This window comes from Lampetra fluviatilis, chromosome 82 (assembly GCF_964198595.1).
Source record: "Lampetra fluviatilis chromosome 82, kcLamFluv1.1, whole genome shotgun sequence".
NCBI lineage: Eukaryota > Metazoa > Chordata > Hyperoartia > Petromyzontiformes > Petromyzontidae > Lampetra > Lampetra fluviatilis.
The window spans coordinates 559861-704039 of record NC_136356.1 but is presented as its reverse complement, the minus strand read 5'-3'; the positions used below and the strand labels follow the sequence as shown (position 1 = coordinate 704039).

At 52.6% G+C, this 144179-nt stretch overlaps 3 protein-coding genes, 1 long non-coding RNA gene and 1 pseudogene across 10 annotated transcripts; all 5 read right to left on the bottom strand.

Moving 5' to 3' along the window:
- Positions 1-11333: 11333 nt before the first annotated feature.
- LOC144953747 (uncharacterized) lies at positions 11334-18934 on the bottom strand. Of its 3 annotated transcripts, none has more exons than XM_078884338.1 (2): positions 16266-18934; positions 11334-13488 (listed from the first exon to the last, which is right to left on the bottom strand). In XM_078884338.1, the coding sequence occupies exon 2, from the start codon at positions 13476-13478 to the stop codon at positions 11982-11984; it is 1497 nt and encodes a 498-aa protein (XP_078740464.1). In that variant the 5' UTR covers positions 13479-13488; positions 16266-18934; the 3' UTR covers positions 11334-11981. The 3 variants fall into 3 exon arrangements, with proteins under 3 accessions (XP_078740464.1, XP_078740465.1, XP_078740466.1); XM_078884339.1 differs by having other exon boundaries at positions 18559-18934; XM_078884340.1 differs by having other exon boundaries at positions 18890-18927.
- A 19589-nt stretch (positions 18935-38523) lies between these two features.
- LOC144953756 (uncharacterized) lies at positions 38524-59459 on the bottom strand. The gene is made up of 3 exons (XR_013640896.1): positions 59421-59459; positions 41230-41310; positions 38524-38537 (listed from the first exon to the last, which is right to left on the bottom strand). It is a non-coding gene; the product is annotated as an uncharacterized LOC144953756 (long non-coding RNA).
- A 10322-nt stretch (positions 59460-69781) lies between these two features.
- Positions 69782-78968, bottom strand: LOC144953745 (uncharacterized). Of its 5 annotated transcripts, none has more exons than XM_078884335.1 (4): positions 78870-78929; positions 75148-75441; positions 73593-73665; positions 69782-72608 (listed from the first exon to the last, which is right to left on the bottom strand). In XM_078884335.1, exon 4 carries the CDS (start codon positions 72578-72580, stop codon positions 70916-70918), a length of 1665 nt encoding a protein of 554 aa, XP_078740461.1. In that variant the 5' UTR covers positions 72581-72608; positions 73593-73665; positions 75148-75441; positions 78870-78929; the 3' UTR covers positions 69782-70915. The 5 variants fall into 5 exon arrangements, with proteins under 5 accessions (XP_078740461.1, XP_078740462.1, XP_078740459.1 ...); XM_078884336.1 differs by lacking the exon at positions 78870-78929 and adding an exon at positions 75776-76495; XM_078884333.1 differs by lacking the exon at positions 75148-75441 and having other exon boundaries at positions 78870-78968.
- Positions 78969-81109: 2141 nt separating this feature from the next.
- LOC144953761 (uncharacterized) lies at positions 81110-113116 on the bottom strand (annotated as a pseudogene).
- A 985-nt stretch (positions 113117-114101) lies between these two features.
- Positions 114102-122523, bottom strand: LOC144953750 (uncharacterized). Its single transcript, XM_078884344.1, has 3 exons — positions 122478-122523; positions 118569-118641; positions 114102-115898 (listed from the first exon to the last, which is right to left on the bottom strand). Exon 3 carries the CDS (start codon positions 115868-115870, stop codon positions 114857-114859), a length of 1014 nt encoding a protein of 337 aa, XP_078740470.1. The 5' UTR covers positions 115871-115898; positions 118569-118641; positions 122478-122523; the 3' UTR covers positions 114102-114856.
- Between the last annotated feature and the right edge of the window lie 21656 nt (positions 122524-144179).

The following is a 144179-nucleotide window of genomic DNA, read 5'->3' as shown; positions in this document are numbered from 1 at the left end:
TAGTACGGTGTAGACTCGTGTGATGTAAGAGAATAAAGTTTAGATGGAAGAAAATTATATAATTTTTACGACGTAGAATTGTAATGTAGTACTTACTGTTAGTAACTCAGCTTATTGTAGAGTATAGTAAGTATACTGATAATATGTAGTTTATACTTTAGTTGTTTACGTGTTGGTTTTAGTTACTGCAGCTACATACTATTAACACTCCTTCCCTTTATTAATGCTACCCCTATCCCCTCCCTTTGATGCTGCTAATCCTGCATAATGCACGGGTATAAATAGTACTATTCACATACCTGCATTTTCCATATCACATACCTGCATTTCCCTTATCCCCCTCCCTTTGATGCTGCTAATCCTGCATAATGCACGGCCATATGCAGTACTAATCACATACCTGCATTTTCCATAAATATGCTAAATTCCTCTTGATATGCATATTCTTTTTTCAAGGCTCCCCCTTTCTTCCCCCCTTCCAACCCAGCTTATATACATGCTCCAAGCGCGTGTGCTGTTTCATTCAGACGCTGTCGCCTCGACAGACCTGGTTTTCACCTGAGGACGGCTACTTGCGTTGTGGCCGAAACGTCGTGAGAATAATTTTATTATGTTTTATTTGTATTATTTTATTACTTCCCTTCTACGTGACTTTACCGAAAGATGGGATGAATCAGCCAATTGAACGAACACTCACCTCACAGGCACACTCACGGCGTCGCACGGACACGGTGGGGGTTGGGCAGGACACTGGACAGTGAAAACTCTTCCGGAGCGATGGTTTGCCACTACACCCAGCAGACGTCACTCGGACGCTGAGGGCGGCTGGGATTTCACCACGGTTCCAAGAGAACTCTGCTAAAAAAATTAACTCTCCCTCTCCTCTTATGCTCTCAAAAATCATTAATCCCTGGGTGACATGTCATCCTGCACGTCCAATCTCTTCCCCCCTTTCCATTTTCCCCGTATCTGCGCTCTCTCTCTTAATTCCTCCTTCTATATGCCCGGGAGCTTTTCCCTCCCCACCCCACTGTTTACACTGCCCACAGGGTGTCTGCCCTGAGGCCATCTCCCATGCCGTGTATGCTTCATCGCGGCCAGCCTGTAAAACTCTATGCCCCCCTTTAGGGAGGGCCGCCATGTAATCTGACCTGGGGGGGGGGGGTCGGCCAATCTCCTGGTCCTGGGAAACCGTGGGGCATCCCTGCTAGGGAGGCCCTTGGGTAAAAACCCATCGTACCAGGTAACCCCCCCACGAGAACCTACGTGGGGTCATGTGTGTGTTTAGTGGGAGTGTACGTGCATCCGTGTGGAGGGGTGTGAGGGGATAGCAGCGCCGGCAGAGTTGCTCCGTTGCCGTGGCACCACACTTACTACCCAGGAACACTGTTTTAGTTACAGTGTTATTATATCGATCACGTGATAAATTGTGGAATCCCTGAGAGCGTGGGGGTGATTTTTAACTCATTGGTTACCACTCTGATAGAGTTCCCATCATCGTTAAAACCATCATGATAGTGTTGTCATCACCACCCACCACCATCATCACCACCAGCGAATACAAAGATACGCTGTATAGCCTTTGCAGAATTTTGGAGTAAGTGCGGTGAGCGAGCATCTATGAAAGCTGACAATGCACACGAGGGTGTGGGTAGCCAGCACCACGACCTTTGTATCCCCAGTGGCGATGTTTACACACAGCATCAGGTACACATTTGAGGCTGAGTCGACCTAGGGGAAGCCCAAGACCGATTCAGACAATCGTCATTGGTGTTGGCCGTGAGCAGGAATCGAACTCGGGTCGCCGGGTTCGAAACACAGCGCGCTAACCAACAACACCACCACCGCCATCATCACCATCAAAGACAAATATCTCCCCTTATAGCCTTAACAGACTATAGGAGCAAGTACTGTTAGCGAGTAGCACCTATGAAGGCCGGCACGGCATGATCACCATCAACATCACCACGACTGTCGTCAAAACTAACGAAAACAGAAGCGCCATCCTCGTCATCATTCAATATTCGTCATCAGAGACATCATTTTAGGGGTTAGATATAATAGGTAATAGCACTTTTCAGGAAGTCACCCACCACCACCAAGCACATCACCCACCACCTCCCAGCACATTCCAGTACCACATAGGATAGCACTCAGCACCACCCAGCAAAGCACCCAGCACAGCACCACCTAGTACAACACCCAACACAGCACCACCCAGTACAGCACCCAAAACAGCACCACCCAGTACAACACCCAACACAGCACCACCCAGTACAGCACCCAACACAGCACCACCCAGTACAACACCCAACACAGCACCACCCAGTACAGCACCCAACACAGCACCACCCAGTACAACACCCAACACAGCACCACCCAGTACAGCACCCAACACAGCACCACCCAGTACAACACCTAACACAGCACCACCCAGTACAGCACTTAACACAGCACCACCGAGTACAACACCCAACACAGCACCACCCAGTACAGCACTCAACACAGCACCACCCAGTGCAGCACCCAACACAGCACCACCCAGTACATCACCCAATACAGCACCACCCAGTACATCACCCAACACAGACCCACCCAGTCCAACACCCAACACAGCACCACCCAGTACAACACTTACCACAGCACCACCCAGTGCAGCACCCAACACAGCACCACCCAGTACATCACCCAACACAGCACCACCCAGTACATCACCCAACACAGCACCACCCAGCACAGCACTTAACACAGCACCACCCAGCACAGCACCCAACACAGCACCACCCAGTACAGCACTTAACACAGCACCACCCAGTACAACACCCAGCACAGCACCACCCAGTACATCACCCAACACAGCACCACCCAGCACAGCACTTAACACAGCACCACCCAGTATAACACCCAGCACAACACCACCCAGCACAGCACCGAGCACAGCACCACCCAGTACAGCACACAACACAGCACCACCCAGTACAGCATTCAACACAGCACCACCCAGTACAGCATTCAACACAGCACCACCGAGCACAACACTCAACACAGCACCACCCAGTACAACACCCAACACAGCACCACCCAGCACAACACCCAACACAGCACCACCCAGCACAACACCCAACACAGCACCACCCAGTACAACACCCAACACAGCACCACCCAGTACAGCACTCAACACAGCACCACCCAGTGCAGCACCCAACACAGCACCACCCAGTACATCACCCAACACAGCACCACCCAGTACAGCACTCAACACAGCACCACCCAGCATAACACCCAACACAGCACCACCCAGTACAGCACTCAACACAGCACCACCCAGTGCAGCACCCAACACAGCACCACCCAGTACATCACCCAATACAGCACCACCCAGTACATCACCCAACACAGACCCACCCAGTCCAACACCCAACACAGCACTTAACACAGCACCACCCTGCACAGCACCCAACACAGCACCACCCAGTACAGCACTTAGCACAGACCCACCCAGTACAACACCCAACACAGCACCACCTAGTACAACACTTACCACAGCACCACCCAGTGCAGCACCCAACACAGAACCACCCAGTACATCACCCAACACAGCACCACCCAGTACATCACCCAACACAGCACCACCCAGTACAGCACTTAACACAGCACCACCCAGCACAACACCCAACACAGCACCACCCAGTACAGCACTCAACACAGCACGACCCAGTGCAGCACCCAACACAGGACCACCCAGCACAACACCCAACACAGCAGCACCCAGTACAGCACTTAACACAGACCCACCCAGTACAACACCCAACACAGCACCACCCAGTACAACACTCAACAAAGCACCACCCAGTGCAGCACCCAACACAGGACCACCCAGCACAACACCCAACACAGCACCACCCAGTACAGCACCCAACACAGGACCACCCAGCACAACACCCAACACAGCACCACCCAGTACAGCACTTAACACAGCACCACCCAGTACAGCACTTAACACAGCACCACCCAGTACAACACCCAGCACAGCACCACCCAGTACATCACCCAGCACAGCACCAGCCAGTACAACACCCAACACAGCACCACCCAGCACAACACTTAACACAGCACCACCCAGTACAACACTTAACACAGCACCACCCAGTACAGCAGCCAGCACAGCACCACCCAGCACAGCACCCAACACAGCACCACCCAGCACAGCACTTAACACAGCACCACCCAGCACAACACCCAACACAGCATCACCCAGTACAGCATTCAACACAGCACCACCCAGTACATCACCCAACACAGCACCACCCAGCACAGCACTTAACACAGCACCACCCAGTATAACACCCAGCACAACACCACCCAGCACAGCACCGAGCACAGCACCACCCAGTACAGCACACAACACAGCACCACCCAGTACAGCATTCAACACAGCACCACCCAGTACAGCATTCAACACAGCACCACCGAGCACAACACTCAACACAGCACCACCCAGTACAACACCCAACACAGCACCACCCAGCACAACACCCAACACAGCACCACCCAGTACAGCACCCAACACAGGACCACCCAGCACAACACCCAACACAGCACCACCCAGTACAGCACTTAACACAGCACCACCCAGTACAGCACTTAACACAGCACCACCCAGTACAACACCCAGCACAGCACCACCCAGTACATCACCCAGCACAGCACCAGCCAGTACAACACCCAACACAGCACCACCCAGCACAACACTTAACACAGCACCACCCAGTACAACACTTAACACAGCACCACCCAGTACAGCAGCCAGCACAGCACCACCCAGCACAGCACCCAACACAGCACCACCCAGCACAGCACTTAACACAGCACCACCCAGCACAACACCCAACACAGCATCACCCAGTACAGCATTCAACACAGCACCACCCAGTACAACACTTAACACAGCACCACCCAGTACAACACCCAGCACAACACCACCCAGCACAGCACCGAGCACAGCACCACCCAGTACAGCACACAACACAGCACCACCCAGTACAGCATTCAACACAGCACCACCCAGTACAGCACTCAACACAGCACCACCCAGTACAACACCCAACACAGCACCACCCAGTACAACACCCAACACAGCACCACCCAGCACAACACCCAACACAGCACCACCCAGCACAACACCCAACACAGCACCACCCAGTACAACACCCAACACAGCACCACCCAGTACAGCACTCAACACAGCACCACCCAGTGCAGCACCCAACACAGCACCACCCAGTACATCACCCAACACAGCACCACCCAGTAGAGCACTCAACACAGCACCACCCAGCATAACACCCAACACAGCACCACCCAGTACAGCACTCAACACAGCACCACCCAGTGCAGCACCCAACACAGCACCACCCAGTACATCACCCAATACAGCACCAACCAGTACATCAGCCAACACAGACCCACCCAGTCCAACACCCAACACAGCACCACCCAGTACAACACTTACCACAGCACCACCCAGTGCAGCACCCAACACAGCACCACCCAGGTACATCACCCAACACAGCACCACCCAGTACATGACCCAACACAGCACCACCCAGCACAGCACTTAACACAGCACCACCCAGCACAGCACCCAACACAGCACCACCCAGTACAGCACTTAACACAGCACCACCCAGTACAGCACTTAACACAGCACCACCCAGTACAACACCCAGCACAGCACCACCCAGTACATCACCCAACACAGCACCACCCAGCACAGCACTTAACACAGCACCACCCTGCACAGCACCCAACACAGCACCACCCTGTACATCACCCAACACAGCACCACCCTGCACAGCACTTAACACAGCACCACCCTGCACAGCACCCAACACAGCACCACCCAGTACAGCACTTAGCACAGACCCACCCAGTACAACACCCAACACAGCACCACCTAGTATAACACTTACCACAGCACCACCCAGTGCAGCACCCAACACAGAACCACCCAGTACATCACCCAACACAGCACCACCCAGCACAGCACTTAACACAGCACCACCCAGTACAGCACTTAGCACAGACCCACCCAGTACAACACCCAACACAGCACCACCTAGTACAACACTTACCACATCACCACCCAGTGCAGCACCCAACACAGAACCACCCAGTACATCACCCAACACAGCACCACCCAGTACAGCACTTAACACAGCACCACCCAGCACAACACCCAACACAGCACCACCTAGTACAACACTTACCACAGCACCACCCAGTGCAGCACCCAACACAGAACCACCCAGTACATCACCCAACACAGCACCACCCAGTACATCACCCAACACAGCACCACCCAGCACAGCACTTAACACAGCACCACCCAGCACAGCACCCAACACAGCACCACCCAGTACAGCACTTAACACAGCACCACCCAGTACAGCACTTAACACAGCACCACCCAGTACATCACCCAACACAGACCCACCCAGTCCAACACCCAACACAGCACCACCCAGTACAACACTTACCACAGCACCACCCAGTGCAGCACCCAACACAGCACCACCCAGGTACATCACCCAACACAGCACCACCCAGTACATCACCCGAAACAGCACCACCCAGCACAGCACTTAACACAGCACCACCCTGCACAGCACTCAACACAGCACCACCCAGTGCAACACCCAACACAGCACCACCCAGTACATCACCCAATACAGCACCACCCAGTACATCACCCAACACAGACCCACCCAGTCCAACACCCAACACAGCACCACCCAGTACAACACTTACCACAGCACCACCCAGTGCAGCACCCAACACAGCACCACCCAGGTACATCACCCAACACAGCACCACCCAGTACGTCACCCAACACAACACCACCCAGCACAGCACCGAGCACAGCACCACCCAGTACAGCACACAACACAGCACCATCCAGTACAACACCCAACACAGCACCACCCAGTACAACACCCAACACAGCACCACCCAGTACCGCACTCAACACAGCACCACCCAGTGCAGCACCCAACACAGCACCACCCAGTACATCACCCAACACAGCACCACCCAGTACAGCACTCAACACAGCACCACCCAGCATAACACGCAACACAGCACCACCCAGTACAGCACTCAACACAGCACCACCCAGTGCAGCACCCAACACAGCACCACCCAGTACATCACCCAATACAGCACCACCCAGTACATCACCCAACACAGACCCACCCAGTCCAACACCCAACACACCACCCAGTACAACACTTACCACAGCACCACCCAGTGCAGCACCCAACACAGCACCACCCAGGTACATCACCCAACACAGCACCACCCAGTACATCACCCAACACAGCACCACCCAGCACAGCACTTAACACAGCACCACCCAGCACAGCACCCAACACAGCACCACCCAGTACAGCACTTAACACAGCACCACCCAGCACAACACCCAACACAGCACCACCCAGTACAACACCCAGCACAGCACCACCCAGTACAACACTTAACACAGCACCACCCAGTACAACACCCAGCACAACACCACCCAGCACAGCACCGAGCACAGCACCACCCAGTACAGCACACAACACAGCACCACCCAGTACAGCATTCAACACAGCACCACCCAGTACAGCACTTAACACAGCACCACCCAGCACAACACCAAACACAGCACCACCTAGTACAACACTTACCACAGCACCACCCAGTGCAGCACCCAACACAGAACCACCCAGTACATCACCCAACACAGCACCACCCAGTACAGCACTTAACACAGCACCACCCAGCACAACACCCAACACAGCACCACCTAGTACAACACTTACCACAGCACCACCCAGTGCAGCACCCAACACAGAACCACCCAGTACATCACCCAACATAGCACCACCCAGTACATCACCCAACACAGCACCACCCAGCACAGCACTTAACACAGCACCACCCAGCACAGCACCCAACACAGCACCACCCAGTACAGCACTTAACACAGCACCACCCAGTACAGCACTTAACACAGCACCACCCAGTACATCACCCAACACAGACCCACCCAGTCCAACACCCAACACAGCACCACCCAGTACAACACTTACCACAGCACCACCCAGTGCAGCACCCAACACAGCACCACCCAGGTACATCACCCAACACAGCACCACCCAGTACATCACCCGAAACAGCACCACCCAGCACAGCACTTAACACAGCACCACCCTGCACAGCACTCAACACAGCACCACCCAGTGCAACACCCAACACAGCACCACCCAGTACATCACCCAATACAGCACCACCCAGTACATCACCCAACACAGACCCACCCAGTCCAACACCCAACACAGCACCACCCAGTACAACACTTACCACAGCACCACCCAGTGCAGCACCCAACACAGCACCACCCAGGTACATCACCCAACACAGCACCACCCAGTACATCACCCAACACAACACCACCCAGCACAGCACCGAGCACAGCACCACCCAGTACAGCACACAACACAGCACCATCCAGTACAACACCCAACACAGCACCACCCAGTACAACACCCAACACAGCACCACCCAGTACAGCACTCAACACAGCACCACCCAGTGCAGCACCCAACACAGCACCACCCAGTACATCACCCAACACAGCACCACCCAGTACAGCACTCAACACAGCACCACCCAGCATAACACGCAACACAGCACCACCCAGTACAGCACTCAACACAGCACCACCCAGTGCAGCACCCAACACAGCACCACCCAGTACATCACCCAATACAGCACCACCCAGTACATCACCCAACACAGACCCACCCAGTCCAACACCCAACACACCACCCAGTACAACACTTACCACAGCACCACCCAGTGCAGCACCCAACACAGCACCACCCAGGTACATCACCCAACACAGCACCACCCAGTACATCACCCAACACAGCACCACCCAGCACAGCACTTAACACAGCACCACCCAGCACAGCACCCAACACAGCACCACCCAGTACAGCACTTAACACAGCACCACCCAGTACAGCACTTAACACAGCACCACCCAGTACAACACCCAGCACAGCACCACCCAGTACATCACCCAACACAGCACCACCCAGCACAGCACTTAACACAGCACCACCCTGCACAGCACCCAACACAGCACCACCCAGTACATCACCCAACACAGCACCACCCTGCACAGCACTTAACACAGCACCACCCTGCACAGCACCCAACACAGCACCACCCAGTACAGCACTTAGCACAGACCCACCCAGTACAACACCCAACACAGCACCACCTAGTACAACACTTACCACAGCACCACCCAGTGCAGCACCCAACACAGAACCACCCAGTACATCACCCAACACAGCACCACCCAGTACAGCACTTAACACAGCACCACCCAGCACAACACCCAACACAGCACCACCTAGTACAACACTTACCACAGCACCACCCAGTGCAGCACCCAACACAGAACCACCCAGTACATCACCCAACACAGCACCACCCAGTACATCACCCAACACAGCACCACCCAGCACAGCACTTAACACAGCACCACCCAGCACAGCACCCAACACAGCACCACCCAGTACAGCACTTAACACAGCACCACCCAGTACAACACCCAACACAGCACCACCCAGTACATCACCCAACACAGCACCACCCAGCACAGCACTTAACACAGCACCACCCAGCACAGCACTTAACACAGCACCACCCAGTACAGCTGTGGGGGCTGATGCTCCCCGCCTCCTCTCCCTCATCGACCTCCTCCTCTTCTTGCTGGGCTGTCACAGATCGAGTCATCGGCCTCCCCGCACCGGTTTCCTCTCTGTGAAGCATAGCTCGAGGCTGGCCCTCCACCGCCTGGAGTTATCCACACACTCCCCGCTCGAATTACGCACACGCCGACCCACTTAACGCGAGCGCTGTGTAAATACGCCCTCGAGCGCAAACATCGGGCACAGACGCGTGGCAGCTTTATCACTGAATATGCGCGTGTTTTCCATGTACGCACGTACCCACACCGCATCCACGCTCTCTCCACACTCACAGAAATCACACGGTGCTGTCGTTCTATGCTAGAGTTTATTACTGGCACGACTGTATGGAAACCCCACGTGGCCCAGAGCCAGAATCACCCAGCGAGCAGCGTCTCACCTATTTCTATTAAATCCCTAGGTAGATCCCTACGCCACCTCTCACCTCTCTCACTTACTCACTGTGTTCCTCGGTCTCCGCCTGGGGTCGGGTTGCAGCAGAACTCGCCAGTATCCCTCGGACACTCCGAGCGGCTGAGCGTCCGACCGCCTCCCTCGCTGACTTGAGAAATCTCTCATGGTGCTCCTCTGCACGCCTTTTATCCCGTCCTACATCAAAGAGTTCCCCAGCTACACTGGGGTGGGCCTTCTCAGCCAACTTGGACGCTTCCCTGCGTGCTTCACAGTCTACTTTCCATTTTCCTGCTTGCTCCCCGCCCCCTATACCGCGCCCCCACCACCACCGCACCCCCACTACTCGCTGGAAGCTCGGCTCCCTTCCCCTGTGCGGGGTGTATTCTCATGGCGATTGTTTAGTGGGCTTGCCGTGGCCGTACAATTTTAAGTTAATTCACAGAGCCGCAGTGCCATTCGGCCTGGGGAGGGTCCGCCAATTCCCCAGCGCTGGGAAACCATGAGACCTCCCCACGAGGGGGGTTCTCGGGTGAAAACCCAGGCGCCGAGGGACCCTCCCACGAAGTCCTACGTGGGGGTACGTCTGTGCGTTCGTGTGAAGGGTTGCGAGGGGGGAGCAGCGCCGGCAGAGCTGCTTCGTTGCTGTGGCATCACGCAGCACTTAACACAGCACCACCCAGCAGAGCAGCCAGCACTGCCGAGCTGTCATCCCATGAATCCCCGTGTCTCCCCGCACCTCTCCACGGCCAACTCCAAGCTGCCCCTCTCCCCCGTGCTCCCTCCCCCCATCGCCCCTCCCCTCCATCCTCAAGCCCCGCCCCTCGGCAAGCCACGTTTGGCTCGACACGACCCACTTTCCACGCTCCACGGGCCCCGTGTTTCCGCCAAACCATTAACTACACAATAAGTAATATTGCAAAATACTTTTTTTTAAAACACGCTTTAATGAAATGTACCGTACGACTAATGGCAGAACTCCGCGACTCCAGGAAGTGGTCCCGAAGCCATAACGTAAGGGACCGTGGTGATTTACAGCCAACGTGAGTTGAGCGTGGACAAAAGTGTATAACTAGACCCAATCCGAAACATAACCTAGAAAAAAGATCGTTAAAATTTTTATTTTTTATTTTAAATGATACATTATAGTATTGTCATCAGTATGACATTGGTATACCAAGTTTGCAGTCTATACGACATTGGGAAGTGGGTTATAATTGAGTTACAAGATTTGAGGATACGACAAGAGTGAGTTAAGTAAAAGCGTGTAAAATGTTTTACCACCATCTGCTTAAGTGTCCAACATACTATTGCGCCATTCAAAACGAGTAGGTCATTGCATGCTGGCGTCTGGGTCAAAATTTAGCAAATTCTAAACATTACCTACAAACTACACAACTGAGATGCCACATTCACCATCGCCCCCTACTGACAGGCTCTTTTCCACATGCAGGCTGGTGCAGGGCCACCACCTTGTGCCACACAGGGGCAGCTGCTACTTGGGGATGCTCTTCGAGTGTTTGAGACGAGATAAGATACAAAACTCCGATTTGCCAGAGGCGATTAAGAAAGCACCATATAAATGCAATTGATAACATAGTGAATGATTGGGAGCTTTTAGGCTCTCGCTCCTGGTTAGAGATCTACCCAACCCACAGGTCAACAAAGACTGACCGCTCTTACAATGCAGGTTGAACCTAGGAATTGAGTGTTCAACATCACATTCTTTCCATTAAATGCCTGTGGAGCGACATCGTCTCAAGCTTACACATCTACCAGGCCTCCATTTGACTTTGTATTGTCTCGGAGGAAGTCCACCCACACCTCCACTTCCACAAACTGCTGGGAGTTGCCTCGCTCTGCCTCGCAGTCAGAATTCTCCTCCTGCTTCACGTTGCCTCCATCGATGTGCAGGTCCAATTTTGGAGTTGAATCTTCATCTTCACATTTTACCTTCACTTCTTCGCTCTTCACCATCACTTCACATTTCACCTTCACCGCTTCATATTTCACCTTGATACTTTTAAAAGTGTCCAAGCTGGGATTTTCTTCCGGTTCTTGTTTCATGAGGGATGGGCTCATTGTGGCACTTTGACTTTCACAAGCTGATTTCAGACTCCACTCCTTGTGGATCTTCTGATGCTTGTGTGTCCTCTGGTGTCTTTGAAGATTTGGTTTACGTGCAAACGCCTTCCCGCACAGAGTGCACCTGAAGAGTTTCTCTCCCGTGTGTGTTCTCTGGTGTGCTACAAGAGCAGATGACTGTGCAAACGCCTTCCCACACACACTGCGCTTGAAGGGTTTATCTCCCATGTGTGTTCTCTGGTGTGTTACAAGAGTATATGAAAGTGTAAACGCCTTCCTACACACACTGCACTTGAAGGGTTTCTCTCCCGTGTGTGTTCTCTGGTGTATTACAAGAGCAGATGAACGTGCAAACGCCTTCCCACACACACTGCACTTGAAGGGTTTATCTCCCGTGTGTGTTCTCTGATGTTCTACACGAGCAGATGAACGTGCAAACGCCTTCCCACACACATTGCACTTGAAGGGTTTCTCTCCCGTGTGTGTTCTCTGGTGTGCTACAAGAAGAGATGAATGTGCAAACGCCTTCCCACACACACTGCACTTGAAGGGTTTCTCTCCCGTGTGTGTTCTCTGGTGTGTTACAAGAGCAGATAACTGTGCAAACGCCTTCCCACACACACTGCACTTGAAGGGTTTCTCTCCCGTATGTCTTCTCTGGTGTGCTACAAGAGCAGATGACTGTGCAAACGCCTTCCCACACACACTGCACTTGAAGGGTTTCTCTCCCGTGTGTGTTCTCTGGTGTGTTACAAGAGTAGATGAAAGTGTAAACGCCTTCCCACACACACTGCACTTGAAGGGTTTCTCTCCCGTGTGTGTTCTCTGGTGTGTTACAAGAGTAGATGAAAGTGTAAACGCCTTCCCACACACACTGCACTTGAAGGGTTTTTCTCCCGTATGTGTTCTCTGGTGTTCTACAAGAGCAGATGAATGTGCAAACGCCTTCCCACACACACTGCACTTGAAGGGTTTCTCTCCCGTGTGTGTTTTCTGGTGTTTTACAAGAGTAAATGAAAGTGCAAACGCCTTCCCACACACACTGCACTTGAAGGGTTTCTCTCCTGTGTGAGTTCTCTGGTGCCGTGTCAAATTTCCAGTACGATCCGTGCTATATGCACACTGGTCGCATTGTTGCCTTGTCGAACCGAGCGGCGCCGAGTGCCTTTGCTCCATCAGACCAATTCTGCAGAGGAAGCGACAGCTGCAGTCAGAAAAAAAGTATATCCACACCATCTACACGTCAGTATTGATGCACAGAGGAATGCATATACACACAGTAACGTAACTTACACGTCTATACTTGATAATTGGTTTTTTACCCTTCTTTCTGGAAAGAAAACTGACACCTTTTTACAAGGAGTCATGTTTGCATAGACCGCAATACCTGCAGTCATAATACAAACAAAAGAACATAACTCTGATAATGTGCACTGAACAGTGCACATTATGACTGCAGGTATTGCGGTCTATGCAAACATGACTCCTTTTAAAAAGGTGTCAGTTTTCTTTCCAGAAAGGGTAAAAAACCAATTATCATATTTTTACTGGCAAATGAGGTTCCCATAGTGTAGACGTCTATACTTATTCATATACTAGCGGTGAGTACCCGGCGTTGCCCGGGCGAAAAAGGCAGACATGTAGTTACACACGCAAATCCATTGATACACACACATAAAGTTACACGCACAAATGGACTCGCACATTCATACATAGACTGAACAACAACAACCGCCATTCGCCAGTAAGTGACGGTGACGTCACCACATCGCTTGTGCCAGGCTATGTGCACCTTGAGGCCACGTAAAGTGTCGAACGCCCGCTGGGAGGTCACGGGGCAGACCCAGATGGCACAGGTCAACTGACTGAGACGACTGGCTGATGCACCACCTGTGCCCCCTACTGCGGCAACTTGCTGTGCTTTAGCCACCCGGCACTCCGCTCATTGTTGTGAGCATCGCTCCTCCGCCCTTCGTTGTTGTTGGAGGGCGACTGCCTCCAACTGCCCAGTAGCGTCCTTCAGGAGGCTCCTCCACAGAGGCCGATCTTAACACGGCTGGTACCAGTCATCGGCAAGTTGATGGGACTTAGTCCACATTTTAAAGGATTTGTGAGCTCCTCACACAATACAACCTGGTTAAATCCAGGATGGATCGTAGGCAGGCCATTCTAAATGTTTCTAACTGCCGAAGATGTTCCATTGGGGGGGCGCAAGCGTAGAGAAGGGAGGGAATGACCGTGGCCGAGAAGACCTGGAGTTTCATGCGGAGCGAGAGACCAGGTAGCTTCCACACGGCGTAACGCAGCCGATGAAAAGATAATGGCGCTCGACTGATTTGGAGTGAGACCTCTGCTGTTAAACCGGAGCCGGTCATGAGCACACTGGCCAGGTATGAGAATGTCGGCAATCTCTCCATAACTGCCGCATCACCAATTGTGAGTTGTGGGGGTGGATTGTTCGACGGTATAAAATACCCAGACAGGTGCTTCGTTTTGGTGGGGCTGATGGTAAGGCCCCACCTCTTGGTGGCAAGCTCCAGATTCAGCAGCAGCACATCGAACTCCTCCTCCGAGTGAGCAGCAATTAGCAGATCATCGGCATACATAACGTGGTTGAGCAATAGGGAGCCATCCCTTGACCGCACCCGGGCATCGATCAGCCTCCCATTGTATCTGTAGCAGATGGGAATTCTTCCGGTACAGGCATTGAAGGCTTGACGAACTACGTGGTCCAAACATATGTAAAATAATGTGGGAGCCAGAGGACATCCCTGTTGCACCCCAAGGTGTAAAGGGAATGGCTCTGACTCACGGCCACATAGTTAGACGCGGGGCCGCTCACCATCATGAAGGTCCTTAAGGATGGTGATCAGTGGGTCAGGGACTCGGAAAGCACAAAGAGCAACCCAGAGGCTAGGCCTACTGATGGTATCATAGGCCTTGAGCAGGTCAATAAAGCACACGCATGGACTAAGATGCACACATGGACCTACAGACACGCAAAGAAATGGAGTTACACTGACTAACATGGAGGCATGCACACACAGCGACTAACACACACGCACATGGACTGAGACACACACACATGGACTCACACACACAAACACATCGACTTACAGACACACACACACACATATGGACTCACACACACATAGACATGCACTTGAGATACACACACATGGAGTTACACACACATATCGACGTACACACATACAGGGACTTACACACATACATACATACATAGAGTGACACACACATTGCCATACACACACATACACATGTGGACTATCACACATAGTGATCGACTTGAGATATACACACATGGCGTTACACACACATATATGGATGTACACACACACACCGACTCACACACAGTAATACGTGGACTTACACATTGACGTAAACACACATATGTACTTACACACACACATATGGACTAAGACACACACACATGGACTTAAAGACACACATGGCTCTACACGCACACACATATGGACTCAAAGACACACACATTGACAGGCACAGCAATCCCCGATGATGGCACAGCTATCAGTATGGCAGTACTACGTATGAGGAAATAGCGTGACGTGAGCGATGGAAACAATAGAAATGTATTGAAGAAATAATCAGAAATCACAGACTGGCAGTAGAGCGTGGCAGCGTCATAAAAGCGCAGCAAAAAAAGGGAAAATTGAGCAACCTAAAAATCCAAAAAGAGTTTTGTGCACACAAACATAATTATTGTAACATGTCAACTTGTTTCATAATGGTAAACAATGAACGTGAGTTGTTATTTGCACGCAATATCTGGCAACGTATTTGTTGAATAATAATAAGCAATGAACGTGATAAATTATCTGCACACAAACATGATTATTGTAATGTTTGTCAACTAATGTGCTTAACAATAGAAAACAATGAACTTGAGTTGTTAACGTAAGAAGCAAGGAACTTTGTACTTACCATAGGCATGTTGAGGCCTTGTGCCATGTGTAGCCCCCGTCCTGGCCTACATTGGCGAGGCGGCGGAGTTGGCACATTGCCAGGCTAGGGGCTGGGCCGCTACCCCCCCCCGCCCCCAGAATCCCCCGGGCGTGCAAGAATAATGCTATGTAAGCACAAAAATATGATCTACGGAGTCTGTACAATAAACTGGACGCATCGTGTTAGGGGGGGGGGGGGAAAGAGGACATGACACTGAAGAAATATCCGCAGCGTGATGTGTGTATGCGTTGCCTGTAAAACGCGTAAAATGAAATGTCTCCCGTGAGCTGGAGGTAACGCGCAGCACTTGGTAAAGTCAGCCCCCCCCCCACGCAATTGGCGTCACTTGGTACGGTCGATGTCGTGCAATAAGTTAATAATGAATAATAGAAACGGCACAAATGTGTTAATTAAGCTACTTTAAAGTTTACGGATGGGAAAACGGAATAGCCTATTCCCACCGCGGGGCTTAGAGCGTGCCGCCCGGCAATTTTTTTTATACGTGAAGGCCACCGTCCGAGAGCCAAATCCCCCGAAAGCGCGAGCGCGCGGAGACTTTTATATATAAGATTCGTGATATAGTGAAAAAGTGTCCCAAATTCATCACATGGGCTGTTATGGCACACAATGCGACGGCAAATGGTCATAAACATGCCTATAAGCCCTCGTATCTTCAAAATGAATGTTAACCAGAAACTACAAGCACACAATTTCGTCTGTCTGGCTTCAAAAGGAATATTTATGAAAGCTAAATCAGCTGACATAGCAAAGGGTGTTGAAAATAGTACTATTTGTGTTATGCAGAAATGCATAAATTAATGTTCAATCGCAACTTAGGTATGAAGCCAGGCACAGATGTTCTTGAATGCTGGGATGAACAGTTCCTACTTCAGCTGCATGTGTGCTGTGATAACTTCCTGACTCTATTCTTACAAAGAGTTCCAGAGGAAAACAAAAATAAACTACTGTTTTCATGTAATCTCCGTGCTCAATAGAGTTGATAGACTTAACTGCAAATACAAACTTGACACTGTCACACACTCAGAGGTGGAGCCAGGATTTTCAGGTAGGGGGAGGCAACCCCTCCAGCAATGAAAAATGATAGGAGTTGTTAGGTGATCGGCATCGCGCTCGCTGAAGGTGTTTGCCTTCAGGGAAGTCGTATACTGTATACGCAACTGTGCACAATTCTGTGAGTCGCTTGTAAATGCTTTGCCGTTACTTATTGCCAAATATGGATTCGAACTGGCAGTGGGGGTCGCAAAATGCTGATACGTGTCTACACACTTGAATTTTGACATGTGGGTAGGTTCCATACTGTACACAATGTAAAACGTATAAAAATTGGCTTTGGTATTTTGGGGGGGGGGGGGGGGGGGAGCGGAAATGACCATGAAGTGTGTGGCGTCAACCTGCATCACACCTGAGTTAAGCGCTCTGCAATGCTTACCCCCCTACCATATGGCTCTTTGCGCGCCATACTTCTAGAGCTGTTAACAGCGGACCGGGAGAATTTAGGTGGCGCTTCGCTCCTGGCCGATGAAGCCATTGGCTTTTCGGAATGCGAACAATGGGTACAACTGCTATCTTAAATATGAAGCAGAAATTACATGTTTATGTGAAACAGCAAAAACTCTCCAATGCTGAGCTCTGGCGTCATGAAATTTGCACAGTTTATGCTGTCTGGCATTTGTAAGTGAACGCCACTATTTTCAGTTTGCCATGTCATTCCTTCCCGAGTGGCCAAAATCGACCTCACGTAGAAGTAGGTTAAGGTTGAATTGAGTGAAAACATCCGATTTAGGTAAATTGATTTGTTTTGGATTTTTCTTTCATGCAAGCATCAATTTTTATCAGGGTTTTCAGTGAAATATAAGGGAATATGAAAGTAATCCAAGACAAGAATCCAAGTCCCGGACGAAGCTGGGTAGTGAAGCTCGTTACTAATAAACCCCAATGATCCTATAAAAATTAAGGATTTCGATCGGACCGTTGGGGGGTACGTGCCACCCCACCCCCACTCGCTCCACCACTGTTACACACTGGCATAGTTCACAGGTGGTGGGTGTGTCCAGACCCACGCCTGGCCACCTTCACCTGCTCAGTATTAATGCTTCCTCACTCCACCAAGTAATTCATTGAGGATCAATCAACACAGCCGAGGCTGCGTGTCTCTCTCTCTCTCCCCGTGGTCGCGTGGATTTCCTTCCCGATCCCCTGGTTTCCCCACCACATGTAGAGTGAACACCGCCACGCTGTTGACAAGCCTCACCTTGTGTTGTGGGGCAGGTCGCTTCTGAAAACAAGAGCGGTATAGCAGCTCAAGCAGACTTGGCCTGGTAAAAAAAAACTGTACGAATATTTAAAGTAAAACAAAGCAACAAAGTGGCGAGCCGTGTGAAGTAAATTTCAACTTAAGCAAGAGAATTGAAGCAAACGCGACCAGGCGAGGGCAGGAGGCAAGGCCCCGCGTTGTAAAGTTCCAACCTGTACATCGCTTCCATGCTCGCTGCTACTCAATTGACACCCCTACGAGAGAGAGAGCGAGACTTTACCTTTGGTAAACCACCACAACCACCACCACCGCGATGAGAATTTCTCACCTCGGATTTCAGTGCACTGGCGGTGCGGCAACTTCCTGTTACCGCGTGACGTCACGCGGCAGCAGGAGGTGACATGACGTCACTTGCGGGGTACGATAACTCTCCCCTCCCACAAGCGGCTCTGTAACTTAAATACATTATGTTAATTAGCTCGGCCCATACGTCGAGGGATGGGTCGTGGCCGCGTGGGTGCCGAACCCTTCGCAATAAACTCGCGACACCTTTCACGAATACATTATGTTAATGAGGCGTCAGTCACCGAGCGTAGCTTTGCCCAAATAAGGATTGGCACTGGAACAGATATCGGCAGTGACCCAGTCAGAGGTGACGTCACGCTCAGGACCGCGGTGGTCCGGAGTGGGTGACATGACGTCACTAGCGAAGCACACCGCCCCCTGGCGTTTGACGCCGATGAGGTCACGCTGAGCGGTGACGTCAGAGAGCGGGGTCAGAGTTCAAGTTTGTTTACAGAAGGGGAGTGGCAGTGTCGTGTTGAGTGCGCTGTGCTGCGCTCCGCACCGACCAGCCGAGTTCCATTCCCGCTCGTGGCCAACACCGCCAGTGACGATTTTCTACGTCGACTCAGCCTTAAACGAGTACCCGGTGTGATGTGTAAACATCGCTACTAAGGAGACAAAGGCGGCCGGGAGTGGCGCTGGCCACCCACCCCCTCGAGTGCCGTGACGACCTCCATCTGTGCTGCTCGCTATATACAGCACTTTGTAAATGTTGTGGCTTGGCTCTCCAGCACACCGGTGGCGACATTTCACAATCGCCATACGTCAGTATGGGCCAAATTTTCATATCTTTATTTTTCAACAAAAAGTGAATTCCTCCATTGTATTTAGTCTTAGTATGCTATGTATTAAGTTAAAAGTGGAAATTTTCACGTTGAAATGTTCACGCCCCAAACAGAAAATCGGCATAATAACCTTTGCCGTTTTTGGCCAAAATTGGCCAAACTTTCACAGCTTTACTTATCGACAAAATGTAATTCCATTGTATTTAGCCTTAGTATGCTATGTATTAGATTAAAAGCAGAAAATTTCACGATTAAGTGTTCAAGTCCCAAACAGAAAATCGGCATTTTTGCCAAAAAATTTACACATTTTTACAGATGTATTTTTAAACAAAAAGTGCGTTGTGTTTAGCCTGAAGAGCCTATATATTACATTAAAAGTGGGAAATTTCACCATGAAATTTTGAAGTAAAAAATAAGCAAAGCGGCATACTAACCCATGCCGTTTTTGGCCTACATTTTCAAAATTTTCATAGCTATATTTTCCAAGAAAAAGTGAATTCCTCCATTTTGTTAAGCATTAGTATGCTCTATATTACGTAAAAATGGGAAATTTCACGATGAAATTTTGAGGTCCCAAAATTTACTCGGCACACTAACCTATGCCGTTTTTAGCCTAAATGTGTCAATTTCACAGCTTTATTTTTCAACAAAAGTTAATTTTTCCATTGTATTTAGCTATAGTTAACTATATATTAGATTTAAAGTGGGACATTTCACGATGCAATTTTCAAGTCACAAAAAGAAATAGATACTGACCTATGCCATTTTTGGCCAAAATTAGCCAAATTTTCATAGCTAAATTTTGTAAGAAAAAGTGAATTCCTCCTTTTGATTAGCATTAGTATGCTGTAAATTACTATAAAGGTATATTTCATGCTGACATTTTCACGTCCCAAAAATAAAATTGGCATAACTTTTTTCGGATAAAAAAACAAATCGGCATACTAACCTATCCTGTTTTTGGATAAAATTGGGTTAGGGTTAAGTGTTGGTGTTCGGGGTAGGCTCAGGGGTTAGGGTCAGGAGTTAGGGTCAGGGGTTAGAGTAGGGGGTAAGGGGTAGAGGTTAGGGTTAAAGGTTAGGGTTGACTTAGGGGTTAGGGTTTACGGTTAAGGGTTGGGGTAAGGATTAGGGTTGGGTTAGGGTAGGGTTAGCGGTTAGGGGTTAGGGTAAGGGTTAGTTTAGATTAGGAAGAGGGGTAAGGGTTAGAGTTAGTGGTTAGGGTTGTTGTATCCTAAGCCTTCTTCCAAACTTGATATTTTTATATATTATCTTTTTACTTGATATATAATGAATGAAAACACCCCAAAGCGCAGCAAACTGCAAAACACCAGGTGTTGTTAAGTGATGAACTGGAGGAGGGCTAGGATGGCAGAATTACAACCTTGCTTCGAGGAGAGATAAGGGCAGTGTCGACTCGAAGCAGAGGCGCCTTTGTCTGGATCACGGCCACAGAAGGCCGGGGGGGTCATCACTGATTGTGTGTTAGGAATTTCGAGCTAATTGGAACACGTGCACACAGGGAGGAGAAATACGCCTTGTTCTCTGCAGCTGAAAGAGCCAAGATAAACTCAGCTCAAGGTTGTGTACACAGGAGAGGGGGCTGATTTAAACAACCTGCGCGTCTGAACGTGAGGGGGCCTTGTCCTGAAATTAATCACACTCCCAGAGCAAAAGGTTGGATGACCACAGTGAGACGAGAATAAGGGTGTTGCTCTCTCTCTCAAGGCTGCAGGCTCAGCTGAACAGCGAGGCTGCGGGGGCCACCAGAAGTTCATGTTTGCCTAGTTAAGTCAAAAAGCTCAATTATTCTGTATTGCTATTAAAGTCACGTTAAAGTCGGAATTTAACAACAGGGTAGGCTCGACCCGAAGCATAACGGGATGAATCACCACCAGGTCGAAATAAAATACATAATAAAAGAGCGATGTTAAATCCAGGGTCGGAGAGAAAGGGAGATCCCGGCCGTCTTTGTATCCCCGCAGCGCGGGATATGAGTGTGTATACGCTCGGGGAAACACCTCCACTTGAGTCAAGCACCACGATGGGAAATGACAGACCTTAGGTTAAATACAGAATCATAACTGGGAAATGGTAAGGGACAAATGTTAAAACTTTTAATCATTTCTTCATGCGTCAGCGAGGGTCGGGGGGAGTGTGCCCCTCCCTCCAGGTGGTGCAACACGGACAAAGATGCCTATGAGACGATTTGTAACGTCTGTGTTTTGGTTCATGAAGAAGGCCAAACAAGAGATAATATCGCACCCAGACAGAGAGACGACCTCGAGGCAATTTGTAACACTTGACTGTTTGCTCGTGGATTTTATGGAGGGAATATGACCACGGAATATACCGTGGGTGATGCACACAAGGACACACGGACGTACGGACACACACATGAACACACCTACACACGGACAGATCCTGACACAGTAAATCAAAAGAAACCCCGCCTTGTGGGCAGGACCCAAAGGGATTTTTCGGCATAAAAGAAAGGACCCTGAGCATTGGAAACCAGTTCGACCAGGAGAGTCAACTCATCACGAGCTCGACCAGTGGGTCGGCTCAGGAGTTCGACCAAGAGGGTCGAACTCACCAGCCGAGTTCGACCAGGAGTGTCAACTCACCAGCCGAGCTCGACCAGTGGGTCGGCTCAGGAGTTGACCGAGCGGGTCGACTCAAGGGCGAGCTGCGACCAACGGGTCGGCTCGACTCTTCAGCTTCTGGGACTCAGCCGAGTTCAGCCGGCTCTCGGGGCTCGACTCAAGCGGCTCCCCGTCTCCTCTGCAGGCGGGCAAGACCCGCTTGACAGCCCAACCTCTGCCGAGTCGGAGGTCCCTCTGCTGGCCGCCAGCGTCGCGGTTTGGCGACGAGGTGACGACCCAACACTGCACGCCAGGAGCGAGCTGTGGGCGCCACCTACCGACCGAGCATCCAAACCAAATTCCCCACGGCGACAGAGGAGCGACTAATACGTATGACGCGCACCGCCCCCTCACCACACGATCACCAGGCGTCTGTTTGACATAAAGAACCGACTCCGAACACTGACTATTGAAGACAACTCTTACCACTCAAACCCACTCGAACCCATAAGCCGTCCGTGGCTGTGAAGGCATCCCAACGACCGAGTGATGGCCATCCGTCGTTTATAAGAGTATTCGTAATTTTATCTTTAATATTTAGTGGGCTGTACTCTTAATCGCATAAATTCCCAACAGATCCATCAATACGAATTGATTCTTGGCACCTCCTTCCGCCGAGCCACGCTCACGTGGGGAGTGGTGGCCCACCAGATCCTTATCAGGTGATCTGGTCCCCAATTAGTAAATTTGATATAAGATAACGATCTTCGGAAAAGGAGCATCGTCGCAGGCCCTTACTCCGAGCCATTCTGTTGTCAGATAACCTGCCGATGTATCTGTTGAGATTGGTGCCTTTAAGAATAATAACTCTTTTTGATTGTGTTTTTTTATCGCCGTATAATCTTTCAAGTATCTTTCAGTCATAATCGCCGCACGTACTCGCATTCTATCAATAAGGAGTACGGTACTGCGTGAATAATATTGAGTAATCATTCATTAACGTTAAGGTTTTTCTTAGCATAGTATTTGCATGTTTTAACGACTCTCTCTCTCACTAACAACCATCGCGTTATGCGGGATCTATGTGCCGTGTCAAAGTGAAATCAGACAATCGTTGATGATACTGTATTGATGCCGTGTTGACGTTCCAGGATTGAGAGTTCGCATACTATATCATAGTTGAGGTTGAATTAGTAATAAATTGATTAATACAGAAGTGGTTGTGTGATTCTTTCCTGAAGTCTATGCATAAGATCTGCTTCTGCGTTGAGATCTGAACTTGGTGACCTTAATAAACACACTAACACATACTCAATAAATGTTAAAGCGATAACGGGGTGAACCGGGGACCTAAAGATAAGCGAGAATGAGACGAACCTAGACAACGATGCCGAGTTAATCTAAGTTAATCTTGCATACTTACACCACACCTGCATAACTGCATACGATTAATTGCCTTATTCCGATCGATAACCCACCCTCGTCACCGAGGCGGGGTCTGGTTATCATAACGACTTGCATCATCATAATTACACCCACTCGCATAATTACTACAATTACCTCTCGAACTGGCATAATTAAATGTGCATAATTACATAAAATTAACATATTTCCGGATAATTACACATTTGGCCAAATTTCATTTGATTACTATTATTTTCACTGAATATTCATAACCCACATATACAACATAATAATTTCACCCACGCACGCATACAACACATCAAAATTTTCATACCCAACATATACAGCAGGGTTCAGAGTTATAGGGTTTGGGTTACAGGTTTAGGGTTAGTTAGGGTTAGATGGTTAGAGGGTTATGGTTAGGAGTTAGCGTTCGGGGTTAGGGTTAGGGGTTAGGGGATAGGGGTTAGGGTTAATGTTTAGGGTTCATGGTTATAGGGTTAGGGTTACAGGTTTAGGGTTAGAGGGATAGATTGTTATGGTTAGGAGTTAGCGTTCGTGGTTAGGGGTTAATGTTAGGGGTTAGGGTTAGCTGTTAGGGTTCGGGGTTAGGATTAGGGGCCAGGCATTAGGGGTTAGGGTTAGGGGTTATGGTAAGGGGTTAGGGTTAGGGGTTAGGGTTCAGGGATAGGATTAGGGCTCGATTTTTCCGACTCAGTACTCTTCGGCACACCTGGCAAAAACATTTTAGCTGCAGCGTTTACAAAATTATTTGGTAGGCGTCATGATGATTACTGCAAAATCCGACCATGTCTGTCCAGTGCTCACCGAACTGCATTGGCTTCCTGTTGCCGAACTCATACATTATAAGGTTGCACTCATTACATACAAAGCGCTTGCCACAAATGAACCACAATACCTTGCTGGTATCATCAAAGATCATACACCATCACGTAAACTCTGGTCATCCTCGCAGCAGCTTTTGGCTAGTCATCGAATAAAAACGGTCGCTGCATTGCACGCTTTCAGATGCACTTCTGCAGCTGTCTGGAATGCTCTTCCTTCTGATATTAGGAAGTCACTGGAGCTATGCATTTGTAAAATCTAAATTGAAAATTTATTTTCTTTGGAACTGCTTTTGTGCTTAGTTTGTTGTCCTTCCTCCGCACCTCCGATCAGCATGGTTGGCTATGTACGGTGTGAAAGAAGTTCAACATACACACCAACATGGACACTGGCTATATAACCTAACCATCATGGACACTCGGTAAATAACTTAACCATCATGGACACTCGCTAAATAACCTAACCATCATGAACACTCGCTGAAACAACTTAACCAACATAGACACTCGCTAAATAACCTAACCAACATGGACACTCGCTAAATAACCTAACCATCATGGACACTCGCTATATAACCTAACCATCATGGACACTCGGTAAATAACTTAACCATCATGGACGTTCGCTAAATAACCTAACCATCATGGACACTCGGTAAATAACTTAACCTCCGATCAGCACGGTTGGCTATGTACGGTGTGAAAGAAGTTCAACATACCAACATGGACACTCGCTAAATAACCTAACCAACATGGACACTCGCTAAATAACGTAACCATCATGGACACGCGCTAAATAACCGAACAGCCAACCACGCTTCAGACACATGCCAGGACGCCACAGCACCAGCGACTCACAACTACGGGGAATGTGCAGGTGACGCCTGACAGCGGCATCTGCCGGTGTACTGTGTTGTCCTATACTGCACATGTCCAAGTAACAAACTACTGCATTGCCATCCCAAGCTGTCCCATATGTTTACACCGTTGAATATTTGGTGAACATCGGTGCTGAAATAGTGAAGCGCACTGCATTCTCAAACAGTGTGCTTCAAATCGGCAACAATCTCGATAGGGGGGGGGGGTTGCCTGGCACCACGGTTTTCATCCGAAAGGCCCCTAGCGGGGATGTCCCCCGGTTTCCCATTGCCAAGAGATTGGCCAACCCCCCCCCCCCCCCGGCCGGATTAAATGGTGCCCCCCCTAAAATCAACTTAAGTTGTAGGGGTGCATAGATCTTTACAGGCTGGCTGCAATGAAGCATACGGGAGGTGGGGCCTCAATGGCAAACACTCTATGGGCAGTGTAAACAGTGGGTTGGGGGAAAAATCCCTGGGCGCCCTAGGAGGAGCGATTTAAAAGTAAGACAGGAAATTAGCGGTGACTCAGAGACGAGGAACGCAGATACGGGGACGATGGAAAGTGGGGGAAGAGGGGGGGTGGATGACGTGATGCCCCCCCCCCGCCCCCCGTAACGGCCAGAGTGTTCAAAACTCGGCAGGTAAAGCGCTCGATTGGCCGCGCAGGATGACACCATGTCACCCAAGGATTAACAGGCTCTGAGATGATAAGAGGGGAGGGAGAGAGCGAATTTGAATCAGAGTTCTCCTGCGACCGTCGAGAATCCCAGCCGCCCCCTCATCGTCCGCGTGAAGCCTACCGGGTGTAGCTGTGAACCGTCGGCCAGGCAGTCTTCGCTGTCCAGCGTCCTCCCCAACTCCCACTGTGTGACGCTGTGAGTGTGTCTGCGAGGTGAGTGATCGTTCATTTGGTCGATTCAGCCCAGTTCGCCCGTTAGATCTAGCATGAGATAGTCGCACGTTGCGAAGGGTGGGAAATAAGAGGCGAGGTGCTACCCGTAGCGTGTTCGCTGGGGGCCATAAACTATTCGTGCCGGATATACAACCTTAGTCCAGATTTAAGTTTGACACGTGCGTGTGTGTGTGAAGAGTGGTGGAACAGCGATTGGTGCACTGCAGTGTGTGGGTGATATAAATCGGTGTGTGTATGACGTGCGTGAATATCTAACCTTTAAAAGTCATTTTTTGTCTGTCTGTCCGTCTGTCTGTCTGCGCACACACGCTTGCGAGGGATTTCGTTCTCGAACCGTGGGGTTTTTGTAGAATAAAGAATTTGCCAGGCAGCATGCCCTAAGCCCCGCGGTAGGCAAGCGCTATGCCGCTTTCCCATCCATAACATTTTAAGTAGTTAAAATAGCGTTTTTGTGTGAATTATCTTTATTTATTGTTCTCCCCCCCCCACCGCTCAAGCTGCACAGGGGTTGCCTCTGGCAACGCACGTGTGTCATCTGTGGAGGGTGGGGGGGATTTCTCATTCGCGTTCAAAATGGGGAAAAAAGATACACGCAACGCTGAGGTAAATTCATCAAAGTTTCATGTCCTCTTCCCCCCCCCCCCACCCCAATGTGTGCACTTACTACTATAGGCTCGGTAGATACTAATATTCTAGCGCTTAGATAGTATTATTGTAGCTCGGGCGGGGGGATGGTGGTGGGGGGGGTAGCGGCCCAGTCCCCAGCCTGGCAATGTGTCACCTGCTCCGGCTGGGCAATCTAGGCGAGGCCGCGGGCTCTGGACAGGACTAGGCCTCACCACAGCAATGTAAAGTACAATTTTATTTAATCTTTCGCTAAGAACTCACGTTCATTGTTACAGTGATCCCTCGTTTATCGCAGTTAATGGGGACCGGAATCCCTCGCGATAGGTGAAAATCTGCGAAGTAGGATTGGCCCCCCTAGGAATTTCCGTATATGTGTGTGTGGGTACCAGAATGTTTAAAATATGTATATTTATACTTTATATATATATTTTACTTAAATCTATTTAATTATAAAACCTTAATATTATACATTCACTCACTCACATATATTTTACTTAAATCTATTTAATTATAAAACCTTAATATTATACATTCACTCTCTCTCTCATACGATACGTATTATGGTGTTCTACACTCACCAGTTAATTTCGAACACAACACTAAGATACGCGAGACACAGTTGACAGCGTGAACGAGAGTGGCGAGATACAACAAGGGAAGAAGCTGGGAGAGGATGCAATGATGCGCAGCCAATCAGCTCACGGGATACTGTACATCCACTCGTGCTCTCATTCGTCGATCTCGCGCCGGGAACCAATCACGTGCCTTGTCTGAGTGCCCGTGGGTATGTACAAAGCCTCTGAGAGAGTTTCTCTCTTTGTCTGGCATCCTGGGAAACCGTTTCTCTCGCGCATCACGATGAAACAACGCTGCTTTCCGCAATACGGCTGCCGATATGGCGGTATTTTTTAATTTTTATTTTTCGATGTATATTTTTGAAAAATCCGCGATGCACTGAGGCCGCGAAACTTGAACCGCGAAGTGGCGAGGGATTACTGTACTATTATGAAACAAATAAGTTGCCAGATATTTCAATAATAATGTTTGTGTGCAGATAAGAACTCAGGTTCATTGTTTACTATTATGAAACAAATAAGTTGCCAGATATTACAATAATAATGTTTGTTTATTATTTTATTACTTCCCTTCTACGTGACTTTACCGAAAGAACCAAGAAGAATAATGTTTGTGTGCACAAAACTACTTTTTAATTATTGGGTTGCTAAATATTTCCTTTTTTAGTTGTGTTTTTATGACGCTGAGATGGTGTACTGCCAGTCTGTGCTGTTGCCTGCTGCCTGCTCATTAATTAACGTCAGTGCACTGGCACTCTATTATCGAATCTGCTCATTTAGCTTTTGGCCATTATGAGTGTGTAATGCGAACGTAAACGGGGTTTGCTGCTGGGCTCTGGCCCAATCACACGGCCCGGGGTATTGGGGGGCGGAGCCCAGTATGGGGGGCGTGTGGGAGGGGCCGCCGTTCACCTCGGGTCCAATTGGAAGTGAGGTGAATGCGGGTGGAGCCAGCAGGGCAGTATGGGAAGGCCGGATCTGACGTTTCGGAAGGCGAGGAGTCAGGGTCACGTGGTAAAGAGGATATAGGTGGGAGCCCGGAAGGGATCAGGGTCAGTTGCGGGAATAAAGAGGCTGAGCCACGTTGGGTGGCCGGAGGGGATCCGTGCCATCGGCCATGTGGCTGAAAGATCTTCGGCATGTCGTCGGCCAGCGGTGTGCGGAGTGGGGGAGCGGAGGAGCTGTTGTAGGAGCGCGCGTGGGCGCGCGCGAGGAGACGCTGGTCCGCTGTCAGGACCAGCGAGGTGCGAGGAGGAAACTAAATAAAAGACCAACGGAGACCAGCAGTGCCTGACGAAGTCTTTTATTACAAGTGTATGCCAGTTTATAATCTGTTGCCTGTTTCTTTACCTCACTCAGTGTACTGCCACCCTTTCATGTCGACTGTATCCTGCTTTTTCAGCTGCTGACCGTATTGCCAGCTTTTTATGTCGACTGTAGCAATGCGTGTGTCATTGAGTCGGTGTACTGGCAGTCTATAATCTAGACTGTAGCCTGCTTCTCAACTTACGTGTGCGTAATGCTGCTCTTTAATGTACATTTATTTAAGCTTATTTCTTCAATGCATTTCTATTGTTTCGATTGCTCACATCACGCTATTTACTGATACGTAGTACTGCAATGCTGAATAATATGTTATACTGCTAAATACGTTGTACTTTCTTAGCTACAGCCCATTGCATTTCGTCTATAGTTTTGTTACATTCGTGGGAACATCACCCATTTATTTTTTTGCCAATCCGCACCTTTACTTTCCACCAATGCGGGGAGCATGCAGGGAGGTTCAATGCCCCAAGTATTGTTGACCTTGTACATCATTAGACCTCCTTTGCCAGTACCAAAATATAAGAGGTTTTTCCCTTTTTTCTGGCAATAAAACTGAAACCTTTTTACAAGGAATCATGTCTGCATTAGCCACAATACTTGTGGTCAAAATGCAAACAAAAAACACACTTTAATAATATTTGCATTGCCCTTAAAAGTGTACGCCTCTTGGCGTCCTCTGATCTAGCACCAATTGAGGCGAGGCTCATAAGAAAGCTGTCTCTGGTGTGGACCAATCAGTTTCAAGGATAATGCATATGTTGCGCCATAAGGCGCTGTTAGCAGCTGACCTGCCACCACATTCACGGGTCGATAGGGGGCAGCCGAGAGAGAGAGAGTGAGGTGCGTAGGGGTCGACTAAAGGTTAAACCCCTGCCCCCCCCCCCCCGTGACCAAAGGTTAACACCCCTGACCCCCCACCCGTCCCTAAGGCCCCTTAAGATAAGACCTTCCAGAAGGTTCTGGAGGGGGGGGGGTCAGGAGGGGAGGAGTGACCCCGACCTGGGGATAAAAGGCCAGCCCTCGAGACGGGCCAGGCAGTGTTCACCAACTCAAGCCTGAAGACATCCGAAGACCTGAAGACTGGACCAGCAACCGGTAACCCTCCACCGAGGCTCTTGTTAGAGCCGAATTGTAGCGGACCCGAGGTAGCTCGGACACCCTGGGACCCTCCCCGAGCTCTAGGCAGAGCCGAGTTGTAGCGGACCAGAGGTGGGCTTCTGTACCCTGGCAGGGACAGGTCGTCCATTCTTCCCTTAGCCACCAGGCTAGGGACCAGTGTAGCAGAGCCGGAGAGTGTAGGATACGCTAGAAGGGAGGCTGTCACTCCCGTAGGCTATCGGGTGGAAGCGGCTGTACCCCTTCGTGTTAGAGTAGTGTGTAGCAGACCCGGAGGGTGTAGGATACGCTAGAAGGGAGGCTGTCCCTCCCATAGGCTATCGGGTGGAAGGGGCCATATCCCTTCATGTACCATAGTGTGTAGAGCCGAGTTCGGCAGTGTTGTTATAATAAACGCGTTGCCTCCACCCGACGTCTCCATGTGGTTAGTTAAGGACACAACATTTGGTGTCAGAAGTGGCCGAGTTAGTGACCCGAGTTAGTGTCCAAGCTAAACATGGAAATACGAAGCCATACCAACACTTACTGTACCTGGAATGGTACTTTCTACAAACAAAAGGAAGGTACAATCTTAATTTGGAGCTTTCGTGACTGCAGGAATTATTCTTTGGTTCTTTTGGTAAAGTCACGTATAAAGATAAAATAATAAATTAAACAATAGCATACTACGACGTTTCGATTGCAACACAAGCAATCATCATCATGTATAAAAGAATTAGCAACAAAAATCTAACCAGAAAACTATGGACAGACATATAAGCAGACAGATATCACAAAGATACACAGAGAGAGAACACGCATTTGCACAAAGAGAGAGATTGTCTCTGTGACGAGGCCTTAAATAGAGAGAGAGGGGGCAGAGAGAGGGAGGGGGCAGAGAAAAAATTAGCATGTCAATGAGTAGGACGACGAACTAACGTTCCCGTTAGCTCCTACTACACTCCTCTATCTCAGACCATCCTAAAGGAGGCTAACTGACCTGGCCCAGCTTCGGCTCAGGTCCGACCCTCAGCCACTCGAGTCTGGCCCTCACAGGGACCCAGACCTCGCTCTCTGAGGTCGCCCCTGGCATGCCCTGCTCGGTTCTTATAAGAACTGCGAGACAGGGTAGTCCCAGAGCTAGGCTAGTCGGTCTTCAATCTTCACTAGCTCTTCATTGTCTTCTATCTCCGACGACTGCCTCGAGCTCTCTCTCTCTCTCACCGCCTTATATACCCAACCCCCCCCCCCCCGAGGGGCGGGGCTGTGTGGGATCCCAGCCACAGCCTCCACACAGCCCCACAGGGTGGTGACCGTTTGCGGACGTTGATGTAGACACCCCCAACGTAACAGCTCGCCACACCCCGTTACATAATACCTCTACACTTGTATGCTTACTATCAGCTAACACCGGCCACAACCCTGAGCCGATGTGCTTATTTGTTCCCTTTTAGCCCCGCCACCCCCCGCCACTCCCCGCCACTCCCCGGCACCCCCCGCCACCCCCTCTCGCCACTCCCCGCCACTCCCCGGCAACCACATTTAGATTAGCCCCTCCCCCGCCCTCCCCCCCCCTTAACTTGTATTTAAGGGCTTGTCTCTTGGATTTTTCCTCACTTGATACAGTAAATTTAGCTGTGACGGTCCCATCTGATGACGGAGACTTGTGTTGCCTCCGAAACCTCGTGATTTATTATTTTATTTCTATTATTATTTCTATTGTTTTATTATTTATTTTTACCTACGTGACTTTACCAAAAAAACCTAAGAGTATGAATCCTTGCAGTCACGAAAGCTTCAAATCTAGTATCAAAGGTTTATCTTCTTGGTTCTTTCGGTAAAGTCACGTAGAAGGGAAGTAATAAAATAATAAAAATAAAACATAATAAAATAATTCTCACGACGTTTCGGCCACAACGCAAGCAGCCGTCCTCAGGTGAAAACCAGGTCTGTCGAGGCGACAGCGTCTGAATGAAACAGCACACGTGCTTGGAGCATATATATAAGCTGGGTTGGAAGGGGGGGAAAGGGCGCCTTGACTACTTATGCCCGTGCACGGGCATAAATAGTACTAATCACATACCTGCATTTCCCATATCCCCTCCCTTTGATGCTGCTAATCCTGCATAATGCACGGGCATAAGTAGTACTAATCACATACCTGCATTTCCCATAAATATGCTAAATTCCTCTTGATATGCAAATTCCTTTGTCAAGGCGCCCTTTCCCCCCCTTCCAACCCAGCTTATATATATGCTCCAAGTACGTGTGCTGTTTTATTCAGACGCTGTCGCCTCGACAGACCTGGTTTTCACCTGAGGACGGCTGCTTGCGTTGTGGCCGAAACGTCGTGAGAATTATTTTATGTTTTATTTTTATTATTTTATTATTTCCCTTCTACGTGACTTTACCGAAAGAACCAAGAAGATGAATCCCTCATAATCACTGTTTTTGGGTTTAGATCGCATTATTTATTAATGTGTCGTAACCCTCCACCACCCGACATGGCCAATCAGTAAAAAAGTGTCACGTTGACAAAAGACAAATAGTTCATTGCTTTAGCTCACCGGTGTGTTGAAGCGTGAAACTACAACAGAATGGCGAATTGCCCGATGATGCTGGATGCAATTACCAGCGAATAGTCGTACTCAAATTGTAAATGTTGTGGTTTCACGCTTCAACACACCGGTGGGCTAAAGCAGTGAACTATTTGTCTTTTGTCAACGTGACACTTTTTTACTGATTGGCCGTGTCGGGTGGTGGAGGGTTACAACACATTTATAAATAACGTGATCTAAACCCAAAAACGGTGATTATGAATAATATTGGTCGCGAAAGCCTACGTGTTAAGATGAATCCCTGCAGTCACGAAAGCTTTAAATCGATATCAAAGGTTTGTTCATGAAGCCATCCAGATATATAAACAGACATAACTTCAACCGAGAAGATGGATACAAATTGAGCAATCATTGGAAGGATGTTATTAACCAGGTAAAACCGTAACTGCTTTATGGTTGTGTCTATCATATCTGCCGGGTACTAGTCTATTTTTAAATCCTTTATTAAATCCTTTATATTAAGTTCGCTTGCTTGCTTGCGTGCTTGCTTGCTTACGACCGTGCAAATCTTTCGGTCGTTTTTTAACCCACTTCCCGTGATCCAATCGAGCTGACATTTTCCACACAGACTCGTTGTGCGAGACAATTAATGTTCGTGAAAACAAATTCCCAAAATTTTACACTTTTTAGGCAAAAAAATTATTTTACATATATTCAAATAGAACTCATTCATGGCTTTGTCTGAACGCCACAGTGTAAGAGCCCAGAGCGTAACCCCTCCACAGGTCGTGGCAGAGTAGCGCAGTTGGTAGCGCCCTCGCTTCCCATGCCAAAGGTCGCGGGATCGATCCCTGCGTCCTCCACAGGTGAATATATTTTTAAATCCTTTATATTAAGTTCGCTGCCACGCATATAAAGGATTTATAGTGAAAAACTTTGTTTTTAGGGTTATACTTATTCAGAGTTCATTTCCCCCCGCATCTCCAGCTTTCTCGGCCTCCCACTTCCAGCCCCGCCCACTTCCCCCCCCTCCCCAGCCTCACGTGCCGTCTCCTAGCGCTCACGCAGCGCCCCCCTCTCTCTCTCTCCCCTTGCCCCTCCCCCCTTCTTACCTAGAAACCTCTTGCCACGGCAGCTCTCTCCCACTTCAGCAAAAAAAAAAATTCTTGCTGTAGTTTTCACACCTGATGATGATTGCTTGTGTTGCAATCAAAATGCCGTGATTTGTTTAATTTTCATGTATTTCTAACTACGTGACTTTACCGAAAGAACCAAAGAGTATTGAGACCCCAGTTTAAGCAATGATGGCTGAAACTCAGATCTAAACCCACGCTCTCTGCCACACTCAAGTTTCATTTATTAGGTATAGCCCTGTGAGCCATTCGGCTCTTGAATCGGGTGCAACCGCAACAAACAAAAAAACAAAAACATGAACAAGATAACATCTTAAAGTGACTATGTGCAAACAGAAAATCCAAGAAAAGACAGCAAAATATTGCAGAAAAAGCACCATACACCAACACTCTGTGCAAAAATCCCAGTGGGATGCAAGTCAAACAAACAATAACCACAAGACAACTTAGATTAAGGCCATCAGTCTAACTCTGTACTACAAAAAACAAACATGGCCAAACCGAAAAACTTTTCAAAAATCACAAAAACAAAGCCATAAAAGCAATGAAACAGTGATCATAGGAACTGTGACCGAATTTTCACAATAAACGACGTAAACAACATGTATTACCACTCTGTAGCCATAGCTGGCTGCATGAGTCACTCCACAACAGCAGGAGCATCAGTCGGAGTGTCAACATGTTTCAATGCACCTTTAAGATCAGCACTACAAATCCATGACTATTAAAAGTAACTGACGAGGGAGCCTCCTCATCTGCATATAAGCCACGTGATGCAGGTATCTGGGACTTACCCTCATACTCCTCCAAGATCTCAGCCCACTTGAATTGTCTGTCCATGTTGTTGGAAAAGAGAAGTTTCTGTTTGATGTCGGAGGGCCTGGAGAGGTTGGAACAATGGTCAGATTTGTCAACCTTTTTAATCACTCATCCTCTCAATTATTACATATTTGACCACTCACTGTACCATCTACTCACTTTCGTGCCTGTTGCTTTACAGGCCCACTCACTCACTTGTTTACCCACTCACATATATGCATCTGATCACTCTTTCATCCACCTACGCGAACATATTTATTCCAACTGCCTATTGCATTAAACATAATCGCCAGACTTAACCATGATATTTGACCACTAATCCAGACATGCATGTTCATGTACAGCCCATTTTTATGCATCGACTGCTTCATAACAGCCCCCCTATGCCTTGTAGGTCCTTAGGGTCATATGACCAAACGTTAATTATTTGTTATAACCAGGGCATGACGTATGTCACTTGATGTCAGAGATGCCACCCATGTGGCTGTGACATGACAGATTGGAGACAACTATGGCAGCAGCTAGGGCCTGAACTGAAAGGCAAACTCCTCCCCAATGTTAAACACAATTCAATTAATATAATCTAGAGCACAATTGTGCCAGCAATCAGAACACAATGATTGTAGACATGTTATTCATATGCTATGACATTTAAACAGGCTTGTTATTAACTTTTAAATGCTGACTCGATTAGAGTCTAAACAATGACAGAAAAAGGAATATATCAAGGAATGCCAATTAATCTATTTAATAGTCCTAATTTGGTTGAAAAAAATCCGATTACCATCTAATCAAAAGAATGGAGCTTTTGTTTGTGGTGAAAATGTATAAATGTATTCTTCAGACGACATATTAATTTAAAGTAACTATTTCCTTCTAGATTTGAAGCTTTCGTGACAGCAAGGATTCATATTCTTAGGTTTTTTCGGTAAAGTCACGTAGGTAAAACATCAAAATTAATGAAAATAAAATAAAACAAAAATCACGACGTTGCTTATAAGGGATTACATCTTGAATCATTGCCTCACTTGATGCAGCTAATTCGGCTGTGACGGTCCCACCTGATGACGGAGACTTGTGTTGCCTCCGAAACGTCGTGATTTTTGTTTTATTTTATTTTATTTTCATTAATTTTGATGTTTTACCTACGTGACTTTACCGAAAAAACCTAAGAATATAACTATTTCCTGTAAAGTGTACCATAATATAGAAATAAAGGTGAGATCCTCTGAAATAAAGTCAAGCACACGATCATACACTACAAAGCAGAAATAAGTAATAGTTAACTGTGACTTCTTTTCATGCCTTTTCTATGCCAACATGTCTTGCATCAATGATCAGCTGAATACAATGACAATATACGGAGTATCTGCATTTTGACAAATTTTGGAGTTAGGAACCCAGACACAATTTCCAAGTCACTAGAGTTTGCTTTTGGGTTACATATGGATTTTTTATCATCTGTTATAACTTCCAACCATAATTGGAAACCAATACCATAAGCCCTCAAACTCATGTACTTAGAGGGACTCCCACATATTTGAAACCCTCAGAAACTGAACCCATGAACACCCATAAAATCCTTAAACCACCCCGCTCAGGCTCACCTGTCCGAGGCGATGATGAGTAGGCTCACTACTGCAAAGATGGATTTCAGTTTCATCAAAAGTTGGGCAAGTTTTAACAACCACGATGCTAATTAATCTCAGGCTGCTTTTACCTGAGAGTAGAAACACAGCCACACATGTAAACAAATTCGGCCAGTATCAATGACACATAGTGCATGTCAGAGGTACCAACCATGTAGCTGTGACATCAGATTGGAGATGTTGGGGCCACTGGTTCCCGAAGTCCCTCCCTGCTCCATGCCTATGGCAGGGGCTCCGCCGTTCGCCGACCCCTCGCTACTCTGCGAGCAGCTGCTGCCGTCGCTGGGCTCATCGCCCGACGGCTCCCCTCCCTGATCCGTCCCTCCGCGAGCTCGTGTGAGAGGCATAGCTCGCCGCACGCTCTCGTTCACCTGTAAATGCTGCGTTGTCTCTCCATAAATCACGTGCTCTAAACGGGGGTCAGGGGTCGGAGGGCGAACGACGCTGCTCTCACACCGCGCGAGTTCCTGCGGCGATAGACGGAGCGGGGACCTGCGGACGCACCGACCCCTTCCCCCACACTACGAGCGCACACACCTGCACACACGCGACGCCCACTCATGCGCCGCTCTACGCCGCGCTCCCACGTGGCGAGCCGCTGTGCACACAGCACCACCCGCGTTCCCACCTCTCAGCGAGATCACGCGGAGACACGGTCAGCTATTAATGATTTATTGTCTGCTACCTGCGAATGGATGGTAAATCAGTGAGTCGACGAGGCTGGCCTATGCTACTTCCCCTGGACCTATTCCCTATTTATCGGCTTACGATACCCTGTCACCTTGCTACTCACGGTTCGAAGTATTCGGCGTCCTGTGGCTTTTCCTCTATGCCGTCGGGACACGTCACGCGGACGTCCGGAGGGCAGAGCTGGGAGCCGACTTGCACGCGTGCCTCTTGAAGATAAGTGATCTCTCTCTACCTTGCGACGATCCCTTTTATCCTCTCTCCCGTACGCCCCGAATGCTCTCCGCTCAAGAGCGGCGCATATGCTAATCAATGTGCTGCGCGCGCGGCGTAAATTCTAATTAATCCCTTTCTCACGCATGCCTTTGTTATCGCAGATTATGCGGCGGCGTCCATTACAAAGGCTCGCCGTGGGAATTTGTGCCCGGGCTCCCCACGTGCGTCCGCCCTCCCGATTATTCATACTTTCCGCTTAGTGCTTTACCTTCCCTAACAATGGTGCCTGCGCACTCAAGCGCAACCATCCAAACCATCCGCGACTACGCAAGAGCCGCCGCATTCCTGCTAATTATACCGTCCCGTCCCTCCCCTGCTTGCCCCGTCGACACGTGGGGGGTGTGTGTGGGGGATGCGCCTCAACCGCGGTGGCCGAATGCCCCTCGCCGCAACCATACCATCTTAAGGTCGGTCGCAGCGCCGCGGTGCAACGTAGCGTCGGGGGAGGTCATCCAATTCCCTGATCGCCGGAAACCGTGAGAGTTAATCCCGATAAGGGTTTCTCGGATAAAAACCGGTCGATCAGGTGTCCTCCCCTTCCAGCTCTATGGGGGGGGGGGGGTGGGGGGAATGCGTGCGGGTGTGTTCATGTGAGGTGAGGTGAGGGGGACGTGGGGTCGGCTCCGTCGCTTGGTGGTGGTGAGGTCGCAGATGGGGCGCCTGCTGAACGGCTTCGTGGCGGCGGCATCACAGAATCGAACCCACTGAACTCGCTCCATTGATAGATTCCTCGATCTTTGCCTATCCCCGGCAGTCGTTCTAGTTTCTATTTATTTCATTGTGTGTGGTGTGTAGTGTAAGCAATGTGGGATATCGATGTACACAGATATGAACAAGATCAGCAGACAAGACGTCTTTCATTTATTAGTCTCTCCGCGAAACAAAGGAATGTTTTACACAAAATATAATAACTACTGCAGCATTCAGTGCAAGTCAACTGTGGACCGGTTTTGGTGTACAATTTATACGTAAATATATAAGCACACGACTTCATTTATCTGTGACGAACGCTGCACTTTCCTTTGCTTTCATGCAGGGGGCGCTGTAAACCTACGCGCCCCCTGCATGAACGACGGAGGCGCATGGACAGACGTTCGATCGCGTTGGAATCGATCTGCAGACGGCGGTCTTCTCCCAACGAGGTGAAAGTCTGCATCGAACAGAATCCGCGGCAAGGCAATCTACTTAACGACGAGAGAAAATTCACACGAAATGTCGTTTTCAATTAAGTCTTCCAGATGTAAAATGATATAAGCTTTTAAAGAAGAAATACAATGATCTAATGCAAAACATAATACAATTCAAAGTTGTTTCATTTTAAAACTTCAAAACGGAGCATCGGGTGCTTGCGTGAATGCATCGTTCATGCGCAATTTTTGTGACTTTCCTGGCCCAAGGCCGTAAATGGTTGTGAGGGGGCTGTAGGCAGTCAGGCTTGCTTCAACCCATGGTTGTGAACATCCAGACGTTAATCGGCAAGGACCATTTCTTGTCCTAGTTCGCCAACATATAAGACATCATGCAAAATTCTAATGAGTGTTGTTGTGGAGAATATATCTACTCGATGTGCTCTGCCTTGTAACCAAATACAAATCTGTACCAAAAATGTATTTCAAATAGGCTCTTAGAATTACCTCCTTGCTATGAAGCAGATCAGCAGACACGACATCTTTCATTTATCGATCTCTCCACGAAATAAATGAATGTTTTACACAAACTATAACTAGCACAGCCTTCTGGGAGTGCGTCAATGATTCAGTGCAAGCCACCTGTGGACCCTTATTGGTGCACAGCGTCTCAAGAGCAGCCGGGCTTGCTTCAACCGATAGCTTCAAACATCCAGACGTTAATCAGTAAGGAGCATTTCTAGCCCTAGTTAGACGAAATTTGTGTCAACACGTAATACCAAATTATAATTCAAGTTGTAGAGAATGTATCTACACTACGTGTAACTTTTGAGTGGTTTGCCTTGTAATTGATGAATGATCCGAGTGTGCTCCCTATTTTAAAGACAATGAGTTGCTCCAGAGGGAGATACTTCCTGAAAACACAAAAATACCCTTTGACCTGTATCACAAGAACAATGAGTCTCACCTGAGTTATCTGTACAGGTTACTTGCAAAACACACACTGTGTCCTAACATGACTCATTCAATGTTTGACCCTTATAGACAAAAGGTTACATGTACGCACACCATCAGACAAGTATTCATTCTAAATTCGTGACAGGCATGTTAACAAAATCGAAATACTGCACTGAAATATACTGCATTAGGTTACATCCTATTAACAAGAAGCTAATTAAAAAAAAAGTATGCACCGTCTGCTTAACAGTGTATGTACAACATACTAATGCACCATTCAAAACGAGTCGGCCATTGCATGCTGGCATCTGGGTAAAAATTGAGCAAATTCTAAACATTACCTACAAACTCCACAACTGAGATGCCACATCAACCATCGCCCCCTACTGACAGGCTCTTGTCCACATGCAGGCCGGTGCAGGGCCACCACCTTGTGCCACACAGGGGCAGCTGCTGCTTGGGGATGCTCTTCGAGTGTTTGAGACGAGAAACGATACAAAACTACGAATTGCCGAGGCAATTAAGCAAGCACAATATAAATGCAATTATGATAACATAGTGAATGCTTGGGAGCTTATTGGCTCTCGCTCCTGGTTAGAGATCTACCCAACACACAGGTCCACAAAGACTGGCCGCTCTAACCCTGCAGGTTGAACCTAGCAATTGAGTGTTCAACTTCACATTCTTGTCATTAAAGGCCTGTGACAAAGGTGCATCTATTGGAGCGACATCGTCACTGGCTTACACATCTACCGGGTCTCCATTTGACTTTGTATTGTCTCGGAGGAAGTCCACCCACACCTCCACTTCCACAAACTGCTGGGAGTTGCCTCGCTCTGCCTCACAGTCAGAATTCTCCTCCTGCTTCACGTTGTCTCCATCGATGTGAAGGTCCCATTTTGGAGTTGAATCTTCATCTTCACATTTTACCTTCACTTCTTGGCTCATCAGCATCACTTCTTCACATTTCACCTTCACCTCTTCATATTTCACCTTGATTTCTTTGAAAGTGTCCAAGCTGGGATTTTCTTCCGGTTCTTGTTTGATGAGGGATGGGCTCATTGAGGCACTTTGACTCTCACAAGCTGATTTCAGACTCCACTCCTGGTGGATCTTCTGATGCTTGTGTGCTCTCTGGTGTCTTTGAAGATTTGGTGAAAGTTTAAACGCCTTCTCACACACACCGCACTTGAAGGGTTTCTCTCCCGTGTGTGTTCTGTTGTGTGTTACAAGAGCAGATGACTGTGCAAACGCCTTCCCACACACACTGCACTTGAAGGGTTTCTCTCCCGTGTGTGTTCTCTTGTGTGTTACAAGAGCAGATGACTGTGCAAATGCCTTCCCACACACACTGCACTTGAAGGGTTTTTCTCCCGTGTGTGTTCTCTGGTGTGCTACAAGATGAGCTGAAAGTGCAAACGCCTTCCCACACACACTGCACTTGAAGGGTTTCTCTCCTGTGTGTGTTCTCTGGTGTGCTACAAGAGTAGATGAATCTGAAAACGCATTCCCACACACAATGCACTTGAAGGGTTTTTCTCCCGTGTGTGTTCTCTGGTGTGCTACAAGATGAGCTGAATGTGCAAACGCCCTCCCACACACACTGCATTTGAAGGGTTTCTCTCCCGTGTGTGTTCTCTTGTGTGTTACAAGAGCAGATGACTGTGCAAACGCCTTCCCACACACACTGCACTTGAAGGGTTTCTCTCCCTTGTGTGTTCTCTTGTGTGTTACAAGAGCAGATGACTGTGCAAACGCCTTCCCACACACACTGCACTTGAAGGGTTTCTCTCCTGTGTGTGTTCTCTGGTGTGCTACAAGAGTAGACGACTCTGCAAACGCCTTCCCACACACACTGCACTTGAAGGGTTTCTCTCCTGTGTGTGTTCTCTGGTGTGCTACAAGAGTAGATGACTCTGCAAACACCTTCTCACACACACTGCACTTGAAGGGTTTCTCTCCCGTGTGTTCTCTGGTGTGCTACAAGAGTAGATGAACATGGAAACGCCTTCCCACACACACTGTACTTGAAGGGTTTCTCTCCTGTGTGAGTTCTCTGGTGCCGTGTCAAATGTGCAGGACGATCCGTGCTGTATGCACACCGGTCGCATTGTTGCCTTTTTGCACCGAGCCGCGCCGAGTGCCTTTGCTCCATGAGACCACTTCTGCAGAGGCAGCGACAGCTGCAGACAGAAACAAAGAATATCCACACCATCTACACATCAGTATCGAGGCACAGAGGAATGCATATGTAGGGGTGTTAGAGAGAGAGCCCGTTATGCATGGCAGCCTATGGTAAACAAACACAGTAGGCGGGGCTACATGAGTGCACGAGCAGGTGCCCTCTGCGACGTCCGCGCCAGACACCCTGGGGGGTCGATTCGGTCGTTATGATCCCCCGGGGCCCCACCCCTCAGGGAGGGGTTGGGTATAAAAGGGGAATGTATCGAAGGGCTCGGGAGTGATGTTTAGCTAAAGGAGAGAAGACGGAAGACGTCTTAGAGAGAGCCCTGGACTCCCCCTGGTACGCCGTCCTTATCAGGACCGCGCAGGCTCGAGCCAGTGGCGTGGTACCAGGGCCAGAGCCAGTGCTGGTCTGGACTCTGGGTACCGGGCCCGACTGACCAGTGTCGGGCCAAGATAGCCTCCCCTAGCCCATTAGTGGAGGACTCAGAGGCAGGCTAGGGTTAGCTAGAGAGGTGTGTCCTCAGATAGACGGGTGAGGGGGCCGATACCCCCTCAAATGTGTATGTCACAACGTTGGTGTTAAATAAACAAGTGTGCCTCCAACTCCGGTGTGAACGAGTCGTGAGCGTTACTACATCTGGCGTCAGAAGTGAAACAAAGTACGAACATGGATACACGCCGGACGACTCGAGTCGGGGTACCAGAGGCAGAAGACACCACTGCAGTCGGAGGGCCCGAGACGGCTGAAGATGCCATCGACCAGCCGGGGCTGGGCGCATCCACGCCACAGCAGCTGGAGGAAGGGGAGCCGTCGATGGAGGGGCTGAGGGAGGCGCACGCGAAACTGACCGAGCTGCTGTACGCCGCAGCCGCCATGCTCGACACCATCACGCAGCTGGGGGCTGCGGGACCGCCACGGGGCAACGGCAGCCGACGATCACAGCGCCTTCCCGCCATTTCCACGGAGCTACATTTTGAAACTCCCGCCATCGCCGCAGCTGCTGTTGAGGGCGTGGCCGCTCTAAGCATCGCGTCCAACGGCGGGAGTACAGTACCTGCCGCGTCACCACCAACGGGCGGAACGTCACCACGGGTGCGACCGGCGATGCCATCGCTGGTTCGTGCCGACGCTGAGTTGAGTGAGGCGGACGAGGGAGTGCGTTCTTCCTCTGCAGCCGCTGCCTTACATCAGCGGCTACCTCCACTCAAGGAATTTGTGGGCGAGGATGGCGACTGGGGCGGCTTCCAGCGGCGCTTCCTCGCTCACCAGGAGATGGCACAGTGGACAGACGCCGAGGCTCTCCGCGCGCTGCCAGCACTTCTCGACAGCGACGCCCTCGCCACTCTAACATCGGCTTCGAAGGAGAGGCGCTCCACGCTGCGGAAGGCGATGCAGGTGCTGTCGGCGGTATATGGTCCACCATCGGACTGTCGCCAACTCTTTTACGATCGCCAGCGGGGGACGAAGGAGTCGCCCCTGGCGTACCGCACAAGCCTCCTGGCACTGGCGAAGGAGGCCTTTCCACGAATGGATGACGAGGGTGTCGACGCCATGGTGACAGAGAAGATACTTTTGCTGGCGGACGACTTAGACATCGTCATTGTCGCACAGGACGATGCAGAGATGTGCTCCCTCCAAGCGGCCCGTCTTCTCCACGCAAACCTGTCCTCTCAACGACGGAAGGCCAGCAAGGCGGCGAGCGGGCGTGCCGTCGCTGCAGCCACCCTCCCGGCGGAAGAGGTTTGCGCCATCGACCATCAACGGCAACATGGAGCGGGAGTACGGGAGGACCGGGCCGGTTCAAGCCGTCTACAACATCCATCGTCGTCACCAGCGCTTCCACGCTGTTACAACTGCGGCATCCGGGGCCACGTCGCCTCGGGGTGCCGCTCTCCTGGGCAGCGCAGGACGACACCTCAACGGGACGCCGGCCCTCGTCACAAGCTCCACCATCATAATCCGGCGAGTCGCGGCACCCCTCATGCTTGGCCCACGCACACGCCCGTCACACACTCAAACACCGCAGCGAAGGGGGGGCCAATATCGCGTACCATGGCACCAACACGCACCGCTCTGGGTACTCAGATTGAACCCAGCCAGTGGTCCGTGTTGGCCCATCGGGTTGTAGCCGCGTCGTCAGGGTCGTCGGCCGTTGTGGGTCACATCGATGGGGTCGAGGTGCGCATCCTGGTCGATACAGGAGCATCGGCGACCATTATTTCGGAGTTGATTTATAACATTCTCCCTGCCCAAAGCCGTCCTTTGATGCCTGTTAACGTGCCATTCTTTGCTGCTAACGGGGGTTCACTTGGCATCATCGGACAAATTCGTGCCCAAATTTGTGTCGGGGATATTAAATTGTCTGGGCCGATTTTTGTTTCCTCCTCGCTGGCGGTTCCGTGCCTGCTGGGGACGGACTTTCTGGCCAAAATGCCGATTAGGATATTAATCGACCAGGGATGCATTGAGCTCCCATCGGGCCGACGCATGGCGTTTCTGCCATCCCCCGCTACGAGCCGGACGGCGTTCGCGACGGTGCCGGCGTTCGTAGATAGAACGGTGCGCGTTCCTCCGGGGGCGCAAATGTTGATTCCTTTGAAACTTCGGCGGCCCTTCGCTAAGGGCATTGGGGCTCAAGGGGTTCTGTTGGGACCGTCTAGGGCCAGGGTCAGTGGACCTGATTTACTCCCGGCCCAGACCATAGTGAGAGGGGAAGGAGAACCCTTCATCGCGGTCCTCAATGTGGGCTCGCAGACGGTGGTGGTCCCACAGGGGACCGTGCTTGCTCACGCAACGCCGGTGCCCTGTGAGGAACCCGTCGCGAGTCATGTCGGCGCTGTCCCTGCACCGCGACCACATTCGGACAGCGATGAAGGGTGGCTCGAGGCGCTTTGTGCGGGATCGACGGACCTGTCAAATTTAGAGCGTCAACGTCTTAAGACACTACTAAGGGAATTTTCCGACGTTTTCAGTCGGGATAAATACGATTTGGGCTGCACTAATCTGCTGCGTCACCATATTGATACGGGTGACAGCGCGCCAATACGCCAGAATCCTTTTCGGTTGAGTCCCGCCGAAAAGGACCATGTCAAATCGGCTGTTGATGACATGCTAGCCGCCGACATCATTTCTCCCTCCAACAGCCCTTGGGGAGCGCCGATCGTCCTGGTTAAGAAGCAGGACGGTTCGTTGCGGTTTTGCGTTGACTTTCGGCGCCTTAATAAAATTACGGTTGCCGACGCATACCCGCTCCCACGGATGGACGAATCGCTTGACGCCTTGGCGGGAGCGCGATTCTTCTCCACATTGGACTTACTTTCGGGATTCTGGCAGCTTCCTCTGGACGATGATTCAAAGCCTAAAACTGCTTTCCGTACTCCGCACGGCCTGTTTCAATTCAACCGGTTGCCGATGGGCTTACACTCAGCGCCGGCAACTTTCCAGCGGTTGATGGAATTGGTTTTGGCTGGATTGCAATGGGAGTCGTGCCTGATTTATTTGGATGACGTTATTGTCTTTGGCAAAACTTTTGATGAACATCTCCAGAGGTTGCGGGCGGTTTTCCTAAAGATGCGGGCTGCTAATTAGAAATTTAAGCCCCAAAAATGCCATTTGTTACGCGAGTCGGTGCGTTATTTGGGGCACATCGTGGGACGCTCAGGTATTTCTACCGATCCCGCCAAAACGCAGTGTGTAAGCTCCTGGCCGACTCCCACCTCAGTGGGAGAAGTTAGGAGTTTTATTGGGTTTGCGTCGTATTATAGACGCTTCGTCGCTAATTTTGCGACTATAGCAAAACCCCTACACGCTTTAACATCAAAAGGGGTTCGGTTCTGCTGGGGTCAGGAGGAGGAAGCTGCTTTTTGCTCCCTTCGGGACGCTTTGGTAAACGCTCCTCCCCTGATTTACCCTGATTTTTCAAAACCATTCTTGCTCGACACCGATGCGAGCAACACGGGTATTGGGGGCGTGCTCTCCCAGATGGTTGACGGCGTGGAACGTGTGGTTGCGTACGGCAGTCGGGTGTTGTCTCCAGCGGAGCAACGATATTGTGTCACCCGTAGGGAACTGTTGGCAATTGTCCATTTCATCCAACAGTATCGCCCATATCTGTACGGTCGGCATTTCACCGTCCGCACAGATCATGCGGCACTGCAGTACGCCCTGAGGGTTCAACAGCCATCGGGACAATTGTCCCGATGGTTGGAGGTCCTCCAGGATTACGATTTCCAAACCACATACCGTAAGGGCGTTCGCCACACCAACGCGGACGCTCTGTCGCGCTTGCCAACCACCTCCGAGTGTGCGTGCCTCCTGGGGTCTGGACGTTGCAGACCTCCAGGGGACACATCGGTTCCTGTCTTGGCGGCCGCCAACGACGACGATACGGTAGTTACTAATTCGATCGAACAACAGGGCAAAGATTCCCTGTTGGGGTTGCCCGTCATTGAATGGGGGCGCCTCCAGATGGAGGATGTCTCCCTCCTCGGGTGGCGACGTCGCGTTGGCGGTGCGGCGGGGGGAAAAAGAGGTGGTTCCGACGCATGGGAAATGTGCCAAGGCCTGCTGATGCATTGGGACGGGAAGTCGCGTCGACATCGGCTGGTGGTCCCTACTGGGTTGCGGGGCAGGGTGGTATGGGCCGCTCATGAGCGCCTCCTACACCTGGGGACCCAAAAGACTCTCGCCTTGCTGCAACTTGATTTTTATTGGCCTGGCATGACGAGGGATGTTGGGGATTTGTTGGGATCATGCCCTCGATGTGCACAACGCAAACCGCCGGCACGGGAGTCTAACCCGCCCTTGCAATCGATCAAAGTGTCCAGGATAAACGAGCTGGTCGCTCTGGACATTTTGGGACCATTCCCCGCCACCCCCAGGGGGAATAGATATTTGTTGACTGGTGTCGAGTATTTTACACGCTGGCCTATGGCCTGGCCTCTGGCCAACCAGTCGGCAGCAGCCATCGTGGAGGCCTTTGTTCAGGGTTATGTCCTGGACAAAGGTGCTCCGGAGAGGCTGCTGACCGACCAGGGCAGAAATTTTTCCGGTAAACTACTCAGACAAGTCTGTGATCTCCTGGGCACAAAGAAAATTCGGACCTCCCCATATCACCCACAAACTGACGGGATGGTCGAACGGTTGCATCGCACCATCACGTCCATGTTATCACAACAAGTTTCGGACTCGCAAACGGATTGGGACCTACAAATTCAGGGGGTCTTGGCGGCGTACCGGATGGCACCCCATGCAGCTACGGGGTTTTCTCCCTTTTACCTCATGTACGGCCGAGAACCAGACCCGCCTGTTCGTGCCCAGTTGCAGATCCCCGTGCCGCAGGGAAAAACTAATCTGGCTGACCACGTTAAATTTAATCTGGACAAATTGACCGAGGCACGGGATGCTGCAATGCAAAACTCTGACCTCCGTCAGAAGGCGAATGAGCGCCTCAGATTGAGTCGAGCGCACATGCTGCAGTGGAAGCCGGGGGACAAGGCATGGCTGCACTGCCCCCAGGTGCCACTGGCAACCTCCTCTAAACTGGTGCGGCCGTGGCGGGGTCCTGTGGAAGTGGTGGAGGTGTTACGACCGCAGTGCGTGCGCATCAAGTGGGGGAAGCGGCGATGGTTCGTGCACCCCTCTAGGTTAAAACCCTTCTCTGCGGTACACAATCACACTTCACACGCGCGTGGCCAAGCATGTGGGGGGTCGGCCGACTCGCTGGGTCCATCTCCGTCGCTCTCACCTAATGCCTTGCCGGCTGTGCCACCTTCAGGTGCATCAGGAGTGACGGGCTCACGCCCGATCACCCCTCCTGCGGATACCGAGGGTCACGCGGAGTCGGATGAATGCTCACCCCAAGACGGACAATTGCCACCTGATGGTCCGCCACGCGCGGTTACCCCGTGTGAGGGGCCCGCTGCAAGGACGCGCGCTAAAATGCGCAAACTGTTGTGAGGCCGGAAAATGTGTACATAGCTGTTGTGTTCATTGGATGTTGTGTGGGTGGTGTGTTCCCCACTCCTCGGATGTACATATGTTGGCTTCACCGTGTGTTGTGTGTGCGGGGTGGGTTCCCTGCTGATTGTATATAGGCTGTTTTTTTTACGGAATTCGTATTTATTCGGGGGGGGTGCGACGGGTTGTTTTCTCATCTTGCTGTTGCGTTCTTGTTCTGGTTCCTGTTATTGTTCAAAAATAGTGAGGCACACGCGCGGTCAGGGGGTGAAGGCACCTTTATTGTCAAATTTTTGTATGTTGGCAGCCGGGACGGCTGCATGCTATGCGGGGGGGAGTGATGTAGGGGTGTTAGAGAGAGAGCCCGTTATGCATGGCAGCCTATGGTAAACAAACACAGTAGGCGGGGCTACATGAGTGCACGAGCAGGTGCCCTCTGCGACGTCCGCGCCAGACACCCTGGGGGGTCGATTCGGTCGTTATGATCCCCCGGGGCCCCACCCCTCAGGGAGGGGTTGGGTATAAAAGGGGAATGTATCGAAGGGCTCGGGAGTGATGTTTAGCTAAAGGAGAGAAGACGGAAGACGTCTTAGAGAGAGCCCTGGACTCCCCCTGGTACGCCGTCCTTATCAGGACCGCGCAGGCTCGAGCCAGTGGCGTGGTACCAGGGCCAGAGCCAGTGCTGGTCTGGACTCTGGGTACCGGGCCCGACTGACCAGTGTCGGGCCAAGATAGCCTCCCCTAGCCCATTAGTGGAGGACTCAGAGGCAGGCTAGGGTTAGCTAGAGAGGTGTGTCCTCAGATAGACGGGTGAGGGGGCCGATACCCCCTCAAATGTGTATGTCACAACGTTGGTGTTAAATAAACAAGTGTGCCTCCAACTCCGGTGTGAACGAGTCGTGAGCGTTACTACACATATATACAGTCACACTTGACTTACACATCTATAGTTATTCATATAGTAAAAATATATAGTAAAAAAAGATATAGTAAAAAAAGAAGTGTCCCAAATTAATCACACGGGCTGTTATGGCACACAATGAGAGGGCAAATGGTCATAAACATGCCTGGAAGCCCTCGTATCTTCAAAATGAACGTTAACCCAAAACTCAGCACACAATTTCAACTGTCTGGCTTCTAAATAAATTATTAAAGCTAAATTCAGCTGACATAGCAAAGGGTGTTGAAAATAATACTATTTGTGTTATGCCAAATGCATAAATTAATGTTCAATCACAACTTAGAGGTGTGAAGCCAGGCACAGATGTCCTTGATTGCTGGAATGAGCAGTTCCGACTTCAGCTGCTGCACGTGTGCTGTGATCACTTCCTGACTCCATTTTTACAAACAGTTCCAGAGGAAAACTAAAATAAACTACTGTTTTGATATAACCTCTGTACTCAATAGAGTTAATAGACTTTACTGCAAATACGAACTTGACACTGTCACACACTCAGAGGTGGAGCCAGGATTTTCAGGTAGGGGGGGGAAACCCCTCCAGCAATGAAAAATTACAGGAGTTGTTAGTAAGTAAGGAGTTGTTAGTGAGAAAGGAGTTGTTAGTAAGAAAGGACTTGTCCCTTGCTTTTCATTCGACGCGTGTGATCGTCATCGCGCTTGCTGAACGTGTTGATGCCTTCAGGAAAGAAAAATAGACTTTTGTATTTTGGGGGGGGGGGGGGGAAATGACCATGAAGTATGTGGCATCAACCCGCATCACACCTGAGTTAAGCGCTCTGCAATGCTTACCCCCCTACCACATGGCTCTTCGCGCGCCGTACTTCTACAGCTGTTCACAGCGTGCGGGAGATTTTAGGTGGCGCTTCGCTCCTGGCCGATTAAGTCATTGGCTTCTTGGAGTTTCAATACTAATCCGTGCGAAGAACGGGTACAACTGCCATCTTAAATATAAAACAGAACTTACACCTGTTTGTTTGTGTGAAGCAGCAAAAACTCTCCAACGCTGAGCTCTGGCGTCATGAAATTTTCACAGCTTATGCTGTCTGGAATTTCTAAGCGAATGCCACGTCATTCCCTTCCCGAGTGGCAAAAATCGACCTGACGTAGCAGTGGGTTCAGGTTGAATTTCCTTGAGTGAAAACATCCGATTTAGGTAAATTGAAGTGTTTCGGCTTCTTTCTTGCAAGCATCAATTTTTTCAGGGTTTTTCATTGAATTATGAGGGAATATTAAATTAATCCAAGACAAGAATCCAAGTCCCGGGCAAAGCCGGGTAGTGAAGCGAGTTACTAATAAACCCCAATGATCCTATCGAAATTACGGATTTCTATCGGATCGTTGGGGGGGCACGTGCCACCCCACCCCCACTGGCTCCACCACTGTCACACACTGACATGGTTCACAGGTGGTGGTGTGTCAAGACCCACGCCTGGCCACCTTCACCTGCTCAGTATTAATGCTTCCTCACTCCACCAAATAATTCATTGAGGATCAACCAACACAGCCGAGGCTGCGTGTCTCTCTGTGGTGAGATGTTAACGACCTGTCCTGGCATACAGGAAGTCGTGGGTTCGATCCCGACCCTGATGCCTGCTGTATATTTGTAGTTTACGTGTCTCTCTCTCTCTCCCTTCCCGATCCCCAGGTTTCCCCTCCACATGTACAGAGCGAACACCGCCACACGTCCAGAGTGAACACCGCCACGCGTCTAGAGTGAACACCACCACGTGTCTAGAGCGAACACCGCCACGCGTCTAGAGTGAACACAGCCATGCGTCTAGAGTGAACACCGCCACGCATCTAGAGTGAACACCGCCACGCGTCTAGAGCGAACACCACCACGTGTCTAGAGCGAACACCGCCACGCGTCTAGAGTGAACACCGCCACGCGTCCAGAGTGAACACTGCCACGCGTCCAGAGTGAACACCACCACGCGTCCAGAGTGAACACCGCCACGCATCCAGAGTGAACACCGCCACACGTCCAGAGTGAACACCGCCACGCGTCTAGAGTGAACACCACCACGCGTCTAGAGTGAACACCGCCACGTGTCTAGAGTGAACACCGCCACGTGTCTAGAGTGAACACCGCTACGTGTCTAGAGCGAACACCGCCACATGTCTAGAGCGAACACCGCCCCGTATCTAGAGTGAACACCGCCACACGTCTAGAGTGAACACCGCCACGCGTTTAGAGTGAACACCACCACGCGTCTAGAGTGAACACCACCACGCGTCCAGAGTGAACACCACCACGCGTCTAGAGTGAACACCGCCACGCGTCCAGAGTGAATACCGCCACGCGTCTAGAGTGAACACCACCACGCGTCTAGAGTGAACACCGCCACGTGTCTAGAGTGAACACCGCCACGTGTCTAGAGTGAACACCGCCACGCGTCTAGAGTGAACACCGCCACGTGTCTAGAGTGAACACCGCCACGTGTCTAGAGTGAACACCGCCACGCGTCTAGAGTGAACAACACCACGTGTCTAGAGTGAACACCGCCACGTGTCTAGAGTGAACACCGCCACGCGTCTAGAGTGAACAACACCACGTGTCTAGAGTGAACACCGCCACGTATCTAGAGTGAACACCGCCACGCGTCTAGAGTGAACACCGCCACGCGTCTAGAGTGAACACCACCACGTGTCTAGAGCGAACACCGCCACGTGTCTAGAGTGAACACCGCCACGTGTCTAGAGTGAACATCGCCACGCGTCCAGAGTGAACACCGCCACGCGTCCAGAGTGAACACCGCCACGCGTCCAGAGTGAACACCACCACGCGTCTAGAGTGAACACCACCACGCTGTTGACGAGCCTCACCTTCTTTTTGGTTCTTTCGGTAAAGTCACGTAGAAGGGAAGTCATAAAATAATAAAAATAAAACATAATAAAATAAAATAATTCTCATGACGTTATGGCTACAACGCAAGCAGCCGTCTTCAGGTGTAGCCGAAACGTCGTGAGAATTATTTTATTTTATCATGTTTTATTTGTATTATTTTATTACTTCCCTTCTACGTGACTTTACCGAAAGAACCAAGAAGATGAATTCCTGCAGTCACGAAAGCTTTAAATCGAGCCTCACTTTGTTGTTGTTGTTGTGGGCAGGTCGCTTCTGAAAACAAGAGCGGTATAGCAGCTCAAGCGGGCGTGGCCTGATAAAAAAATGAAAAAAAACTGTTCGTATAGAATATTTAAACAAAGGTACAAAGTGGCGATCCGGTACAAGACAAATTAAACTAAGCGAGAGAATTGAAGCAAACGCGACCAGGCGAGGGCAGGAGGCAAGGCCCCGCGTTGTAAAGTTCCAACGTGGACATCGCTTCCATGCTCGCTGCTACTCAATTGACATCCCTACGAGAGAGAGAGGCTCTACCTCGGTACACAACAACCACCACCACAACAACCACAACCAACACAACAACCACCACCACCACAACTACCACCACCACCACAACTACCACCACCACCACAACTACCACCACCACCACAACCACCACCACCACCACAACCACCACCACCACAACCACCACCACCACAACTACCACCACCACAACTACCACCACCACAACCACCACCACCACAACCCCCACCACCACCACAACCACAACCACCACCACCACCACAACCACCACAACCACCACCACCACAACCACCACCACCACCACAACCACCACCACAACCACCACCACCACCACAACCACCACCACCACAACCACCACCACAACCACCACCACCACAACCCCCACCACCACCACAACCACAACCACCACCACAACCACCACAACCACCACCACAACCACCACCACCACAACCACCACAACCACCACCACAACCACCACCACCAGCACCACAACCACCACCACCACAACCACCACCACCACAACGACCACCACCACAACCACCACCACCACAACCACCACAACCACCACTACCACCACAACCACCACCACCACAACCACCACCACCACCACAACCACCACAACCACCACCACCACCACAACCACCACCACCACAACTACCACCACCACAACTACCACCACCACAACTACCACCACCACAACCACCACCACCACAACTCCCACCACCACCACAACCACCACCACCACAACCACCACCACCACAACCACCACCACAACCACCACCACCACAACCACCACCACCACAACTACCACCACCACAACTACCACCACCACAACTACCACCACCACAACCACAACCACCACCACAACCACCACAACCCCCACCACCACCACCACAACCACCACCACCACAACCACCACCACCACAACCACCACCACCACCACAACCACCACCACCACAACCACCACCACAACCACCACCACCACAACCACCATCACAACCACCATCACAACCACCACCACAACCACCACCACCACAACCACCACCACCACCACCACAACCACCACCACCACAACCACCACCACCACCACAACCACCACCACCACAACCACCACCACCACAACACCACCACCACAACCACCACAACCACCACCACCACAACCACCACCACCACAACCACCACCACCCCCCACAACCACCACCACCACAACCACCACCACCACAACCACCACCACCACAACCACCACCAACACCACAACCACCACCACAACCACCACCACCACCACAACCACCACCACCACAACCACCACCACCACAACCACCACCACCACAACCACCACCACCATCACAACCACCACAACCACCACCACAACCACCACCACCACAACCACCACCACCACCACAACCAACACAACCACCACCACAACCACCACCACCACAACCACCACCACCACCACCACAACCACCACCACCACAACCACCACCACCACAACCACCACCACAACCACCACAACCACCACCACCACCACAACCACCACCACCACAACCACCACCACCCCCCACAACCACCACCACCACAACCACCACCACCACAACCACCACCACCACAACCACCACCACCACAACCACCACCACCACCACAACCACCACCACAACCACCACCACCACAACCACCACAACCACCACCACCACAACCACCACCACCACCACAACCACCACCACCACCACAACCACCACCACCACAAGCACCACCACCACAACCACCACCACCACAACCACCACCACCACAACCACCACAACCACAACCACCACAACCACCACCACCACAACCACCACAACCACCACCACCACCACAACCACCACCACCACAACCACCACCACCACAACCACCACAACCACCACCACCACAACCACCACCACCACAACCACCACCACCACCACAACCACCACCACCACAACCACCACCACCACAACCACCACCACCACCACAACCACCACAACCACCACCACCACAACCACCACAACCACCACCACCACCACCACAACCACCACCACCACAACCACCACCACCACAACCACCACCACCACAACCACCACCACCACAACCACCACAACCACCACCACCACCACCACAACCACCACCACCACAACCACCACCACCACAACTACCACCACCACAACCACCACAACCACCACCACCACAACCACCACCACCACAACCACCACCACCACAACCACCACCACCACCACAACCACCACCACCACAACCACCACCACCACCACAACCACCACCACCACCACCACCACAACCACCACCACCACAACCACCACCACAACCACCACAACCACCACCACCACAACCACCACAACCACCACCACCACAACCACCACAACCACCACCACCACAACCACCACCACCACAACCACCACCACCACAACTACCACCACCACAACTACCACAACCACCACCACCACAACCACCACCACCACAACCACCACCACCGCAACCACCACCACCGCAACCACCACCACCACCACAACCACCACCACCACAACCACCACCACAACCACCACCACCACAACCACCACCACCACAACCACCACAACCACAACCACCACCACCACAACCACCACAACCACCACCACCACCACAACCACCACCACCACAACCACCACCACAACCACCACAACCACCACCACCACCACCACAACCACCACCACCACAACCACCACCACAACCACCACCACAACCACCACAACCACCACCACCACAACCACCACAACCACCACCACCACAACCACCACCACCACAACCACCACAACCACCACCACCACAACCACCACCACCACAACTACCACCACCACAACTACCACAACCACCACCACCACAACCACCACCACCACCACAACCACCACCACCACAACCACCACCACCACCACAACCACCACCACCACAACCACCACCACAACCACCACCACCACAACCACCACCACCACAACTACCACCACCACAACCACCACCACCACCACAACCACCACCACCACCACCACCACCACCACCACAACCACCACCACCACAACCACCACCACCACCACAACCACCACCACCATCACCACCACAACCACCACAACCACCACCACAACCACCACCACCACAACCACCACCACAACCACCACCACCACAACCCCCACCACCACCACAACCACAACCACCACCACCACAACCACCACCACCACAACCACCACCACCACAACCACCACAACCACCACCACAACCACCACCACCACCACCACAACCACCACCACCACAACGACCACCACCACAACCACCACCACCACAACCACCACAACCACCACCACCACAACCACCACAACCACCACCACCACAACCACCACCACCACAACTACCACCACCACAACTACCACCACCACAACCACCACCACAACCACCACCACCACAACTCCCACCACCACCACAACCACCACCACCACAACCACCACCACCACAACCACCACCACAACCACCACCACCACAACCACCACCACCACAACCACCACCACCACAACTACCACCACCACAACTACCACCACCACAACTACCACCACCACAACCACAACCACCACCACAACCACCACAACCCCCACCACCACCACCACAACCACCACCACCACAACCACCACCACAACCACCACCACCACCACAACCACCACCACCACAACCACCACAACCACAACCACCACAACCACCACCACCACAACCACCACAACCACCACCACCACCACAACCACCACCACCACAACCACCACCACCACAACCACCACAACCACCACCACCACAACCACCACCACCACAACCACCACCACCACCACAACCACCACCACCACAACCACCACCACCACAACCACCACCACCACCACAACCACCACAACCACCACCACCACAACCACCACAACCACCACCACCACCACCACAACCACCACCACCACAACCACCACCACCACAACCACCACCACCACAACCACCACCACCACAACCACCACAACCACCACCACCACCACCACAACCACCACCACCACAACCACCACCACCACAACTACCACCACCACAACCACCACAACCACCACCACCACAACCACCACCACCACAACCACCACCACCACAACCACCACCACCACCACAACCACCACCACCACAACCACCACCACCACCACAACCACCACCACCACCACCACCACAACCACCACCACCACAACCACCACCACAACCACCACAACCACCACCACCACAACCACCACAACCACCACCACCACAACCACCACAACCACCACCACCACAACCACCACCACCACAACCACCACCACCACAACTACCACCACCACAACTACCACAACCACCACCACCACAACCACCACCACCACAACCACCACCACCGCAACCACCACCACCGCAACCACCACCACCACCACAACCACCACCACCACAACCACCACCACAACCACCACCACCACAACCACCACCACCACAACCACCACAACCACAACCACCACCACCACAACCACCACAACCACCACCACCACCACAACCACCACCACCACAACCACCACCACAACCACCACAACCACCACCACCACCACCACAACCACCACCACCACAACCACCACCACAACCACCACCACAACCACCACAACCACCACCACCACAACCACCACAACCACCACCACCACAACCACCACCACCACAACCACCACAACCACCACCACCACAACCACCACCACCACAACTACCACCACCACAACTACCACAACCACCACCACCACAACCACCACCACCACCACAACCACCACCACCACAACCACCACCACCACCACCACAACCACCACCACCACAACCACCACCACAACCACCACCACCACAACCACCACCACCACAACTACCACCACCACAACCACCACCACCACCACAACCACCACCACCACCACAACCACCACCACCACAACCACCACCACCACAACCACCACCACCACCACAACCACCACCACCATCACCACCACAACCACCACAACCACCACCACAACCACCACCACCACAACCACCACCACAACCACCACCACCACAACCCCCACCACCACCACAACCACAACCACCACCACCACAACCACCACCACCACAACCACCACCACCACAACCACCACCACCACCACCACAACCACCACCACCACAACGACCACCACCACAACCACCACCACCACAACCACCACAACCACCACCACCACAACCACCACAACCACCACCACCACAACCACCACCACCACAACTACCACCACCACAACTACCACCACCACAACCACCACCACAACCACCACCACCACAACTCCCACCACCACCACAACCACCACCACCACAACCACCACCACCACAACCACCACCACAACCACCACCACCACAACCACCACCACCACAACCACCACCACCACAACTACCACCACCACAACTACCACCACCACAACTACCACCACCACAACCACAACCACCACCACAACCACCACAACCCCCACCACCACCACCACAACCACCACCACCACAACCACCACCACAACCACCACCACCACCACAACCACCACCACCACAACCACCACCACAACCACCACAACCACCACCACAACCACCACCACCACAACCACCACCACCACCACCACCACAACCACCACCACCACAACCACCACCACCACAACCACCACCACCACCACCACAACCACCACCACCACAACCACCACCACCACAACACCACCACCACAACCACCACAACCACCACCACCACAACCACCACCACCACAACCACCACCACCCCCACAACCACCACCACCACAACCACCACCACAACCACAACCACCACCACCACCACAACCACCACCACAACCACCACCACCACCACAACCACCACCACCACAACCACCACCACCACAACCACCACCACCACAACCACCACCACCATCACAACCACCACAACCACCACCACAACCACCACCACCACAACCACCACCACCACCACAACCACCACCACAACCACCACCACCACAACCACCACCACCACCACCACAACCACCACCACCACAACCACCACCACCACAACCACCACCACAACCACCACAACCACCACCACCACAACCACCACCACCACAACCACCACCACCCCCACAACCACCACCACCACAACCACCACCACCACAACCACCACCACCACAACCACCACCACCACAACCACCACAACCACCACCACCACCACAACCACCACCACCACCACAACCACCACCACAACCACCACCACCACCACAACCACCACAACCACCACCACCACAACCACCACCACCACCACAACCACCACCACCACCACAACCACCACCACCACAACCACCACCACCACAACCACCACCACCACAACCACCACAACCACCACCACCACAACCACCACAACCACCACCACCACAACCACCACCACCACAACTACCACCACCACAACTACCACAACCACCACCACCACAACCACCACCACCACAACCACCACCACCACCACAACCACCACCACCACAACCACCACCACCACAACCACCACAACCACCACCACCACAACCACCACAACCACCACCACCACCACAACCACCACCACCACAACCACCACCACCACAACCACCACCACCACAACCACCACAACCACCACCACCACCACCACAACCACCACCACCACAACCACCACCACCACAACCACCACCACCACCACAACCACCACCACCACAACCACCACCACCACCACCACAACCACCACCACCACAACCACCACCACCACAACCACCACCACCACAACCACCACCACAACCACCACAACCACCACCACAACCACCACAACCACCACCACCACAACCACCACAACCACCACCACCACAACCACCACCACCACAACCACCACCACCACAACTACCACCACCACAACTACCACAACCACCACCACCACAACCACCACCACCACCACAACCACCACCACCACAACCACCACCACCACAACCACCACCACCACAACCACCACCACCACCACAACCACCACCACCACCACAACCACCACCACCACAACCACCACCACAACCACCACCACCACAACCACCACCACCACAACTACCACCACCACAACTACCACCACCACAACTACCACAACCACCACCACCACAACCACCACCACCACAACCACCACCACCACAACCACCACCACCACAACCACCACCCCAACCACCACCACCACCACAACCACCACCACAACCACCACCACCACCACAACCACCACCACCACCACAACCACCACAACCACCACCACCACAACCACCACAACCACCACCACCACAACCACCACAACCACCACCACCACAACCACCACAACCACCACCACCACAACCACCACCACCACAACCACCACCACCACAACTACCACCACCACAACTACCACAACCACCACCACCACAACCACCACCACCACCACAACCACCACCACCACCACAACCACCACCACCACAACCACCACCACCACCACAACCACCACCACCACCACAACCACCACCACCACCACCACAACCACCACCACCACCACCACCACAACCACCACCACCACAACCACCACCACCACCACAACCACCACCACCATCACCACCACAACCACCACAACCACCACCACAACTACCACCACCACAACCACCACCACAACCACCACCACCACAACCACCACCACAACCACCACAACCACCACAACCACCACAACCGCGATGATAATTTCTCACCTCGGATTGCAGTTCACGGGCGGAGCGGCAACTTCCTGGTCCCTCGGGACGTCACGCGGCAGCAGGTGACATGACGTCACTTGCGGGGCACACCTCCCCCTGGCGTTTGATGCCGATGAGGTCACGCTGAGCGGTGACGTCAAAGAGCGGGGTCAGAGTTCAAGTTTGTTGACAGAAAGGGAGCGGCGTTGTCGAAACGGCCTCAAACGAGTACCCGGTGCGGCGTGTCAACATCGCTCGCACTGGGGAGACAAAGGCGGCCGGGCGTGGTGCTGGCCACCCACCCCCTCGTGTGTGCCGTGACGACCTCCATCGGTGCTGCTACTCGCTATGAGCAGCACTTTGTAGATGTTGTGGCTTGGCTCTCCAGCACACCGCTGGCGACATTTCACGATGACATTTTCACGTCCATAAAAAGATAATCGCCATACTAACCTAGGCCGTTTTTTGGCAAAATCGATCCAATTTTTTTTAGCTTTATTTTTCTACGAAAAGTGCATTCCTTGGTTGTGTTTAGCCTGAGTAGCCCATATATTACGTTAAAAAGTGGGGAATTTCATGCATGAAATTTTCAAATATAAAAAAGTTAATCGGCATACTGTGCCGTTTTTAGACTCAATAAGCCAAACTTTTGACAGCTTTATTTTTGGACGAAAGTTAATTCCTCTATTGTATTTATCCTTAGTATGCCATGTATTAGATTAAAATGCCGTTTTTGGCCAATAATGGCCAAATTTTTACAGCTTCATTTTTCAACAAACGTGCAATCCTCGGGTGTGCTTAGCCTTAATATTCTATATATTACGTTAAAAAAGTGGTAAATTTCACCATGAAATTTTAAAGTAAAAAAATAAAATCGGCCAAAATTGGCCAAACTTTCACAGCCTTATTTGTCGACAAAGGTTCATTGCTGCATTGTATTTAGCCTTAGTATGCTATGTATTAGATTAAAATTGGAAAATTTCACGATGAAATGTTCACGTCCCAAACAGAAAATCGACATACTAAACCTCTGCCGTTTTTGGCTAAAATTGAACGAATTTTTACAGCTGTATTTTTAAATAAAAAGTGCATTCCTCGGTTGTGTTTAGACTGACTAGCCTATATATTACATTAAAAGTGGGAAATTTGACCATAAAATTTTAAGTAAAAGGATCAAATCGGCATACTTTACCAATGCCTTTCTTGGCCAAAATTTGCTACATTTTCATAGCTAGATTTTCCAAGAAAAAGTGAATTCCATTTTGTTAAGCATTAGTATGCTCTATATTACTTTAAAAGTGGGAAATTTCACGATTAAATTTTTACGTCCATAAAAGGAAAATCGCCATACGAACGAACCTAGGCCGTTTTTTGGCAAAATCGATCCAATTTTTTTTTGCAACAAAAAGTGCATTCCTCGGTTGTGTTGAGCCTGAGTAGCCTATATATTACATTAAAAGTGGGAAATTTCACCATGAAATTTGAAGTAAAAAGATCAAATTGGCATACTTTACCAATGCCGTTCTTGGCCAAAATTGGCTCAATTTTCATAGCTATATTTTTCAAGAAAAGTGAATTCTTCCATTTTGTTAAGCATTCGTATGCTCTATATTACTTTAAAAGTGGGAAATTTCACGTTTAAATTTCCACGCCCCAAAATTAAAATCGGGGATACTTACTTATGCCGGTTTTAACCAAAATAAGCCAAATTTTCATAGCTTTCTTTTTCAACAAAAAGTTAATTCATCAATTGTATTTAGTACTATTTACCCTTAGTATGCTATGTATTAGATTAAAAGTGGAACATTTTATGATGAAATGTGCACGTCCCAATATAGAAAATCGGCATACTAACCTATGCCGTTTTTGGCCAATAATGGACAAATATTTGCAACTTCATTTTTCAACAAAAGTGCAATCCTCGGGTGTGCTTAGCCTTAGTATCCTATAGATTACGATAAAAGGTGGGAAATTTCACACCGGGTACTTCCCGCGAGTACTCTTATATAAGTGTAGTGGTGATATGCGCTGGGGGTAAGGATCGTGTGGTAGCGCGTGGTGATTGGCTGTGTGTGTTGGTGACGCGCGCTGGCAGGGAAGGATCATAGGTCAGCGCGGGGTCATGGGTTATGAGGCGGTGATTGGCTGTGTATCGGTGACGCGTGCTGACAGCGAAGGGATCGTGTGGCAGCGCGTGGTGATTGGTCAACTAAGGTGGGTGCTCACGTCGCGGTCCGCATAGGCTCCGTCTCCTGGGAGCGGAGGCTATATAAGGCGGTGCGCGCAGGCGCACGGGGATTTGGTGACCAGTGAAGACAGAAGACGGAGGAGGAAGAGATAGGGCCCCGGGACCCAGAGGTAGTGACCCACGCCCAAGCTGGGGTGGGTCTGTAGGTTCCCCGGATGCTACGGGGCTGGAATGCCCGTGTGTGTGTAGCCGGGTGGAACGTGTAGCGTGAGCTGTAGTGACCACACGTGTCCGGTGGAACGTGTAGCGTGAGCTGTAGTGACCACACGTGTCGGGTGGAACGTGTAGCGTGAGCTGTAGTAACCACACGTGTCGGGTGGAACGTGTAGCGTGAGTAATAGTGACCTGTGGAGGCTGCTCGCCTCTGTCTCCATCGTCCCCTCCGTATCACTACTCCCTTGCTGTCTGGTGGGGTCCGGACTTTCGTCCCCCATCTGCTCCCTATCCTGTACCCCCGTGAGTGCTGCGGATCGTGTGTGCATGCTCCCCCTGCGCTGATGTTGGCCGCGGAGCGCAAGTTGCCGCCGCCGTGCGCGCGAGATAAACAGCACAACAATGCGCAGCCGATTACGCGCTCGAGCCGCGGGGTTGGGGGTCAGGGGCCCACCACCGCGCCGCACTTACGCAAGTAACGAGCACACGCACGATCGCACAAAGCTAACAGCTTCAATGCGCACAGCGGTTTCGCACACGCGAGCGGGGCACACGCCGACACAACGACCACACACCCGCGAATGCAGCGCACGCTAATACCACGTGCAAAAATACCCAACAACACGGTTTTATTACTAGGCTCGAGATTTTATTAGCGCTGGTTAACCAACCGAGCCACCCGTGTGTGTGTGCGGGCCAGCAAGGCGCTTCTAACCCACACTCTGGTGGCGTGCCGCCCTATTCTATGCTGCGCTCTCTGTTAAACTGCTTTCCTCTCGTCCTTACCCCGAACTAACCCTTCTCCTACGGATCCTACTCTCCGCTCTGAGGTGTTGTAAGGCGCGTAATACGATACCGTCTGTAGTCCTTGGTGGCCTTGCGGCGCTCAGATCGTCCTGCAGACAATCTAGCGGCTCGCCCGATGACTCCTTCGTCGCTGACTCCGTGTCAAAACTCCAGAAGAAGACCGACTCCCCTACTCTGCCCTCCGTCTTTTATACTATTCACATCAAAAGCTAGGTGCCCCCGTTCCGACCGCCTTGGTCTCTCGACCAATCCTGAGCCTAGGATTTCCCGCCCTTTTGCGATCCCGCCGGCTTTTGACCTTTCGACCAATCAGTAGCCCCGGGCCCGTCGCTCTCCGCCAACGCTGCTTTTTTTTTGGTCCTGATCCCAGCTATCCGCCTTGCTGACCCATGTTTGTGTTTGTATGCGTTTCTAACTGCGGGGCTCTCTGAGCTCGCCGTGGTCGTGCGATCTCAAATCCGCCCACGGCGCCGCAGTGTTACTTGGCCTGGGAAGGGTCCTGTCAAATTCCCTGGCCCTGAGAAACCGTGGGGTAACCCCCCGAGGGGGCCCTCGGGTGAAAACTCAGGGTAGGTGACCCGACCACGAGGCCCTACGTGGGTGCGGGTGCGTGCTTATGTGGGGGGGGGTGATGGGGGGAAGTGCGGTGGGGGAAGCCGGGCGGCTCCCTGGCTCGGCAGAGCGGCCCCGTCGCTGTGGCACCACAGACCACACGTGTTATTGTGGCAAGACAAGTGTTAATAAAGTGTGCTACCCGTCAAGTGGTTTCCCGCCGTCATTCAGAATACTTCAACTGGCGTCAGGAGTGAAACAGTCTTCCAGGCATGGATACCAGGAAGACTCATCGGACTCACGAGATTGACCGCGAGGATAACCACGACGACTCGGGCCAGCAGGCATCAGGGGGAGAAGAGGAGATGCCGGCGCCGCAGGACCCCTCATGGGCGCCCGACGAGCGGCTAGGGGCTGATGCCGGACTCCGCGAGGCGCACTCCCGCCTGGCAGAGCTGCTACTCGCCGCGGCGTCCATCCTGGCGGAGATCACCACGTCGGGAGGAGCGGGGACGTCGGCGGACATTCAAAAGACTCGCCTCGCAGATTCCCGCCAAAATGACTTTGCAGTTCCCGCCATTTCTACCGAGCGGACATCTTTTGGCGGGAATGGCGAGCAACACGTGGCGGGAGTCCTCCAAGCGCGGCCGCTTACATCATCAGCGCGCGCTACGGGCCGCCATCAGCCACCCGCCATAGGGGCCGCCATTTTGCAGACGACGGTGCGGCGGGGGAGAGCCACGTGGCAGAGGACGACGTCATCTTCCAGCAGCGCCTTCCCACGTTGACAGCCTTCAAGGCGGAAGGCGGGGACTGGGGCGCATTCCAACGTAGGTTTCTGGCGCATCAAGAGATGTCGGCCTGGTCCGACGCTACGGCGCTGCGGGCACTGCCTGCCTTGTTGGACGACGACGCGCTCGCGGCCTTCAGGTCCGCACCGAGATCGGACCGCTCCACGCTCAAGGCTGCGCTGGGCCTCATGGCCAAAGTCTATGGACCTCCTTCGGCCTGTCGCCATCTGTTTTACGAGCGACAAAAGGCGGACACGGAGACCGCGCTCGCCTACCGCACGGCGTTGTTGGCTCTCGCCGACGCCGCGTTCCCTCGTATGGACGAGGAGGGGCAGGATGCTATGGTCTTGGAGCAGCTGCTGAAGTTGGCGCAGGACCTGGGGGTCCCCATCAACACGGCCGACGAAGTCGACATATGTTCTTTGCGTGTTGCAACAAGTATCCAGGCGCACGAGGTCCTGAAGCGTAAACAGGGGGTCGTCTGCACTGCTGCCGCGGTCTCTGCTCCGGGCCCGGTGGTCACCGAGCCCCAAGTCGTCCGCCCACGGGAGGAGGCGTTCGCCGCAGCACGACCGGGGGATTGGAGGTCGGGGGGTCGTTCGCCTCTGCGATTGACCCGCAAGCTAGAGCAACCGAGACCTCCGACGTCCCTCATCACGTGCTACAACTGCGGCCTCCGGGGCCACGTGGCGTCCGGGTGCCGCGCTCCACGTCAGTGCGCCACGGGACCTCGGCTGGACGACGACCAAGGCCCCAAGTCGTCCCAACTAGACCCGACAAGTCGCGGCACTTCACATGCTCGGCCTATATACACGACACACATGGGCCGTCGCTTTGCGGCGGAGGATGTGCGATTGGGGGTCGGGGATTCGGTTGGGAGAGGGGGGTTCGTACGGGGCCGGGGGGACATTGAATGGTCCGAGTTGGGCCACAGAATAGTGGCTGCGTCGGCCGGTTCGTCGGTCGTTACGGGATTCATAGACGGGGTCGAGGTCAGGGTGTTGGTGGACACGGGAGCGTCGGCGACTATAATTTCCGACCTCATTTATAACATTCTCCCCGTCCAATGTCGACCTCTGCTTCCGGTGGACATGCCATTTTACGCGACAAATGGGGGCTCGTTGGGTATAATCGGTCAGATTCGGGCGACCATTTGCATAGGGGATATTAAATTGGCTAGAACTGTTTTCATCTCCTCTTCCCTAGCGGTTCCTTGTCTGTTGGGCACAGATTTTTTGGCTAAGATGCCCATTCAAATTCTCGTGGATCAACGTTGTATTGAGCTGCCATCGGGTCGCCGTATTTCATTTTTATCTAACCCTACTGAAATACGGACGGCGTGCGCTACGATCCAAGCGCTAGCGACACAGACGGTGCACGTGCCCCCGGGTTCGCAGATGTCGATGCCCCTCCGGTTGCGGAAGCCATTGGGTGGGGAGACTGCGGGACAAGGCGTGCTTTTGGGTCCATCAAATAGAGCTGTCGGGTTGTCGCCTCGTCCCGAGTGTGCGTGCTTGATGGGGTCGGCGCGCTGTAAACCGCCAGGTGCTGTACCCGAGAGTGAGTTGGTCGCGGCCGCGAATGCGCCGATGGTTGACGTTCCCGCTACCCCTGCGGGAGGGGACTCGCTACTCTCACTGTCTCTCGTTGAGTGGGGCCGACTCCAGATGGCTGACAGCTCCCTGCTCGCGTTGCGTCGCAGGGTGGGGGGTCCCGAGGAGGGTCGAAAGCGAACTGGCTCCTGGCTGCTCAAGCAGGGCCTGCTAATGAGACGGGACAATATGTCCCGGCGGCACGCACTCGTCGTGCCTTCCGCTATGCAGGGCAAAGTTGTCCTGGCCGCACACGAACGCCTCTTGCATCTGGGGGTAAACAAAACGCTTGCTCTGCTCCAGCGTGACTATTATTGGCCGGGGATGGGGAGCGATGTGGTCAATATACTGAAGGGGTGTGTGGATTGCGCCGAACGGAAACCACCGCCCGTTGCGTCAAATCCACCGCTGCAGTCTATTCAGGTCTCGCGCACTAACGAGCTCGTTGCGCTGGATATTTTGGGGCCTTTTCCTGTCACGCCTAGGGGTAACAAGTACCTGTTGGTTGGTGTGGAATGCTTTACCCGTTGGCCTATGGCGTGGCCACTCGCCAACCAGTCGGCGGTGGCCGTGGCGGACGCCCTTGTCCAGGGCTACGTCCTGGACAAGGGGGCTCCCGTACGCTTGCTGACCGACCAGGGAAATAATTTTTCGAGTAACTTGCTGCAGGAGGTGTGCAACATTTTGGGTACTAAAAAGGTGCGTACCTCCCCGTACCACCCACAGACTGACGGGATGGTGGAGCGACTCCACAGGACTTTAACTTCCATGTCGTGCCAGCAGGTGTGCGAGGCACAGGTTGACTGGGACTTGCAGGTCCCGGGGGTCCTCGCCGCGTATAGATTGGCCCCCCATGCAGCTATGGGGTTTTCCCCATTTTATCTGATGTACGGTCGGGAGGCCGATCCGCCCATGGAGACTCAGCTGGGACTTTCCGTGCCACGGCCTAATTCCAAATTGGCCGACCATATTAAATTTAACGTTGCAAAACTCGCCGAGGCACGGGAGGCCGCACGGTTTGATTCGAGGTCTCGGCAAATCGCCAACGAGCGCTTGCGTGCACGGAAGGTGTCCGTGCACGATTGGAAACCGGGCGATAGGGCCTGGCTGCACTGCCCTCATGCACCTTTGGCTACGTCGCCTAAATTGTTGAGGCCATGGCGGGGACCCGTGGAGGTCGTGCGGGTTGCATGCCCCCAGTGTGTTCAGATAAAATGGGGAAAGCGGCGTTGGTACGTTCACCCCTCCTGACAGAAACCGTTCTCGCCTCCATATGACCTTCCTTTGTGTCGTGCGGACTGAGCATGTGATGTGACCAACGACCCGGGGAGGGAAATGTCTTCGCCTGATCCTCACATGGTTTCGCCTGATCCGCTCCCAGGTGTCTCGGAACTGACGGCTGCCGACCGCCAGCGACCGGATCCCCGCAACACGGCCGGTCCTTCCAGGCCCGAACCGTGCCTTCCGGGGCTGCCGGAGCCACCATACGGTCGTCAGCGTCCCGTCCCGTACGATGGACCGGCCAGGCGGACTCGCGCTAGGTCGCGCTACTTTTCTTGACCAAATAAATGAGGTGGGGGGTGCGGGACGACGCGGCCGGATCGTCTCGTCACTACGTTCCCCGTCCGTTCGACCGCTCTATCACCCCGGTCAAGGAGCGAGCAGAAGGGGGATCGGTGGTCAAGGAGACACTGGACACGTCTGTTTTTTTTCAGAATAACTTTTATTGTGTTGCGCGTCGGTTTGTACATAGGTTGTTGTTGTGTTGTGTTGTGTCGTTGTGTTGCGTTGTTGTTGTGTTACGGGGCACACTTGGGGAGTGGGGTTTTTTTTGTTGTTGTTGTCACGCGTAAATAATATTGTTGTTAAAATGTAAATACTGGGGCTTGGTTGCCTGCAGATCTGCTTGCTATTGTGCTTAAATGTACGCGTGCGATCGCGATATGCTGACTGCATGTGCTGTTACACTGTTCAGTACGGTTACGGGGTGCAATGCATTGGTTGACTATTGGGTTTGGGATTGTTATTAATTGTGCGTACCTGTTTGGAAATTGGTAAAAATTCGAGGGGGACCCAAAAATTTGGTTGTATGGGTGGTTATGCACACGAGAATGAATGTATATTTATAGGTAATTGCGCTTTTTGAGAGAGAGAGCGCGCGATGAGGGTGCGCGATGACGCCGTAGTGGGTGGCTCAGATGTTAAGGGTGATGGGGCCGTAAATTGGCGCCAAGTGGCGTCGCTCATTCGGTTCATTGCAGGCAGCCAGGGGTTGCTTTGCGGGTTGGTGTGTGTAAGCAATGTGTTTTGGTAAAATATCGGTTAAAATTTCCCCCATATGACTGCTGTGTGCGGCAAGCTGGGGCTGTGCGTCTATCGTTGGTGGGGTTGTTACAACGTGACGGCGGATGCGTCTTGTGACCCCCAGCAAAGGGCAGCTAGGGTGCATGCACGGGAAAAACTGGCGACGTGTTCGCACGTGGGCCGCCATTTTGCGCGCACGCGGGGTATGGCGACGAGGCGCTTTGCGCAAGGGGACGCCATTTTGAGTGCGCGCGTGATATTGCGAGAACGCGCTTGGCGAAGGGGGCCGCCATTTTGAGCGCACGGGCAAAACCTCGATGGGGCAAATATTCCATCTGTTTATGCCTGCCATTGTTGATTGGGTGATGCACGAGTTGTGGGCACATCGGCCTATGGCTGATGTCTGACCTGACAGCCCGGAGGCGAAACCTCCGTGGTCAAACTAATGGGCCGTGTGCTCATATGGCTCGGGGAGTCATGGTTCAGTTGTGCGGTGGCAGACCGAACCTGGTGTGCCGGGGGCTCACGGGATTTGTAGTAGAGGTTTTGTTACGTGCCAGCGAACGGGGTGATCTGGCTAGCATGGAGCAGGGATTCTCTATGCGGGTCCTCCAGCGGGAAGGGCCACGGACTTGTTCCGCTCTGGGTTAGGGCGAGTTAAACGTTACCGCTGGGGAGCGTGGCTCTCTCCACGCGAGGGTGTGCGACTGGGGGTTTTGTTGAGAGTGACCGTGGGTACATGCTGTGTACGTGCGAAGTCTGTGCTGGTCCTCAAGGGAGGACTGCTGGTGTGCAAGAGCAGGATTTTTTTGTTGTTGTTGTTGTTTAGCAGCCGGGCCGGCTGCGAGGGGGTGATGTAGTGGTGATACGCGCTGGGGGTAAGGATCGTGTGGTAGCGCGTGGTGATTGGCTGTGTGTTGGTGACGCCCGCTGACAGGGAAGGATCATAGGTCAGCGCGGGGTCATGGGTTATGAGGCGGTGATTGGCTGTGTATCGGTGACGCGTGCTGACAGCGAAGGGATCGTGTGGCAGCGCGTGGTGATTGGTCAACTAAGGTGGGTGCTCACGTCGCGGTCCGCATAGGCTCCGTCTCCTGGGAGCGGAGGCTATATAAGGCGGTGCGCGCAGGCGCACGGGGATTTGGTGACCAGTGAAGACAGAAGACGGAGGAGGAAGAGATAGGGCCCCGGGACCCAGAGGTAGTGACCCACGCCCAAGCTGGGGTGGGTCTGTAGGTTCCCCGGATGCTACGGGGCTGGAATGCCCGTGTGTGTGTAGCCGGGTGGAACGTGTAGCGTGAGCTGTAGTGACCACACGTGTCGGGTGGAACGTGTAGCGTGAGCTGTAGTGACCACACGTGTCGGGTGGAACGTGTAGCGTGAGCTGTAGTGACCACACGTGTCGGGTGGAACGTGTAGCGTGAGCTGTAGTAACCACACGTGTCGGGTGGAACGTGTAGCGTGAGTAATAGTGACCACACGTGTTATTGTGGCAAGACAAGTGTTAATAAAGTGTGCTACCCGTCAAGTGGTTTCCCGCCGTCATTCAGAATACTTCATAAGCACACCTCATCTATCTGTGATGAACGCTGCACTTTCCTTAGTTTTCATGCAGGGGGCGCTGCAAACATACGCTCCCCCTGCATGAACGATGGAGCAGGGACAGACGTTTGATCGCGTTGGAATCAATCTGCAGACGGCGGTTTTCTGGCACGGCCAGCTCTGTGTCGCCTTATCTCCACCCCGCGATCCCAACCAGGTGAAAGTCCGCATCGAACCGAACCCCGGTAAGGCCATCTACTTAACGACTAGAGAAAATTCACACGAAATGTCGTTTTCAATGAAGTCTTCCAGATGGAAAATGATATCAGCTTTTAATGAATAAATACAATTATCAAATGCAAAACAATATACAATTCAAAGTTGTTTCATGTTAAAACTTCAAAATGGAGCATCGGGTGCTCGCGTGGATGCGTCGTTCGTGTGCAATTTTCTTCGTGACTTTCCTGGCCCAAGGCCGTAAATGGTTGTGAGGGGCACCGCAGGCGGTCAGGCTTGCTTCAACCCCATGGTTGTCAACATCCAGACGTTAATCTGCGAGGACCATTTCTCGTCCTAATTCGACAAAATCTACGACAACACGTAATACAAAATTGTAATTCGTGTTGTTGAGAATGTATCTCCTCTACGTGTAACTTTTGAGTGGTATGACTTGTAACTGATGAATGATCCGAGTGTGCTCCCTATTTCAAAGACAATGAGTTGCTCCAGAGGGAGATGCTTCCTGAAAACACAAAAATACCCTTTGACCTGTATCACAAGAACAATGAGTCTCACCCGAGTGATCTGTACAGGTTACTTCCAAAACACACACTTTGTCCTAACATGACTTATTCAATGTTTGACTCTTATAGACAAAATGGAACATGTACGCACACAATCAGACAAGTATTCATTCAAAATTAGTGACAGGCATATTAATAAAATTGAATGACTGCACTGAAATATACTGCATTAGTTTACATCGCATTAACAAGAAGCTAATTTTAAAAAAATACGCACCGTCTGCTTAACAGTGTATGTACAACATAGTAATGCACCATTCAAAACGAGTCGGCCATTGCATGCTGGCATCTGGGTAAAAATTTAGCAAATTCTAAACATTACCTACAAACTCCACAACTGAGATGCCACATCAACCATCGCCCCCTACTGACAGGCTCTTGTCCACATGCAGGCCAGTAAAGGGCCACCACCTTGTGCCACACAGGAGCAGCTGCTACTTGGGGATGCTCTTCGAGTGTTTGAGACGAGATACGATGCAAAACTTCTGAATTGCCGAGGCGATTAAGCAAGCACCATATAAATGCAATTATGATAACATAGTGAATGCTTGGGAGCTTATTGGCTCTCGCTCCTGGTTAAAGATCTACCCAACACACAGGTCCACAAAGACTGGCCGCTCTTACCCTGCAGGTTGAACAGAGGAATTGTGTTCAACATCACATTCTTGTCATTAAAGGCCTGTGACAAAGCAGCATCTATTGGAGCGACATCGTCTCAAACTTACACATCTCCCGGGTCTCCATTTGACTTTGTATTCTCTCGGAGGAAGTCCACCCACACCTCCACTTCCACAAACTGCTGGGAGTTGCCTCGCTCTGCCTCACAGTCAGAATTCTCCTCCTGCTTCACGTTGCCTCCATCGATGTGAAGGTCCGATTTCGGAGTTAAATCTTCAGCTTCACATTTTACCTTCACTTCTTCGCTCTTCACCATCACTTCTTCACATTTCACCTTCACCTCATATTTCACCTCGACACCTTTAAAAGTGTCCAAGCTGAGATTTTCTTCCGGTTCTTGTTTCATGAGGGATGGGCACATTACGGCACTTTGACCTTCACAAGCTGATTTCAGACTCCAATCCTTGTGGATATTCTGATGCTTGTGTGTTCTCTGGTGTTTTTGAAGATGTGGTGACCGTGCAGACGCCTTCCCACGCACACTGCACTTGAAGGGTTTCTCTCCCGTGTGTGTTCTCTGGTGTTTTACAAGAGTAGTTGAATGTGAAAATGCCTTCCCACACACACTGCACTTGAAGGGTTTCTCTCCCCTGTGTGTTCTCTGGTGTGTTACAAGAGTAGTTGAATGTGAAAACGCCTTCCCACACACACTGCACTTGAAGGGTTTCTCTCCCGTGTGTGTTCTCTGGTGTGCTACAAGAGCAGATGAATGTGAAAACGCTTTCCCACACACACTGCATTTGAAGGGTTTCTCTCCTGTGTGTGTTCTCTGGTGTGCTACAAGAGTAGTTGAATGTGAAAACGCCTTCCCACACACACTGCATTTGAAGGGTTTCTCTCCCGTGTGTGTTCTCTGGTGTTTTACAAGAGTAGATGACTGTGAAAATGCCTTCCCACACACACTGCACTTGAAGGGTTTCTCTCCCCTGTGTGTTCTCTGGTGTGTTACAAGAGTAGTTGAATGTGAAAACGCCTTCCCACACACACTGCACTTGAAGGGTTTCTCTCCCGTGTGTGTTCTCTGGTGTGATAAAAGATAAGATGAAAGTAAAAACGCCTTGCCACACACACTGCACTTGAAGGGTTTCTCTCCCGTGTGTGTTCTCTGGTGTTTTACAAGAGTAGATGAATCTGAAAACGCCTTCCCACACACACTGCACTTGAAGGGTTTCTCTCCCGTGTGTGTTTTCTGGTGTTCTACAAGAGTAGATGACCGTGCAAATGTTTTCCCACACACACTGCACTTTAAGGGTTTCTCTCCCGTGTGTGTTCTCTGGTGTGATAAAAGATAAGATGAAAGTGTAAACGCCTTCCCACACACACTGCACTTGAAGGGTTTCTCTCCCGTGTGTGTTTTCTGGTGTTCTACAAGAGTAGATGACTGTGCAAATGCCTTCCCACACACACTGCACTTGAAGGGTTTCTCTCCCGTGTGTGTTCTCTGGTGATTTTTAAGAGTAGATGAATCTGAAAACGCCTTCCCACACACACTGCACTTGAAGGGTTTCTCTCCCGTGTGTGTTCTCTGGTGTGATAAAAAATGAGATGAACGTAAAAACGCCTTCCCACACACACTGCACTTGAAGGGTTTCTCTCCTGTGTGAGTTCTCTGGTGCCATGTAAAATGTCCAGGACGATCCGTGCTGTATGCACACCGGTCGCATTGATGCCTTTTTGCACCGAGTCGCGCCGACTGCCTTTGCTCCATCAGACCAATTCTGCAGAGGCAGCGACAGCTGCAGACAGAAAAAAAGTTATATCCACACCATCTACACATCAGTATCAATGCATATACACAGTAACGTGCCTTACACATCTGTACTTATTCATATATTTATGATATAGTGAAAAAGCGTCCCAAATTCATCACACGGGCTGTTATGGCACACAATGAGAAGACAAATAGTTAGAAACATGCCTGGAAGCCCTAGTATCTTCAAAATGAATGTTAACCCAAAATTCCGAGCACACAATTTCAGCTGTCTGGCTTCAAAATAAATGTTTCTGAAAGCTAAATTTAGCTTACAAAGCAAAGGCTGTTGAAAATAATACTATTTGTGTTATCCACAAATGCATAAATTAATGTTCAATCACGACTTAGAGGTGTGAAGAAAGGCACAGATGTCCTTGATTGCTGTGATGAACAGTTCCGACTTCAGCTGCACGTGTGCAGTGATAACTTCCTGACTCCAATCTTACAAAGAGTTCCAGAGGAAAACAAAAATAAACTACTGTTTTGATATAATCTCCGTGCTCAATAGCGTTAATAGACTTTACTGCGAAAACAAACTTCATACTGTTGCACAGAGGCACGTAATAACATGCCACACAGTGGCGGTGGGGGTCACAAAATGCTGATTTATCCTATATTAAAAAAAAGAGAAAATTGTGAATGTCTGTTCGAAATGTTTAGCATACTTCCCAACATGCAACAAACTTGAAATTTGGTATGTGGGTAGCTTCCAGACTGTACACAATGCGAAAAGCATAAAATAGACTTTTGTATTTTGGAGAGGGGGCGGGGGCGCAATAATGCATTTATTTTGCACGCAAGTGAGTGGTGACATCACATCTGTGATCACATCTGTGATGTCACAGCCGTATGCGCAGCGTTACGCAGTGTGCTTGCTGACGTCACCCCCCCACCCCAAACATTCGATTCCCGGGTTTCCCCTCCACATGTAGAGAGTGAACACCACCACGCTGTTGACAAGCCCCACCTTGTTGTTATTGTTGTTGTGGGCAGGTCGCTTCTGAAAACAAGAGCGGTTTCGCAGCTCAAGCGGGCGTGGCCTGGTAAAAAATAAAAAATAAACTGTGAATATTTAAAATAAAAACAAAGTTACAAAGTAGCGAGCCAGGTGAAGAGAAATTAAAACTTAAGCAAGAAACTCTTTGGTTCTTTCGGTAAAGTCACGTAGAATAAATAAATAAATTAAATAATAGCATACGACATTTCGATTGCAACACAAGCAATCATCATCAGGTACAAATGAAAGAGAAAAAAAACCTAGTAAACTTAGAAATGTAATGCAATACAACACAGAGAGTCGGCTAACATAACAGTCAACAGCCCACCTGGTTGATAACGTTCTTCCAAAGATTGCTCAATTTGAGAGAGAGACACGGAGACACATAGACAGACACATAAGCAGAGAGAGAGAGAGATGACACAAAGACACACAGAGAGAGACACACACACACATAGATACACAGAGAGAGATGACAGAGAGACACACAGAGACACACAGAGAGAGATGACAGAGAGACACACAGAGACACACACAGAAACAACGCCTCTGTGTCGAGGCCTTAAATATAGAGGGGGGCAGAGAGAGAGAGGGGGGGTAGAGAGAGGGGGGGTAGAGAAAGGGGCAGAGAGAGGGGGGGTAGAAAAATTAGCATGTCAGTGCAAGGCCGTAGCCATGGAGTCAACATTGGGGGGGACCAAATATTCCAGGGGGTCTGGGGTCCGCCCCCCAGAAAAAAATATCTAAAATAGAAAACTCATGTCCTGCCATTTCCTCCCTAAAATATTTTTTTTAATTCACTAACACGTGGGATGGATTTTTTTTTATTTGATACAATAATGTCTAATAGTGAATTGTATTACATTGCTCTGTTTTTCTTTTTTACCTTTTCTTGTTTCATAGAATGTAATGGCAGAGATTAGGGATTCATGAAGTACAACGCAAATATATAAACAGAAATCTATGTATTGTGATGTGAAGACAAGTCCAGATCTTGTGGCTTAGCAAATTGTTGTTTTTATTAACATAGCATTCATCGACTGACAACATGGTAACGACTGGACCGGAAACGACTACGAGTAATGAGAGCACAGCACAAGAGAACACCACAGCAACTGTCACAAGTTCCGCTGCAACAGCAGGCCACAAACAGATGCAGGTATGTGTCTGTGGTTGGAGGAAAGTTACATCACACCATGGGTTGAGGATCCACCAGGGGAAGAAGGGGTGTTTGGGTAAAGAGAGACAGAGGCCTCGCATTGATTACTTTCTGCGAAAGCGATCAAATCAGTCGAATGAAGCACAGCAACTGGACGCAAACCATAGTTTGCAGTGCATCAGTACCACTGTCATGGAGGACGTAAACTCAAGCACCGAAGTAACATCTGAGGTGGAACCAACAACAGGAGTGGAACTCACCCAGCCTCCGAGACCTGCAATCGAGAGGAGACTACCAGGGCACAGACCGTATGTGAAGTGGCCTGGCGCCAGTGACAAGAAGTTGTGGGAAACAGTGAATACTGACCTTACCTTGACCCTCGAGAAACTTCGAGGCACAGTGGAGAAGAAGTTGGAGAGGATGGGGGACATCATCTATGAGTACGGGGCAGAAAGCTTTGGAGTGCAAGAGGCAAAAGGCGGGAGAAAGGTTCCAACCCCACCAGTTTCCAGGAGGCAACAAGAAATCAAGCGCCTCGTTCAAGAAAGGAGACAGCTTAAGAAACAGTGGAAGAAAGCCTCGGAAGTGGAAAAGGAGGGCATAGAGGCACTTCAGGCTGACATCAAAACCCGGTTGGCATCCCTCCGTAGAGCAGAGAACCTACGGAAGCGCAGAAGGAAGAAAGAACAAACTAGAACTCGATTCTATAAAGATCCCTTCAAGTTCCTTAAAAGTCTCTTCACGAAGGAAAAAAGTGGAGTTCTAAAAACAACAAAGAAAGACCTAGAAGAGCACCTGAGAACAACAAACTTTGACTCAAAGCGACATGAACATCTGGCCATCCCATCAGATATCCCACCCATTGAACCCCCGGAACATCATATTGAGACCAGCCCTCCGACATGGAAAGAGGTGGAAAACACAGTTCGAAGGGCAAGAACAGCATCAGCCCCGGGGCCAAATGGAGTCCCGTACAAAGTGTATGAGAACGCACCAGACGTCCTGAGGTTCCTCTGGAGGCTTATGAGAACAGCTTGGCAAAAGAAGATAATACCCAAAGTGTGGCGTAGGGCAGGCGGGGTCCTGATCCCTAAGGAGAAGGATGCAGTGAACATCAGCCAATTCCGCCCAATCTCCTTACTGAATGTCGAGGGTAAAATCTTCTTTAGGATCATTGCCCAGAGGATGGCCGAGTACCTGCAAAGGAATGCGTACGTCAATACATCTGTACAGAAGGCAGGAATATCAGGGTTCTCTGGCTGCTTGGAACATTCCAGCATGATCTGGCACCAGATCCAAATGGCCAAGGTGGAGAAAAGGGACCTCCATGTAGTCTTCCTCGACCTCGCCAATGCATTTGGCTCTGTGCCCCATGAACTCCTGTGGTCTGCCTTCAGATTTTTCCACATACCGGACACCATCACAACCCTGGTGAAGTCGTACTTTCAGGATCTGCAGTTCTGCTTCACCACCTCAGAGTTCACCACCTCATGGCAATGCCTGAATGTAGGTATAATGGCGGGATGTACCATTTCTCCATTGGCATTCATAATGGCAATGGAGGTTATCATCAGATCCTCAAAATGGGTTGCTGGTGGACAGCGAGTCGACTCTGGTTTTCGCCTCCCTCCACTCAGAGCCTACATGGACGACATTACAACATTGACCACCACTGTCCCATGCACCAGGAGACTGCTCAGAAAACTCGAGGAGAACATCAGCTGGGCCCATATGAAGATTAAACCATCCAAGTCACGCAGCATCTCGATTGTGAAGGGAGTACTCTGTGACCTGAAATTCTTCATCGGAGATTACCAAATCCCAACAGTGTCTGAGCAGCCGGTAAAAAGCCTTGGAAGGTGGTATGATGCAAGCCTGAAGGACAAAGACCAGGTGCAACAGCTGCGCAAAGACATCAGTAGTAGCCTACAGTCCATCGACAACACCCAGCTACCTGGAAAGTTAAAGGCCTGGTGTCTGCAGTTTGGTCTCCTACCCCGGGTGTTGTGGCCCCTAGCAGTGTATGAGGTTCCAATCTCAACAGTGGAGAAGATGGAAAGAGGAGCCACGAGCTACTTAAAGAAGCGGCTCGGAGTTCCACGATGCCTTACCACCATAGGCCTCTATGGAGATGGTGTCCTCAAGCTGCCCCTCACCAGTCTAACCGAGGAATTCAAGTGTGCAAAAACCAGGCTCCAGATGACACTGAATGAATCTCGAGACCCAGTGGTGAGCAACAACGCGCCGACCTTGGCAACTGGGCGCAAATGGAGGCCAGGAAAAGCAGTCCAGGAGGCAACAGCAGCCCTCAGACATGCTGACATTGTGGGTCATGTTCAGCAAGGGAGAGGAGGCCTTGGGCTAACTAGCCGTGCTGCTTGGAGTAAGGCCACTGCACCAGAGCGGCGGAAGATGGTAGTGCAGGAAGTACGCCATCAGGAGGAGGCTGCAAGGTGGGCCAAGGCAGTCTCTCTTGCCAAACAAGGACAGTGGACTCGATGGGACAGTGTGGAGAAGAGGAAGATCAGCTGGAAGGATCTGTGGGCCATGGAAGCGAGGCGGTTGAGCTTTTCCATCAGAGCAACATATGACATCCTTCCAACACCAGTTAATCTTCACCAATGGTATGGTGAAGATCCGGACTGTGCCCTCTGTTCCATGCCAGCCAACCTCAGGCACATTCTCACAGGGTGTAAAACAAGCCTCACCCAAGGACGCTACACTTGGCGTCACAACCAAGTCCTTAAAAACCTTGCGTCCGCCCTGGAGGACAAGCGAGCTGCCACCAACTCCCTACCACCCCCAGCAGCATCACACCCCTTACGGACGACCTTTGTCCGCGAAGGGGCTAAACCACCGAAGAGCGGCTCTACACCAATAGAGCGAGACCAGCTGCGCTTGGCCCGCGACTGGAAAATGCTAGCTGACATTGGCCGGCAACTTGTGTTTCCTCCGGAGATCGCAACCACCACCCTAAGACCTGACATGGTGCTCTGGTCCCGTTCGCTCAAGAAGGTCTTCATCATTGAGCTCACAGTACCCTGGGAGGACTCAGTAGATGAGGCTTATGAGCGAAAACATCTGCGCTATGCCGATCTAGCTGCCGAAGCACGGCATCATGGCTGGAACACAGAAGTCCGACCAGTGGAGGTGGGCTGCAGAGGTTTTGTGGCAACATCTACAACCAGACTGCTTAGAGACCTGGGAATTAAGGGCCAGAGCCAGCGTTCGGCAATCAAAGCTGTATCGGAGGCGGCAGAAGGCAGCAGTCAGTGGCTCTGGATGAAGAGGAAAGACCCCAGCTGGGCCCCAAAGTGAGAGGGCCAGGAGGTATGCAGTCAACAATGCTTGACTCAGGGAGGACGCCCCTGCCATGCATAGTCCCATGGGATGTTGGCTACCAACAACAAGGCAACTCCTATGACTAATTGGGAATGGGACGCAAGCGTAGGATTGATCACCCTGTCGCTGGCCGCCTTTGGGGAGGGTGTATAGTATGAAAGGCCGAAACACCCTAGGAACCAAAGGGTCACTACTGACGATGCGCTCCCCAAATTTCACCAGGCTCACTGTTCATGAACTCTTGGAAGTGCTTGCACAAAGGATAGTAACATCTCATCCTGTGTTCTTTGGAATACAAATATTTTATAGCAATATATTGGGGGGGACATTTTGAGCATATTTGATTATAATTATTATAACATATTATAATTATTATTACATATTATAATTACGGCTTTGTGTCAATGAGAGATTTGGAGGTTTGGTGACTGCACTTAATCAAACAAACTTAATAAAATTAGAAATGTAATGCAATGCAACACAGAGAGTCGGTCAACACACAACTAACGCATCGCCTGGCTGATTGCGTTCTTCCACAGGTTGCTCAACTAAGCGAGATAATTGAAGCAAACACGATCAGGCGAGGGCAGGAGGCAAGGCCCCGCGTTGTAAAGTTCCAACTTGGACATCGCTTCCATGCTCGCTGCTACTCAATTGACATCCCTACGAGAGAGAGAGCGAGGCTCTACCTCGGTAGACAACAACAACCACAACAACAACCACAACCACCGCGATGAGAATCTCACCTCGCATTTCAGTGCACGGGCCGAGCGGCAACTTCCTGGTCCCTCGTGACGTCACGCGGCAGCAGGTGACATGACGTCACTTGCGGTGTACGATGACACTCCTCTCCCACAATGAGCGGCTCTCAACCTGCGACGACTTTCACGAATAAATTATGTTAATGAGCCGCCAGTCACCGGGCATAGCTTTGCCCAAATAAGGATTGGCACTGGAACAGATATCGGCAGCGGCCGAGCGGAGAAGACGTCACGCTCAAGAGCGCGTGAGTTGGGTGGGGTGAATACCTTGGTGACATGACGTCACTAGCGAGGCACACCTCCCCCTGGTGTTTGAAGCCGATGAGGTCACGCTGAGCGGTGACGTCAGAGGGCGGGGTCAGAGTTCAAGTTATTTGTTGTTGGCAGTGACGTGGGGAACGCTGCGCTCCGCACCGACCATCCGAGTTCCATTCCCGCTCGTGGCCAACACCGCCAGTGACGACTTTCTGAGCCGGTCCTGAGCCTCCCCTACGTCGACTCAGCCTCAAACGAGTCCCCGGTGCGGTGTGTCAACATCGCCAGCACTGGGGAGACAAAGGCGGCCGGGCGTGGTGCTGGCCACCCACCCCCTCTGTGTGTGCCGTGACGACCTCCATGGGTGCTACTTGCTGTGAGCAGCACTTTGTAGATATCGTGGCTTGGCTCTCCAGCACACCGCTGGCGACATTTCACGATGAAATTGTCACGTCCATAAAAAGAAAATCAGCATACTAACCGATGCCGTTTTTTTAGCAAAATTGGCCCAATTTTCCTGGCTTTATTTTTCAACGAAAAGTGCATTCCTTGGTTGTGTTTATAGCCTGAGTAGCCTATATATTACGTAAAAAAGTGGGGAATTGGATGCGTTATATTTTCGAATATAAAAAAGTTGATCGGCATACTGTGCCGATTTTAGGCTCAATAAGCCCAACTTTCACAGCCTTATTTGTCGACAAAAGTTAATTTCTCTATTGTATTTAGCCTTAGTATGCTTTGTATTAGATTAAAAGTGGAAAATTTCACGATGAAATGTTCACGTCCCAAACAGGAAATCGGCATACTAACCTGCCGCTTTTGGCTAAAATTGAACGAATTTTGACAGATGTATTTTTAAACAAAAAGTGTATTCCTCGGTTGTGTTCAGACTGAGTAGCCTATATATTACAATTAAAGTGAGAAATTTCACCATGAAATTTGCTACATTTTCATAGCTAGATTTTCCAAGAAAAGGTGAATTCCTCCATTTTGTTAAGCATTAGTATTCGATATATTACGTAAAAATGGGAAATTTCACAATGAAATTTTCAGATCCCAAAAGAAATCAGAATACAAACTGCACTCCATTGCTGGAAAATACTTCACGTCTATGGGACTACCAACACCCTACAGGGACAACCTGCATGCCCTTGCTCAAGAGATCCTACGTGAAATATGCTATTATGCTTGACAGATTATTACATTTATTTAGGAAAATTAACCAAAGCTGATGGATGCACAAATAGAAGCCTACACGGAAATCTTGGAAGACATTGAGACAACAAATCGAGTCATTTGTATCATTGATGCACCTGTCAGTACTGGGAAGACCTATGTTTTGAAACTGCTCCTCGCTAAGGCTCGCCAGAGAGAATTGCTCTAGCTGTGGCATCATCGGGGATTGCTGTGTGAGTCCATGTGTGTGTCTCTTAATCGATGTGTGTAAAGCCATGTGTGCTTAAGTCCATGTGTGTGTGTCTACGTGTGTGTTCGAGTCGCTGTATGTGTGTACGTCGATTTGCGTGTTTAACTCCATGTGTGTGTATCTGAAGCGAATGTCTGTATGTGTGTGTCTTTTTCGCCCGGGCAACGCCGGATACTTCCCACTAGTACTCTTATATCAGCGCATTTCATCTCTCTGTAATGAACCCTGCACTTTCTATCACTTTCATGCAGGGGGCGCTGCAAACCTACGCGCCCCCTGCATGAACGAAGGAGGAGCAGGGACAGACGTTCGATCTCGTTGGAATCGATCTGCAGACGGCGGTCTTCTGGCACGGCCAGCTCTGTCTCGCCTCATCTCCACCCCGCGAACCCAACCAGGTGAAAGTCCGCATCGAACCGAACCCCAGTAAGGCCATCTACTTAACGACGAGAGAAAATTCACACTAAATGTCGTTTTCAATTAAGTCTTCCAGATGTAAAATGATATAAGCTTTAATGAAGAAATACAATTATCTAATTCTAAACATAATACAATTCAAAGTTGTTTCATTTTAAAACTTCAAAACGGAGCATCGGGAGCTTGTGTGGATGCGTCGTTCGTGTGCAATTTTTTTCGTGACTTTCCTGGCCCAAGGCCGTAAATAGTTGTGAGGGGGCTGCAGGCGGTCAGGCTTGCGTCAACCCATGGTTGTGAACATCCAGACGTTAATCGGCAAGGACCATTTCTTGTCCTAGTTCACCAACATATAAGACTTCATGCAAAATTCTAATGAGTGTTGTTGTGGAGAATGTATCTACTAGATGTGCTCTGCCTTGTAACCGAATACAAATCTCTACCAAAAATGCATTCCAAATATGCTCTTAAAATTACCTCTTTGCTATGAAGCAGATCAGCAGACACGACATCTTTCATTTATCGATCTCTCCACGAAACAAAGGAATGTTTTACACAAACGATAACTAGCACAGCCTTCTGGGAGTGCATCATTGATTCAGTGCAAGCCACCTGTGCACCCCGATTGGTGCACAGAGTCTCAACAGCAGCCGGGCTTGTTTCAACCGATAGCTTCAAACATCCAGACGTTAATCTGTAAGGAGTATTTCTAGTCCTAGTTAGACGAAATTTGTGTCAACATGTAATACCAAATTATAATTCGTGTTGTAGAGAATGTATCTCCACTAAGTGTAACTTTTGAGTGGTATGCCTTGTAATTGATGAATGATCCGAGTGTGCTCCCTATTTCAAAGACAATGAGTTGCTCCAGAGGGAGATGCTTCTTGAAAACACAACTACCTTTGACCTGTATCACAAGAACAATGAGTCTCACCTGAGTTATCTGTCCAGGTTACTTCCAAAACATCACTTATTCAATGTTTGACCCTTATAGACAAAATGTTACATGTACACGCACAATCGGACAAGTATTCATTCTAAATTAGTGACAGGCATATTAACAAAATGTAATTACTGCACTGAAATATACTGCATCAGGTTACATCGCATTAACAAGCTATATAAAAAAATAAACTGCAACGTCTGCTTAACAGTGTATGTACAACATACTAATGCACCATTCAAAACGAGGCCATTGCATGCTGGCGTCTGGGTCACAATTGAGCAAATTCTAAACATTACCTACAAACTACACAACTGAGATGCCACATTAATCATCGCCCCCTACTGCCCGGCTCTAGTCCACATGCAGGCCGTTGCAGAGCCACCACCTTGTGGCCAGAGGTCGCAATCGGGTACCCGATTCCCGTACCCTACCCGATACCCGGCTACCCGTACCCGGCCGGGTATGGGTACCCGTTTGCGACCCTGGTGCGGCCGGGTACGGGTAGGCCGTGAGTCACTGGTGAGTAACCGTTTGTCACTCATTTCCCAACGTCTTGTCTCTTCTCACAATTCAAGTTCCTAGAATCAACCCACCCGTGCATGCAACATGGCTTCATCCCAGAGGTCGCAATCGGGTACTCGTCTCCGTACCCTACACGATACCTGGCCGGGTACAGGTAGCCGGGTATCGGGTAGGTTATGGGTACCGTTTGCGATCCTGGTGCGGCCGGGTCTGGGTATGGAATCAAAACCCGTTTGCGACCTCTGCTTGTGGCACAGGGGCAGCTGCTACTTGGGGATGCTCTTCGAGTGTTTGAGACGAGATAGGATGCAAAACTCCGAATTTCCGAGGCAATTAAGCAAGCACAATATAAATGCAATTATGATAACAAATTGAATGCTTGGGAGCTTATTGGCTCTCGCTCCTGGTTAGAGATCTACCCAACCCACAGGTCCACAAAGACTGGCCGCTCTTACCCTGCAGGTTGAACAGAGGAATTGAGTGTTCAACATCACATTCTTGTCATTAAAGGCCTGTGACAAAGCAGCATCTATTGGAGCGACATCGTCTCAAACTTACACATCTCCCGGGTCTCCATTTGACTTTGTATTGTCTCAGAGGAAGTCCACCCACACCTCCACTTCCACAAACTGCTGGGAGTTGCCTCGCTCTGCCTCACAGTCAGAATTCTCCTCCTGCTTCACGTTGCCTCCATCGCTGTGGTCCAATTTTGGAGTTGACTCTTCATCTTCACATTTTACCTTCACTTCTTCGCTCTTCACCATCACTTCTTCACATTTCACCTTCACCTCCCCATATTTCACCTCGATACCTTTAAAAGTGTTCAAGCTGGGATTTTCTTCCGGTTCTTGTTTCATGAGGGATGGGCTCATTACGGCACTTTGACTTTCACAAGCTGATTTCACACTCCACTCCTTGTGGATCTTATGATGCTTGTGTGTTCTCTGGTGTTTTTGAAGATCTGGTGACCGTGCAAACGCCTTCCCGCACACACTGCACCTGAAGGGTTTCTCTCCCGTGTGTGTTTTCTGGTGTGCTACAAGAGTAGATGAAAGTGCAAACGCCTTCCCACACACACTGCACTTGAAGGGTTTGTCTCCTGTGTGTGTTCTCTGGTGTTCTGCAAGAGTAGATGGAAGTGCAAAAGCCTTCCTACACACACTGCACTTGAAGGGTTTCTCTCCCGTGTGGGTTCTCTGGTGTTTTTTAAGAGTCGATGAACGTGAAAACGCCTTCCCACACACATAGCACTTGAAGGGTTTCTCTCCCGTGTGTGTTCTCTCACTGCACTTGAAGGGTTTTTCTACCGTGTGTGTTCTCTGGTGTTTTTAAAGAGTCGATGAACGTGAAAACGCCTTCCCACACACACTGCACTTGAAGGGTTTCTCTCCCGTGTGTGTTTTCTGGTGTGCTACAAGAGTAGATGAAAGTGCAAACGCCTTCCCACACACACTGCACTTGAAGGGTTTGTCTCCTGTGTGTGTTCTCTGGTGTTCTGCAAGAGTAGATGGAAGTGCAAAAGCCTTCCTACACACACTGCACTTGAAGGGTTTCTCTCCCGTGTGGGTTCTCTGGTGTTTTTTAAGAGTCGATGAACGTGAAAACGCCTTCCCACACACATAGCACTTGAAGGGTTTCTCTCCCGTGTGTGTTCTCTCACTGCACTTGAAGGGTTTCTCTACCGTGTGTGTTCTCTGGTGTTTTTTAAGAGTCGATGAACATGAAAACGCCTTCCCACACACACTGCACTTGAAGGGTTTCTCTCCCGTGTGTGTTTTCTGGTGTTCTACAAGAGTAGATGACTGTGCAAACGCCTTCCCACACACACTGCACTTGAAGGGTTTCTCTCCCGTGTGTGTTCTCTGGTGATTTTTAAGAGTAGATGAATCTGAAAACGCCTTCCTACACACACTGCACTTGAAGGGTTTCTCTCCCGTGTGTGTTCTCTGGTGTGATAAAAAATGAGATGAACGTAAAAACGCCTTCCCACACACACTGCACTTGAAGGGTTTCTCTCCCGTATGTGTTCTCTGGTGATTTTTAAGATGAGATAACTGTGCAAACGTTTTCTCACACACACTGCACTTGAAGGGTTTCTCTCCTGTGTGAGTTCTCTGGTGCCGTGTAAAATGTCCAGGACGATCCGTGCTGTATGCACACCGGCCGCATTGATGCCTTTTTGCACCGAGCCGCGCCGACTGCCTTTGCTCCATCAAACCAATTCTGCAGAGGCAGCGACAGCTGCAGACAGAAAAAAAGTTATATCCACACCATCTACACATCAGTATCAATGCATATACACAGTAACACGTGCCTTACACGTCTGTACTTATTCATATATTTATGATATAGTGAAAAAGCGTCCCAAATTCATCACACGGGCTGTTATGGCACACAATGAGAAGACAAATAGTTAGAAACATGCCTGGAAGCCCTAGTATCTTCAAAATGAATGTTAACCCAAAACTCCGAGCACACAATTTCAGCTGTCTGGCTTCAAAATAAATGTTTCTGAAAGCTAAATTTAGCTGACAAAGCAAAGGCTGTTGAAAATAATACTATTTGTGTTATCCACAAATGCATAAATTAATGTTCAATCACAACTTAGAGGTGTGAAGCCAGGCACAGATGTCCTTGATTGCTGTGATGAACAGTTCCGACTTCAGCTGCACGTGTGCTGTGATAACTTCCTGACTCCAATCTTACAAAGAGTTCCAGAGGAAAACAAAAATAAACTACGGTTTTGATATAATCTCCGTGCTCAATAGAGTTAATAGACTTTACTGCAAATACAAACTTCATACTGTTGCACAGAAGCACGTAATAATATGCCACACGGTGGCGATGGGGCTCGCAAAATGCTGATTTATCTTATATAAAAAAAAGGGAAATTTGTGAATATGTCTGTTCGAAATGTTTAGCATACTTCCCAACATGAAACAAACTTGAAATTTGGCATGTGGGTAGCTTCCAGACTGTACACAATGCGAAAAGCATAAAATACACTTTTGTATTTTGGGGAGGGGGCGCAATAATGCATTTATTTTGCACGCAAGTGAGCGGTGACATCACATCTGTGATCACATCTGTGATGTCACACCCGCATGCGGCAGCGTTACGCAGCGTGCTTGCTGACGTCACCCCCCCCCCCCCCCCCCCAAACACTCCGCGTAGGCCGTGTTTTAATCCAAGACAAGAATCCAAGTCCCGGGCGAAGCCGGGTAGTAAAGATAGTCTATATATAAAAGTGAAATGTGTGGATATGTGTGTCTGTTCGAAATGTTTAGCATACTTCCCAACATGCAACACACTTGAAATTTGGCATGTGGGTAGGTTCCATACTGTACACAATGTAATAGCTATAAAAATAGACTTTTGTATTTTGGGAGGGGGGGGGGAGAAATGACCATGGAGTGTGTGGCGTCAACCCGCAACACACCTGAGTTAAGCGCTCTGCAACGCTTACCCCTACCATATGGCTCTTCGCGCGCCGTACTTCTACAGCTGTTCACTGCATGCCGGGATATTTTAGGTGGCGCTTCGCTCCTGGCCGATGAAGGCATTGGCTTCTCGGAGTTTCAATACAAATCCGTGCAAAGAACGTGTACAACTGCCATCTTAAATATGAAGCAGAAATGACATCTGTTTGTTTGTGTGAAGCAGCAAAAACTGTCCAACGCTGAGCTCTGGCGTGATGAAATTTTCACAGCTTATGCCGTCTGGAATTTATAAGCGAACGCGACTATTTTCAGCTCGCCACGTCATTCCCTTCCCGAGTTGCCAAAATCGACATTACGTAGAAGTGGGTTAAGGTTGAATTTCCTTCAGTGAAAAACATCCCATTTAGTTAAATTGATTTCTTTCAGCTTTTTTCTTTCTTACAAGAATCAATCTTTCAGGGTTTTTCACTGGCATGGTTCACAGGTGGTGGTGTGTCCAGACCCACGCCTGGCCACCTTCCCCTGCTCAGTATTAATGCTTCCTCACTCCACCAAGTAATTCATTGAGGATCAACCAACACAGCCAAGGCTGCGTGTCTCTCTCTCTCTCCATGGTGAGATGTTAACTACCTCTCCTGGCATACAGGAAGTCGTGGGTTCGATCCCAACCCTGACGCCGGCTGTATATTTGGAGTTTGCGTCTCTCTCTCTCTCCCCGTGGTCACGTCGATTTCCCTCCGGATCCCCCGGTTGTCCCCACTCCACATGCAGAGAGTGAACACCGCCACGCGTCTAGAGTGAACACCGCCACGCGTCTAGAGTGAACACCGCCACGCGTCTAGAGTGAACACCGCCACGCGTCTAGAGTGAACACCGCCACGCGTCTAGAGTGAACACCGCCACGCGTCTAGAGTGAACACCGCCACGCGTCGAGAGTGAACACCGCCACGCGTCTAGAGTGAACACCACCACGTGTCTAGAGTGAACACCACCACGCGTCTAGAGTGAACACCGCCACGTGTCTAGAGTGAACACCACCACGCGTCTAGAGTGAACACCACCACGCGTCTAGAGTAAACACCACCACGCGTCTAGAGTGAACACCACCACGCGTCTAGAGTAAACACCGCCACGCGTCTAGAGTGAACACCACCACGCGTCCAGAGTGAACACCGCCACGCGTCTAGAGTGAACACCACCACGTGTCTAGAGTGAACACCACCACGCGTCTAGAGTGAACACCGCCACGTGTCTAGAGTGAACACCACCACGCGTCTAGAGTGAACACCACCACGCGTCTAGAGTAAACACCGCCACGCGTCTAGAGTGAACACCACCACGCGTCCAGAGTGAACACCGCCACGCGTCTAGAGTGAACACCGCCACGCGTCCAGAGTGAACACCGCCACGCGTCCAGAGTGAACACCGCCACGCGTCCAGAGTGAACACCGCCACGCGTCCAGAGTGAACACCGCCACGCGTCTAGAGTGAACACCGCCACGCGTCTAGAGTGAACACCGCCACGCGTCTAGAGTGAACACCGCCACGCGTCCAGAGTGAACACCGCCACGCGTCTAGAGTGAACACCGCCACGCGTCCAGAGTGAACACCGCCACGCGTCTAGAGTGAACACCGCCACGCGTCTAGAGTGAACACCGCCACGCGTCTAGAGTGAACACCGCCACGCGTCCAGAGTGAACACCGCCACGCGTCCAGAGTGAACACCGCCACGCGTCCAGAGTGAACACCGCCACGCGTCTAGAGTGAACACCGCCACGCGTCTAGAGTGAACACCGCCACGCGTCTAGAGTGAACACCGCCACGCGTCCAGAGTGAACACCGCCACGCGTCTAGAGTGAACACCGCCACGCGTCTAGAGTGAACACCGCCACGCGTCCAGAGTGAACACCGCCACGCGTCCAGAGTGAACACCGCCACGCGTCTAGAGTGAACACCGCCACGCGTCCAGAGTGAACACCGCCACGCGTCCAGAGTGAACACCGCCACGCGTCTAGAGTGAACACCGCCACGCGTCTAGAGTGAACACCGCCACGCGTCCAGAGTGAACACCGACACGCGTCCAGAGTGAACACCGCCACGCGTCTAGAGTGAACACCGCCACGCGTCCAGAGTGAACACCGCCACGCGTCTAGAGTGAACACCGCCACGCGTCCAGAGTGAACACCGCCACGCATCCAGAGTGAACACCGCCACGCGTCTAGAGTGAACACCGCCACGCGTCTAGAGTGAACACCGCCACGCGTCTAGAGTGAACACCACCACGCGTCGAGAGTGAACACCGCCACGCGTCTAGAGTGAACACCACGTGTCTAGAGTGAACACCACCACGCGTCTAGAGTGAACACCGCCACGTGTCTAGTGAACACCACCACGCGTCTAGAGTGAACACCACCACGCGTCTAGAGTAAACACCGCCACGCGTCTAGAGTGAACACCACCACGCGTCCAGAGTGAACACCGCCACGCGTCTAGAGTGAACACCGCCACGCGTCCAGAGTGAACACCGCCACGCGTCCAGAGTGAACACCGCCACGTGTCTAGAGTGAACACAGCCACGCGTCTAGAGTGAACACCACCATGCGTCTAGAGTGAACACCACCACGCGTCTAGAGTGAACACCGCCACGCGTCTAGAGTGAACACCGCCACGCGTCTAGAGTGAACACCGCCACGCGTCTAGAGTGAACACCACCACGTGTCTAGAGTGAACACCGCCACGCGTCCAGAGTGAACACAGCCATGCGTCTAGAGTGAACACAGCCACGCGTCTAGAGTGAACACCACCACGCGTCTAGAGTGAACACCACCACGCGTCTAGAGTGAACACCGCCACGCGTCTAGAGTGAACACCGCCACGCGTCTAGAGTGAACACCACCACGCGTCTAGAGTGAACACCGCCACGCGTCTAGAGTGAACACCGCCACGCGTCTAGAGTGAACACCGCCACGCGTCTAGAGTGAACACCGCCACGTGTCTAGAGTGAACACCACCACGCGTCTAGAGTGAACACCGCCACGCGTCTAGAGTGAACACCGCCACGCGTCTAGAGTGAACACCACCACGCGTCTAGAGTGAACACCGCCACGTGTCTAGAGTGAACACCGCCACGTGTCTAGAGTGAACACCGCCACGTGTCTAGAGTGAACACCGCCACGCGTCTAGAGTGAACACCGCCACGCGTCTAGAGTGAACACCGCCACGCGTCTAGAGTGAACACCGCCACGTGTCTAGAGTGAACACCGCCACGTGTCTAGAGTGAACACCGCCACGCGTCTAGAGTGAACACCGCCACGCGTCTAGAGTGAACACCGCCACGTGTCTAGAGTGAACACCGCCACGTGTCTAGAGTGAACACCACCACGCTGTTGACGAGCCTCACCTTGTTGTTATTGTTGTTGTGGGCAGGTCGCTTCTGAAAACAAGAGCGGTACAGCAGCTCAAGCGGGCGTGGCCTGGTAAAAAATGAAAAAAAACTGTGTGAATATTTAAAACAAAACAAAGTTACAAAGTAGCGAGCCAGGTGAAGGGAAATTAAAACTTAAGCAAGATACTCTTTGGTTCTTTCGGTAAAGTCACGTAGAATAAATAAATACATTATATAATAGCATACGACGTTTCAACTGCAACACAAGCAATCGTCATCAGGTACAAATGAAAGAGAAAAAAAACCTATTAAACTTAGAGTCAGCTAACATAACAGTCAACACCCTACCTGGTTGATAACGTTCTTCCAAAGATTGCTCAATTTGAGAGAGAAACACGGAGACACATAGACAGATACATAAGCAGAGAGAGATGACACAAAGACACACAGAGAGAGACACACATAGGCACACAGAGAAACAACGCCTTTGTGTTGAGGCCTTAAATAGAGAGAGGGGGGGGGTAGAGAAACTAGCACGTCAATGCAAGGCGGTAGCCATGGAGTCAACATTGGGGGGGACAATCTTCCACGGGTCTGGGGTCGCCCCCCCCAGAAAAATATCTAAATTTGAAAACTATTTTCCTGCCATTTCCTCCCTAAAATATTTTTAAAAGTTCACTAGCACATGGGATGGACTTTGTTTTATTTGATACAATAATGTCTAATAGTGTATTGTAATACCTTTCTTGTTTCATAGTATGTAATGGCAGAGATTAGGGATTCATAAAGTACAACGCAATCCTATAAACAGGAATCTATGCATTGTTATATAAAGACAAGTCCAGATTTCGTGGCCAAGGTTTAGCAAATTGTTGTCTTTATTAACAGAGCATCGCAATTTTTATTTACAAATATTTTTACAGAAACATATTGGGGGGGCATATTTGATTATTATACTTATTATAACATATTATAACATTATAATTATGACATATTATACTTATTATAACATTATAATTAATATATATTAATATAATAATTAAAACATATTATACTTATTATAACATTATAATTAATAAATATTATAACATAATATTATACTTATTATAACATGTTATAATGACGGCCTTGTGTCAATGAGAGACTTGGAGGTTTGGTGACTGCACAGAGAGAGAGAGACACTTCATGTAATGCAACACAGAGAGTCGGTCAACACACCAACTAACGTACTCTTAGGTTTTTTCGGTAAAGTCACCACGTAGGTAAAAAATTAAATTTAAATTAATAAAAGTAAAAATAGAAATAAAATAATAAAATAATAATAAATCACGCCTCACTTGATGCAGCAAATTATAGTCTACATTATAGACTGCCAGTACACTCACCCAGCTTAATAACCAGGCTACAGTCTACATTATAGACTGTCAGTGCACTCACCCAGCTTAATAACCAGGCTACAGTCTACATTATAGACTGCCAGTACGCTCACCCAGCTTAATAACCAGGCTACAGTCTACATTACAGACTGCCAGTACACTCACCCAGCTTAATAACCAGGCTAGTCTACATTATAGACTGTCAGTGCACTCACCCAGCTTAATAACCAGGCTACAGTCTACATTATAGACTGCCAGTGCACTCACCCAGCTTAATAAGCAGGCTACAGTCTACATTATAGACTGCCAGTACACTCACCCAGCTTAATAACCAGGCTACAGTCTACATTATAGACTGCCAGTACGTGCACGTGTGTGCACACGCGTGCACGTGCGTGCGCGTGCGTGCGCGTGCGTGCCCGTGCGTGCACGTGTGTGCGTGCGCGTGCGTGCGCGTGCGCGTGCACGTGTGTGCACACACGCGCACGCACGCGCACACATGAGTCAGGTGTGTGTCTTAACCTCCGCCAAACCCCTGAGACTGACTCACCGAATCCCTGGGGTTCGATCGAATCCCTGGGGTTCGATCGAACCCAGGTTAAGAACCACTGGTCTAAGGCTTACGCATCTCCCGGGTCTCCATTTGACTTTGTATTGTCTCGGAGGAAGTCCACCCACACCTCCACTTCCACAAACTGCTGGAAGTTGCCTCGCTCTGCCTCACAGTCAGAATTCTCCTCCTGCTTCACGTTGTCTCCATCGATGTGAAAGTCCGATTTTGGAATTGAATCATCTTCACATTTTACCTTCACTTCTTCGCTCTTCACCACCACTTCTTCACATTTCACCTTCACCTCTTCATATTTCACCTTGATTTCTTTAAAAGTGTCCAAGCTGGGATTTTCTTCCGGTTCTTGTTTGATGAGGGATGGGCTCATTGAGGCACTTTGACTTTCACAAGCTGATTTCAGACTCCACTCCTTGTGGATCTTCTGATGCTTGTGTGTTCTCTGGTGTCTTTGAAGATTTCGTGAATGTGTAAACGCCTTCTCACACACACTGCACTTGAAGCGTTTTTCTCCCGTGTGTGTTCTCTGGTGTATTACAAGATTAGCTGAACGTGAAAACGCCCTCCCACACACACTGCACTTGAAGGGTTTCTCTCCTGTGTGTGTTCTCTTGTGTCTTACAAGAGCAGATGAATCTGAAAATGCCTTCCCACATACACTGCACTTGAAGGGTTTCTCTCCCGTGTGTGTTCTCTTGTGTCTTACAAGAGCAGATGAATCTGAAAATGCCTTCCCACATACACTGCACTTGAAGGGTTTCTCTCCCGTGTGTGTTCTCTTGTGTGTTACAAGAGCAGATGAATATGAAAACGCCTTCCCACACACACTGCACTTGAAGGGTTTCTCTCCCGTGTGTATTCTCTTGTGTGTTACAAGATTAGCTGAACGTGAAAACGCCCTCCCACACACACTGCACTTGAAGGGTTTCTCTCCTGTGTGAGTTCTCTGGTGCTGTGTAAAATATGCAGGATAATCCGTGCTGTATGCACACCGGTCGCATTGATGCCTTTTTGCACCGAGCCGCGCCGAGTGCCTTTGCTCCATCAGACAAATTCTGCAGAAGAAGCGACAACTGCAGACAGAAAAAAGAGAATATCCACACCATCTACACGTCAGTATCGATGCACAGAGGAATGCATATACAGTCACACATGACTTACACGTCTATACTTATTCATATATTCATGATATAGTGAAAAAGTGTCCCAAATTCATCACACGGGCTGTTATGGCACACAATGAGAGGGCAAGTGGTTAGAAACGTGCCTGGAAGCCCTCGTATCTTCAAAATGAACGTTAACCCAAAACTCAGCACACAATTTCAACTGTCTGGCTTCAAAATAAATGTTTATGAAAGCTAAATTAAGCTGACATAGCAAAGGGTGTTGAAAATAATACTATTTGTGTCATGCACAAATGCATAAATTAATGTTCAATCACAACTTAAAGGTGTGAAGCCAGGCACAGATGTACTTGATTGCTGGGATGAGCAGTTCCGACTTCAGCTGCTGCACGTGTGTGCTGTGATCACTTCCTGACTCCATTCTTACAAAGAGTTCCAGAGGAAAACTAAAATAAACTACTGTTTTGATATAACCTCTGTGCTCAATAGAGTTAATAGACTTTACTGCAAATACAAACTTGACACTGTCACACACTCAGAGGTGGAGCCAGGATTTTCAGGTAGGGGGGGGGAAACCCCTCCAGCAATGAAAAATTACAGGAGTTGTTAGTGAGAAAGGAGTTGTTAGTAAGAAAGGACTTGTCCCTTGCTTTTCATTTGACGCGTGTGATCGTCATCGCGCTCGCTGAACGTGTTGATGCCTTCAGGAAAGAAAAATAGACTTTTGTATTTTGGGGGAGGGGGAAATGACCATGACGTATGTGGCATCAACCCGCATCACACCTGAGCTAAGCGCTCTGCAATGCTTACCCCCCTACCACATGGCTCTTCGCGCGCCGTACTTCTACAGCTGTTCACAGCGTGTTGGGAGATTTTAGGTGGCGCTTCGCTCCTGGCCGATTAAGCCATTGGCTTCTCGGAGTTTCAATACAAATCCGTGTGAAGAACGGGTACAACTGCCATCTTAAATATAAAGCAGAACTTACACCTGTTTGTTTGTGTGAAGCAGCAAAAACTCTCCAACGCTGAGCTCTGGCGTCATGAAATTTTCACAGCTTATGCTGTCTGGAATTTCTAAGCGAACGCCACGTCATTCCCTTCCCGAGTGGCAAAAATCGACCTGACGTAGCAGTGGGTTCAGGTTGAATTTCCTTGAGTGAAAACATCCGATTTAGGTAAATTGAAGTGCTTCGACTTCTTTCTTGCATCAATTTTTTCAGGGTTTTTCATTGAATTATGAGGGAATATTAAATTAATCCAAGACAAGAATCCAAGTCCCAGGCAAAGCCGGGTAGTGAAGCGAGTTACTAATAAACCCCATTGATCCTATCAAAATTAGGGATTTCTATCGGATCGTTGGGGGGGCACGTGCCACCCCACCCCCACTGGCTCCACCACTGTCACACACTGGCATGGTTCACAGGTGGTGGTGTGTCCAGACCCACGCCTGGCCACCTTCACCTGCTCAGTATTAATGCTTCCTCACTCCACCAAGTAATTCATTGAGGATCAACCAACACAGCCGAGGCTGCGTGTCTCTCTGTGGTGAGATGTTAACGACCTGTCCTGGCATACAGGAAGTCGTGGGTTCGATCCCGACCCTGACGCCTGCTGTATATTTGTAGTTTACGTGTCTCTCTCTCTCCCCGTTGTCGCGTGGATTTCCTTCCCGATCCCCGGGTTTCCCCTCCACATGTAGAGTGAACACCGCCACGCGTCTAGAGTGAACACCACCACGTGTCTAGAGTGAACACCGCCACGCGTCTAGAGTGAACACCGCCACGTGTCTAGAGTGAACACCGCCACGTGTCTAGAGTGAACACCGCCACGCGTCTAGAGTGAACACCGCCACGCGTCTAGAGTGAACACCGCCACGTGTCTAGAGTGAACACCGCCACGTGTCTAGAGTGAACACCACCACGCTGTTGACGAGCCTCACCTTGTTGTTATTGTTGTTGTGGGCAGGTCGCTTTTGAAAACAAGAGCGGTACAGCAGCTCAAGCGGGCGTGGCCTGGTAAAAAATGAAAAAACAACTGTGTGAATATTTAAAACAAAACAAAGTTACAAAGTAGCGAGCCAGGTGAAGGGAAATTAAAACTTAAGCAAGATACTCTTTGGTTCTTTCGGTAATGTCACGTAGAATAAATAAATACATTATATAATAGCATACGACGTTTCAACTGCAACACAAGCAATCGTCATCAGGTACAAACGAAAGAGAAAAAAAACGTAGCTAACATAAGTCAACACCCTACCTGGTTGATAATGTTCTTCCAAAGATTGCTCAATTTTAGAGAGAAACACAGAGACACATAGACAGACACATAAGCAGAGAGAGATGACACAAAGACACACAGAGAGAGACACACATAGGCACACAGAGAAACAACGCCTCTGTGTTGAGGCCTTAAATAGAGAGGGGGGGGGGGTAGAGAGAGGGGGGGGTAGAGAAATTAGCATGTCAATGCAAGGCCGTAGCCATGGAGTCAACATTGGGGGGGACCAAATCTTCCACGGGTCTGGGGTCCCCCCCCCCAGAAAAATATCTAAATTTGAAAACTATTTTCCTGCCATTTCCTCCTTAAAATATTTTTAAAAGTTCACTAGCACATGGGATGGACTTTGTTTTATTTGATACAATAATGTCTAATAGTGTATTGAAATACATTGCTCTGTTTTTTTCTTTTTTACCTTTTCTTGTTTCATAGTATGTAATGGCAGAGATTAGGGATTCATAAAGTACAACGCAATCCTATAAACAGGAATCTATGCATTGTGATATGAAGACAAGTCCAGATTTCGTGGCCAAGGTTTAGCAAATTGTTGTCTTTATTAACAGAGCATCGCAATTTTTATTTACAAATATTTTTACAGAAACATATTGGGGGGGCATATTTGATTATTGTACTTATTATAACATATTATAACATTATAATTATGACATATTATACTTTTTATAACATAATAATTCATAAATATTAATATAATTATTATAACATATTATACTTATTATAACATTATAATTATTATATATTATAACATAATATTATACTTATTATAACATGTTATAATGACGGCCTTGTGTCAATGAGAGACTTGGAGGTTTGGTGACTGCACAGAGAGAGAGAGACACTTCATGTAATGCAACACAGAGAGTCGGTCAACACACCAACTAACGTACTCTTAGGTTTTTTCGGTAAAGTCACCACGTAGGTAAAAAATGAAATTAAAATTAATAAAAGTAAAAATAGAAATAAAATAATAAAATAATAATAAATCACGCCTCACTTGATGCAGCAAATTATAGTCTACACTATAGACTGCCAGTACACTCACCCAGCTTAATAACCAGGCTACAGTCTACATTATAGACTGCCATTACACTCACCCAGCTTAATAACCAGGCTAGTCTACATTATAGACTGCCAGTACACTCACCCAGCTTAATAACCAGGCTACAGTCTACATTATAGACTGCCAGTACACTCACCCAGCTTAATAACCAGGCTACAGTCTACATTATAGACTGCCAGTACACTCATCCAGCTTAATAACCAGGCTAGTCTACATTATAGACTGCCAGTACACTCACCCAGCTTAATAACCAGGCTACAGTCTACATTATAGACTGCCAGTACACTCACCCAGCGTAATAACCAGGCTACAGTCTACATTATAGACTGCCAGTACACTCACCCAGCTTAATAACCAGGCTACAGTCTACATTATAGACTACCAGTACACTCACCCAGCTTAATAACCAGGCTACAGTCTACATTATAGACTGCCAGTACACTCACCCAGCTTAATAACCAGGCTACAGTCTACATTATAGACTGCCAGTACACTCACCCAGCTTAATAACCAGGCTACAGTCTACATTATAGACTGCCAGTACACTCACCCAGCTTAATAACCAGGCTACAGTCTACATTATAGACTGCCAGTACACTCACCCAGCTTAATAACCATGCTACAGTCTACATTATAGACTGCCAGTACACTCACCCAGCTTAATAACCAGGCTAGTCTACATTATAGACTTCCAGTACACTCACCCAGCTTAATAACCAGGCTACAGTCTACATTATAGACTGCCAGTAAACTCACCCAGCGTAATAACCAGGCTACAGTCTACATTATAGACTGCCAGTACACTCACCCAGCTTAATAACCAGGCTACAGTATACATTATAGACTGCCAGTACACTCACCCAGCTTAATAACCATGCTACAGTCTACATTATAGACTGCCAGTACACTCACCCAGCTTAATAACCAGGCTACAGTCTACATTATAGACTTCCAGTACACTCACCCAGCTTAATAACCAGGCTACAGTCTACATTATAGACTTCCAGTACACTCACCCAGCTTAATAACCAGGCTACAGTCTACATTATAGACTGCCAGTACACTCACCCAGCTTAATAACCAGGCTACAGTCTACATTATAGACTACCAGTACACTCACGCAGCTTAATAACCAGGCTACAGTCTACATTATAGACTGCCAGTGCACTCGCCCAGCTTAATAACCAGGCTACAGTCTACATTATAGACTTCCAGTACACTCACCCAGCTTAATAACCAGGCTACAGTCTACATTATAGACTGCCAGTACACTCACCCAGCTTAATAACCAGGCTACAGTCTACATTATAGACTGCCAGTACACTCACCCAGCTTAATAACCAGGCTACAGTCTACATTATAGACTGCCAGTACACTCACCCAGCTTAATAACCAGGCTACAGTCTACATTATAGACTGCCAGTACACTCACCCAGCTTAATAACCATGCTACAGTCTACATTATAGACTGCCAGTACACTCACCCAGCTTAATAACCAGGCTACAGTCTACATTATAGACTTCCAGTACACTCACCCAGCTTAATAACCAGGCTACAGTCTACATTATAGACTGCCAGTAAACTCACCCAGCGTAATAACCAGGCTACAGTCTACATTATAGACTGCCAGTACACTCACCCAGCTTAATAACCAGGCTACAGTCTACATTATAGACTGCCAGTACACTCACCCAGCTTAATAACCATGCTACAGTCTACATTATAGACTGCCAGTACACTCACCCAGCTTAATAACCAGGCTACAGTCTACATTATAGACTTCCAGTACACTCACCCAGCTTAATAACCAGGCTACAGTCTACATTATAGACTTCCAGTACACTCACTCAGCTTAATAACCAGGCTACAGTCTACATTATAGACTGCCAGTACACTCACCCAGCTTAATAACCAGGCTACAGTCTACATTATAGACTGCCAGTACACTCACCCAGCTTAATAACCAGGCTACAGTCTACATTATAGACTGCCAGTACACTCACCCAGCTTAATAACCAGGCTACAGTCTACATTATAGACTACCAGTACACTCACGCAGCTTAATAACCAGGCTACAGTCTACATTATAGACTGCCAGTGCACTCGCCCAGCTTAATAACCAGGCTACAGTCTACATTATAGACTGCCAGTACACTCACCCAGCTTAATAACCAGGCTACAGTCTACATTATAGACTGCCAGTACACTCACCCAGCTTAATAACCAGTCTACATTATAGACTGCCAGTACACTTACCCAGCTTAATAACCAGGCTACAGTCTACATTGTAGACTGCCAGTGCACTCACCCAGCTTAATAACCAGTCTACATTATAGACTGTCAGTACACTCACCCAGTTTAATAACCTGGCTACAGTCTACATTATAGACTGCCAATACACTCACCCAGCTTAATAACCAGGCTACAGTCTACATTATAGACTGCCAGTGCACTCACCCAGCTTAATAACCAGGCTACAGTCTACATTATAGACTGCCAGAACACTCACCCAGCTTAATAACCAGGCTAGTTTACATTATAGACTGTCAGTGCACTCACCCAGCTTAATAACCAGGCTACAGTCTACATTATAGACTGCCAGTACACTCACCCAGCTTAATAACCAGGCTACAGTCTACATTATAGACTGCCAGAACACTCACCCAGCTTAATAACCAGGCTACAGTCTACATTATAGACTGCCAGAACACTCACCCAGCTTAATAACCAGGCTAGTTTACATTATAGACTGTCAGTGCACTCACCCAGCTTAATAACCAGGCTACAGTCTACATTATAGACTGCTAGTGCACTCACCCAGCTTAATAACCAGGCTACAGTCTACATTATAAACTTGTGTTGCCTCCGAAACGTCGTGCTTTTATTTTATTTTTATGAATTTGTATTCATTTCTTACCTACATGGTGACTTCACCTAGAACTAACGCTTCGCCTGGCTGATCGCGTTCTTCCACAGATTGCTAAACTATCTTCTTGGTTCTTTCGATAAAGTCACTTAGAATGGAAATAATAAAAATAAAAGAAAATATAATTTTATTATTTCCATTCTACGTGATATAAAACATAATAAAATTGTATAGTTTTATTGTTTTATTTTTGTATTTCCATTCTACGTGACTTTACCGAAAGAACCAAGAAGATGAATCACTGCAGTCACGAAAGCTTTAAATCGAAATTGCTCAACTAAGCGAGAGAATTGAAGCGAACGCGACCAGGCGAGGGCAGGAGGCAAGGCCCCGCGTTGTAAAGTTTCAATATGGACATCGCTTCCATGCTCGCTGCTACTCAATTGACATCCCTACGAGAGAGAGAGCGAGGCGCTACCTCGGTAAACAACAACAACCACAACAACAACCACCACAACAACAACAACCACCACAACCGCGATGAGAATTTCTCACCTCAGATTGCAGTTCCCGCGCGGAGCGTCAACTTTCCGTTACCTCGTGACGTCACGCGGCAGCAGCAGGTGACATGACGTCACTTGTGGGGTACAAGACACTCCGTTCCCACAATGAGCGGCTCTGTAACTTACATAAATTATGTTAATGAGCCTGGCCCAATCGTGGAGGGATGGGCCGTTGGTGCCGAACCGGTCACAACGAACTCGTGACGTCTTTCACGAATACATTATGTTAATGAGCCGCCAGTCAGTGGGTGTGGCTTTGCCCAAATAAGGATAGTGCTTGAACAGATAACGGAAGTGACCCAGGCAGAGGTGACGTCACGTTCCCTTGAGACCGGTTGGGGTGAATACTTTGGTGACATGACATCACTAGCAAGGTACACCTCCCCCTGGCGTTTCACGCCGATGAGGTCATGCTGAGTGGTGACGTCACGTAGCGGGATTAGAGTTTAAGTTGATTAAGATTAATTTTCCATTGCTCCCTCCCTTGAACAGAGACCCCTTGGGTGTGTGAGCTCAGCTCAACAATGTGGACATTATTGTGTGTGTACACACACATGGGCAGTGTGTACACACGTGTACACTGTGTGTGTGTACACTGTGTGTGTGTATGTAATTATTTGGTTCTTTCGGTTAAGTCACGTCTAAAGATAAAATAATAAATTAAATTAAATAATAGAATACGACGTTTCGATTGCAACACAAGCAATCATCATCAGGTATAATGAAATAGCGACATAAAATCTAACCAGAAAACTATAGACAGACATATTAGCAGACAGATATCACCAAGATACATAGCGAGAGCAACACATGTAACAGAGAGGGGTGATTACACGATCCCATTTTCCAGCGCGTATCACCCCTACATATACGCGTGTGTACGTGTGTGTGTATACGCGTGTGTACGTGTCCGTGTCTGTGTGTGTATGTGCGTGCGTGTGTGTGTGCCTGTGTGTGTGTCCGTGCCTGTGTGTGTGTACATGCGTGCGTGCCTGTGTGTCCGTGCCTGTGTGTATGTGTGTGCATGTGTGTGTGTCCGTGCCTGTGTGTGCGCCCGTGATTACGAACACTCCCCGCTTACCCCCACTTACGAACACCACCCCCCCGCATACCCCCACTTACGAACACCACCCCCCCGCATACCCCCACTTACGAACACCACCCCCCCGCTTACCCCCACTTACGAACACCACCCCCCCGCTTACCCCCACTTACGAACACCACCCCCCCCGCTTACCCCCACTTACGAACACCACCCCCCCGCATACCCCCACTTACGAACACCACCCCCCCGCATACCCCCACTTACGAACACCACCCCCCCGCATACCCCCACTTACGAACACCACCCCCACCGCATACCCCCACTTACGAACACCACCCCCCCGCTTACCCCCACTTACGAACACCACCCCCCCGCATACCCCCACTTACGAACACCACCCCCCCGCATACCCCCACTTACGAACACCACCCCCCCGCATACCCCCACTTACGAACACCACCCCCCCGCATACCCCCACTTACGAACACCACCCCCCCCGCTTACCCCCACTTATGAACACCCCCCCCCCCCCCCCAGCATACCCCCACTTACGAACACCATGGGTGTGTTGTTGTTGGTTTCCCCATTCCCGCTGGCAATCGAGCGCTGTGGTGGTGGGGCTGCGAACGTCAGACACGATGGGCGAGGTTCGACTCCCGGCCCGGGGTGTTGGTGGTGGCTCTGACATCCACATCGGTGGCCGGACGAGATAAAGAGAGCTCGGCTTCATACTCACCCCACATGAGCTGGCAGCAGTTGTCGCTGAAGGGAGTCTCTGGGTCCCTGTGTGTGCGAGTGTCTATGGGTCTGTGTGCGAGTCTATGGATATCGACTGTATGTTAAGTCTGTGGTTCTGTATAAGTCTATGGCCAGCCCAGCCCAGGCCAACCCAGCCAGCCCAGCCCAGCCAGACCAACCCAGCCCAGCCCAGCCCGCCCGCACAGCCAAGCATAGCCAGCCCAGCCCAGCCCAGACGTCGGGCAAAAAAAAACCTCTTAAGTAGGGAGCCAACGCGACGCGTCGGGCATCGCCTCAACTCTTTTGTCTACGGTGCAGGACAAACCCTAACCCACCCACACTCAGCCAGCCACACTCACTCAGCCAGCCAGCCACCCACTCAGTCAGCCAGCCACTCACTCAGCCAGCCACACTCAGCCAGCCAGCCACTCACTCAGTCAGTCAGCCAGCCACCCACTCAGCCAGCCACCCACTCAGACAGTCACCCACCCACTCAGCCAGCCACGCACCCACTCAGCCAGTCACCCACTCAGCCATCCAGCACACTCACTCAGCCAGCCACCCACCCACTCAGCCAGCCACCCACTCAGCCAGTCACCCACTCAGCCAGCCAGACACTCACTCAGCCAGCCACCCACACTCAGCGAGCCACCCACACTCAGCCAGTCACACTCAGCTAGCCAGCCACCCACTCAGCCAACCACCCACTCACTCAGTCAGCCACCCACTCACTCAGCCAGCCACACTCACTCAGCCAGCCACACTCAGCCAGCCAGCCACCCACTCAGCCAGCCACCCACTCACTCAGTCAGCCAGCCACCCACTCAGCCAGCCACCCACTCAGACAGTCACCCACCCACTCAGCCAGCCACCCACCCACTCAGCCAGCCACCCACCCACTCAGCCACCCACCCACTCAGCCAGTCACCCACTCAGCCAGCCAGCCACTCACTCAGCCAGCCACCCACCCACTCAGCCACCCACCCACTCAGCCAGTCACCCACTCAGCCAGCCAGCCACTCACTCAGCCAGCCACCCGCCCACTCAGCCACCCACCCACTCAGCCAGTCACCCACTCAGCCAGTCACCCACTCAGCCAGCCAGCCACTCACTCAGCCAGCCACCCGCCCACTCAGCCACCCACCCACTCAGCCAGTCACCCACTCAGCCAGCCAGCCACTCACTCAGCCAGCCACCCACCCACTCAGCCACCCACCCACTCAGCCACCCACCCACTCAGCCAGTCACCCATTCAGCCAGCCAGCCACTCACTCAGCCAGCCACCCACCCACTCAGCCACCCACCCACTCAGCCAGTCACCCACTCAGCCAGCCAGCCACTCACTCAGCCAGCCACCCGCCCACTCAGCCACCCACCCACTCAGCCAGTCACCCACTCAGCCAGCCAGCCACTCACTCAGCCAGCCACCCACCCACTCAGCCACCCACCCACTCAGCCAGTCACCCACTCAGCCAGCCAGCCACTCACTCAGCCAGCCACCCGCCCACTCAGCCACCCACCCACTCAGCCAGTCACCCACTCAGCCAGCCAGCCACTCACTCAGCCAGCCACCCGCCCACTCAGCCACCCACCCACTCAACCAGTCACCCACTCAGCCAGTCACCCACTCAGCCAGCCAGCCACTCACTCAGCCAGCCACCCGCACACTCAGCCACCCACCCACTCAGCCAGTCACCCACTCAGCTAGCCAGCCACTCACTCAGCCAGCCACCCACCCACTCAGCCGCCCACCCACTCAGCCAGTCACCCACTCAGCCAGCCAGCCACTCACTCAGCCAGCCACCCACCCACTCAGCCACCCACCCATTCAGCCAGTCACCCACTCAGCCAGCCAGCCACTCACTCAGCCAGCCACCCGCCCACTCAGCCACCCACCCACTCAGCCAGTCACCCACTCAGCCAGTCACCCACTCAGCCAGCCAGCCACTCACTCAGCCAGCCACCCGCCCACTCAGCCACCCACCCACTCAGCAAGTCACCCACTCAGCCAGCCAGCCACTCACTCAGCCAGCCACCCACCCACTCAGCCACCCACCCACTCAGCCACCCACCCACTCAGCCAGTCACCCATTCAGCCAGCCAGCCACTCACTCAGCCAGCCACCCACCCACTCAGCCACCCACCCACTCAGCCAGTCACCCACTCAGCCAGCCAGCCACTCACTCAGCCAGCCACCCGCCCACTCAGCCACCCACCCACTCAGCCAGTCACCCACTCAACCAGCCAGCCACTCACTCAGCCAGCCACCCACCCACTCAGCCACCCACCCACTCAGCCAGTCACCCACTCAGCCAGCCAGCCACTCACTCAGCCAGCCACCCGCCCACTCAGCCACCCACCCACTCAGCCAGTCACCCACTCAGCCAGCCAGCCACTCACTCAGCCAGCCACCCGCCCACTCAGCCACCCACCCACTCAACCAGTCACCCACTCAGCCAGTCACCCACTCAGCCAGCCAGCCACTCACTCAGCCAGCCACCCGCACACTCAGCCACCCACCCACTCAGCCAGTCACCCACTCAGCTAGCCAGCCATTCACTCAGCCAGCCACCCACCCACTCAGCCACCCACCCACTCAGCCAGTCACCCACTCAGCCAGCCAGCCACTCACTCAGCCAGCCACCCACCCACTCAGCCACCCACCCACTCAGCCAGTCACCCACTCAGCCAGCCAGCCACTCACTCAGCCAGCCACCCGCCCACTCAGCCACCCACCCACTCAGCCAGTCACCCACTCAGCCAGCCAGCCACTCACTCAGCCAGCCAGCCACCCACTCAGCCACCCACTCAGCCAGTCACCCACTCAGCCAGCCAGCCACCCACTCAGCCACCCACCCACTCAGCCAGTCACCCACTCAGCCAGCCACCCACTCAGCCAGCCACCCACTCAGCCAGCCAGCCACTCACTCAGTCAGCCACCCACCCACTCAGCCACCCACCCACTCAGCCAGTCACCCACTCAGCCAGCCAGCCACTCACTCAGCCAGCCACCCACCCACTCAGCCACCCACCCACTCAGCCACCCACCCACTCAGCCAGCCAGCCACTCACTCAGCCAGCCACCCACCCACTCAGCCACCCACCCACTCAGCCAGTCACCCACTCAGCCAGCCACTCACTCACTCAGTCAGCCAGCCACCCACTCAGCCAGCCACCCACTCAGACAGTCACCCACCCACTCAGCCAGCCACCCACCCACTCAGCCAGCCACCCACCCACTCAGCCACCCACCCACTCAGCCAGTCACCCACTCAGCCAGCCAGCCACTCACTCAGCCAGCCACCCACCCACTCAGCCACCCACCCACTCAGCCAGTCACCCACTCAGCCAGCCAGCCACTCACTCAGCCAGCCACCCGCCCACTCAGCCACCCACCCACTCAGCCAGTCACCCACTCAGCCAGTCACCCACTCAGCCAGCCAGCCACTCACTCAGCCAGCCACCCGCCCAATCAGCCACCCACCCACTCAGCCAGTCACCCACTCAGCCAGCCAGCCACTCACTCAGCCAGCCACCCACCCACTCAGCCACCCACCCACTCAGCCACCCACCCACTCAGCCAGTCACCCATTCAGCCAGCCAGCCACTCACTCAGCCAGCCACCCACCCACTCAGCCACCCACCCACTCAGCCAGTCACCCACTCAGCCAGCCAGCCACTCACTCAGCCAGCCACCCGCCCACTCAGCCACCCACCCACTCAGCCAGTCACCCACTCAGCCAGCCAGCCACTCACTCAGCCAGCCACCCACCCACTCAGCCACCCACCCACTCAGCCAGTCACCCACTCAGCCAGCCAGCCACTCACTCAGCCAGCCACCCGCCCACTCAGCCACCCACCCACTCAGCCAGTCACCCACTCAGCCAGCCAGCCACTCACTCAGCCAGCCACCCGCCCACTCAGCCACCCACCCACTCAACCAGTCACCCACTCAGCCAGTCACCCACTCAGCCAGCCAGCCACTTACTCAGCCAGCCACCCGCACACTCAGCCACCCACCCACTCAGCCAGTCACCCACTCAGCTAGCCAGCCACTCACTCAGCCAGCCACCCACCCACTCAGCCGCCCACCCACTCAGCCAGTCACCCACTCAGCCAGCCAGCCACTCACTCAGCCAGCCACCCACCCACTCAGCCACCCACCCATTCAGCCAGTCACCCACTCAGCCAGCCAGCCACTCACTCAGCCAGCCACCCGCCCACTCAGCCACCCACCCACTCAGCCAGTCACCCACTCAGCCAGTCACCCACTCAGCCAGCCAGCCACTCACTCAGCCAGCCACCCGCCCACTCAGCCACCCACCCACTCAGCCAGTCACCCACTCAGCCAGCCAGCCACTCACTCAGCCAGCCACCCACCCACTCAGCCACCCACCCACTCAGCCACCCACCCACTCAGCCAGTCACCCATTCAGCCAGCCAGCCACTCACTCAGCCAGCCACCCACCCACTCAGCCACCCACCCACTCAGCCAGTCACCCACTCAGCCAGCCAGCCACTCACTCAGCCAGCCACCCGCCCACTCAGCCACCCACCCACTCAGCCAGTCACCCACTCAACCAGCCAGCCACTCACTCAGCCAGCCACCCACCCACTCAGCCACCCACCCACTCAGCCAGTCACCCACTCAGCCAGCCAGCCACTCACTCAGCCAGCCACCCGCCCACTCAGCCACCCACCCACTCAGCCAGTCACCCACTCAGCCAGCCAGCCACTCACTCAGCCAGCCACCCGCCCACTCAGCCACCCACCCACTCAACCAGTCACCCACTCAGCCAGTCACCCACTCAGCCAGCCAGCCACTCACTCAGCCAGCCACCCGCACACTCAGCCACCCACCCACTCAGCCAGTCACCCACTCAGCTAGCCAGCCATTCACTCAGCCAGCCACCCACCCACTCAGCCACCCACCCACTCAGCCAGTCACCCACTCAGCCAGCCAGCCACTCACTCAGCCAGCCACCCACCCACTCAGCCACCCACCCACTCAGCCAGTCACCCACTCAGCCAGCCAGCCACTCACTCAGCCAGCCACCCGCCCACTCAGCCACCCACCCACTCAGCCAGTCACCCACTCAGCCAGCCAGCCACTCACTCAGCCAGCCACCCACTCAGCCACCCACTCAGCCAGTCACCCACTCAGCCAGCCAGCCACCCACTCAGCCACCCACCCACTCAGCCAGTCACCCACTCAGCCAGCCACCCACTCAGCCAGCCACCCACTCAGCCAGCCAGCCACTCACTCAGTCAGCCACCCACCCACTCAGCCACCCACCCACTCAGCCAGTCACCCACTCAGCCAGCCAGCCACTCACTCAGCCAGCCACCCACCCACTCAGCCACCCACCCACTCAGCCACCCACCCTCTCAGCCAGCCAGCCACTCACTCAGCCAGCCACCCACCCACTCAGCCACCCACCCACTCAGCCAGTCACCCACTCAGCCAGCCACTCACTCAGCCAGCCACCCGCCCACTCAGCCACCCACCCACTCAGCCAGTCACCCACTCAGCCAGTCACCCACTCAGCCAGCCAGCCACTCACTCAGCCAACCACCCGCCCACTCAGCCACCAACCCACTCAGCCAGTCACCCACTCAGCCAGCCAGCCACTCACTCAGCCAGCCACCCACCCACTCAGCCACCCACCCACTCAGCCACCCACCCACTCAGCCAGTCACCCACTCAGCCAGCCAGCCACTCACTCAGCCAGCCACCCACCCACTCAGCCACCCACCCACTCAGCCAGTCACCCACTCAGCCAGCCAGCCACTCACTCAGCCAGCCACCCGCCCACTCAGCCACCCACCCACTCAGCCAGTCACCCACTCAGCCAGCCAGTCACTCACTCAGCCAGCCACCCACCCACTCAGCCACCCACCCACTCAGCCAGTCACCCACTCAGCCAGCCAGCCACTCACTCAGCCAGCCACCCGCCCACTCAGCCACCCACCCACTCAGCCAGTCACCCACTCAGCCAGCCAGCCACTCACTCAGCCAGCCACCCGCCCACTCAGCCACCCACCCACTCAACCAGTCACCCACTCAGCCAGTCACCCACTCAGCCAGCCAGCCACTCACTCAGCCAGCCACCCGCACACTCAGCCACCCACCCACTCAGCCAGTCACCCACTCAGCCAGCCAGCCACTCACTCAGCCAGCCACCCACCCACTCAGCCACCCACCCACTCAGCCAGTCACCCACTCAGCCAGCCAGCCACTAAACAGCCAGCCACCCACCCACTCAGCCACCCACCCACTCAGCCAGTCACCCACTCAGCCAGCCAGCCACTCACTCAGCCAGCCACCCGCCCACTCAGCCACCCACCCACTCAGCCAGTCACCCACTCAGCCAGCCAGCCACCCACTCAGCCAGCCACCCACCCACTCAGCCACCCACTCAGCCAGTCACCCACTCAGCCAGCCAGCCACCCACTCAGCCACCCACCCACTCAGCCAGCCACCCACTCAGCCAGCCAGCCACTCACTCAGCCAGCCACCCACCCACTCAGCCAGTCACCCACTCAGCCAGCCAGCCACTCACTCAGTCAGCCACCCACCCACTCAGCCACCCACCCACTCAGCCACCCACCCACTCAGCCACCCACCCACTCAGCCAGCCAGCCACTCACTCAGCCAGCCACCCACCCACTCAGCCACCCACCCACTCAGCCAGTCACCCACTCAGCCAGCCACCCACTCAGCCAGCCACCCACTCAGCCAGCCAGCCACTCACTCAGCCAGCCACCCACCCACCCACTCAGCCACCCACCCACTCAGCCAGTCACCCACTCAGCCAGCCACCCACTCAGCCAGCCACCCACTCACCCACCCGTCCAGACACCAGCCAGCCACCCACTCAGCCAGCCAGCAACTCACTCAGCCAGCCACCCGCCCACCCAGCGGTTCATGTTCTTGGTTGGCGTGAGCGGAACGGAGTTCGAGCATCTCGCCTCGAGCATGACGCGCAGAGACGAGGCCGGGCGACGACCCCAGGTCAAGCGACACCCACAGATCGACCGACCAGCCGACCGACCGACCGACCAGGGAATCAGACGTGGAATGGTTACGCCGACCGACCGACCGACACGGGAAAGAACGATGGGCACGCGCAAGCACACACACGCAGGCACACGCAGGCACACACACGCACACACACGCAAACACACGCAGGCACGAAGACAGGCACGCAGACAGGCACGCATACACACGCAGGCACACGCACGCAGGTACGAAGACAGGCACGCACACACACAGGCACGCGCACACAGGCAGGCATGCAGGCGAGCGAGCGGACGGCACGCGAACGAGGCGGCGAGAGACAACGTCACGCGAACGAGGAGGACGAGACAGGGGTGGAGGAGAGGGAGGTTGGGGCGTGCAAGCGGCACGCGTTGTAATACTGACGGGCAGGCGGTGACACAACCAAGAGTGGGGCCCCGGTGGCGGGCTGTGTAATACAAACGAGGCGATGCAACCAACGCGACGGAGTGATACAAACCAAGACGGGCCGTACAAACGACAGGCAGACGAAGACCGCTCGCCTCACTAGCGAGCTCACACACTCTCACGTGGTGTCTCGCTAGCGAGCTCACACACTCACGTGGTGTCTCGCTGTGAGTGTGAAGGGACTGGTGGCCACGGGAGGTAATGACAGGGAGTCAGCTGTGAGTGTGAAGGGACTGGTGGTCACGGGAGGTAATCATCACCAGCGGTGCCAGGCTAGGTGTCTGTAACACAATCCCCCACTCACCCCCTCTCTCTCTCGGTGTATCTCTCCCCCTGCTTGTGTTAAATCATCACCACGGTGCCAGGCTAGGTGCCTGTACACCCCCCCCCCACTCACCCCCCCCCCGGTGCCAGGCTAGGTGTCTGTACCCACCCCACTCACCCCCCTCTCTCTCTGTCTCTCCCCCTGCTTCTGTTAATCCTCACCACCACGGTGCCAGGCTAGGTGCCTGTACCTCCCCCCACTCACCCCCCGGTGCCAGGCTAGGTGTCTGTACCCCCCCCCACTCACCCCCTCTCTCTCTCTCTGTGTCTCTCTCTGCTGCTCGTCCCGTGAGTTGCTTCCGGATGAGGTCGTGGCGCTGGCGGTGGCCGCTGGGTGGGAAGCAGCGCCACCGCGCGGCAGAGTAGCGGTACTGACGGGCTAGGCGGTCCCCCACTTACGAACAACCCCCCCCCGCATACCCCCACTTACGAACACCACCCCCCGCATACCCCCACTTACGAACACCACCTCCCCGCATACCCCCACTTACGAACACCACCCCCCCTCATACCCCCACTTACGAACACCTCCCCCCGCATACCCCCACTTACGAACACCACCCCCCCCCCGCATACCCCCACTTACGAACACCACCCCCCCGCATACCCCCACTTACGAACACCACCCCCCCGCATACCCCCACTTACGAACACCACCCCTCCGCATACCCCCACTTACGAACACCACCCCCCCGCATACCCCCACTTACGAACACCTCCCCCCCGCATACCCCCACTTACGAACACCACCCCCCCCCCGCATACCCCCACTTATGAACACCTCCCCCCTGCATACCCCCACTTACGAACACCACCCCCCCCCCCCCGCATACCCCCACTTACGAACACCACCCCCCCGCATACCCCCACTTACGAAAACCACCCCCCCCCCCCGCATACCCCCACTTACGAACACCACCCCCACTTACGAACACCACCCCCCCGCATACCCCCACTTACGAACACCACCCCCCCGCATACCCCCACTTACGAACACCACCCCCCCGCATACCCCCACTTACGAACACCACCCCCCCGCATACCCCCACTTACGAACACCACCCCCCCGCATACCCCCACCTACGAACACCACCCCCCCGCATACCCCCACTTACGAATAATAACAGGGGAGTCAGTTGTGAGTGCGAAGGGACTGGTGGCCACGGGAGGTAATCATCACCAGCGGTGCCAGGCTAGGTGTCTGTACCCCCCCCACTCACCCCCGGTGCCAGGCTAGGTGTCTGTACCCACCCCCACTCACCCCCCTCTCTCTGTCTCTGCTTGTTAAATCATCACCACCACGGTGCCAGGCTAAGTGCCTGTACCTCCCCCCACTCACCCCCCCCCCCCCCCCCGGTTTCAGGCTAGGTGTCTGTACCCCCCCCCACTCACCCCCCTCTCTCTCTGTGTCTCTCTCTCTGCTAGTTAAATCACCACCACGGTGCCAGGCTAGGTGTCTGTACCCCCCCACTCACCCCCCGGTGCCAGGCTAGGTGTCTGTACCTCCCCCACTCACCCCCCCCCCCCCGATGCCAGGCTAGGTGTCTGTACCCCCCCCACTCACCCCCCGGTGCCAGGCTAGGTGTCTGTACCTCCCCCACTCACCCCCCTCTCTCTCTGTCTCTCTCTCTGCTTGTTAAATCATCACCACCACGGTGCCAGGCTAGGTGCCTGTACCTCCCCCCACTCATCCCCCCCCGGTGCCAGGCTAGGTGTCTGTACCCCCCCCCACTCACCCCCATCGCTCTCTGTCTCTCTGCTGCTCGTCCCGTGAGTTGCTTCCGGATGAGGTCGTGGCGCTGGCGGTGGCCGCTGGGTGAGAAGCGCCGCCACCGCGCGGCTGAGTAGCGGTACTGACGGGCTAGGCGGTCCCCCACTTACGAACAACCCCCACCCCGCTTACCCCCACTTACGAACACCATGGGTGTGTTGTTGTTGGTTTCCCCCTTTCCGCTGGCAATCGAGCGCTGTGGTGGTGGGGCTGCGAACGTCAGACACGATGGGCGAAGTTCGACTCCCGGCCCGGGGTGTTGGTGGTGGCTCTGACATCCACATCGGTGGCCGGACGAGATAAAGAGAGCTCGGCTTCATACTCACCCCACATGAGCTGGCAGCAGTTGTCGCTGAAGGGAGTCTATGGGTCCCTGTGTGTGCGAGTGTCTATGGGTCTGTGTGCGAGTCTATGGATATCGACTGTTTGTTAAGTCTGTGGTTCTGTATAAGTCTATGGCCAGCCCAGCCCAGGCCAACCCAGCCAGCCCAGCCCAGCCAGACCAACCCAGCCCAGCCAGCCCGCACAGCCAAGCATAGCCAGCCCAGACTTCGGGCAAAAAAAACCTCTTAAGTAGGGAGCCAACGCGACGCGTCGGGCATCGCCTCAACTCTTTTGTCTACGGTGCAGGACCAACCCTAACCCACCCACACTCAGCCAGCCACACTCACTCAGCCAGCCACTCTCAGCCAGCCAGCCACCCACTCAGCCAGCCACCCACTCACTCAGTCAGCCAGCCACCCACTCAGCCACCCACCCACTCAGCCAGTCACCCACTCAGCCAGCCAGCCACTCACTCAGCCAGCCACCCACCCACTCAGCCACCCACCCACTCAGCCAGCCACCCGCCCACTCAGCCACCCACCCACTCAGCCAGTCACCCACTCAGCCAGTCACCCACTCAGCCAGCCAGCCACTCACTCAGCCAGCCACCCGCCCACTCAGCCACCCACCCACTCAGCCAGTCACCCACTCAGCCAGCCAGCCACTCACTCAGCCAGCCACCAACCCACTCAGCCACCCACCCACTCAGCCAGTCACCCACTCAGCCAGCCAGCAACTCACTCAGCCAGCCACCCGCCCACCCAGCGGTTCATGTTCTTGGTTGGCGTGAGCGGAACGGAGTTCGAGCGTCTCGCCTCGAGCATGACGCGCAGAGACGAGGCCGGGCGACGACCCCAGGTCAAGCGACACCCACAGATCGACCGACCAGCCGACCGACCGACCAGGGAATCAGACGTGGAATGGTTACGCCGACCGACCGACACGGGAAAGAACGATGGGCACGCGCAAGCACACACACGCAGGCACACGCAGGCACACACACGCACACACACACACGCAGGCACGAAGACAGGCACGAAGACAGGCACGCAGACAGGCACGCACACACACGCAGGCACACGCACGCAGGTACGAAGACAGGCACGCACACACACACAGGCACGCGCACACAGGCAGGCAGGCAGGCACGCACACACGCAGGCAGGCATGCACACGCACACACGCACGCACACACACGCAGGCACGAAGACAGGCATGCAGACAGGCACGCACACACGCAGGCACACACGCAGGCATGCACACACACACGCAGGCACACGCACGCAGGTACGAAGACAGGCACGCACACACACAGGCACGCGCACACAGGCAGGCAGGCATGCAGGCGAGCAAGCGGACGGCACGCGAACGAGGCGGCGAGAGACGTCACGCGAACGAGGAGGACGAGACAGGGGTGGAGGAGGGGGAGGTTGGGGCGTGCAAGCGGCACGCGTTGTAATACTGACGGGCAGGCGGTGACACAACCAAGAGTGGGGCCCCCGTGGCGGGCTGTGTAATACAAACGAGGCGATGCAACTGTAGGGATGATACGCGCTGGCAGTTGGGATCGTGGGGCAGCGCGTGGTGATTGGTCAACTAGGGTGGGTGCTCACATCGCGGTCCGCATAGGCTCCGTCTCCCCGGGAGCGGAGGACTATAAAAGGCGATGCGCGCGGGCGCTCGGGGAGTTGGTGACCAGTGAAGACGGAAGACGGAGGAGGAAGAGACAGGGCCCTGAGACCCCTAGTCTTGCTGTCCTTGTAAGGGCCGGGACCCTGTGTGGCTCAGAGGCGGGACCTTGGGACCCGGGGCCAGACGTCCGTGTGAGGGACGGGCTGCGGGACCCAGTGGTCGCGATCCATACCCAAGCTGGGGTGGGTCTGTAAGTTCCCCTGGAAGCTACGGGGCTGGAGAGCCCGTGTGTGTGTAGCCGGGTGGAACGTGTAGCGTGAGCTGTAGTAACCAGGGTTGCGATTTCGGCATGGAAAATGCGGAAGGAGGGTTCAATTTTTCCCGCATTTCTGCTAATGTCAACCGCAAACGGTGGAAAGACTACTCCTGTGACCGCGCGCTTTTAACAACACGTTAATGCGTTCTATTGGAAAGGATATATGCAAGGCCCAACATCACGCAGGGCTTTGAGCTACTGATTGCAATGAATATATGATTTCCGCATTTCCGCACAAGAACCACATACTTTATTCAAAGGCAGAGCGTGATTACGAGCAAATGTACTTTCTCTTCTTCGCATTCTTCCAGCGCTTCATGTTGTCTTCGGCATCAAAGTTGCTGAGTTTTGGTCCGTCGCGGGCGCAAACCATAAGCGCGTTCAACTGCTTGCACGTGAGGAGCGACCGCTCCTCGGTCTTGATGTTGTTTTACCTACGTGACTTTACCGAAAGAACTAAGAGTGTGTTTAAAGATCACAGCCGGATTCGTCGAAATAAATTTCGCCGCCAAATCAGGGAGGGCGGTCAGCCCCCCTCGCGTTATTAGCGCAACGCACAGAGCGGGGTCCCCCTTTCTCTTAATCCGCTGCCTCGAGCGGTTGTTTGACCAAACTGGGGATCAAATCGGGGGAGCATGTACATTTGGGAGCATGGAATCGCGTAACAACAATGAATGTTGTCGCAACTGCCCTCTGCTGCTCTACAACGTGGCTCCGGGAATCGAGCCGGGCACCATGGTGGCTAGGAGATGTTGACTACCTCGCCTGGTGTACAGGTCGTGGGTTCGATACCGACCCTGACAATGCCTGCTGTATGTTTGGGGTTTGCGTCTCTCTCTCTCTCCCCGTGGTTGCGTGGATTTTTCTACCGGGTCCTCCGGTTTTTTTCCCTCCACATTTAGAATCGACGTCACGCGTTTAGAGTTACTTGGCCGCTGCTATAACCTACCGCAGGATGATGACGATGATAATAAGCCCACTTCGTTGAGCTATCGTTTGTGATAAAAAAGGTCTGTGGGCCATACCTAGTAAAATTAAGAAAACGTGCTATAGTTTTACCTAACATTGGTTGCGTACAAAACACTAAAACCAACACTTAAAAAGAATCCGCGACACTTTGAAACTTCTGCGTTGCATACTTTCGATTTGGTTAGCAGTTGCCAATGACAGCTTTTTTCTTCTTGGTTCTTTCGGTAAAGTCACGTAGAAGGGAAGTAATAAAAGAATAAAAATAAAACATAATAAAATAATATAATAATATCATATTGTATTACTTCCCTTCTACGTGACTTTACCGAAAGAACCAAGAAGATGAATCCCTGCAGTCACGAAAGCTTTAAATCGAAAAATGACAGCTTTCACGTTCGGAAAGTCCCCAGGAAGATTCCATCACCTTGCTCTCTCTCCGTCGAGATTAACGATCAGGTAGGTAGGTAGGTCGCTCCCAAGGTGTTCCTATGCCGTATCGGCGATAGAGTAGCTACGGCAGAGGCAAGTGGGTAGACGCGAGATATGTGCGCCAACCGCGCGAGTACGGCACCGGTATAGGCGGGAATCGAAGTCACGATTTGCGGAAGTCTTCCCAGGAATCACCGCAAATTGCGGAAATTTGTGCGGAAGAGGGTCACAGAAACTACCGCGAAATGCGGTCGAAAACAGCATGTTTGCGGAAATTGGTGCGCAAATCGCAACCCTGGTAGTGACCACACGTGTTATTGTGGCAAAGACAAGTGTTAATAAAGTGTGCTACCCGTCAAGTGGTCTCCCGCCGTAATTTACAATATTACAATAACATAGTGAATACTTGGGAGCGTATTGGCTCTCGCTCCTGGTTAGAGATCTACCCAACACACAGGTCCACAAAGACTGGCCGCTCTTACCCTGCAGGTTGAACCTAGGAACTGAATGTTCAACTTCACATTCTTGTCATTAAAGGCCTGTGACAAAGGTGCATCTATTGGAGCGGCATTGTCTAAGGCAGTGGTTCTTAACCTTGTTGGAGGTACTGAACCCCACCAGTTTCATATGCGCATTCACCGAACCCTTCTTAATTGGAAAAATAAAATTATTTTTTTAAATTCAAAACATAGGTACATGTTTTACTGGTGCACAATCATGAGTCAGGTGTGTGTCTTAACCTCCGCTGAACCCCTGAGACTGACTCACCGAACCCCTGGGGTTCGATCGAACCCAGGTTAAGAACCACTGGTCTAAGGCTTACGCCTCTCTCGGGTCTCCATTTGACTTTGTATTGTCTCGGAGGAAGTCCACCCACACCTCCACTTCCACAAACTGCTGGGAGTTGCCTCGCTCTGCCTCGGTCAGAATTCTCCTCCTGCTTCACGTTGCCTCCATCGATGTGAAGGTCCGATTTTGGAGTTGAATCTTCATCTTCACATTTTACCTTCACTTCTTCGCTCTTCACCATCACGTCTTCACATTTCACCTTCACCTCTTCATATTTCACCTCGATACCTTTAAAAGTTTCCAAGCTGGGATTTTCTTCCGGTTCTTGTTTGATGAGGGATGGGCTCATTGCAGAACTTTGACTTTCACAAGCTGATTTCACACTCCACTCCTGGTGGATCTTCTGATGCTTGTGTGTTCTCTGGTGTCTTTGAAGATTTCGTGAAAGTGTAAACGCCTTCTCACACACACCGCACTTGAAAGGTTTTTCTCCCGTGTGTGTTCTCTGGTGTATTTTAAGATCAGATGAACGTGAAAACGCCTTCCCACACACACTGCACTTGAAGGGTTTCTCTCCCGTGTGTGTTCTCTGGTGTCCTACAAGAGTAGATGAATCTGAAAACGCCTTCCCACACACACTGCACTTGAAGGGTTTCTCTCCCGTGTGTGTTCTCTGGTGTGTTACAAGAGCAGATGAATCTGAAAACGCCTTCCCACACACACTGCACTTGAAGGGTTTCTCTCCCGTGTGGGTTCTCTGGTGTTTTACAAGAGCAGATGAATCTGAAAACGCCTTCCCACACACACTGCACTTGAAGGGTTTCTCCCCAGTGTGAGTTCTCTGGTGCCGTGACAAATGTGCAGGACCATCCGTGCTGTATGCACACCGGTCGCATTGTTGCCTTTTTGCACTGAGCTGCGCCGAGTGCCTTTGCTCCATGAGACCACTTCTGCAGAGGCAGCGACAGCTGCAGACAGAAAAAGAAGAATATCCACACCATCTACACGTCAGTATGGAGGCACAGAGGAATGCATATACAGTCACACGTGACTTACACGTCTATAATTATTCATATATTTATGATATAGTAAAAAAAAAGTGTCCCAAATTCATCACACGGGCTGTTATGGCACACAATGAGAGGCCAAATGGTCATAAACATGCCTGGAAGCCCTCGTATCTTCAAAATGAACGTTAACCCAAAACTCAGCACACAATTTCAGCTGTCTGGCTTCCAAATAAATGTTTATGAAAGCTAAATTCAGCTGACATAGCAAAGGGTGTTGAAAATAATACTATTTGTGTCATGCACAAATGCATAAATTAATGTTCAATCGCAACTTAGAGGTGTGAAGCCAGGCACAGATGTCCTTGATTGCTGGGATGAGCAGTTCCGACTTCAGCTGCTGCACGTGTGTGCAGTGATCACTTCCTGACTCCATTCTTACAAAGAGTTCCAGAGGAAAACTAAAATAAACTACTGTTTTGATATAACCTCTGTGCTCAATAGAGTTAATAGACTTTACTGCAAATACAAACTTGACACTGTTACACACTCAGAGGTGGAGCCAGGATTTTCAGGTAGGGGGGGGGAAACCCCTCCAGCAATGAAAAATTACAGGAGTTGTTAGTAAGTAAGGAGTTGTTAGTGAGAAAGGAGTTGTTAATAAGAAAGGACTTGTCCCTTGCTTTTCATTCGACGCGTGTGATCGTCATCGCGCTCGCTGAACGTGTTGATGCCTTCAGGAAAGAAAAATAGACTTTTGTATTTTGGGGGGGGGGGGGGGGGGGGGGAATGACCATGACGTATGTGGCATCAACCCGCATCACACCTGAGCTAAGCGCTCAGCAATGCTTACCCCCCTACCACATGGCTCTTCGCGCGCCGTACTTCTACAGCTGTTCACAGCGTGCCGGGAGATTTTAGGTGGCGCTTCGCTCCTGGCCGATAAAGTCATTGGCTTCTCGGAGTTTCAATACAAATCCGTGCGAAGAACGGGTACAACTGCCATCTTAAATATAAAGCAGAAATTACACCTGTTTGTTTGTGTGAAGCAGCAAAAACTCTCCAACGATGAGCTCTGGCGAAATGAAATATTCACAGGTTATGCTGTCTGGAATTTCTAAGCGAACGCCACGTCATTCCCTTCCCGAGTGGCAAAAATCGACCTAGCAGTGGGTTCAGGTTGAATTTCCTTGAGTGAAAACATCCGATTTAGGTAAATTTAAGTGTTTCGGCTTCTTTCTTGCAAGTGTAATGTAGTAACTCGGCGGGAGACGACTTCATGGGTAGCACACTCTTTTATTTGAACCAACTATGTTTACACGGGTGACCAACACCCACTTAGTTACTCGGGTGACCAACACCCACTCTGTTACTCGGGTGACCAACACCCACTTAGTTACTCGGGTGACCAACACCCACTCTGTTACTCGGGTGGCTAACACCAGCCTAACCCACACAGTTCTCCTGGCTACACCAACACGGGCTCTTACGCCCCGTAGCCTCTCGGAACACACCCAGCCGGGGTGTCCGTCTCGACTCTGGGTCCCACAGTCTCTCGGCCCACATGGGCGTCGGACCACGGGTCCCACAGTCTCGCCTCCGAGCCACACAGGGCCCCGGTCCCGATAAGGACGGCGGGACTAGGGGTCTCGGGGCTCTACTCCTTCAACTCCGTCTTCAATCTTCAACTGGTTAACAACCCCGAGTGCTCTCGCGCGTCACCCTTTATACCCCTCCTGCGGACGTCGCTGAGAGCACCCATCCCATTTGACCAATCACTGGGCGCTGGCTACGATCCTCTTTTCCCACCTCGTGTCAGCGCGCCTCACCACCCACGCCGCGCCGCCCGTCATCCCTCACTCCCGGCGCGCGCGTCCATACCACGCCCACATCGCGTGCCCAACCCCGCACCCCGTGCCGCCCCGTGATGCATCACTGTACACAAGCATCAATTTTTTCAGGGTTTTTCATTAAATTATGAGGGAATATTAAATTAATCCAAGACAAGAATCAAAGTCCCGGGCAAAGCCGGGTAGCGAAGCTAGTTACTAATAAACCCCAATGATCCTATCGAAATTACGGATTTCTATCGGATCGTTGGGGGGGCACGTGCCACCCCACCCCCACTGGCTCCACCACTGTCACACACTGGCATGGTTCACAGGTGGTGGTGTGTCCAGACCCACGCCTGGCCACCTTCACCTGCTCAGTATTAATGCTTCCTCACTCCACCAAGTAATTCATTGAGGATCAACCAACACAGCCGAGGCTGCGTGTCTCTCTGTGGTGAAAATGTTAACGACCTGTCCTGGCATACAGGAAGTTGTGGGTTCGATCCCGACCCTGACGCCTGCTGTATATTTGTAGTTTACGTGTCTCTCTCCCCGTTGTCGCGTGGATTTCCTTCCCGATCCCCGGGTTTCCCCTCCACATGTAGAGTGAACACCGCCACGCTTCTAGAGTGAACACCGCCACGCGTCTAGAGTGAACACCGCCACGCGTCTAGAGTGAACACCGCCACGCGTCTAGAGTGAACACCGCCACGCGTCTAGAGTGAACACCGCCACGTGTCTAGAGTGAACACCGCCACGTGTCTAGAGTGAACACCACCACGCTGTTGACGAGCCTCACCTTGTTGTTATTGTTGTTGTGGGCAGGTCGCTTTTGAAAACAAGAGCGGTACAGCAGCTCAAGCGGGCGTGGCCTGGTAAAAAATGAAAAAAAAACTGTGTGAATATTTAAAACAAAACAAAGTTACAAAGTAGCGAGCCAGGTGAAGGGAAATTAAAACTTAAGCAAGATACTCTTTGGTTCTTTCGGTAAAGTCACGTAGAATAAATAAATACATTATATAATAGCATACGACGTTTCAACTGCAACACAAGCAATCGTCATCAGGTACAAATGAAAAAGAAAAAAAACCTATTAAACTTAGAGTCAGCTAACATAACAGTCAACACCCTAACTGGTTGATAACGTTCTTCCAAAGATTGCTCAATTTGAGAGAGAAACACGGAGACACATAGACAGACACATACGCAGAGAGAGAGAGATGACACAAAAACACACAGAGAGAGACACACACAGACACACAGAGAGAGATGACAGAGAGACACACAGAGAGAGACACACATAGACACACAGAGAGAGATGACACAGAGACACACAGAGAGAGACACACATAGACACACAGAGAGAGATGACACAAAAACACACAGAGAGAGACACACATAGACACACAGAGAGAGATGACACAGAGACACACAGAGAGAGATGACACAAAAACACACAGAGAGAGAGACACACAGACACACAGAGAGAGATGACACAGAGACACACAGAGAGAGATGACACAAAAACACACAGAGAGACACACACAGACACACAGAGAGAGATGACACAGAGACACACAGAGAGAGATGACACAGAGACACAAAGAGAGAGACACACATAGGCACACAGAGAGAGATGACACAGAGACACACAGAGAGACACACATAGACACACAGAGAGAGATGACACAAAAACACACAGAGAGAGACACACAGACACACAGAGAGAGATGACACAGAGACACACAGAGAGAGATGACACAGAGACACACAGAGAGAGACACACATAGGCACACAGAGAGAGATGACACAGAGACACACAGAGAGAGACACACACAGACACACAGAGAGAGATGACACAGACACACAGAGAGACACACACAGACACACAGAGAGAGATGACACAAAGACACACAGAGAGAGACACATATAGACACAGAGAGAGAGATGACACAGAGACACACAGAGAGACACACACACATAGACACACAGAGAGAGACACACATAGACACACAGAGATAGATGACACAGAGAGAGACACACATAGGCACACAGAGAAACAACGCCTCTGTGTTGAGGCCTTAAATAGAGAGAGGGGGGGGTAGAGAAACTAGCATGTCAATGCAAGGCCGTAGCCATGGAGTCAACATTGGGGGGGACCAAATCTTCCACGGGTCTGGGGTCCCCCCCCCCAGAAAAATATCTAAATTTGAAAACTATTTTCCTGCCATTTCCTCCCTAAAATATTTTTAAAAGTTCACTTTGTTTTATTTGATACAATAATGTCTAATAGTGTATTATAATACATTGCTCTGTTTTTTCTTTTTTACCTTTTCTTGTTTCATAGTATATAATGGCAGAGATTAGGGATTCATAAAGTACAACGCAATCCTATAAACAGGAACCTATGCATTGTGATATGAAGACAAGTCCAGATTTCGTGGCCAAGGTTTAGCAAATTGTTGTCTTTATTAACAGAGCATCACAATTTTTATTTACAAATATTTTTACAGAAACATATTGGGGGGGCATATTTGATTATTGTACTTATTATAACATATTATAACATTATAATTATGACATATTATACTTTTTATAACATTATAATTCATGAATATTAATATAATTATTATAACATATTATACTTATTATAACATTATAATAATTATTATATATTATAACATAATATTATACTTATTATAACATGTTATAATGACGGCCTTGTGTCAATGAGAGACTTGGAGGTTTGGTGACTGCACAGAGAGAGAGAGACACTTCATGTAATGCAACACAGAGAGTCGGTCAACACACCAACTAACGTAAGTCACCACGTGGGTAAAAAATGAAAATAAAATTAATAAAAGTCAAAATAGAAATAAAATAATAAAATAATAATAAATCACGCCTCACTTGATGCAGCAAATTATAGTCTACATTATAGACTGCCAGTACACTCACCCAGCTTAATAACCAGGCTACAGTCTACATTATAGACTGTCAGTGCACTCACCCAGCTTAATAACCAGGCTACAGTCTACATTATAGACTGCCAGTACGCTCACCCAGCTTAATAACCAGGCTACAGTCTACATTATAGACTGCCAGTACACTCACCCAGCTTAATAACCAGGCTACAGTCTACATTATAGACTGCCAGCACACTCACCCAGCTTATTAACCAGGCTACAGTCTACATTATAGACTGCCAGTACACTCACCCAGCTTAATAACCAGGCTACAGTCTACATTATAGACTGCCAGTACACTCACCCAGCTTAATAACCAGGCTACAGTCTGCATTATAGACTGCCAGTACACTCACCCAGCTTAATAACCAGGCTACAGTCTACATTATAGACTGCCAGTACACTCACCCAGCTTAATAACCAGGCCAGCTTAATAACCAGGCTACAGTCTACATTATAGACTGCCAGTACACTCACCCAGCTTAATAACCTGGCTACAGTCTACATTGTAGACTGCCAGTACACTCACCCAGCTTAATAACCAGGCTACAGTCTACATTATAGACTGCCAGTACACTCACGCAGCTTAATAACCAGGCTACAGTCTACATTATAGACTGCCAGTGCACTCACCCAGCTTAATAACCAGTCTACATTATAGACTGCCAGTACACTTACCCAGCTTAATAACCAGGCTACAGTCTACATTATAGACTGCCAGTGCACTCACCCAGCTTAATAACCAGTCTACATTATAGACTGCCAGTACACTCACCCAGCTTAATAACCTGGCTACAGTCTACATTATAGACTGCCAGAACACTCACCCAGCTTAATAACCAGGCTACAGTCTACATTATAGACTGCCAGTGCACTCACCCAGCTTAATAACCAGGCTAAGTCTACATTATAGACTGCCAGTGCACTCACCCAGCTTAATAACCAGGCTACAGTCTACATTATAGACTGCCAGTACACTCACCCAGCTTAATAACCAAGCTACAGTCTATATTATAGACTGCCAGTACACTCACCCAGCTTAATAACCAAGCTACAGTCTATATTATAGACTGCCAGTACACTCACCCAGCTTAATAACTAGGCTACAGTCTACATTATAGACTGCCAGTACACTCACCCAGCTTAATAACCAGGCTACAGTCTACATTATAAACTTGCGTTGCCTCCGAAACGTCGTGCTTTTATTTTATTTTTATGAATTTGTATTCATTTCTTACCTACATGGTGACTTCACCTAGAACTAACGCTTCGCCTGGCTGATCGCGTTCTTCCACAGATTGCTAAACTATCTTCTTGGTTCTTTCGATAAAGTCACTTAGAATGGAAATAATAAAAATAAAAGAAAATATAATTTTATTATTTCCATTCTACGTGATATAAAACATAATAAAATTGTATAGTTTTATTGTTTTATTTTTGTATTTCCATTCTACGTGACTTTACCGAAAGAACCAAGAAGATGAATCACTGCAGTCACGAAAGCTTTAAATCGAAATTGCTCAACTAAGCGAGAGAATTGAAGCGAACGCGACCAGGCGAGGGCAGGAGGCAAGGCCCCGCGTTGTAAAGTTTCAATATGGACATCGCTTCCATGCTCGCTGCTACTCAATTGACATCCCTACGAGAGAGAGAGCGAGGCGCTACCTCGGTAAACAACAACAACCACAACAACAACCACCACAACAACAACAACCACCACAACCGCGATGAGAATTTCTCACCTCAGATTGCAGTTCCCGCGCGGAGCGTCAACTTTCCGTTACCTCGTGACGTCACGCGGCAGCAGCAGGTGACATGACGTCACTTGTGGGGTACAAGACACTCCGTTCCCACAATGAGCGGCTCTGTAACTTACATAAATTATGTTAATGAGCCTGGCCCAATCGTGGAGGGATGGGCCGTTGGTGCCGAACCGGTCACAACGAACTCGTGACGTCTTTCACGAATACATTATGTTAATGAGCCGCCAGTCAGTGGGTGTGGCTTTGCCCAAATAAGGATAGTGCTTGAACAGATAACGGAAGTGACCCAGGCAGAGGTGACGTCACGTTCCCTTGAGACCGGTTGGGGTGAATACTTTGGTGACATGACATCACTAGCAAGGTACACCTCCCCCTGGCGTTTCACGCCGATGAGGTCATGCTGAGTGGTGACGTCACGTAGCGGGATTAGAGTTTAAGTTGATTAAGATTAATTTTCCATTGCTCCCTCCCTTGAACAGAGACCCCTTGGGTGTGTGAGCTCAGCTCAACAATGTGGACATTATTGTGTGTGTACACACACATGGGCAGTGTGTACACACGTGTACACTGTGTGTGTGTACACTGTGTGTGTGTATGTAATTATTTGGTTCTTTCGGTTAAGTCACGTCTAAAGATAAAATAATAAATTAAATTAAATAATAGAATACGACGTTTCGATTGCAACACAAGCAATCATCATCAGGTATAATGAAATAGCGACATAAAATCTAACCAGAAAACTATAGACAGACATATTAGCAGACAGATATCACCAAGATACATAGCGAGAGCAACACATGTAACAGAGAGGGGTGATTACATGTGTTGCTCTCGCTATGTATCTTGGTGATATCTGTCTGCTAATATGTCTGTCTATAGTTTTCTGGTTAGATTTTATGTCGCTATTTCATTATACCTGATGATGATTGCTTGTGTTGCAATCGAAACGTCGTATTCTATTATTTAATTTAATTTATTATTTTATCTTTAGACGTGACTTAACCGAAAGAACCAAATAATAATTCCTGCAGTTGTGGGGGTCGCTAGCCCCCGAGATCCCTCCCTCGATAATGCTAACGGCCGGGCTAACATCATCAATCGCCCCCCCGCTGCTAAGCGAACCGCTGCTAGGCTCCTCACCCATGGTGTGGGAGCCGTCGCCCGAGGATTCCCCTCCACCGCGGGTCCGCGTAGCAGGCATGGTCAATTACGTACGCGCACACCCACACACAGCTCTGCGCGGCACTCACTCAACCCTGACCACTCACGCTAGGATCGCGCACCTGTAGTACACACGTCGTGAACGTGCGCGCACCCACATACAGCTCCACACGCGACACCCACTCTTTCGCCGCTCTGCGCCGCGCTGGCCGCTCACGTTACGATCGCGCACCTGGGGCACGCCGATTACGCACGCCGAGAGCTTACGCAAGTAACGAGCACACGCAAGCTCGCACCAAGCTAACAGCTTCACTGCGCACCGCGGTTCCGCACACGCGAGCGGGGCGCACGCCGACACGACGACTCGTCCCCTCCCGCACTCGCGCGTGCATGTCAACACAAGTATCGTACAAGGACGATTCTCCTCTCACACGGCGGCGTAGGCACGCCAACACACAAAAGTGCTCTCCCCGGGCGTTAACACACGCACCTCCGTACCCGCACAATCGTACAGAGACCACGGCCTTTACGCATACAACGACCACACACCCGCGAATGCCGTGCACGCTAATACCACGTTCAAAAACACCCAACAACACGGTTTTGTTACTACGCTCGAGATTTTATTAGCCCTACCTGGAACTAGATGTTAAGATCAGTGTGAGTCGACGAGGCTGGCCTATCCTATTTCCCCTGGACCTATTCCCTATTTATCGTTCACGAAATACTTTTACCTCCTTACTCACGGTTTGAGGCACTCGACGTTCCGTGGGTTTTCCTCGCTGCTTGCCTCGACACGTCACACGGACGTCCGGAGGGCAGAGCTGGGGGCCGTCTTGGACTCTGGCTTCTCGGAGTAAGAGAGCGATTTCCCCTTTGCGCCCCCCTATTTATCTTCCCTACCTCAAAGGGATGCTGCGCTGAACAATCGGCTCGTGCACCTCGAGCCCGCGCACGGCGGTTCCGGGCGCTTTTGATATGCTAATCAGTGAGCGGCGTTGGCGGCGTACATCCTAATTACTCCCTTACCCTTCCTAACAATGGGGCCTGCGCGCTCAAGCGTAATGATCCCAACCCTCCATGACTATGCGCAAGAGCCCCTGCGGTCCCGCTATTCATGCTGTCCCCTCCCTCCTCCGTCTGTCTCGTCGACCCGTGGGGGTGTGTGTGAGGGGAAATGCGCCTCAACCGCGGTGGCCCAATGCACCACGCCGCGACCACACCATATTAAGGCTGGTCGCAGCGCCGCGGCGCAACGTAGCACGGGGGAGGTTGTCCAATTCCCTGATCGCCGGAAACCGTGAGAGTTATTCCCGATAAGGGTTTCTCGGATAAAAACCGGTCGATCAGGTGACCTTCCCTTCCAGCTCTATGGGGTGGGGGGGAATGCGTGCGGGTGTGTGCTTATGTGAGGGGGGTGATGGGGGGCAGTGCGGTGGGGGAAGCCGGGCGGCTCCCTGGCTCGGCAGAGCAGCCCCGTCGCTGTGGCACCACATAGCCCCCCGGGGTGCCAGTCCCCGTCCCGGGTTGACTGGAGCACCTCGCCTGGGTTGCCCCCACGAGGTATCGCCGCGGGGTCCGCGGGATTCGCCCGGCCCTTGTGGCTGGCCTCGGGGGTGGCGGCTCCGTCTCCTGGGGCTCCGGCGGTGGTCTCCTCCTCCATTCCAACAGCTCCCCTCTGCCCCTGGCACCTGCGGGCTGGGGAACAAATTCAGAGGCGGTGGGGTTTAAGGGTCGCCGTCCTCGTCGCCCCCGGCCCCGCACGGGGCCCCTCGGAGCCCGGGGCTCCGTGGGGCCCATATACTGCGCGAGGCCCCCGGGCACGGGGGGTGGGGGGACCCCGGGGTTTCTGGGTACTTGGCCGGCGGGGCTCCCCCCCTCGGGGGCTGCTCGCCACGGCTTCAGTCGTCGGATGTTGACCACCATCTCCCGGCCCCTCTCTCCTCCCTGAATCAGCACCGTCCATGGTGAGATCTGCCGTCTCACAATCCAGGGTCCTCGCCAGTAGGTGGTCAGCTTCCCCACCTGTCCGGCACCGACGCGGGGAGTGTACAGCCACACCTCGGAGCCCGCAGTGTAGAAGGGGGGCTCCATACGGGGTCGGGCGCTCTGCTCTTGCCGCTGGTGCGCGGCCTCTCCGTGCGGGTAGGCTCGGCCCCTGGTCCCTCGCAGGGTCTCCAGCAAGTGCTCCACGGGGTGGCTCCCTTCCTCCCGTTGCGGCGGAGGGACACCAAACAGCAGATCTGCGGGCAGGCGAGACTCGCGACCAAACATCATTAGGAATGGGGTCTGTCCTGTGGATGTGTGAACGGCGGTGGTGTAGGCGAACAAGGCATAGGGGAGGTGTTCGTCCCAGTCCTGTTGATTCGCGGCCGCCATGCGTTTAAGCTTCCCGGCCAGAGTCTGGTTCATCCTCTCTACCATCCCGTTCGCCTGGGGGTGATACGCTGTGGTTCGGTCCTTCTGGATCCCGAACTCTCGGCACAGCGCCTGGAATAGTTCGGCCTCGAATTCACTACCCTGGTCGGTAATGACTCGTTCGGGGATCCCGCACTTAAGTACGTAGTTTTCCACGAAGGCCCGGGCCACTACGAGGGCTGTTTTATCCGGGATAGCCACCGCCACGGGGTAGCGGGTGAAGTACTCCACCGCTACGAGAATATATCGGTTGCCCCGGTGGGATCGTGGAAAGGGCCCCTGCAGATCGATTCCGACCAACTGATTCGTCCGACTGACTCGGAACGGCCTCAGGGGTACCTGGTACCTCGCCGGCTTTTGCCCACACTGCTGACAGGCCCGGCAGCCCTGCACCCAGGCGGCCACATCTTGCGCCAATTTAGGCCAGAGATACTGGCGACGCAGAGTCTCCCGGGTGCGCCGTTCCCCATCATGGCCCCCGAGCGGGTGGTCGTGTACCAGTCGTAGTAGTTGGGGTCGCACATGGGCGGGAACGCAGATGCACCCCGGCTGCCCAGCGTCGGCCAGTTCCCTCACCACCCCGTTTTCTACACACAACCGGGCATACAAACCGCTCCAGGGCCCTGGTAGTGCATCCTTCCTCTCTCGCAGTGCCGCCTCCACCGCCGCCAGATCCGGATCCCGCTGCTGGGTTTGTCGCAGCTGCTCGTCGTCCAAGCCCGGGAAGGCGCAGCCGACATCCTCTTGGATCCGCCCGGTTGGGGTGGGATGATCCGTCTGTCCCCGGGCTCCTTCTGCAGGGGTTCCTGCGGCGCACACTGCACTCTCTCTCGGGGGGGGGAGTTTAGTTTCCGTGCGCTCCTTGGGTTCTGCTGCCTGGCGGCAGCGTCCCCCCGTGAAGCACGGGCAGGCGTCTCCCTCCCTCGTCTCAGCGCGCACCGCGGGCCGTCTTGACAAGGCGTCCGCGTTCGCGTGTGTCCGCCCCGCTCGGTACTCGATCTGCAGGTTGTACTCCTGCAGCTGCGCCAGCCATCGAGCCATCTGCCCCCGCGGTTCCTTGAATGTAAGGAGGAACTGCAGTGCATAATGATCGGTGCGCACACGACATTTCCTGCCGTACAAGTACGGTCGGAACTGTTTACACGCGAAAATTACAGCATACAGTTCCTGACGGGTTACACAATAGTTCAGCTCGGCCCCGCTCAGGGTCCGACTGGCGTACGCGATGACCCGCTCCGTCCCACCCTGCACTTGCGACAGCACCGCGCCCAGCCCACTGCTGCAGGCGTCAGTGTCCAAAATAAAATCGGTGGTGAAATCTGGGAAAGCCAAGGTGGGGGTGTGGGTGAGGTGGTCTTTGAGTATGGTGAAAGCCGTCTGGCAGGCCTCCGACCACTGATAGGGGTTCTTAGGGGAGGTGAGTTGGGTGAGGGGGCGTGCAATCTCACTGAATCCCTTTACAAATCGACGGTAATAAGTGGCGAGTCCCAAGAATGACCTGATCTCCGTCAGGTTCCTCGGCTGCAGCCAATCCACTACGGCACGCACCTTCTCGGGATCGGTGCTCACCCCTGCCTCGCTGACTCGGTGTCCGAGGTACCCCACCTCGCGTTGCGCAATGTAACACTTACGTGGCTTGAGCTTGAGATGGGCTGCTCGCAGTCGCTGGAATACTTCCCGCAGCCTGGACCAGTGTTCGGACAGCGACCTACTGAACACTATTACGTCGTCCAGGTAAATCAGGCACTGTTCCCACTGCAAGCCCCGCATCACCAACTCCATCAACCGCTGGAACGTCGCGGGCGCGTTAGTGAGTCCGAACGGCAACACTCGAAACTCAAACAGGCCCATCGGGGTGGTGAATGCTGTTTTTGGCCGATCCTCCTCCGTCATCTCCACCTGCCAGTAACTGGACGCCAGATCGAGGGTGGAAAAATACCGCGCTCCTGCGAGACTGTCGAAGGTGTCGTCGATGCGTGGGATGGGAAAAGCGTCTCCGAGCGTGACTGCATTTAGTTTACGGTAATCGACGCAGAACCGGGTTGACCCATCCTTTTTCGTTACTAGTACCACTGGGGCTGACCAGGGGCTCGCCGAGGGCTGAATTATGTTATCGCGAAGCATGTCCCCAACTGCCTCTTTGATTTGGGCGCGTTCGGGTGCGCCCACTCGGTACGCAGGGAGTTTGATGGGTCGGGCTGCACCGGTGTCAATTTGGTGCTTAACAAGATCGGTCCGACCCACGTCCGAGTCGTGTTCACTGAATACGTCGGCATACTCCCGCAGTAACTCGCGCAGCCGATCGGCCTCTCCCTTAGGTAAATCCGCCCATGGTACATGTAACGCGTCGAGCAGGGGAACGACCTCGGCTCGGGGAGTCGGGCCGACTCGCCAGGCCAGGTCCTGGTCACCCTCAGGACGCCCGGGGTCCTCAGCCCAGAGTGCGAACACCGAGTCGTTAGAGTGGCGTGCGTGCAGGGGGTGTACGGTGGCTATTGGGGTGCGTCGTCGTATCATTGCCGGGGTACTGTGTGGGTTAAACACACGTATAAACAGCCGGCCCCCATCTGCGTTTACCAGTGTGGCTGACCCTACAACCCCGTATCGCGATGCCAACTCCGGGTGCGGAGTCAGCATTACCTCGCCCGATGGTCGGTGGGTTGGGTCGGTGGAGAGGGTTGCCACTGGCACCAGCATCTCGGCGAGAGGTCCGATGGTGACGGCCGACACCAGCGTAGCGGCCACGGGTGTGAAGCGTGGGCGATTCGGCTCCTGTCCTAGGAACGGAATCCGCTCCCCGCTGCCCTCCACCGTAGCGCATCGTTGCCGGGGCTGTACGTTAAGTCCCAACTTTTCCAGGAGGTCCGTTCCTGCAATGCACTCGTGGCACAACACACTCGACACGTAGAATTCCTGTGTGCACACCTGGTTTCCTAGACGGACCTCGAGGGAGACCTTCCCCAGCAACCCCATCCCGGCTCCGCTTGCCGTGTGCAGCGCGCGATCCGGGGCCTGCAGGCAGCCCACGTCCACCCCGAGCATGCTGCAGTGCGCGGCGCTCATGAGAGAGGCCACGGCGCCCGTGTCCAGCAGGATCCGGGTGCGCTGCCCGTTCACCTGGCCTTCCACCAGCGACGTGGCTCCCGTTATCCCTGCCACCAGCTCCCGCAGCCAATCGCCCGAGGTCCCCGCGCCCTTGGGTGTTGTTGTTGTAACCTGTTTATGGATCACTCGCTCGCCATTATTCTCATTACCGTCTATTTGTATCGGGACCGCGTCGATTGCACCCCTAGTTGGTCCGCTCACTAGGAGGCGTTGGAGTTTAACCCCCGCGTCTGCCTAGCTCGGGTGATTTCAGGACAGTCTCTCACTAGATGCCCTCGGCGATCGCACATATAACATGCCCGGGGAGGGGGGGCGGCTCCGTAGTGGGCCCCCTGCCCACTCCCTCCCCCCCCATTACGTCGCTGTCCACTCTCCGCCTCTAGTCGGGCTACCCTCCCAGATAACCCTCCCACCGTGGCGCGTAGGTCCCCCATTTCGGATCGGATGGTCTCAACGGAGGTTTGCAGTTTGGTCATATTTTTATTCGTTTCCTCGCGTACCTGGGTTACCCTCTCACCTACTTGGTTTACCTTGTTGTCTATCTGGGTTACCTGGCCGGAGACATCCTTTATACCCGTTTGTATACCGGCAACCCATCCCGGGGTTGTCTCGCGGGACACTGGAGGCTCTCTTTCCCGGCCCCTTACCGTCCTCGCGAGCTCCTGTTCCTCCTCCTCGTCTTCCGAGAGCAGGCATGCAATGGCGCGCTCTCGTCCCAGCCCCCGGAGCTGCGCGCGTTCGCTGTGAATTCTTTCACACTTACGTGCGCGCTCGACAAGGGTGTTAAAGGGAAGACGTGGGCAGCTCATGTCTGGCTGCCACCACGCCGTGCGAGACAGGTACCGCTGGATTTTCTCGGCAGCCAGTTCCTCAATAACCTCAGTTGCGTACCCCGGGCGTGCGATCTTTGTTAACTCGCGCACATCCTCGGCGTAATCACGGAGATCTTCGCCAGGTTGGCGACTTTGCTTCCTCCTCGTCACGTGTGCCAAAACGCTGATCGAGTCGGCGCATCAGCTCCTCTAGCTGTGTCTGTGCGCTCGCGGGTAACGCTTCTACAAAATCGGCTGCCCGCCCATCAAGATTCATATTAAGTTGACGTACTGCCTGCGCGTCCGTCCATCCATTAATTTCCTTGGCCCCTAAGAGATTGCGGGCGAATGCCTTCCACGAAGGGGCCCCCCGGCCGGTAAATATTAGTCTTATTTTAGCGTGAGGTAACGCGGGGGTCCGTACCGCTTCTGACACCAATTTGTGGGGGTCGCTAGCCCCCGAGATCCCTCCCTCGATAATGCTAACGGCCGGGCTAACATCATCAATCGCCCCCCCGCTGCTAAGCGAACCGCTGCTAGGCTCCTCACCCATGGTGTGGGAGCCGTCGCCCGAGGATTCCCCTCCACCGCGGGTCCGCGTAGCAGGCATGGTCAATTACGTACGCGCACACCCACACACAGCTCTGCGCGGCACTCACTCAACCCTGACCACTCACGCTAGGATCGCGCACCTGTAGTACACACGTCGTGAACGTGCGCGCACCCACATACAGCTCCACACGCGACACCCACTCTTTCGCCGCTCTGCGCCGCGCTGGCCGCTCACGTTACGATCGCGCACCTGGGGCACGCCGATTACGCACGCCGAGAGCTTACGCAAGTAACGAGCACACGCAAGCTCGCACCAAGCTAACAGCTTCACTGCGCACCGCGGTTCCGCACACGCGAGCGGGGCGCACGCCGACACGACGACTCGTCCCCTCCCGCACTCGCGCGTGCATGTCAACACAAGTATCGTACAAGGACGATTCTCCTCTCACACGGCGGCGTAGGCACGCCAACACACAAAAGTGCTCTCCCCGGGCGTTAACACACGCACCTCCGTACCCGCACAATCGTACAGAGACCACGGCCTTTACGCATACAACGACCACACACCCGCGAATGCCGTGCACGCTAATACCACGTTCAAAAACACCCAACAACACGGTTTTGTTACTACGCTCGAGATTTTATTAGCCCTACCTGGAACTAGATGTTAAGATCAGTGTGAGTCGACGAGGCTGGCCTATCCTATTTCCCCTGGACCTATTCCCTATTTATCGTTCACGAAATACTTTTACCTCCTTACTCACGGTTTGAGGCACTCGACGTTCCGTGGGTTTTCCTCGCTGCTTGCCTCGACACGTCGCACGGACGTCCGGAGGGCAGAGCTGGGGGCCGTCTTGGACGCTGGCTTCTCGGAGTAAGAGAGCGATTTCCCCTTTGCGCCCCCCTATTTATCTTCCCTACCTCAAAGGGATGCTGCGCTGAACAATCGGCTCGTGCACCTCGAGCCCGCGCACGGCGGTTCCGGGCGCTTTTGATATGCTAATCAGTGAGCGGCGTTGGCGGCGTACATCCTAATTACTCCCTTACCCTTCCTAACAATGGGGCCTGCGCGCTCAAGCGTAATGATCCCAACCCTCCATGACTATGCGCAAGAGCCCCTGCGGTCCCGCTATTCATGCTGTCCCCTCCCTCCTCCGTCTGTCTCGTCGACCCGTGGGGGTGTGTGTGAGGGGAAATGCGCCTCAACCGCGGTGGCCCAATGCACCACGCCGCGACCACACCATATTAAGGCTGGTCGCAGCACCGCGGCGCAACGTAGCACGGGGGAGGTCGTCCAATTCCCTGATCGGCGGAAACCGTGAGAGTTATTCCCGATAAGGGTTTCTCGGATAAAAACCGGTCGATCAGGTGACCTTCCCTTCCAGCTCTATGGGGTGGGGGGGAATGCGTGCGGGTGTGTGCTTATGTGAGGGGGGTGATGGGGGGCAGTGCGGTGGGGGAAGCCGGGCGGCTCCCTGGCTCGGCAGAGCAGCCCCGTCGCTGTGGCACCACACAGTCACGAAAGTTCTAAAATTAAGATTGTGTATGTAATATTGTAAATTACGGCGGGAGACCACTTGACGGGTAGCACACACGATCCCATTTTCCAGCGCGTATCACCCCTACATATACGCGTGTGTACGTGTGTGTGTATACGCGTGTGTATGTGCGTGCGTGTGTGTGTGCCTGTGTGTGTGTGTGTGCCTGTGTGTGTGTCCGTGCCTGTGTGTGTGTACATGCGTGCGTGCCTGTGTGTCCGTGCCTGTGTGTATGTGTGTGCATGTGTGTGTGTCCGTGCCTGTGTGTGCGCCCGTGATTATGAACACTCCCCGCTTACCCCCACTTACGAACACCACCCCCCCGCATACCCCCACTTACGAACACCACCCCCCCGCATACCCCCACTTACAAACACCACCCCCCCGCATACCCCCACTTACGAACACCACCCCCCCGCATACCCCCACTTACGAACACCACCCCCCCGCTTACCCCCACTTACGAACACCACCCCCCCGCTTACCCCCGCTTACGAACACCACCCCCCCCCGCTTACCCCCACTTACGAACATCACCCCCCCGCTTACCCCCACTTACGAACACCACCCCCCCGCTTACCCCCACTTACGAACACCACCCCCCCCGCTTACCCCCACTTACGAACACCACCCCCCCGCATACCCCCACTTACGAACACCACCCCCCCGCATACCCCCACTTACGAACACCACCCCCCCGCATACCCCCACTTACGAACACCACCCCCACCGCATACCCCCACTTACGAACACCACCCCCCCGCATACCCCCACTTACGAACACCACCCCCCCGCTTACCCCCACTTACGAACACCACCCCCCCGCATACCCCCACTTACGAACACCACCCCCCCGCTTACTCCCACTTACGAACACCACCCCCCCGCAAACCCCCACTTACGAACACCACCCCCCCGCTTACCCCCACTTACGAACACCCCCCCCCCCCGCATACCCCCACTTACGAACACCATGGGTGTGTTGTTGTTGGTTTCCCCATTCCCGCTGGCAATCGAGCGCTGTGGTGGTGGGGCTGCGAACGTCAGACACGATGGGCGAGGTTCGACTCCCGGCCCGGGGTGTTGGTGGTGGCTCTGACATCCACATCGGTGGCCGGACGAGATAAAGAGAGCTCGGCTTCATACTCACCCCACATGAGCTGGCAGCAGTTGTCGCTGAAGGGAGTCTCTGGGTCCCTGTGTGTGCGAGTGTCTATGGGTCTGTGTGCGAGTCTATGGATATCGACTGTATGTTAAGTCTGTGGTTCTGTATAAGTCTATGGCCAGCCCAGCCCAGGCCAACCCAGCCAGCCCAGCCCAGCCAGACCAACCCAGCCCAGCCCAGCCCGCCCGCACAGCCAAGCATAGCCAGCCCAGCCCAGCCCAGACGTCGGGCAAAAAAAACCTCTTAAGTAGGGAGCCAACGCGACGCGTCGGGCATCGCCTCAACTCTTTTGTCTACGGTGCAGGACAAACCCTAACCCACCCACACTCAGCCAGCCACACTCACTCAGCCAGCCAGCCACCCACTCAGTCAGCCAGCCACTCACTCAGCCAGCCACACTCAGCCAGCCAGCCACTCACTCAGTCAGCCAGCCACCCACTCAGCCAGCCACCCACTCAGACAGTCACCCACCCACTCAGCCAGCCACGCACCCACTCAGCCAGTCACCCACTCAGCCATCCAGCACACTCACTCAGCCAGCCACCCACCCACTCAGCCAGCCACCCACTCAGCCAGTCACCCACTCAGCCAGCCAGCCACTCACTCAGCCAGCCACCCACACTCAGCGAGCCACCCACACTCAGCCAGTCACACTCAGCCAGCCAGCCACCCACTCAGCCAGCCACCCACTCACTCAGTCAGCCACACTGAGCCAGCCAGCCACCCACTCAGCCAGCCACCCACTCACTCAGTCAGCCAGCCACCCACTCAGCCAGCCACCCACTCAGACAGTCACCCACCCACTCAGCCAGCCACCCACCCACTCAGCCAGCCACCCACCCACTCAGCCACCCACCCACTCAGCCAGTCACCCACTCAGCCAGCCAGCCACTCACTCAGCCAGCCACCCACCCACTCAGCCACCCACCCACTCAGCCAGTCACCCACTCAGCCAGCCAGCCACTCACTCAGCCAGCCACCCGCCCACTCAGCCACCCACCCACTCAGCCAGTCACCCACTCAGCCAGTCACCCACTCAGCCAGCCAGCCACTCACTCAGCCAGCCACCCGCCCACTCAGCCACCCACCCACTCAGCCAGTCACCCACTCAGCCAGCCAGCCACTCACTCAGCAAGCCACCCACCCACTCAGCCACCCACCCACTCAGCCACCCACCCACTCAGCCAGTCACCCATTCAGCCAGCCAGCCACTCACTCAGCCAGCCACCCACCCACTCAGACACCCACCCACTCAGCCAGTCACCCACTCAGTCAGCCAGCCACTCACTCAACCAGCCACCCGCCCACTCAGCCACCCACCCACTCAGCCAGTCACCCACTCAGCCAGCCAGCCACTCACTCAGCCAGCCACCCACCCACTCAGCCACCCACCCACTCAGCCAGTCACCCACTCAGCCAGCCAGCCACTCACTCAGCCAGCCACCCGCCCACTCAGCCACCCACCCACTCAGCCAGTCACCCACTCAGCCAGCCAGCCACTCACTCAGCCAGCCACCCGCCCACTCAGCCACCCACCCACTCAACCAGTCACCCACTCAGCCAGTCACCCACTCAGCCAGTCACCCACTCAGCCAGCCAGCCACTCACTCAGCCAGCCACCCGCACACTCAGCCACCCACCCACTCAGCCAGTCACCCACTCAGCTAGCCAGCCACTCACTCAGCCAGCCACCCACCCACTCAGCCACCCACCCACTCAGCCAGTTACCCACTCAGCCAGCCAGCCACTCACTCAGCCAGCCACCCACCCACTCAGCCACCCACCCACTCAGCCAGTCACCCACTCAGCCAGCCAGCCACTCACTCAGCCAGCCACCCGCCCACTCAGCCACCCACCCACTCAGCCAGTCACCCACTCAGCCAGCCAGCCACTCACTCAGCCAGCCACTCACCCACTCAGCCACCCACTCAGCCAGTCACCCACTCAGCCAGCCAGCCATCCACTCAGCCACCCACCCACTCAGCCAGTCACCCACTCAGCCAGTCACCCACTCAGCCAGCCAGCCACTCACTCAGCCAGCCACCCGCCCACTCAGCCACCCACCCACTCAGCCAGTCACCCACTCAGCCAGCCAGCCACTCACTCAGCAAGCCACCCACCCACTCAGCCACCCACCCACTCAGCCACCCACCCACTCAGCCAGTCACCCATTCAGCCAGCCAGCCACTCACTCAGCCAGCCACCCACCCACTCAGACACCCACCCACTCAGCCAGTCACCCACTCAGTCAGCCAGCCACTCACTCAACCAGCCACCCGCCCACTCAGCCACCCACCCACTCAGCCAGTCACCCACTCAGCCAGCCAGCCACTCACTCAGCCAGCCACCCACCCACTCAGCCACCCACCCACTCAGCCAGTCACCCACTCAGCCAGCCAGCCACTCACTCAGCCAGCCACCCGCCCACTCAGCCACCCACCCACTCAGCCAGTCACCCACTCAGCCAGCCAGCCACTCACTCAGCCAGCCACCCGCCCACTCAGCCACCCACCCACTCAACCAGTCACCCACTCAGCCAGTCACCCACTCAGCCAGTCACCCACTCAGCCAGCCAGCCACTCACTCAGCCAGCCACCCGCACACTCAGCCACCCACCCACTCAGCCAGTCACCCACTCAGCTAGCCAGCCACTCACTCAGCCAGCCACCCACCCACTCAGCCACCCACCCACTCAGCCAGTTACCCACTCAGCCAGCCAGCCACTCACTCAGCCAGCCACCCACCCACTCAGCCACCCACCCACTCAGCCAGTCACCCACTCAGCCAGCCAGCCACTCACTCAGCCAGCCACCCGCCCACTCAGCCACCCGCCCACTCAGCCAGTCACCCACTCAGCCAGCCAGCCACTCACTCAGCCAGCCACTCACCCACTCAGCCACCCACTCAGCCAGTCACCCACTCAGCCAGCCAGCCATCCACTCAGCCACCCACCCACTCAGCCAGTCACCCACTCAGCCAGCCCCCCACTCAGCCAGCCACCCACTCAGCCAGCCAGCCACTCACTCAGCCAGCCACCCACCCACTCAGCCACCCACCCACTCAGCCAGTCACCCACTCAGCCAGCCAGCCACTCACTCAGCCAGCCACCCACCCACTCAGCCACCCACCCACTCAGCCACCCACCCACTCAGCCAGCCAGCCACTCAATCAGCCAGCCACCCACCCACTCAGCCACCCACCCACTCAGCCAGTCACCCACTCAGCCAGCCACTCACTCAGCCAGCCACCCGCCCACTCAGCCACCCACCCACTCAGCCAGTCACCCACTCAGCCAGTCACCCACTCAGCCAGCCAGCCACTCACTCAGCCAACCACCCGCCCACTCAGCCACCCACCCACTCAGCCAGTCACCCACTCAGCCAGCCAGCCACTCACTCAGCCAGCCACCCACCCACTCAGCCACCCACCCACTCAGCCACCCACCCACTCAGCCAGTCACCCACTCAGCCAGGCAGCCACTCACTCAGCCAGCCACCCACCCACTCAGCCACCCACCCACTCAGCCAGTCACCCACTCAGCCAGCCAGCCACTCACTCAGCCAGCCACCCGCCCACTCAGCCACCCACCCACTCAGCCAGTCACCCACTCAGCCAGCCAGCCACTCACTCAGCCAGCCACCCACCCACTCAGCCACCCACCCACTCAGCCAGTCACCCACTCAGCCAGCCAGCCACTCACTCAGCCAGCCACCCGCCCACTCAGCCACCCACCCACTCAGCCAGTCACCCACTCAGCCAGCCAGCCACTCACTCAGCCAGCCACCCGCCCACTCAGCCACCCACCCACTCAACCAGTCACCCACTCAGCCAGTCACCCACTCAGCCAGCCAGCCACTCACTCAGCCAGCCACCCGCACACTCAGCCACCCACCCACTCAGCCAGTCACCCACTCAGCCAGCCAGCCACTCACTCAGCCAGCCACCCACCCACTCAGCCACCCACCCACTCAGCCAGTCACCCACTCAGCCAGCCAGCCACTAAACAGCCAGCCACCCACCCACTCAGCCACCCACCCACTCAGCCAGTCACCCACTCAGCCAGCCAGCCACTCACTCAGCCAGCCACCCGCCCACTCAGCCACCCACCCACTCAGCCAGTCACCCACTCAGCCAGCCAGCCACCCACTCAGCCAGCCACCCACCCACTCAGCCACCCACTCAGCCAGTCACCCACTCAGCCAGCCAGCCACCCACTCAGCCACCCACCCACTCAGCCAGTCACCCACTCAGCCAGCCACCCACTCAGCCAGCCACCCACTCAGCCAGCCAGCCACTCACTCAGCCAGCCACCCACCCACTCAGCCAGTCACCCACTCAGCCAGCCAGCCACTCACTCAGCCAGCCACCCACCCACTCAGCCACCCACCCACTCAGCCACCCACCCACTCAGCCACCCACCCACTCAGCCAGCCAGCCACTCACTCAGCCAGCCACCCACCCACTCAGCCACCCACCCACTCAGCCAGTCACCCACTCAGCCAGCCACCCACTCAGCCAGCCACCCACTCAGCCAGCCAGCCACTCACTCAGCCAGCCACCCACCCACCCACTCAGCCACCCACCCACTCAGCCAGTCACCCACTCAGCCAGCCACCCACTCAGCCAGCCACCCACTCACCCACCCGTCCAGACACCAGCCAGCCACCCACTCAGCCAGCCAGCAACTCACTCAGCCAGCCACCCGCCCACCCAGCGGTTCATGTTCTTGGTTGGCGTGAGCGGAACGGAGTTCGAGCGTCTCGCCTTGAGCATGACGCGTAGAGACGAGGCCGGGCGACGACCCCAGGTCAAGCGACACCCACAGATCGACCGACCAGCCGACCGACCGACCGACCAGGGAATCAGACGTGGAATGGTTACGCCGACCGACCGACCGACACGGGAAAGAACGATGGGCACGCGCAAGCACACACACGCAGGCACACGCAGGCACACACACGCACACACACGCAAACACACGCAGGCACGAAGACAGGCACGCAGACAGGCACGCATACACACGCAGGCACACGTACGCAGGTACGAAGACAGGCACGCACACACACAGGCACGCGCACACAGGCAGGCATGCAGGCGAGCGAGCGGACGGCACGCGAACGAGGCGGCGAGAGACAACGTCACGCGAACGAGGAGGACGAGACAGGGGTGGAGGAGAGGGAGGTTGGGGCGTGCAAGCGGCACGCGTTGTAATACTGACGGGCAGGCGGTGACACAACCAAGAGTGGGGCCCCGGTGGCGGGCTGTGTAATACAAACGAGGCGATGCAACCAACGCGACGGAGTGATACAAACCAAGACGGGCCGTACAAACGACAGGCAGACGAAGACCGCTCGCCTCACTAGCGAGCTCACACACTCTCACGTGGTGTCTCGCAAGCGAGCTCACACACTCACGTGGTGTCTCGCTGTGAGTGTGAAGGGACTGGTGGCCACGGGAGGTAATGACAGGGAGTCAGCTGTGAGTGTGAAGGGACTGGTGGTCACGGGAGGTAATCATCATCAGCGGTGCCAGGCTAGGTGTCTGTAACACAATCCCCCACTCACCCCCTCTCTCTCTCTCGGTGTATCTCTCCCCCTGCTTGTGTTAAATCATCACCACGGTGCCAGGCTAGGTGCCTGTACACCCCCCCCCACTCACCCCCCCCCCCGGTGCCAGGCTAGGTGTCTGTACCCACCCCACTCACCCCCCTCTCTCTCTCTCTGTGTCTCTCTCTGCTGCTCGTCCCGTGAGTTGCTTCCGGATGAGGTCGTGGCGCTGGCGGTGGCCGCTGGGTGAGAAGCAGCGCCACCGCGCGGCAGAGTAGCGGTACTGACGGGCTAGGCGGTCCCCCACTTACGAACAACCCACCCCCGCATACCCCCACTTACGAACACCACCCCCCGCATACCCCCACTTACGAACACCACCCCCCCGCATACCCCCACTTACGAACACCACCCCCCCGCATACCCCCACTTACGAACACCACCCCCCCGCATACCCCCACTTACGAACACCACCCCCCCGCATACCCCCACTTATGAACACCTCCCCCCCGCATACCCCCACTTACGAACACCACCCCCCCCGCATACCCCCACTTACGAACACCACCCCCCCGCATACCCCCACTTACGAATAATAACAGGGGAGTCAGTTGTGAGTGCGAAGGGACTGGTGGCCACGGGAGGTAATCATCACCAGCGGTGCCAGGCTAGGTGTCTGTACCCCCCCCACTCACCCCCGGTGCCAGGCTAGGTGTCTGTACCCACCCCCACTCACCCCCCTCTCTCTGTCTCTGCTTGTTAAATCATCACCACCACGGTGCCAGGCTAAGTGCCTGTACCTCCCCCCACTCACCCCCCCCCCCCCCCCCGGTTTCAGGCTAGGTGTCTGTACCCCCCCCCACTCACCCCCCTCTCTCTCTGTGTCTCTCTCTCTGCTAGTTAAATCACCACCACGGTGCCAGGCTAGGTGTCTGTACCCCCCCACTCACCCCCCGGTGCCAGGCTAGGTGTCTGTACCTCCCCCACTCACCCCCCCCCCCCGATGCCAGGCTAGGTGTCTGTACCCCCCCCACTCACCCCCCGGTGCCAGGCTAGGTGTCTGTACCTCCCCCACTCACCCCCCTCTCTCTCTGTCTCTCTCTCTGCTTGTTAAATCATCACCACCACGGTGCCAGGCTAGGTGCCTGTACCTCCCCCCACTCATCCCCCCCCGGTGCCAGGCTAGGTGTCTGTACCCCCCCCCACTCACCCCCATCGCTCTCTGTCTCTCTGCTGCTCGTCCCGTGAGTTGCTTCCGGATGAGGTCGTGGCGCTGGCGGTGGCCGCTGGGTGAGAAGCGCCGCCACCGCGCGGCTGAGTAGCGGTACTGACGGGCTAGGCGGTCCCCCACTTACGAACAACCCCCACCCCGCTTACCCCCACTTACGAACACCATGGGTGTGTTGTTGTTGGTTTCCCCCTTTCCGCTGGCAATCGAGCGCTGTGGTGGTGGGGCTGCGAACGTCAGACACGATGGGCGAAGTTCGACTCCCGGCCCGGGGTGTTGGTGGTGGCTCTGACATCCACATCGGTGGCCGGACGAGATAAAGAGAGCTCGGCTTCATACTCACCCCACATGAGCTGGCAGCAGTTGTCGCTGAAGGGAGTCTATGGGTCCCTGTGTGTGCGAGTGTCTATGGGTCTGTGTGCGAGTCTATGGATATCGACTGTTTGTTAAGTCTGTGGTTCTGTATAAGTCTATGGCCAGCCCAGCCCAGGCCAACCCAGCCAGCCCAGCCCAGCCAGACCAACCCAGCCCAGCCCGCCCGCACAGCCAAGCATAGCCAGCCCAGACTTCGGGCAAAAAAAACCTCTTAAGTAGGGAGCCAACGCGACGCGTCGGGCATCGCCTCAACTCTTTTGTCTACGGTGCAGGACCAACCCTAACCCACCCACACTCAGCCAGCCACTCTCAGCCAGCCACCCACTCAGCCAGCCACCCACTCACTCAGTCAGCCAGCCACCCACTCAGCCAGCCACCCACTCAGACAGTCACCCACCCACTCAGCCAGCCACCCACCCACTCAGCCAGCCACCCACCCACTCAGCCAGCCACCCACCCACTCAGCCACCCACCCACTCAGCCAGTCACCCACTCAGCCAGCCAGCCACTCACTCAGCCAGCCACCCACCCACTCAGCCACCCACCCACTCAGCCAGCCACCCGCCCACTCAGCCACCCACCCACTCAGCCAGTCACCCACTCAGCCAGCCAGCCACTCACTCAGCCAGCCACCAACCCACTCAGCCACCCACCCACTCAGCCAGTCACCCACTCAGCCAGCCAGCAACTCACTCAGCCAGCCACCCGCCCACCCAGCGGTTCATGTTCTTGGTTGGCGTGAGCGGAACGGAGTTCGAGCGTCTCGCCTCGAGCATGACGCGCAGAGACGAGGCCGGGCGACGACCCCAGGTCAAGCGACACCCACAGATCGACCGACCAGCCGACCGACCGACCAGGGAATCAGACGTGGAATGGTTACGCCGACCGACCGACCGACACGGGAAAGAACGATGGGCACGCGCAAGCACACACACGCAGGCACACGCAGGCACACACACGCACACACACACACGCAGGCACGAAGACAGGCACGAAGACAGGCACGCAGACAGGCACGCACACACACGCAGGCACACGCACGCAGGTACGAAGACAGGCACGCGCACACACACAGGCACGCGCACACAGGCAGGCAGGCAGGCACGCCCACACGCAGGCAGGCATGCACACGCACACACGCACGCACACACACGCAGGCACGAAGACAGGCATGCAGACAGGCACGCACACACGCAGGCACACACGCAGGCATGCACACACACACGCAGGCACACGCACGCAGGTACGAAGACAGGCACGCACACACACAGGCACGCGCACACAGGCAGGCAGGCATGCAGGCGAGCAAGCGGACGGCACGCGAACGAGGCGGCGAGAGACAACGTCACGCGAACGAGGAGGACGAGACAGGGGTGGAGGAGGGGGAGGTTGGGGCGTGCAAGCGGCACGCGTTGTAATACTGACGGGCAGGCGGTGACACAACCAAGAGTGGGGCCCCCGTGGCGGGCTGTGTAATACAAACGAGGCGATGCAACTGTAGGGATGATACGCGCTGGCAGTTGGGATCGTGGGGCAGCGCGTGGTGATTGGTCAACTAGGGTGGGTGCTCACATCGCGGTCCGCATAGGCTCCGTCTCCCCGGGAGCGGAGGACTATAAAAGGCGATGCGCGCGGGCGCTCGGGGAGTTGGTGACCAGTGAAGACGGAAGACGGAGGAGGAAGAGACAGGGCCCTGAGACCCCTAGTCTTGCTGTCCTTGTAAGGGCCGGGACCCTGTGTGGCTCAGAGGCGGGACCTTGGGACCCGGGGCCAGACGTCCGTGTGAGGGACGGGCTGCGGGACCCAGTGGTCGCGATCCATACCCAAGCTGGGGTGGGTCTGTAAGTTCCCCTGGAAGCTACGGGGCTGGAGAGCCCGTGTGTGTGTAGCCGGGTGGAACGTGTAGCGTGAGCTGTAGTAACCAGGGTTGCGATTTCGGCATGGAAAATGCGGAAGGAGGGTTCAATTTTTCCCGCATTTCTGCTAATGTCAACCGCAAACGGTGGAAAGACTACTCCTGTGACCGCGCGCTTTTAACAACACGTTAATGCGTTCTATTGGAAAGGATATATGCAAGGCCCAACATCACGCAGGGCTTTGAGCTACTGATTGCAATGAATATATGATTTCCGCATTTCCGCACAAGAACCACATACTTTATTCAAAGGCAGAGCGTGATTACGAGCAAATGTACTTTCTCTTCTTCGCATTCTTCCAGCGCTTCATGTTGTCTTCGGCATCAAAGTTGCTGAGTTTTGGTCCGTCGCGGGCGCAAACCATAAGCGCGTTCAACTGCTTGCACGTGAGGAGCGACCGCTCCTCGGTCTTGATGTTGTTTTACCTACGTGACTTTACCGAAAGAACTAAGAGTGTGTTTAAAGATCACAGCCGGATTCGTCGAAATAAATTTCGCCGCCAAATCAGGGAGGGCGGTCAGCCCCCCTCGCGTTATTAGCGCAACGCACAGAGCGGGGTCCCCCTTTCTCTTAATCCGCTGCCTCGAGCGGTTGTTTGACCAAACTGGGGATCAAATCGGGGGAGCATGTACATTTGGGAGCATGGAATCGCGTAACAACAATGAATGTTGTCGCAACTGCCCTCTGCTGCTCTACAACGTGGCTCCGGGAATCGAGCCGGGCACCATGGTGGCTAGGAGATGTTGACTACCTCGCCTGGTGTACAGGTCGTGGGTTCGATACCGACCCTGACAATGCCTGCTGTATGTTTGGGGTTTGCGTCTCTCTCTCTCTCCCCGTGGTTGCGTGGATTTTTCTACCGGGTCCTCCGGTTTTTTTCCCTCCACATTTAGAATCGACGTCACGCGTTTAGAGTTACTTGGCCGCTGCTATAACCTACCGCAGGATGATGACGATGATAATAAGCCCACTTCGTTGAGCTATCGTTTGTGATAAAAAAAGGTCTGTGGGCCATACCTAGTAAAATTAAGAAAACGTGCTATAGTTTTACCTAACATTGGTTGCGTACAAAACACTAAAACCAACACTTAAAAAGAATCCGCGACACTTTGAAACTTCTGCGTTGCATACTTTCGATTTGGTTAGCAGTTGCCAATGACAGCTTTTTTCTTCTTGGTTCTTTCGGTAAAGTCACGTAGAAGGGAAGTAATAAAAGAATAAAAATAAAACATAATAAAATAATATAATAATATCATATTGTATTACTTCCCTTCTACGTGACTTTACCGAAAGAACCAAGAAGATGAATCCCTGCAGTCACGAAAGCTTTAAATCGAAAAATGACAGCTTTCACGTTCGGAAAGTCCCCAGGAAGATTCCATCACCTTGCTCTCTCTCCGTCGAGATTAACGATCAGGTAGGTAGGTCGCTCCCAAGGTGTTCCTATGCCGTATCGGCGATAGAGTAGCTACGGCAGAGGCAAGTGGGTAGACGCGAGATATGTGCGCCAACCGCGCGAGTACGGCACCGGTATAGGCGGGAATCGAAGTCACGATTTGCGGAAGTCTTCCCAGGAATCACCGCAAATTGCGGAAATTTGTGTGGAAGAGGGTCACAGAAACTACCGCGAAATGCGGTCGAAAACAGCATGTTTGCGGAAATTGGTGCGCAAATCGCAACCCTGGTAGTGACCACACGTGTTATTGTGGCAAAGACAAGTGTTAATAAAGTGTGCTACCCGTCAAGTGGTCTCCCGCCGTAATTTACAATATTACAATAACATAGTGAATACTTGGGAGCGTATTGGCTCTCGCTCCTGGTTAGAGATCTACCCAACACACAGGTCCACAAAGACTGGCCGCTCT

Excerpts from the sequence above, each read along its gene's own strand:
- LOC144953750 (XM_078884344.1), bottom strand. The coding sequence starts at position 115,870 with ATGGAGCAAAGGCACTCGGCGCAGCTCAGTGCAAAAAGGCAACAATGC.
- LOC144953745 (XM_078884333.1), bottom strand. Across the intron at positions 72,609-73,592 it reads ACAACAACAATAACAACAAG|CTGTCGCTGCCTCTGCAGAA; the intron begins GTGGGGCTTGTC and ends TTCTGTCTGCAG.
- LOC144953747 (XM_078884338.1), bottom strand. The coding sequence starts at position 13,478 with ATGGAGCAAAGGCACTCGGCGCCGCTCGGTTCGACAAGGCAACAATGC.